This window comes from Cornus florida, unplaced genomic scaffold (assembly GCF_030987335.1).
Source record: "Cornus florida cultivar Cherokee Brave unplaced genomic scaffold, ASM3098733v1 CherokeeBrave_3.0.0_Hap2_Chr04, whole genome shotgun sequence".
Taxonomy (NCBI): domain Eukaryota; kingdom Viridiplantae; phylum Streptophyta; class Magnoliopsida; order Cornales; family Cornaceae; genus Cornus; species Cornus florida.
Genome location: NW_026775574.1, coordinates 72,052,195 through 72,196,373, shown reverse-complemented (window position 1 = coordinate 72,196,373; position 144,179 = coordinate 72,052,195). Strand labels below are relative to the sequence as shown.

General features: G+C 33.9%; 5 protein-coding genes across 5 annotated transcripts; 1 reads left to right on the top strand and 4 right to left on the bottom strand.

Annotated features, from left to right (window-relative positions):
• The first annotated feature begins 12,481 nt into the window (after positions 1-12,481).
• Positions 12,482-13,667, top strand: LOC132302258 (AT-hook motif nuclear-localized protein 23-like). Its single transcript, XM_059799109.1, has one exon. It carries the CDS (start codon positions 12,485-12,487, stop codon positions 13,310-13,312), a length of 828 nt encoding a protein of 275 aa, XP_059655092.1. The 5' UTR covers positions 12,482-12,484; the 3' UTR covers positions 13,313-13,667.
• Positions 13,668-66,966: 53,299 nt separating this feature from the next.
• LOC132303509 (auxin-responsive protein SAUR76) lies at positions 66,967-68,444 on the bottom strand. Its single transcript, XM_059800787.1, has 2 exons — positions 67,925-68,444; positions 66,967-67,277 (listed from the first exon to the last, which is right to left on the bottom strand). The coding sequence occupies exon 1, from the start codon at positions 68,303-68,305 to the stop codon at positions 67,946-67,948; it is 360 nt and encodes a 119-aa protein (XP_059656770.1). The 5' UTR covers positions 68,306-68,444; the 3' UTR covers positions 66,967-67,277; positions 67,925-67,945.
• Positions 68,445-76,424: 7,980 nt separating this feature from the next.
• On the bottom strand, positions 76,425-92,789 carry LOC132303508 (AT-hook motif nuclear-localized protein 8-like). The gene is made up of 5 exons (XM_059800785.1): positions 92,156-92,789; positions 91,983-92,035; positions 85,138-85,269; positions 77,290-77,451; positions 76,425-77,059 (listed from the first exon to the last, which is right to left on the bottom strand). The coding sequence occupies exons 1-5, from the start codon at positions 92,631-92,633 to the stop codon at positions 76,784-76,786; spliced, it is 1,101 nt and encodes a 366-aa protein (XP_059656768.1). The 5' UTR covers positions 92,634-92,789; the 3' UTR covers positions 76,425-76,783.
• Positions 92,790-96,169: 3,380 nt separating this feature from the next.
• LOC132303507 (AP-2 complex subunit mu-like) lies at positions 96,170-117,077 on the bottom strand. Its single transcript, XM_059800784.1, has 13 exons — positions 116,632-117,077; positions 114,144-114,321; positions 104,840-104,930; positions 102,393-102,487; positions 102,136-102,225; positions 102,001-102,049; positions 101,787-101,925; positions 99,834-99,950; positions 99,647-99,737; positions 99,425-99,567; positions 98,203-98,317; positions 96,702-96,746; positions 96,170-96,628 (listed from the first exon to the last, which is right to left on the bottom strand). Exons 1-13 carry the CDS (start codon positions 116,712-116,714, stop codon positions 96,548-96,550), a joined length of 1,317 nt encoding a protein of 438 aa, XP_059656767.1. The 5' UTR covers positions 116,715-117,077; the 3' UTR covers positions 96,170-96,547.
• Positions 117,078-127,161: 10,084 nt separating this feature from the next.
• LOC132305105 (late embryogenesis abundant protein 18-like) lies at positions 127,162-127,789 on the bottom strand. Its single transcript, XM_059802784.1, has 3 exons — positions 127,703-127,789; positions 127,552-127,582; positions 127,162-127,457 (listed from the first exon to the last, which is right to left on the bottom strand). Exons 1-3 carry the CDS (start codon positions 127,787-127,789, stop codon positions 127,162-127,164), a joined length of 414 nt encoding a protein of 137 aa, XP_059658767.1.
• Between the last annotated feature and the right edge of the window lie 16,390 nt (positions 127,790-144,179).

Here is a 144,179-nt window from a genome sequence, read left to right as displayed (position 1 = left end):
TCTACAAAAAACCTAAAAAATATATGTGTAAAAGCGGCTCATAATCCTTATATAGGTAGCTTAAATGTCACACCCAATGGTCCAGGGTCATCCACAAGGGCTCTTCTAATGATTGTACCATGAGACAACTTCTAATGAGCTGGAAATTGATTTAATTCGTACTTGAGAGGGTTCGATTGATCGAACCTATGTTGAGATCGATCGAACTTGGCTTAGATTTATCAAACTTTGGCTGGATCGATCCTCCCATGGTGGCCCCTTTTTGGATAAAGACAAATCTGAGATATTTTGGGAATGAGACAAAGGTGGTAGGTGGCGTGGTACAACAAGATAAGATGGAATCTTTTCGATCGATCTGATAAATGTTGGATCGATCAAATATTATGGGATCTTTGGATAAGGACAAAAGAGCTTGGATCCATCTTGGAGTGCAGAGATCGATCTATCTCAGATCGATCGAAGAAATTCTGTAATCGATCTAACTTTGCTGATCTTCCACCACTTGCTTTATTTTGCTTTCACTTTACTCCTTTCTTTCATTCATCTCAAGATTGCTTCAATTATGCTCTTATTTGGCTGAATTAGCTTATTTTGGGGATAAGTGCCTGAAAACGGAAATAACATAAAATCAATCTAAAGCGAGAAAATAAGATAGATAAATGTCCTAGAATACCTAAGCTTAACGGGTCTAAATGCGCACTTTTCAGTGCTCATCAAGGGTCCTACAATCATTAGTAGTATGGCCATAGTCTTTATGACAGGTGCAATGCTTATTTTTATTCCTCTGCTCCAGAGGTTGCCGGATTGGCTGAAGGGCTACAAATCTTGCCTTAATTCTTTTTCCTTGAATAATCTGGCCATGGTTGTTCGGAAAGGGATTAGTATTACCTTAATTCTTTGTTTCTTCTTTGGTGGCTAAACTGCTGGCATCGAGGTTTGTTGACCCCTTTGGTTCTTGGAGCCAGAGGCTTTCTCACGGGGCTTATTCTCTATCGTGATGAGGGTTACATGCTGAGCACTATTGGTCACATTCTCCTCGAGTCGAACGTAAGTCTATGCCCTGGCATTAAGAGTCTGCATGTTTGGAGGAGAGTATTTGACCAAGGAGGTATGGAACTTATTCCCTTGAATCATGGTAATCTTAAATGTTTCCACAACTGTTGCAAAGTGACGGTCCAATATCTCCAAAGCTTCCATATTATATCTGGATAGGAAATCCTGAAGAGATTCTCCCCCTTTCTGTCTGATAATGAAGAGACTAACGATAGTCTTCTTCTGTTTCTTATTGTTGCAGTACTGAGCCAAAAACATGGTGCGCAGAGTTTCGTAATTTGGTATCGACTTGTGCGGTCTATTTTTGAACCACTCAAGCGCTGCTCCCGTCAGACTGGTTGGGAATACCTTGTATACAAACGGATCGTTGTGGTTGTCCATGGCCATCTTCTGGAAGTAATGATTGAGATGTTGGGAAGGGTTTCCCGTACCGTTGAACTGTATGAAGACTGGCATGGTAAACTTCTTTGGCCTCTCCACATAGTTTATTTCATCGATGAATGGAGTCTTCATCAGGGAATCCTTATGTTCTTTAGCCATCTCTGCTGGCGTTTGAATCCTTAGGAACATTTTTTCATTAAAGGCTATAGGGACTTTGTTTGACCACACTGTGGGTCTGTTGCTGGATTCAACCTGCTCATCCCGTGCATGCTAATGGTGGTGGTTCTTGAAGCTCTCCGGCTTTGATTCTCGTCCTCTGATTTTAGCAGCTTTAGTTGGGTCTGGCTTCGGCCTTTGGTGGTACAACGTGATTAGGAGGGATTCCCTGGGCTTCGGCCTTTGGAGGTACACCGAGGTGGGGAAGGATTCCCTGGGCTTTAGCCTCTGGAGACACACCGCAGTTAAGATGAGCTCCTTGGGCTCTGTTCGGCAAAGTGGAGTCTGGCGGTGGTTGGGCTACTATCGGCTCCATGGCTCCTTGGAGAGCATCGTTCCGTTGCTGGAGCAACGCGATCTGAGCCGTGCTGGCTTTGTTTGCTTGTCGTAGCGTCTCGAATTATTGTAGGAACTCTTTTTGCATCTTCTGCATCAGTTCGGCCTGTTGATTGGCTACAGCACCTCTAGCCGACATCTTGGAACGTAGTCGTATAAAACGAACAAGTAATCACTCGCGGGGGTATATTTCTATACGTTTCACTCGTGGGGGTATATTACTCGTGTAGGTGCAAAAATTCGTCCAAATCTGGCGAGTTAAGGAATAAGAACAAAAGACTCAATGAAAACAATAAAAATAAAGCATAATAGAGATTAAGAATTTTCGATATCTTTATTGCAGGCTCATGCCTCTATTTATACAAAGTTAGATGATAAAAATATAGTAAGACTTGCCTTACTTATTCCCAACGATTTTATTCATCAGTATCCTTCTACATTTTATTCCATATAAGGTTTTCTTCTATACAAGGTTCTTTCTTCATATAATTCCTTCCATGTGAGGCTCCTTCGATGCCGTGATTGATCTGATCCGAATCTTGGATAATATTTATCTAAGCTGTTTGTTTGGCCGAGAATAGATTAAGCTGATCTTGTGATGGGCCGATGATGGTTCTTTTGGGTCATGTGCCTAAAGAACTGGGTTGCAATTTATTTGCTGACGTGGCTGGTTTTTATTGGTAGGAGTTTTTTTCCCTCCACAATATATATTACCAATTGCTATATTATAACGGTCATATTTTAACAGCTATATTTACCATCAGAGATGGCCAACCAAGCCTTGCATAGAGCCTCACTTTTGTCCCTCTGCCATTTACGCAGCCTAATAACCAGTTACCTTGAGGAAGGTTCAGCGCAACTTGATTCTGGTATATCAGGAACATCATATTGGGGAAGAGATTTGGGATTCTGATACACTACTCCTATAAATTGATATTATTTTCATCAAATGGCAAAAATTAATCGGCCGATTGGAAGTTGTAGTAGAATGGTGATTTCGGATCCATGGAATTGAAAGAATATATAAATAAAAATTAAAATAGACAAAATAAATAAAGCTTGGAGGAGTAGCGAATAGAGACGGGTTGGATGATGGTTGGAGTCGAGGTATTTATAGAATTGAATTTTTTTTTTATTACCTTTTTTTCAAAAAAATATAGTCATTAAGACACTTTTTGTGTTAGCCAAACACTGTCTTAACAGCTACATTGACAAATTTAAATTGGGGGAAAAAAAATAAAAAACAAAAAAAAAATTGGCAGCCCAATATAGTCATTAAGCACTATTTCGGTCAACCAAACAGTGCCTAAGGACTATATTTATTTATTTAGTGATATTTTTTAAAATAAATAAATAAAAAGATGCCAAAAAAGTGAAAAAAAAAAAAAAAATGCTTTTGGGGGCAATTGGTCAACTAAACAGGTCCTTACTGTTGGCCCTTTTTTTAATAAAAAAACTAGGCCGTTACAAAATGGCGCTGTTTTGCGTGCGCGCGCGTGCACACACATATATAATTTTAGTCCCAAAACGACGTCGTTTTGAGCTAGAATTTTAAAATTTTTTAAAAATTAAGAGATCGTGGGCCAACGAGCAGGCCCACGAGCGCTTGTGGGCCCTCTGTGGGGGCATTTGCCCATTTACTCGCTGGATTGGGCCTCGAGCGAGCCTGGATGGCCTTATACTTGCACTGTACTTCACTTTTCTACAACTACATCCTTTAGAAAAGTGAAGTGCAAATATCACTTTTTAATTCTTCCCAATGTTTTAATTTGTAAAAAGAAAAATACAACTAGATTTTAGTTACCACCGATATGTCAAACATTAATTATACTCCTTAGTCCCTCCCTCCCACCCAAAATGAACGTCCCTTTTTTTGAAAATTTAACTTCTTAATTAAGAGGGTGAGTTGTATTTTTTTATTGTATACTAGTGAATAAATTACCAAATTATCCATAGTGGGTCCATAGAGATGTGATGATTTATTTTTCATAAATTCAATGCAAGAAGGTAAATTAGTAATGTTACAAAAAAAAATAGTATTTTGATTTTTCAAACGAGACATTGATTTTGGGACAACCAAAAAATAAAAAGATAGACATTTTTTTTGGGACAAAGTAGTAATACTTTAAGAGGTGAGAGCGTGTGTTTTATTCATTATTCTTAGTGATAAAATAATAATAATAATAATAATGTTATCAATAGCACTTTTATGACAAAAATTATGAGCTTTCTATATTTAATTACTTAATTGAGATCGTCTTTTATATGTATATATTTTTAGATATTTAATAAGTCAATAATTATTTTATACTTTTTTATTTAATTTAGTGATTAAATATAATTATTCTTATGATGAGAGAACTCTCTTAATAAAATTACTCCATTATAAATAAGGAATGGAAGTCAATAATTATTCTTGATTATGATTACAATCCTAATGTTCACCTTGGTCGTCCATTTTAACGGTGATTAGTAATAGATTGTAATCCTTTTAGAATTGATGTAGCTAAAGTGATTAGGCATTCACAAGGGACGAAAGTTATCTTAAATTTTTAATATAAGGTAACTTGAATCCACAAATTTGAATAAAAATTGCAAAGCAATTAAAATATTAATTCCTAAAAAAGAATAAAAATATAAGGAAACAAAACTATAAAATATAAAGAAATTACTTAAAACTAAAAACTCTTTAAAATATAAAATAAAAATAAACAAATAAACTTAATTAAAAAAAAAAAAAAACTAAAATCTGTCCTACATCAATTCTCTCTGCTTCAAAATAAACTCTGTCCTCAAATTTCCTTGTGACTAATCATATATTAATATAAAGAAACTTTTACACCACTGACTTAAGTTCTTAACAGCGTTGCTTCACAAATTTCTTCAATCATGATAGCCAAAAATTCACACTTAGAAATAAGATGGTCTGCTTCCGTTTGCTTCACCAATGATGATATTAATTGCAAAATCATCCATATCCGTAGACATAGAACTGCACAAGGAACCTATCATACTATGAGCTTCAATTCCCAATTTCTTTAACAAAGGAATCGATGGCAATGACCCGGTAAAATTTTTGCAACCCACTTGATACCCAAAAGTCCAATTACTTATAATCAAGCCACCATTATATGAGAAATTGAATGCCTCTGTGGTGATGGATGATGGCGAAAGAAGTTATTGAATGGGAATGGAAGGAAAACAATCGATTTTGGGATAACCCAAACAACATGATTTGGAATTGCTGATGCAGTTTTGATAGAGAATATATGTTTTCAAAATAGTATAATTTTTTTTCATAATTTGTTTTAATAAAAAATACATTACTAATGGTGTGTAACATAGTAATACCTTTTCACCTTCCAAATTAAAAAGTAAAAGTTTAAGTTTCCATATAAACAAAAAGTAAGTGTTTAAATGTGCTTCTTACCTTGAAAATTAAATAAATAAATAAGACATTAGGCTCAGTTTGTTGGACGTGAAATATTTTTTAAAAAAAATATATTTTTTTTCTAGTATTTGATTGTCATAAAATATGTACGAAGAAAAAATATATATATTAAAATGTAACAAAAATGACTTATTCATCAATTTTTCATAAGTTATTTTACATGCACCGACTGATGGACTCGACCTCAGTTTTGACGTAAACTTTTGATAAATACCGATAAAGTAAAAATAAAAAATATTTTATTAAAAAAAAAACAAACTGAGCCTAAATATAAATCAATAAGAAACAGTAAAACTGAAATATATATATATATATATATATATAAGTGGACTGAAGAACTTAATTAGAAATATTTATAAATAGTAGGGCTTTGTTGTCATAATAAAATTTTATAAGATTTACTACGTATTTGTCATTGCGATTAAAAAGTAAGATAAAACTGAAAATTTCCCACTTCAAAATACGGGGTTTGTTTCAAATTTTCTATTCTCCATCCAAAATTCAAGATACATAGACTTTCTTTTTTATTTTTTCACGGAAATTGTATGGATCAATTTTCCTTGTCAAACTGAGATTGAAATTATGAAAAAATAAAATTAAAATAAATAAAAAAAGTGAGATTGAAAATGATTACAAACTACTGAGCACGTGGTTGGAATTGTAATACACGCGCTTACTTTCCGAAGCACTAATGGTGAGGTTAGGTTTGGTACGACCCTCGTCAGATAAGTATATGCTGCAGACGTGGGTCACATATGAAAAATACACCTAAAGCTCCCCTATCCTATGACAGAATTGCTGATTTCCCTCTTTGTTGCAGTCTTTTCTTTTTTCTTTCTTTATTTACTCCTCAGTCACAAAATAAGGGCTTGTTTGACAAATACTTTTACTTTGGGTCAAACCAAGAGTGGTTGTTAAAGCGTCCTAATTGTTTCTTTTTTGGAATGCAACTTTTTATCAAATTAAATTTTATCATTTTTTTTATTGTAATAATAATGACTTAATTATCAAATTTATCTCTGAGTCTTTTATAGGTTCAATATAAGAAGGTTAAATATATAATTTAAATATTTATTAAAAAATAAAAAATTCAAATAGTTTTCCCAAGGTCAATGATTATAATTGTCAAAATTAAATATGAGTGTGAAGGTTAATTTTGTCTATTAAAATGTTTTGAGAATGTTAAAATGGTAATTTCATAATTCATATAAGTCAATTCATAATTTTCAATTAAATTTTAATATAGTTATCATTTTCATTAAATATATAATTAAAAAATTAAATTAAAGATACTTATTAATTATATATAAACAATATACATTTAATTTTTTAAACTTTAGAATTTGCAATAAATTTTCTCACACACAATAAATGGGTGTTCAATCTTTATTAGAAAAAATAATAAACAAATGGGTGTTCAATCACCTATCGTCAACTATTCAAATCGTGATAAAACTATGTTCCTAATTAAATCTAATCCTCAAGATTAAAAAATTCAAAATAATAATAGTATATAAAGTGCAAAAAACACCCCTATAGTATGCTTACAGTGCGTACCACACCCCTCATATGCTAAGTAATAATTTTCGTCATTTCATTAAATTATGCATTTTTAAATAATATGTAAAATGTGTATATAAGGGCAATTAGTCAAATTATAACTTAAATATGTTTGAAGGGACCAATTTATACCAAATTAAAATTATAAGGGTGATTTTTATTTTATTTTATTTATTTATTTATTTATTTTACGTATGAGAGATGTGATAAGCACTACAAATATACTATAAGAGTACGTATTTTTTGCACTTGACCCACTTAAGATAATTAGAAAATTTTCAACATGTAAATCCACTGTAATCTATATTTTACAACTTAGAAATTAACTAGCCTTAATTTTCATCATACTTTTCTTCACTTAAACTTTATTTATTTTATTAATGAAATGACATATATATTATGTTCCAAAAAAACTCAATACTTCAAAATTAGTCTATAGAATACTCTTTACACTCAACTTTTTAAAGTGGTGGTGGTTATGTTATTTCATTTATGAAAAATTCAACCCAATTGGATATTATAAATATGGTCACAATATTTTTCATTTTTTAATTAAGAATATGAACTCACATAAGAGTACCAATGACATTGTCATCATACAAATTTCCTTAACATTTCAATCTAGAATGCACCTTTCAACAGTTAGATATCATTATCAACTCATCGATCATAGTCTATAACTTATTTAATTTATATACATATGTATAGGATATAAGGTGTTTTATATATATATATATATATATATATATATATATATAGGATATAAGTTTGGGACATATATGAAAGAAAAAATCTTGACTACTTTCTTTATCTGTAATTAATTCTGGAGGTAGAAGTTATGATCATTCTAACTGGAGAAACAACGTCAACTTCTGGATATATATATATATATATACACCATTTATTTATTGTATAAGGTAAATATTAGTATTAAATAAGAGCAAGGAAGGAAGAATACCTTAACGCAGACAGATGCAGGACAAGACAGTGGTATTCAAACCAACTCTGCCTTGAGGTTGCGTGGATACAGAATTGGATATGACATCTATGATTCGTGTTACAAAATCTTCTTTGGTTCTCTAAGTTTGACCAGTGACAAACTCACATTATGATGCATCAAACTTTCACCATCTTTGGCTTCTTTTCTTTTCATTTTCCATATATATATAGATATATATATATATATATATATATATATGTTCAATTACTTTGAAGACTTATTGGCCATGCAAGAATTTTCAATATTGTATAATTTGCACTAACTTTTTCTAAGATTTGAACAAATTATACACAACTGAGCGTTGGATTTTTAATTTATCACTTTGATCTTTTCTAATATTTGACACATGTGCTTAATGACGGTCTTTTATTATTTTGACCTTTTATGATATTTGACGCATGTGCTCAATGATATCCCTTCTTTTTAATGAAAATTCGAAAAATGACCAAGTTAATATTAAAAGACCTCAATAACCTTGTATTTTGACATGAAATATATGCAAAGTATCGATTTTCATATTAATTTTATATTATTAAATATTACAAAAACATCTTCTTCTTTTTTTCGTTTTTGTTTTTGTTAATGATGTACATTTGATTAGGTTGCTTTGTAGTGTTGGATTAGATTTCTTTTTAAAAAATAAAAATAAAAATAGGTAAGGTAATATAGTGTTTAAACAATGAGGAGGAAAAATAAAAAAGTAATAAAATCTTTTGGTTTGACTGATTTTTTTTTAATTAAATTATTTTTAAATTTGATAAGAGTAAGAAAACTATTTCATATTTTTAAAGAGGTTAAAGTAAAAAAGTCAAACACTCTATCAATGCATAATTTATCCAAATGTCCAACATGCACTTAAATAAATGGAGGATAAAGTGTAGAGTCATGGGGCTATAAAAATAGTTCCTAACTTAATTCTTCTGCATCCAAGGGAATAGCCGAATAACAAAAGCTCTCATTTCACGTCTCGGTTTCCCTAAGACGGGAGAACTGCATGTGTTTCTTCAACCTTTCAACAAGCACTAATTTTTTGTTTTCTCAATACACATGTATAATTCTTTTGGTAGTTAATTATTAGTTTCAGGTCTTAGAATAAGCCAAATGATTACACACATTCTTTAATTACAAAATTAAAGAAGTAATAAATAAGAAAAATAAATCTCAATTAACCTGATTTTTATTATTTTTCTTTTTTTAATTAATATTTAAAGGTGATGTGTCGGTTTAAAATTGGATCACATCAGCAACATGGAGTACTTAGCCATCGATGAGCATGTAAGTATTGTCCCTTTTTAAATAACTTAAACATTTTTTCCATAATTGTTAAAGGAACTCCCATCAACATATAAATGTTGCCCTTTTATCAGGCACAAAAAAAAAAAAAATAATAAATAAATAAATAAATGTTGCTATATAATTATTTAAATTTAAAGTGGTTAACAAGCTAGCTACATATATAAATTCACAGGGAATTGACAGAGTGTAACATCACGTTACTCAAGAAATTAATGACCATAGTCTTTCAAAAAACATAGAAAGCCTTGTACGAGGAAAGAGTTAAATTAATTAATAGTAGACAAACACTAATTATATATTCGAACCCTAAAAATTTAGATATATAGTTTAGGACATTAATAAAATATATGACCCTTGAGATTAAGATAGTTAAAAAAAAAAAAAAGGCATCTATATAACCAGTCAGCCTCAAATTAATAGTTGAGACTTGAGACATCAGCTACTTTGAGTGCGGCTGAAAATTAGAGATTTTTATAGTTTTGTATGCTAATATAAAACATTCTGTTATTAAAGAATAAATTATATCCTAAAAGGTGTTTTTTTTAAAAAATATTTCAAACATCAATGTTGAATCAGTAGGCCACACTGAATTCAATTAATCACCTGAACCAAACAAACGGGACAATGTTGGTGTATAATTAATATATAGTATTTGTCAAATGTTATACAGCCTGACCACATCATTTCCCTGAAAGTTCATCAGGGCTCACGATTTCTTTTTTTTTTTTTTTTTTTTTAGCAAAACGATATGACATTTGTCCTAGTCTTATCTTATAATAAAGAAATTAATTAGCATGTGATGTAATAGAAGAGAAATTATTCAATATTCCGGGTACTTACATGTTTAATGTCCTCTCAATGGGATCGTGGAAACTACACTCCGTGCATTTTTCTTGATAATAGAGAAATGTGGAACTTTTAAAAGAAATCAGGAGTTTAAGTACCCAGCTATTGTATATAATGTAAGGTTAAAGGCTTCTAAATTTGTGAAAACAAATTGGTTGATAAAGTTATCCTCCTCACTTTCTCGGAAAAGAGTACAAATAAGAAGTCAAGAGTTGTGGTCTCAGCAGTGATGAGCCGAATAGAAAGTTCACGGTGCAAGTTCCTATAAATCAATATAGTGTGTGAGTTTCTTGCATGCATAAAAGAAGGTAGGGGAGGGGGAAGATTGCACCTATCCCCCTTCCTAGCACATGAAAAAAGGGTTCACAACCAAGCAAGGACCTAGTGTAGAGTCTTTTTCTTTTTTTTTTATTTTTTTATTTTTTATTTTTTAGTATTATATGCTAGTAATTTTTTCTTATTTTAGTGTCCAAAACTCAAGCCTATAAAAGGATTTGCAAAACACATTAAGCTAACCAAGATACCACAGAAAACCATCATTTAAGAACAAAATCTGGTAGGTTCGAAGTCCTAACTAATGCCCTATTCTCCTAGAAATCGGTATGGGGGAGAGAACTCATATTGCACCTGATGATCCCCAAAACTTTAAAGACAATACACTACTGTTGCAATAGAAGGTTTTTAAACTTTTTGCTATACTTTGGTGATAACACGAGGCAAGGAGAGAGAGCATTGATATTCAATCTGCTGAGAAATGACACTCCAAATAATCAAAGAGAATTGACAATTGAAAAATAGATGTGTAATATTTTCTTTCCTTGATTAATCTTGATTTCAATTAAGCTTTAGTTTTAAGAATGAGCGCACAAGACGGCATATGAGCCAAGAGCTAGAATCTTCAACGATATGCGAATAGTATTGTATAACATTCAACAAATCTCAATTCTCTTATACATGTGAACACTGTTTGCGAGTACAACACGCATCACATACAACAATGATAAATTCTTAAGTAGGTTCGATGCGAGCTGCAACTTCAACTCAAAAAGTAATGTTTATTTTAATTAAATTGAATCCAAATACACATATGTTTGACTCGACTCAATTCAATTGCAACCTTAAAGAGTTGGGCCGTCCCCGGTTGGAAAAAAAAATAAAAAGACAAGGGGGGGGCCCATCCGCCGAAGCACATCTCCCACTTGCCCTGTTCGTCCTCGATTTTGTAATATTATATTTGCAACCCCTCCCTCACCAATCATCCTAACTAAAACTTGGTCAACTTCCCCACTTAATAATTAACCATAGTTTAGTTCAAAAAATCCAAGCCCCATTATCGAACTGTGCAATCAACATGCTCCTATGAGGATGTTATTAAATATTTACTTTGTTTTATCACATGCTTCTGCAATGTTTTTTTTCTTTTTTTTTTTGGAAAACAGGAACTCTCCTGGACAGGGCCCCTTAAAGACCTACCCCCTTAGGGACTCACCCCAAGTTACAAACATGTGCCACGCACACCGGCTCCTTAACACGCGCAGCAATCAATCAAGAAGAATAGATGGTTTGGAAAGAATCGAACACCAACCATTTCAAACCTACCGCCATGTTTCTGCAATGTTAAAATAAGAAATTCTTTAAACTGGCTTATCAGTTGGAAAAAAAATAAAAATAAAATAAAAAATTTCTTACGTAAGCTTATAAGATAAATGGCATATATATGGATCTTGTAGTATAGGATTCAAATAAATTGCGTATGTCAAAGTGGAGTTCTCTATCTCTCCTCTTTTATTATTTTTTATTATTTATATTAACCAAACTCACAAGTTCTCACATTTGGTTACGTAACACTCGCTTAAACAACACCTAACTATTTCACGCGCCAAGTTAGACTATCATCCAATCTTTTCATGTATCAAAACAAAATATAAAATAAAATAATAAAAGAACAAACCATAAATGTATTCAACTACATAATTTTTTATGCATATATTTAAACTTTAGGTTATGAGAAATGACTTGTTCTTGAGTTTTTGTCCCCCCTCTTTCTCTCTCTCTCTCTCATTTCCTCCTCCTCCTTTCCTTCTCTTGCCCTTTCCTTTCCCTCTACTCAAAAATACTCAGCAGTATAGTAGTTGCCATCTAATCTTTATTCAAATCTAGGGTTCGAGTTACAGAGCTCTCTTTTTCTATTCCCATTCACATCTTTTAATTTTATTTTTTCCCACTTAATTCATAAATTATTAAACAACCCAAAAACAGTTTTTAATCCTCTTGTTTCCATTTTTTAATTAATTTTCTTGTTTTCTGTTGTTTCTGTTTCTGTTCCTTTTGATGTTTTAGTACTCATGGCCGGTTTGGATTTAGGCACTGCTTCTCACTATGTTCATCATCAACTTCACCTCCAAACAAATCAAAACATTCAAGATGACAATAAGGGTCACTTTTCCGGTGATCACGACGACGACGGAGGCCACCACGGCCTCGAGCTGGTGGCCGGCAGCTCCAGCCCGGGTGACATGGTGGCGCGTAGGCCTCGAGGCCGACCGCCCGGGTCAAAAAACAAGCCTAAACCACCAGTAATTATCACAAGGGAGAGTGCAAATACCCTAAGAGCCCACATCTTGGAGGTGGGCAATGGCTGCGACATCTTCGACTGCGTTGCCACGTACGCGCGGCGGCGGCAGCGGGGGATCTGCGTGCTGAGCGGCAGTGGCACGGTCACGAATGTCAGCCTTCGGCAGCCGGCGGCTGCTGGCTCCATTGTGACACTGCATGGGCGGTTTGAGATACTGTCGCTGACCGGGTCGTTTCTGCCGCCCCCTGCTCCGCCAGGCGCGACCAGTCTGACTATTTTCCTGGCCGGCGGGCAGGGGCAGGTGGTGGGAGGGAGTGTGGTGGGGGAGCTGATAGCAGCCGGGCCGGTAATCGTGATTGCAGCCTCCTTTACCAATGTGGCTTATGAGAGGCTGCCGCTGGAAGAGGAGGAGGCGCTTCAGATGCAGACCCCGGTGTCACAAGGCGGTGGCGGTGGCGGTGGCGGAGGTGTTAGTAATAACCCATTTCCTGATCCATCTTCTGGACTCCCTTTCTTCAATTTGCCACTTGGTATGGCTAATGTTCAGTTGCCAGTTGAGGGTTGGGCAGGAAATTCAGGTGTTAGGCCTCCATTCTAACAAAAATTTGAATCATAAAGGTCAGAAATATTAGTATACTTACTGTGTCTTTCATTCATTCTGATCATGGTTCTCTCTCTAGAATCACTCACTCTCTATCTCATCTTGTTGTTTTGGGGGATTTTTTTTTTTTTTTGGGTTATTTTGTATCTTTGATTTGTGGAAATAGTCTTTGTGTTGATCTTAAAACTCTCGCTTTTATAACTAAATTTGGTTTGATGGATTCACTGTGTTTATGATTAGAAGCTGGCATATATAATTAGTGTAGTAGTACTACTACTAACTCATCAACAAGCTAGCTAAGCTGTTTTCTATATATATATATATATATATTGAGTGAAGTAGTAGTACTAAGTTACTAACTCATCTATCTCTTATTATTAATATTTTGGACTAACTAGCTAGTATGTTTTTCATTTGTGTACTTGTATTGCTGTTGTCTGTGGAATGTGGATATATCATACATTATAAAAGTGGTCTTCTTGATTAATATTTTGAGGTTTGGGATTATGGGCTTTGTGTTTTGTTGCATTGTTTTCAGGAAAAATAAGTACAATATGATATAAAAATAGGTTAGGGCAAGGGTTTTCCCAGGATTAGGTTCCTCTTGTTGGTGCCTTAAACAACATGAATTACATTAATGTTTGAGCTAATATATATATATATATATATATATATATAACTTCATTCATTCTGGGAATGGGCTCCAACTAGTTTTCTACTGAACAACATGTCTCTCTATCCTAATGAAATCCCAGAAGTTGTCTATAAATGATGATTCTCATACAACAAAACTCCTCTCTTTCAGGAGGGAAAAAAAATAATGTGTATGTCCAATAAATTGTTAATTTGTGATATTAATCTAGCATTTAGTTTCAGTATTGTATTGTAAACTTGACTAAAATAAGGGAGATCTAAGATTGGTGTTTAAGGAGGCATTATTGACCGATCGAGACATGTGTAGAGGATGAGAGTAGAAGAGGGCTAGATTTCTTGCCTTAATTAACAACTTTGAACATCTACCATGGTTATATTGAGACATTTACAGCATTTAAATAGAAGATATAGGCATGGTCACAGTACTTTATTCATCAATTGTTTGTGATGGTGATCATGAGGACAATTGTTTTATAATTTGTTTACTAATCAGTTTCCTTGATATTTTTTGTTTTTAGGTTGATAAGGATGCTAGGAGATATAATATACTGTATATATATATGTACGGTGAATGATGGTTTCTATATTCTTTCTTTAGTTTTACTAGTCTCAGGCATTTCCACACACTCAAACTCTTCATTCAACTACACTTTGAGTTCCACACACACACACACACACACATATATCCCAAGTGTACAAGTAATTGTACAATATTATAGCTGTCAATTAATTCATTACATCAAACATTTTTTAACATGAGAAATATATCTTTAGCTAGAAGCTCCCTATATATATATTGAATAGCTCTTTGCTCTATATCAAGTATATTTGTCCTTAATTTTTGTGATTGCCATTAATTTGAATGCATGACTCAGTCTTCTCTAATTACTTTGACTGAAGTATTTTCACTAGAAAGAAATTGTGCATTTCTTTGACAGATCTCAAATCAAGCATGGCTCAATGGGATTACAGTTAATTTGTATACTAATTGGGATGTTGTGTTTGAGTTTAGGTAAGACGACTTAACAAAAATCAACAGAATGAAAGGATGCAGATTGATTATTAAGTTAGCATTCCCAATATACATACATATATATATATATATATATATATATATATTATGCACATATAAATAGGTCATTGTGCAAATGATCTTTTGAGGATGTATATCTGCACTTAGGATCATAGTCATTGTGCAAATGTTCTTTTGGGCATGTTAAAGGCGAATCGTATCTCCAATATAAGCTTTCGACAACCAGTGTAATGAGGAAGAAGGTTTCCATCAACGTGTACGATGAATATATATATATAGTGAAGATGTAATGTTCACTTTATTCTCCACTTGAGACATCCTGCAGAGGTTCCATTGACGAAAGGAAATGTTAATGGAAATCCTTATATACTTCATGCATTTTGATGAAACAAATTCTCACATATATATATATATATATATATATATATATATATATATATATATATATAACTAGTTTTAGGACAATTGCATTAGATTCTGTAGTGCAAATTAATTAAATAAGGAATATGTTATATACCTAATTTATAATATCCTTTATAGGGATGTATCGAGCTCTTGATTAGGTTAAGGTTTCTGTGGTAGTGGTTGGGAGCTTAAAGAGATTTAAAGAATATTAATTATTATATTCCTTCAAAGTGGATAAAAAAAATAAAAATAAAAAAAAAAACTCTGCTAATCTCTGTATAAATAATATGTTAACAACCTAACAGCTTGTACTAGAGGGTTGTTCTTTAATCTGTAATTAAGTTGCTCAAGAAGCATGGCCATGTAGCATCATTTTCGATAGTCAAATGTATAAATATATAGATTTTTAGGCTTAATTAATTCTAATCATAGCATAGGGAACTAATTTTTACTATCTAACAATCAATTTTGGATTCTATACATATAAGCAATATTTAACTATTAACTAGTACTTCAAGTCTATTCAATAAAAGAATCCATACTTCTTCTTGCTTTTAGGGTTTATTTATATATATATTTGTATCAAGCAAATGTCCATTCAAGTACAGTATTACACACACACACACACACACATATATATATTCATTGTGCATGCCAAGTCTGTCAAGAAGGGGTTTAAACTTTTAAGAGACATGAGTTCTATATTTCAAGGAAGGAATTTATTGCATGATGATGTCTTGCTCATTCGTAAATTAATGAGACATCACTACATTTTTACTTATATATATTTAATTATTTATTTACCAACCTAGTATAAATTTTCAAATAAGTGTAATCTTCCAATTTTTCTATGCTACTAAAAAGAATGACTTAAAGAAATTGATTGAAGGATTCGAGTTTGCTCATTTTCCTTATTTAAAGAGAACCTTAAAACACAAAAATAAAATAACTTCCTTAATAGATAAGGCCTTTTTATTTTAATGAAATGGAAAGCTGAATTTCATTATATTTATTTTTCTTGTACAATTAACACATCATATTGTGTTAGTTTATTATTATTATTATTATTATTGAAAAGAGACATTTATTTAAAGATTTTAACCCCAAAAAAAAAAAATTTGTCTTATGGGACTATTATACATAACCTCTATTTATTCATTTATATTCGAATTGAGTTATTTTCTAAAAGGCTGTCACCAATAAGCTCCCATTATTATTATTATTATTATTATTATTTATTTTATTTATTTATTTTTTTTTTTTTTTTGAGGTTTGCTCTTGCTTGCCTTATGGCTTATTTTTAAAGTTCCTTTATCAATTAATATACACCACCAAAGGCTGTATAGCTTAATGGTACTTTCTCACATTTCAAAATAAAATATTAAGAGTTCAAGTACTCAAAAGTGAGTTTTTGAATGTGTTTCAATCTCGTCAAAGTGTGTGTGTGTATATACATATCTAATGATTAATAGATAAATAACTCATACTCTTGTAATGAGAGGGCTTTATTGATAACATTACTCAATATGTGTGGATGATCCGTTGAAGGAATTCTCAAAATAATTGGTCAAGTGACATCACAAGTATGTAAGATTCATTTGACATTTAAAATGAGAATATTTCTTTTAAGTAATTCACTTAGATCACTCATATTAATCAATCAAAACAATTATTATTTTCCTTAATTAATATTGTGTTTAGTGTGCAGGAATGGAGTGGAATGCATGCGAGAATGGAATGAGAATGTGAATGGAATAGAATGCCCATTCTTATTCTATTGTTTGGTTGCAAATATGAAATATGTAAGAATGGAATGATAATAATTATTCTATTCTTTAGTTTGATCAATTTAAAATTTAGAATAGAATGAATTTCAAATTGAATTCTCCAAAATACTCTATTATTGACAAATAAATTAAATTAACAAAATAACATTCTTCTATAATTTTTTTTAAAAAAATTACGGTGGTGTTGATGGCGGTGACGATGGTGGTGGAGGTAGAAAGTAGTAGTGGTGTGGGTGGTGGTGTTGGAAGGTGGCGGTGGTAGTGGTGTTAGAAGGCGACGATGGTAGTAGTGGTGAAAGGTGGCGGCGATGGTGGTGGCAATGGTGGAAGGCATCCATGGTGTAGGTGATGATGGTGGAAGGCAGTGGTGTGGTGGTGGTGGAAGGCGGCAGTGGTGGTGGTGGTGGAAGGCGGTAGAGGTGACAGTGGTGGTGGTGCTGGAAGGCACTGGAGGTGGCGGTGGTGGTGGAAGGCGGCTTGATGGAGGTGGTTGTGGTGGAAAACGATGGCGGTGGTACAAGTCATGGTGGTGGCGGTATTGGTAGAGGTGGCGGCAGCGGTGTGGTGGTGGTGTAAGGCAAAGATAATGGTGGCGGTGGCGGTGGCAGTGGTGGAAGGTAATAGTGGTGTATGTGGAAGGTGGTGGTGGCTGTGGCGGTGACGGCATCGGTAGTGGTAGCGGTAATGGTGACAGTGGTGGTGGCAATAACGGCGGTGAAAGGCAATGGATGTGGTTGTGATCGGTGGTGATGGTGGAAATTGGTGGTGGTGGCGACAATGTGGTGGTTGAAGCAGGGGTGGAGCAAGTGTATGCCCAGGGGAGCACTTGCCCCCTCTAGCCTGGCCTCGCCCACTATACATATAGAATTTTTTTTTTTTATATTTTATATGTATATATATGGAATTTTTTATATAATGCCCCCCTTAAATTATTAGTTTTTAAAATTATATCTTATTTTTCTCGTTTTTTCCTAATTTATTCTTCAAATTCCTTTTAAAAAAGTTAAATTTTCCTTGTTAAATTAAATTTTAATTATTTCCTTTTTAAGTTGTTATTTTTTTTTTTTCCCTTTCTACTCCTTTAAGTAATTTTTTTTCTTAACATTGTGCCCCCCTCCTAAACTAAAATCCTGGCTCTGCCCCTGAGTTGAAGGTGGTAACAATGGTGGCGATGGCAGTTGCGGTGGTGGAAAGCAATGGAGGTGGCAGTGGTGGTTGTGGTGGAAGGTAGCAGTGGTGCTGGTGGTGGAAAGCAGTGGGTGCTGGTGACGTTGGTGGTGGAAGGTAGTGGTAGTGGTAATGGTGATAGCGGCAGCGATAGTGGTGGTGGTTGAAAGCAGTGGTGGTGTTGGTGGTTTTTGAACTTGAAACATGAAGGTTTTTTAGAAACTTGATTTTTTAAGAAAATTTACTTGAGAATGGAATGGCCATTCCGTAAGTTTGGTTATGAAATGTCCGTTCTCACTTTAAATTGCACATCAAACGAAAAAATGATTAGAATTAACATTTCATTCCATTACATTCACACACACCAAAGTATGGCACTATAAAATTATATATAATGGCTTGGTTGTGACTCTGCTTGTGTGTCCCTTTGTGTGGTTAAGGTGCATATATCATTTGACCAAAAGTTTCTTAAATTAAGCTAAAGATCATGTCCCTCCTAATTAAGATAATGGTGAATTAACACAGTGCATGTTCTTATATAATATTTAGAAAAACCCAACTCACATCACGATGAACATTAAAGTAATAAACCAGTTGCATCATGGACATGGTAAGACAATGATTGGTGCAATGCATCTCTTGGAGAATAAAGTGCTTCTAACATGTTACGAGTAGTACTTGCAATATAGAAGTTATCATGATAAACATTAGTTGGAAAGTATGCATCGTTAATAATGTCAAAGGTTACAAGATTAGCCATTTTATAACACACGCACGCACGCACGCACGCACTACACACTACACACTACACACAAAATGTTAGCTAAATCGGTTTTCAGGTTTTCCCTTCCCATATTGCATAGGGCAGGACATGCACCAAGTAATGCAATTTCTGTCACATACTGGGAAAAAAAATAAAATAAAATAAAATAAAAATTCTTAACCTAGTTTTTTTTTAAAAAAAGGAAAAAAAATCAATGGTTAATTAGCCCATATACGTGAAACTCATTCTAATAAATTTATCTTAGCAAAAAAGAAAAAGAAAAAAAAAAAAAATTGAAAATAAATTTTATGATGTTTCTGTGCACCTGTTAGGTACTGTTGTTGGAGGTTTGAGGTTTGAGGTTTGAGCTTATGTTTAGGACTTATTATGTCCATATGGACATATATATATACACACACACACACACAAAATTGCCAATTCAGGTGATATATTAAATTGGTAATATATATATATATATATATATAATGCCAGGGTTTTCAATTTGGAAGATTAATAGGGTTAAAGGTCAGTCCATGACCAAAGTTTAGGGGGTTTATTGGTATCACATGAAATTCATAAAGACAAATTCAAGAGTTTTGGAAGAAAGTCTCTTTTTATTCTATGATTTAGTTAGAGAGTGTGAGAATCGTACATAGCGGAAGTATTAAGGAAAGTTTTAGATTTTGTAAAACAGATCAATGTCGTTACCAACTTTACTTATTTTAGCAATTAAACAGTTAATCACATGCAGATAAAATAAAACAAAGTATAAAGTTAGAGATGACACCAGGATTTTAGCGAGGAAACCTCAGTTGATAAAATACATCAACTGTTATGGAAAAAACCTCGTGCACTGTGCAGTCCAAAGTAAACCAATCCACTATACTTGAAACAAAGTATATCGAACTTTGACTCTAACTCACACCCTATCATTCTACCAAACACCAACTGCTGACAATCCTCTGGCTTTACGACTCCCCGTCCAACAGCAACTTGACCTCAGGCTTACACTTGATATTTGTAGAAGAGTAGCAGGCAAATCAGACAACACTCCATGAATGCTCCAACCCTTTCAAAGTGTGATTGCTTTTACTTTTGTTCTTCAATCGTCTGAATGATGTAAAAGAAGATTTGTTTTGTCTTATCGATGTTAATATGATTGTATGATCATGATCAAGATTCGAACACCACAACTCTAAACTCATTATTTGTTTATGTGTATGTGTTCTAGAAAGATGTAAGAAAAATCAACTCTGATTTTCTGCAAAAATAATCTTCCTAAGGCTTTGGATAATATTTGAATAATGATGTAAAAGCCGTAAATAAACCTTGTGTATGACATGGTTTATATAGAGAATTTCAAAGTCCTATTCCTTCTGAAAATAAAGGAAATTTCGTGCATAGGACTTGGAAGGAAAGTTGAATAAAAAGGTATTAAACAGAACAAAGAAACTGTAAACATTTTGTAATCAGGACTTATGGAACCGGTTCCCACTTTTGGTACCGGTTCCCAAATGACAGAGAGTTTTCTCGAAGTATAGCTTCTGGAACCGGTTCCCAAATCTTGGTACCGGTTCCTACTTGACAAATCCACCTAGAGCTTGGATTTTCTGTATTTTTGGAACTTTGAAAATATACCATGTATATCATTGTGTCCTAAGTGGGACCTTCCTTTCCGATGAATATCAATACCTTCCTTTCCTGTTCAACCTCTGAATTCTGCAGTAGATGTCAAGTCTGATATAGTAACTGAAATTATAACTCGATTAGGACTCGTTTTGTTACCGAAATATGCCAATTATATATATAGATATATCATAATATCCCCCTTTTGACAATTTCGTGACAAAACCCTAAAACCAACTTATAATCTACCCAAAGCAAAAAGTAAATTACAACTGTTCAATAAAACAAGGAATTTGTTATCTTTGTTCTCTCTTCTTATCTTGGACAACATTTTTCCTGCACATGGATCAAGCAAAACTACTAGTGAAAGCTTAATAAACAAATTAAAAACTCCTCCTGAATAAATTATCCAAAAATTTTAAAATATTCTCCCCCTTAATATAAGCTTGTCTCCCCCTTTTTGGAACAAATTGTCAAAGGAAATAAAACAGGTCATTAAGAATAGAAACAGAGAAAAACAGTAATCAGTTTATTATATGTCAGCAGTCAAAAGATAATTTTCAAAAATATCAAGTCATGACAATATAAAAACTGAACAAAAAATGATGCATGTATGATATGAACATAGAATCAAGTATCAAGATCATCTCCAGCTAATGGAACTGTAGTCGTCAGAATGTCCTTATCACTATCATCACCATCATCAGTATCACTGCCATCCTCATCGTCCTCTGCATTAGCATCTATCCCATCATCCTCATCTCCCTCATCCTCAGCTACAAGTGATGGATCTGAAGGGGTTGGTCTGTAGACATCTTCAGAAGTATTACCAGGCCTCTGTTCTTTAAGAATTCTAACATCTTCTTGAAGAACAAGAACAACATCCATCAATGCCTTCTGATTCTAAAGAATCAGTAAGTAAAGAAGATTAGCATCAAAGGTGGTGAAAGTCCGTTTAGTTGGGAAAAGTTGAGTAACCTCGGGAAAAGATGACGAAGATGCAGCAGAAGTCCTGCTAGCTTTCCTAGATAAAGCTCTAGCAGACTTTGACTTGTTATAAGCCCGGACATCCATCTCGGACATGATTTCAATGTGATGAGCATGGGGTGGTAGAGGAATCGCAAAATAGCGGTACAAACCCATAATAACCATAGGGAATGGAGAGGATTTCTTCTTTATATTACTCTTGTAATGAGCTACCATCAGCCGATAGATAGATGAATCAAGATGTATCTGTGCATTAATAGATAGTAAATATAATACCTCTGCATGATCTAAAGATATGACGTCCTTCTTCCCGAAGTAGCTAAGATTAGATATAGCAAACAAATTCAGAAATGCCGCATCATTTGTGAGATAACGAGATGGTATATAATCTGGAGATCACGACGAATCTGGAACATATAGCTCATTGCAGATATCTTCCCACTTTAGCCCTGAATTCTCAAGTGAAAGACAATAGTTAGTGTTTGAAAAACTCTTGGGAACGCCAAGAATCTTACCGATCACATCGGTATCAACCACATAGTCCTTGCCAAATAAGGAAACCTCAAAATATCCTGATTCATAAACTTTACGAATATTTGAGTAGAAGTAGTTGACTAAGTCTGGATTGTAGGAACTTGCTATAGTGGTAAAGAATAACCACTTGTGCTTCTTAATATAGTCAACCAGTTTTTTCCCCAGACTGTCTCTAAGCTTCTTCAAATTTACATTTCGTTCTGATTTAATCAGATCGTCTTTATACACTTTAGTGTATATTTGCCACGCATGGTCATTATAGAAATGTTCTCTGGCAAACTGAACCTTCCCAACCTCAGATACTGAAGGATACCTAGATGGTATTTCAGTAGACAACGAACTAGAGCGCACAAGAAAAGTGGGAGTGTCCCTTGAAGCGGTTGAACCCTCTTATGGTTCCCGAATTGAAATTGTGGTTCGCACTCTTTTGGGAGGCGGAGGAACTACAATACCCTTACCTTTGTCTTTTCGAGACAGTTTGGGAGGCATCTTGTGTTCGGAAAATTTTGGTTTGAAGCTCCGGAGTTCACTCGGAAATTTTGTCGAACACTTGGCGTACACTTCAATACTTGTTCTTGAACAAACAAGTTTGAATCTTCAAAAACCCCAATCAAGCAACACAACAAGCAAAGGATGTTCACAAGATCAACAATCCCAAGTCTTTAATGTCAATCCTCAAGAATCTTCAACAAAATCTCAACCAAATCCACTAAAATTTTCTTTCAAACTCCAACTCCTCAAACTCAATCTTCAACTTCCTTCAGCCTTCAAATCTCAAGATCAATTGAATGATTCTATGTTCAACTTGCAATTATATAATGAGAATGATGCAAGATGAAACAATTGATGAAGATTTATATGTATGGAGTTTTGTAAAGAAAGTGAGCACAATATATATAGAGAGAAAGTGTATGTAACAATGCCCAATAATATGCCAAAATGGGTTCTTTAAAAGCCTATGCCCGCTGCCAAGAACCGATTGCTAAAGTGGGAACCGGTTCCCACTGGGCAGTGAGTAATTCCAAAGCAAGGACCACTTTGGAACCAGTACCAAACTTGTGGTACCGGTAGCCGAGCTCCAGTAAGGTCTTGCCTTACTTCTTTGCATCTTGAACCAGTATGGAATCTGTAAACCGATAGGAACATGGTAGATTGCTTTTTAGACTTGAAATTTTTTCAAAAAAGTTTCAATTCACTTTGTGATTTACTCAATGATCAAACCAACTAAAAAACAATCTAAAAACTAAAAACAAAAAATCTTTTTGAATTTTATAGTTTTTTTGAATTTTTTTATTTTTTAATTTTAAAACAAAATTAAGAACAAATCATTGAGCAGTCATCCAAAGTCTTTCAAGTCTACACCTGATCCAAATTTCTAGAAAATTGTCAGAGATATCTATGAACACAAATTTTGACTCCACAAAATATTCAATCAATTTTAATTCTCAAGAAATAATCACAACACGAATTTTGATTTGCAAATTTTAATGAAACATTTAGAAATTAATCTAGCAAGTTTAGGTGTGTGCGTGCAGTCCATCTGATCAATTTTCAATCAATTATCAATAAATCATTGTCTAAACCATATTGATTGAAAAACATCAAGATAAAATTATTTTTGAACAATTTTTCTAAGTAATGTGGCTTTTACTCTAAAGAGTAGACAACAATTCCCCAATTCAACTTGTCTCCACCTTTCTTTTTACTCATTTTTCTCATCTTCAAAGTTTAATGGAAGCTTTCGAACACATCTCAATAGGTAACATTTTCCTAAACAAAGAATTCAGCATTTTTCACATTTTTCTTTTCTTTTTCAAGTTGAATTTATTCATATTTTTTTTAAGTTCCTATTTTTTTCAGATAATAACTTTTATGATCAATATACCCTAGTCAACAATTCAAAGATTTATAATCAAAATTTTCAGATTTGGACTAGTGCACAAAATGTTATGAACTTAAGAAATTCAAATCTAAAAATCTCTTAAACAATGCAAATCAACTTTCATTGTATAGATTACAAACCAAGAATCTATTTTTAATAAAAAAATCATGTGTCCAAATTTGCATTCAAAGTAAGATCATAAATTCAATGGAAGAATTTTCACAAATATTTCATGAAGACTAGGATCAGAAACTCAAACCTAAACCAAACCCTAACAAGTGATCCAATGGCAACAAAATCTTCTATTTAAACACAAGCCATGATCACTGAATTTTATATGACTCAGTTTGTAGGTGAAGTCCTTTTGGAAACTTGTTCCAAGGACTCAACAGGCACATAATTGATCAAATCAGACTTTTTCATCCACACAGTTCTCATTCTCATTTCTTGAAATCCTTTTTCTTTCTTTACCTCTTTCTTAGACAAATTTTCAGCTCTAGAAATCTTAGGTGTCAATTTCTTTTTCTTAGAACGCACCTTATTCTTAGCATAAGGATTTTGAGAATCAATTTTAGAAAAGTCTTTCTTTTTCCTGTGAAGACATGAGTTATACTTATGTCCATTCTTTCCACAAAAAGTGCAATGCAACAATTTAGGTACATAAGACATATCAGAATGTGATGCATCAGGCAAACATGGTTTAGGCATAATAGCAAGTTTAACAAAATTTATTTTACCTTGATTACTAGAAACATCTTTAACAAATCCTAACCCTGTTTTATCATTCACATCTTTATCCATGTTGATTATCTTATTCAAACTATTTTGACTCATATTGAATCATTTCAGTTTATCTTGTTCAGATTTAAATTCAATTTCAAGATAATCATTTTTTAAAGTAAGACATTTATTCAATGAGTTAGCAACACTTACCTTATCCTCAAGAATGATAATCTGCTTCTCAAGCTCAGTGATGACAGAATAGCTTTCAATAGCCTTCCTTTTGCCTTCATCAATCTGTTTTTTTCACTACAACAAATTGATCTTTCGGGACAAAAACTATAGTGACAAGATAAATTTGTCGTAATAAAATGACCTTTTGTGACAAAAAGTAACTTTGTCACCTTAAGCTAACTTTACTCGACAAAAACCAAATTTGTCACAAAAAGTTGTCGCAATATCTACCTCGGGAATTTCTTCATGTCCCGCCATATGGCGAGAAAGGGTATGGCGACAAAATTGATTTTAGTGACAACGTAACTAATTACAATATAGTGACAAATATAGCTTTGTCACAATTGATGGCATTTTAACGACAAAAATTGTTGTCGCTACAAATAAACTTCTAGTAACAAATGACGCATTGTCACAAAAGATTGAGTTATTGTGACAAATATAGCTTTCTCACAATTGGTGGCATTTTAACGACAAAAATTGTTGTCACTACAAACAATGTTCTAGTGATAAATGATGCATTGTCGAAAAATGTTGAGTTATTGTGACAAATATAGCTTTGTCACAATTGATGGCATTTTAATGACAAAAATTGTTGTCGCTACAAACAACCTTATAGTGACAAATGATGCATTGTCATAATTGATGGCATTTTAACGACAAAAATTATTGTCGCTACAAACAACCTTCTAGTGACAAATGATGCATTGTCGCAAAAAGTTGAGTTATTGTGACAAATATAGCTTTGTTACAATTGATGGTATTTTAACGACAAAAATTGTTGTCGCTATAAACAACCTTCTAGTGACAAATGATGCATTGTCACAAAAGATTGAGTTATTGTGACAAAACTCACTTTGTCACAATTAATAGACTTTTAGTGACAACATATTGTCACTAATTATTATCATCTAGCGACGATGAATTTTTATCCTAAAAAACTACACTTTAGTGACAAAAATTGTCTTTGTCGCCAGCGACAAAAGATATTTCGTTACGAAAGAGTAAATTCTTGTCACAAATTAGCCTTCTGTCACCATATACTTGTTTGGGAAATAATAAAAAAAATTAAAACTTATCATAAGGTATATTTTTAATATATAAAAACGTGTGTATATATATAAATACTCCCTCCATCCCATAAAAAGTGTCACTTTTGGAAAACTGTGACTTTCACAAATTAAACTAACACGATTCCCTAAGGACACTTTTTTTGTGATGGAGGTAGTACATGATAAAGTATAAAAAACTCTCTGAACTATGCTTGAATTTGCAAATAACCCCCTTGAATTATATTTTGTGCCTAATACCACCTATTGCCAAAAATGCCCCAATGTTCTAATAATAAGTTGATCATTTTATAAAATGGTAGTTATAAATATTTTTTTTAATGATAAATTAATTCTAATAATAAAGTTAAGGGGTAATTTGTATAATTCATATTTAAATTTAAATAAGAGAATATATATATATATATATATATATATATATATATATATATAATTTGTGTAGGGTTTGAGGTCCTTTAAGATCAAACTCGACCAAATTGAACAGTTAAGTTATATATATGTATATGTATCAAATTATACATATAATATGGAGTAATATAATTCTATAATGGCTCAATATTGTTAATTAATTTTCTGAACTAAGATGTTAATTTCTTATTGAATTAGTAGTTCTAAAAATGTATTAGGCTATTAGCAGTTCTAAAGGTGTTCACTAATTCACTTCAATTACAAATATATTAGCAGAATAATTAGTTATAAGTTCTGAATATATTAGAAGTACTTTTGAATGTTGATGCGACTTTGGTGTATAGCACAAAAATGTGTTATATTTGATTTGTCAAATGTGTATCAACTTTTACATTTATAAAAGTCATTTAACATGTATACGTGAGTATAGTTAGAAGGGATTGTCCACTAGAATATATGGGTTGGAATCTAACTTGACGTAGTGAACGTGAGATTGAAAAAAAGTTTGTTTGGTTGATTAAACTAATGTTGAATTAAATGAACATGCAATAGAAATTAACATTAAAATAAATAAGGTTTAAACATAGGAAGAGAGACTTAGGGCATATGTGTAATATTTCGATATTTTTAAAGGATTTATTAATTGAAATTAATTTCTATTATTATTTTTTTAAACGATTTGTTTTATTTAAATAAGCGTGTAGATTAATTATTTTATTTTAATTAAATTATATTTCGTGATTATATATGATGATTGTTGGCGTGCTGATTTTCTTGGTGTGGTGTGGCTTAGTTGTAAATTCATGTTTGTTAATGTGTTTCGTGTAATTAGTTTTCGATATTTTAAGTGTTTGATTAATTATTTTATTTATTTAAATTAATTGGAATGGGCTTAAGGAAAGTTGGACCAAAGGATGCGGTCTTGGGCTTGGATGAAGTCTTGTTGGGTAATTAATTAGTGGCCCATGGTTATGAGGTTATTTAAAGGATTTTATTGTGCATAAATATAATAATAATAATTATTTAAGGTCAATTAATTAATTATATAAATATAATTAATTAATTATTATTATAGAAGGATATATATATTATATTTATGGATATATGTGCATATGATTTAATTATTTAAGGAAGGAAGTATACATATATATTATATATAATATATGTGTATTTGTATATATATATATATGTGTGTGTATTTGTGTATATATATATATATGTGTGTATTTGTATATATATATATATATATATATATATATATATAACATAATATATGTGTATATATATTTATATTATTTTATTAAAGAATGATTATTATTTATTTAATAGTCATACTAGTAATAGGATTAGGGTTATGTGTATAAATATACACATAAAGTTTTATTGTGAAAAGTTTCCACGTTAGAAAAATAAAAGAGACAGAGAGAGAAGAAGAAGGGCTGACAAAGAGGAGGTCGGATCAAAGAAAAAGGAGGCCGGATTTGGAAGAGATAGGCAAGTTCTTCTCTATTTCTCCTCTTAGGACTCATAAGCCTATCACCTGATTATCGAAATTATAGTTTTATATTATTTATTTATTTATTAAATTAATTTATTAATAGGATTATATGAGCATGTTTAATCTTTACAAAATTATAGAATTAAACATGTGAATATATGTTTGCATTGTTCTGATAATTTGAATCTTTTATGTGAGGTTAGGTTAATTAAATTTTATTTTTAAAATTTTCATAGTTTGCTTTAACCTTGTGTAGCATGATTAATTAAATTAAATAGATCTTAATTTAATTATATATGTTCATTTATTCCCAAAATAATAAATAAAGCTTTTGGGATTTTTTTTGAGATTTTCTCGAAATTTTCTGAAATTAATTTATATTTTTAATGTTATTTTAGAAATTATTTTATATATACTGTTATATATATATATATATATATATATATATATATATATATAATATAAACATACCTGCCTGTATTCAAATTGGCGCGTCTTCAATGGGGTAGAATCCAGTGCGTTGCAGTCCATGATATTATGGTGTGCCGCGAATCAGTACTATGGATGGGGCTTGATCAAAGGGAGGTTGATCTGGTGTGTTGTAGCTCAACGCGTTATGGTGCATGCGTGGATCAGAGTTATTGATGGTGGCTTGATTATTGGAAGCGGATCTGGTGTGGGCAAGCTCACCTGGACGCAAGGGGAGGACCAATGGAGGCATGCCAACACACGCAAAAGGCTCACACAAGCGCGTGAGGACGCGTGCAGGCCCGTAAACGCGCCTGCCAGTGTGTCTATGCGTGTGGGGGTGCGTGCAGCAAGTGGAGGCTCGTGTGACAGGGCGTGGCGGGGTTGTTTGATGTCCCAGTAAAGTCCTGTGGGGTCCGGTAAATTTTCAGATTTAATTTTAAGTCTGTTAGAGTTGAAATCAGCCACTAAAGGAGATATTCTTAGGGTTTTGAGAGCCGTTAAGTGTTACTAAAATACTAGCATTTATTTACGTAAAATAATTAATTAATAATTTATTATAGAAGAAGATATATGTATATATATACAATTATTTATATATATACATGTTTATAGTTTAATTAATTTATGATAAGCATGGAAGGTTGTATATATATATTTATTGATATATATATGTATACATGTGATTTAAATAATTCAGGATTATTATGGAAGTATCATAATATGTATGTGTATGTATATCATTTATGATTATTAAATCTTATTTGGTATATCTTGATTTGTAGATGGTATTTGTCCCTTGGAGGTCAAAATAAGTCAGACCTGTACCTTTAAGTCAAGTAATCACACATACCCTATTCCCTTGAAAGTAGAGCCCGAAATGATCAATTAAAACTGTTCTTCTCAAGTCACGATCGATCGTGAATTCCTGCGATCGTGTTTGGGAAAAGTGTAAAACCCGCAAACCTGCCCCGATTAATAACAAATTTAACTTGACGTCCACTGGGATATAGGGCTTGGAATCTAACTTGACGTAGTGAACGTGAGATTGAAAGGAAGTTTGTTTGATTGATTAAACTAATATTGAATTAAATGAACATGCAATAGAAATTAACATTAAAGTAAATAAGTGAGACTTAGGGTATATGATTCACCACTAAGCTCATGCATTAAACCACTTGCCTTCAATTAATGAGGAAAACTTATTGTAATGAAAATGTGGCTATAAGCACACATCAATGTTAAGAGAATAATACAAATTGCAATAATAAGTATGAACTATCAAATTTAAGCATGAATTGTCTACCTAACTACAATTAATCTAATGGTTTACCTAATGTAACTCATCAAGACTAAGCATAATCCATCAAACTAATTAACATTTGAATCCAATAAGAACCATGCATGGCCATCACTAAACACAATTATAAAAAGTATTTAGTGTAGAGATTAATCTTCAATTAATTACACATGAGACAACATGCAAGCAACATAAAGAATCAATAGGAAGAACTATCAATAAAAACCTTGGTACAACCAAGTTTGAGTTCACAAGACCATAACACTAATTACAATACATAACTCCCCAAAAATTGAAAGACAAGAGTTTAATTACACAAGCTTATGGCTAATCCAAGCCCTAAGTGAAGGACTAGCCACTTATGGAGAAGGTAGATGTCATCAAGGTTGGCTCACAATCCATCTCCAAGCTTGGGTTCATCTTCTTCTTCTTCTTCTTCCTTAGTTGAAACACTAGAGAGAAAGAGTAGATCTAGAGGTTCTTTTAAGCTATTCAATTCCAAAATGTCTAACCCTTATAAAGATGGTTCAATCCTCTCTATTTATGGGTGTCCCTTGGAGGTCAAAATGAGTCAGACCTGTACCTTCAAGTCAAGTAATCACGCATACCCCTGTCCCTTGAAATTAAAGCCCGAAACGATCAATTAAAACGGTTCTGCTCAAGTCACGATCGATCGTAAATTCCTGCGATCGTGTTTGGGAAAAGTGTAAAACCAATAAATTTATAAATAAATATTATTTTATGTAGTTATAATTTTTATTTTTTCTTCATTTTTATGATGATTTTAAATTTTAAAAATCATTATATTTTTGTGATAAATATTTGATTATACTAAACAAATTTTTAAAAATTATCTTCAATATGTTTAAGTTTAAATTATTTTTCTTAAAATATATGCATATTTGGGTGCCCGAACCTGCCCCGACTCCGATGTGGGGAGCCTGAAATTGGGTTTGGGAAAAAAATATTGGTAGGATGAGTTTGGGAAAGGGCCTGTGCTCCGTAACCTGCCCCGTTGGCATCCTTAATTAGAATTATAGCTCTTTGAATACAAGCCCGTGTAATAAATTAGTTGTATATAAAAATTTATCACAATTACTAATCCAAGCCAATGAATTAACTAATCTAGGCGTATTATGATTTGTGCTAATATTTAGTTTAAGTAATATTAAATTATGAAATGGGAATAGCTATAAAAAATAAAAAAAGGATCGTATAGAAATATATATATATATATTTAAAGAATCTCTTATTTAGATGAGAATTTTTTTAATTTTAGATTTAAAATATAAAAAATTGATTGATTTTATTATGATTATATTTTAGATATATTATTTCATTTAATTAGATTAAATTAGTTTCTTGAAATTTTAATTATTTTAAATTAAATATCTGCAACATCACTACAAGAATTAAGGGTATTGGTGACAGTCCTTTAGGACAATAGAAAAATTGTCCCTAAAGACACCCCTTTTGGGGACACTCCTAACCTTTCCGTCCCTAAAAACCCCTTTTGGGGACAGTCCTAACCTTTCTGTCCCTAAAAGACTAAAAAAATGAAAAATCCTGGAGGCGGCAAAATTTAGCCCATATTTAGTGAAATGATATTTCTTTAATAAAAAAAAAAATTATCAAAAATAGCCCACAACACTATTTTTTTTTAGCACAGTGCATAAGTTACAGTCTCTAAAGTCCAAAAAAAAAATCTACTGGTAAGAAATATAACACCAATTGATTTTATGGTAAAAATTGAAAATGCTTTTGGGACGGTAAATTTACCGTCCATGATTTGCTAATAGTAATAAAGTAATGCTACCTTCATAAACGACTTAGTTTTTAACTATTAAGTAAATACATCTTACCGTCCATGATTTGCTAATAGTAATAAAGTAATGCTACCTTCATAAACGACTTAGTTTTTAACTATTAAGTGTATACATCTTTGCTTTCTCTCTCAAGTCGAAGATCTACAATGCCCTCTCTCTCTCTCTCTATAATGGCACCTCAAGGCTAAACGATTCTCTCTCACCAGCGATGGCGAATGGATCGTATCTAAGGTTTCGACCGCCGTCTCGCGGTGGCTGATTGTACACCACTGCAAACGAGCAATGTCGGACGTAGCCTGCGTGACCAAGCGTTTGGTGAAGAGCACTGGAAAGGCCGCTTGGATCGCCGGCACGACGTTCCTCATCCTCTTCTTGCCACTCATCATCGAGATGGACCGTGAAAAGCAGCTCTATGAGCTTGAGTTGCAGGTGAGTCTACTCGGTGCCCCACCCGTCAGGTCAACTCAGAAGTGAGATCTGATTCATTGATCGGTCTCTCCAATGGTCATCTCACATCTCAGGTAGAGTTTCTTAGGAGTCATGTTAGTTTCTTTGGTTGGAAGCTGGAATTTTTTGATATAATTTTACATATTGGATGAATGTTAGCACAAATTGTTTTGAAAATTCTCTGAGCTTCCATTTGAGTATTATGGATTTACAATGGAATTCTTAATTTGTCTCAGTGTTGAAATTTAAAGTTCATTATTATGTTGCAAAAAAAAATATCAGATTGAAGTTTGTTTTTTTTTTTTGTTTCTTTTTTTTCCGCTTTCGATTGAAGCCCCAATAGCTCACTCTCACTCGGTTCAATCTCTCACTCAGAGGCAATCCTTTACCAGGTATTTATATGTATATACATATATATATATATATATATATATATATCACACATAAGCACACACTCTGAGAGTATTTTAGTTTGTTGATTTTGGTCCTTAATTTTCTTGTTTTATTTTACTTTGGTATGGTGTTGGTGTATGAGATCTTATGTTGTAGATGTATGGTAAAGTTTGGATATTTTACGCTATTTTTAGATATTATTTTTCGTGTGTGCGCATATATGTGTGTATGAAAGTGTAGATATGTGGGTTATTCAAGGTGTTATTTTCTTGAGTCAAGGAGAATAAAGGAAATCAATTCATACCATCTTTATTCTCTGTTTGCTTGCTTAGGGAACAAAGAAAAAGAGTGAAAAAATAATAATAAAATTGTGTGCTAGTCTTTTTGGAAATAACCTATGTACTTTGGGTAGATATATATATATATATTTAAATAACATTCCAATTTGTTGAGGGCTAAAAAATAAAAAATTATAAAATCATACTCTCTTGATGCAGGTAAAGGGGTATTGATTGTGGTCCATGTTATTCGGAAGATTTTGTGCATGAATTGACAATCTTGATTTCTCTTTTGCAGTGGATAACAGCAGGAAGAGGAATAATTCATTCTAAAATGCCTGTAGGAGAAGGAACCCAAAAGGGTTTGCAACTATGGATCAATCTTTCCTCCAAAGATAAAATGTAAGAAATTATTTTTTAGCTCATGCATTATGTTTTCGAGTTTTCAATTCATGTTCTATATGGTGGTTAGCACAATTCTCAGCAATGAACTCGACAGAATAAAAAAAGAGAATGATAGGATGCTAACCCATGTTCAGATAAAATAATCCATGTTTTTTTTTTCTTTTTGAAGTTGATGTTAACCCATGTTCAGATAAAATAATCAACCATGACCATTATTGAAACACTTCTTTATTGGATATCAGGAGGTATTGAAATCCTATCATGTGTTCAGAATGGAATCATGGAGTACTCTATAATATTTTAAATGTGATCCTAGTCTTTAATAATAACTTCGATACCATGAGTTGTTAATCCTGATTTTTTTTTTTTAGTTTATGTTCAATTTTTTTTAACTCCACCTTATCTTTTTTATTATTAATATTTCTATGTATTTCATATTTCATATGTTTTTTTCTCTTTGAAATTCAAGAACTTGTTTGTTGTGATATTGGTTGAGTTTTTAAGTTATATCATTTTGTTTTTTCACTTCTTAAGATATTTAACAAATCACTAAGAGTAGTATCTTCTCAAGTTGTTGTAGCCCAAAAAGGTAATTGTATTATTTGCCAGATAAAAAATGAAAAGAAAAAGGAAAAAAAAAAAAAGAAAAAGAAAAAGAAAAATAGATCATTGAACTGTTTCCTGACTTCAAGACTTTGTTTGGGCTAATCTTAGAGTTTAGAGGATTGTTTGACAGGCCTAGGTGCAGCTAGTAACATTGTGTTCTCATTTGTCACTTAGTATTTTATAGGCACATAAATAAATAAATATATATATATATATTATTGTTTTTCCTTCTTATAACTCTTTCCTTTGCGATCAGCTAATATAATGGTTTGTGCATTTGTTTCCTGTTTTAGGGTTGGAAACTTCCTAATATGATGTTTGCTACAAGGCGCAACTTATCTAATGCATGCACTTCTATAGCTAAACAGCTTGAGAATGTTTACTCATTGGTTTCGATAAGTTTATTTCCTCATAACTAGTCCATCCTTAATTATCATGTTAAGGCTAATAGTTAATAAAGCAGTTCTAGTAAATGATGAAATTATTTATGCAATAGCATCACCTCGTTATTCACATGTCATAAGGAAAATGATGTTTGTTGATAGTTAATGTTTTATGTATGTGTTACTCTGATGTACTGGAGACAGGGAGCTCATCTCAGTTTATCCTTTGTGATATGATTCCGATCCAGAATATATCCGCTAAGCATGGGAAACATCTTTGGTTTGAAGGAGAAGTTGGATACAATTCAGAATCTCTTTGAGCAGCAACAACAACATTTTCATGATTGCATTCAATTTAAAATGATTTTTAACTTTTGAGAATGTTTGGAACTATTTGATGTTAAAGCAGCTAGTAGATACTTTTAGTTCTTGTTTACAAAACTAGAGAATTTGTTATTTCTTCATGAGATTAAGAGCTCGTTTGTTGGCAGGTCACAAAATTTTCTACATTGGATCAACAATTTTTGGCCTTGCAGACCTCTTCTATGGGTGCTACTTGTAATACCCCTAATTTTAAAAGGATAGTCTCGACATTTTAATTATAGTTTTATTACATTTTTATGTGATTAATTGATTAGTTGCTAAACTGTTTATTTATTTTATTATTTATTCTATTTAATTGTTTAATTGTGTATTTAATTACATTTTTGATTAATTGGATGTTTAATTGCATTAATTTTATTTTTATTTTCTTTAATTGACTAAGCATATTTTTATTTTTCTTTATTGGAAGTTAATTGTTTAATTGGATTAAATTAGTGCAATAGTTGTAATTTTAAATTAGGTTTACTCTTTTAGAATTCACGAATGGGCCGATTAGGGTTCAGTTTAGGGTTTTAATTGGACTTAGGTTTAGTAATTGCCTATAAATATATATCATACGTCTGCCTAGGGTTTTAGAACCTTATTCACGGCACAGTGAAGGCAAAGACATAATAGAGAGAGATTTTAAGAAATCAGAGCATGTTCGGTGAGGGTTTCGGTTGTGGCTTAAAGGTCGGACCTAAGAGGAGGGATGGTTAAGCAGTAGGAGGTTGAGTTGACAGTAAACGGAAGTCATCGGAAAATTTAGGAAGACAGCGACAAGGTTTTGATTCCAAAACTGCACAGGCAAGTTCTTTTCTGTCTCTCTCCCCTTGGCCTGTGTTCTGTGCATACCTAGATGATCTCTAGGAATTTAATGGGACGTTAATTGAATCTTGCATGTGTAATATATGTCAAATTGATCGTCTATATATGTTTAATTTTGTCTGAAATAATTCTTGCAAGTGTGGTGTTCGTCGTCTGTTTTTTTAAAGCATATCAAATTGGTACTGTTTTAATTGTTGTATTAGTTCTTACTGTTGTAAACAAAGGACTGGGATGATATTGGATAGATATTAGACTGTTTAGATCAGTATTAATGAAGAACAGAAAGGTTGGAAGAGGCCGGAGACGGAGCAAACGGTCAGAAACGGATTAGGGCTCTCAGAGAGGGAGAAAGCCGGCTCCATAGAAAAGGGAGCCGGCTCCCTCAAAGTGCAGAGCCGGCTCTATGGGGTTCAGAGCCGGCTCCCACCCCTTTTGGGCCGGCTCCAAGAGGCATGGAGCCGGCCGCAGGCTTTAGGAAGCCTGCTCCCAAGTTCTCAGAGCAGGCTCTCTTATGTTTGCGCGTTCTGGAATTTTTAACAGGTACTGTTTGAGCGCTTGGTTCTTTTCAGTCTATTTGGGACTTTACTGGGAGTTTTAATATTTAACTTCAGGGGTTATTTCAAACCTTTAATTGCATAAGTTACCTCGTTATATTAATTGATTGAACAGTATGAAATAAAACAACTTTGCATGCTGTTAACGGTTGGAGGGAAATTAATTTCTAGGTTTAATTTGATGATTTAACGGATACTAGTGTGATACCCCCAGATTTTTGGATGCGGGTTGGCCAGGCCTACGCCCGATTACCCAAGGATATCAAACCAATTAGCAATAAATGAACACAGAATACAATTAAGATAAACAGGAATAAATAAAGTGGCTGAAAAGAAACTCGAACGATAATCCAAAACTGAAACCTCAGAATAAAATTTTATAGATAAAGAATTATTCTGATACATCCAACTTTTCCATTTTTAATACAACTCGGGAATCCATCTGGTGGACCCCTAATAAACTCCAACACTGGAAAATAACAACTGAAGAACTCCAATGCTAAACCGTGAAGAAAACTCTTACATCGTCAGAAGAATGAGTAACCGTCTCTGCTCAACACGAACAAGCTCTACAACTTGAAACCCTCCGTTACCTGAAAAATAATAGTGGGTCAGGTCCACGAACAAGTTCTAATCTAACTGCAATCCTTACAGAGACCCAATATGCAGATACACCCTAGATACCTCACAATATCTATTAGTCCATAAGTATATATATATCCACACTAAGGACATTCACTGGACTACAATAGGGGTTTCAACCTGAATAGAAAGCATCATGCGAAAACGCACCCAAAGGTAGGCATAAGTACCTAGACCTAACAGGGTACACCTACTTATTATATCCAGCTACGCATCCACTGCATATACGCACCTTAACCAACGAGCCTGAGACTCAAGCTCATCTCGTGGTACCACAAAAATATATTTAAAATCCATTCATATCCATCCATAGAAAATCTAATAAATCGTTCAGCTTATTCAACCGCATAGACCTATATAAGAGATCCAATAAGTCGTTCAGCTTATTCAACAGTACAGACTTAAATATAAGGAGAATTATGTTTTTTTTTTATAATTCGTACCCTTATTCCAAAATAGGTAGGACTGAGTATTTTGAATTAGTTTGTCCCTAGTATTCCACCGTCCCATACCGGTGCATACAATCCACAAAATCCATATAATTGATAGAACAGGTAAAACTGTTCACCAATTAAAATCCGTAAGGTATGAATTAGCGTTTTGAGCTAAACCATACCTAGTATGTCACCGTCCCATACCGATACATACAATCCTCCATATCCAAGTAAATTACAATATATAAATAATAAGCAAATAATTTACAGTCCAAAACCAAATATCCATATCATTGCAGAAAAGTGATTAAAGCTTCAGCAATTTAAATCCAAGATCCAAACCATGTAATTGCAAGAAATGGTTTAATAGTTCAACAACCAGCATCCAGAGCATGCATAGATCAGTTTTAATAAATCAACAACTCTATCATGCATTTAAATAAGTTTTATAATCATGTTATAGTCCAAACAATTGCTAAATTAATTTAAGCAATTTAGTTCCTTCCATCTGGTAACAGCGTACTAAGTTCTATACTCGTATTCTGTTTTCCTTTAACACATAGCCATACACTATGCCCCAAGTCCAATTTTTTAATTAAAAGACTTCACCATGTATTTAAAACTTAATTTGGAATCATGATATAGCACCTTAAATTGTCAAATTAAAACTAGACAATAAATCTCCTTCCAGCCATTAACCGTACGCACAGTTGTTAAAATAGGCAATGTTAATTCCATTCACTTAGAGGTCAACCTTACTCAATTTAAGGATTTAATAACACCCAAAACCAGCCTTCTAATCCTTCTGTGAAACCCCAGAATCAACAGAATCGTTCCCATGCTCCAAAGTATCAAACAGTTCGTAAGAAAACTGGAGAAAGCTCTAAACACCTAGAGCCTTCTCTAAAAAAACTGGAGAAGGCTCTAAACCACCTAGAGCAAGCTCCCACATTCTAGTGCCTTCTCCTTTCCACTGAGCCTTCTCTTTCTAATTCTAGAGCTTTCTCTTTTCCCTACTACACGTCTTCTGCTTTATCTCCGGCACATCCGACCTTACTGTTCTTCCTCTAAATTGAACTTACAGGTCTTAAATTACATCTAGTATTAATCCAGACTTTGATTTATTGCAGTAAAATTCAATACCAAAAATAACACAGTGGGGACTTCTACGTTAAAACAGAGACGATAAAAGCCATACATAACAGAACTATTGCAGACAAGTTTTCACAAATAACAGATGATCAAAGTCAAATATAAAAATCATGCATTTTAAACAAGATTTATATTCATGCTATAATCCAACAAATTGTTTAAATTAAATTAAATAATTAAGTTCCTCCCATCCATTAACCGTATGCTAAATTGTTTACTTTTATGCTATTCCATTCTTTTACATAGGACATAAACCATGCAATAAGAGATTTTAATAACTCTTAAAACTTCACTTAGGAACCCCAGTACACTCACAAAGCAGTTCAGGAACATTAAACCATCCAAACAGTGCCCAGAAAACTTCAGAAAATAATTCCTGTGGGAGAGCCTGCTCTAAAACTTGTAGAGCAAGCTCCGGAAAACAAAAGAACAGGCTCCAAATTCTTGGAGCCTTCTCCAGATAGGTAGAGCCGGCTCTACCTCTCCTAGAGCCGTCTCTACAATGGGGGGGAGCCGGCTCCCTCCTCCTGGAGCCGGCTCTCCCCTCTCTGAGAGCTGTCTCTTGCGTCTGCACTTTCTGCGACCTTCTTCTTCAACGCCGGCCATTTCCAACCCTTTCTATCTGGTTTTAAACTGTTCCTAATAGTCTTAACTGTGTTCAGTACAATCCCCATGGTGTGTTTACAGCAGTTGAAATCCAATACACAGATTACAAGTTCTACAAACTAAACATGCTTTATGAACACACTTTAAATCAGATATGCACGAACTATAGTTGAACAGATTCAACACATACAGAGCATCAATATAGCATCTAATATAACTGTAAAACTCAATTCATGATTAATTAAACCCTAGAGGCTACCTAGGTGCACAGAACACAAGCCAAAGGGAATGAGGAAGAAAAGAACTTGCCTTTATAGTTTTGGATTCAAAACTCTGTTGCCATCTTTCTAAGTTTTTCCCGACGATCCAATTCACTGTTCAATCTCTTATTGCTCCATCTTCCTCTCCCCTACGTCCGTTCTTCAAGCCACGGCCAAACCCTCACCAAAGTTGCTCTGTTTGTTTCTCACAACCTCTCTCTGTTTCTCTCTGTTTTCTCTCAACAACTCTGAACGTAAAGAGGGTATATGTTTTGCTAAAACCCTAAGGTGCCATACTGTTTTATATATATATATATATATATATATATATATATATATATATATATATATAGACTTAATAAAACCCTACTCCCTATAGGATTAAAGATAGAGCCCTAATCTAAATCCTAGTCGGCCCATAGAACAAAACCTAAGTTATCATCCACGGCACCTAAATTATAATCTACGGCTCCACATACGTGACGTTCAAAAAACTGTAAGTAATTAACGTAATTAAAATACAATTAATTAATGTAACCACCGAAAATCAAAATACAATTAATTAATTCAAATAAACACAATAAAAAAAATAATTTATTTAAATAAAACAATTAATTTAAATAAACCACTATTCAAATAAACAATTTGACACATAGAATTAAATTTAAATTACAATCTTATCATTTTGAAAACTAGGGGTATTACATTCTTCCCCCCTAACAAAAGGAATTCCGTCCTCGGAATTCACGAAACTTTGAATTAGTTCTTTTAAAATTCATTGCTGTTCTTATGTGGACTCAACTCTATCAGTACGAATATATTGAGTCATAACTTGGCAACTAACCCATGCCTCCCTAAGTATAGTTATTTATATTTTGGCAAATAAACCATGCCCCTTTTTTTGTATATTGTATTAAACCTTTGCAAATCAGCCATACCAACAATTCAACCATGTTTGTGGCAAATCACCCGTGCTGCCTTAAGTATATTTAGTTATACTTGACAAATCAACCATGCCTTAATTTAACCATATACCGCTTTGAAACGGAACAAAGAACTAAACCACGGAACAAAGAACTAAATCACCCATAGTCCGAGCATGCATATCAAACGTATAACATTAATTTTAATAAACAACAAATCCAGATAGACAAATAAAACCTATCTTATATCATCCGGTTCACGTGACCAGACAGTCGATGTCCTGAGGCACTTTTATAATCGTCCAAATGCATTGAGAAGAAGTGCCGATTGTGCAATCGCATTCCCTCTGCCAACACTAACAAAAACTACCAATCACCCGTCAGTACCTTAAGCTCTAACTGAGTAAGGTAACACCTCCACGAAGATCAACCCTAATATGTGCAGTTGACTTCTTTATTTCCTGTGATAATAGCCCGTGTCATTGTTATACAGACTGAAACTTCAACTACGATATAGAACCGATCCAACATCCCAACCAAAATCCTGACCTAATGTAAAAGTCAGCAACCCCTCATCTAAATCCGTGAAAAGGTTTTATCATCTCCCTCTGAACATAAGAATGTCTACAAGGATATAGTAATCTTAAAAGTCCAGCTCGATTATATTAAAGATGGCGACAAAAACACTACGTCCCTCTACTTGTTGATTCCCAAAAACCTCGGCTCCATCCATCGAAAGTCAACTTATTACGACTTTTTCACACCCACTGTGCACCACTTCCTTATATAGGTGTTAGATCTCACCTTCTTTGTCTTCGTTCAATTGAATCTAAAACATTTTTCCATCCACCGTATAGTCATCAATATCAGAGCAACAGCTAATTGTTGTGAAAGATACCCCTAAAAAAAATTTCCCACACTTTATACAGTGTAGAAATTTTGGTTCCTCCTTCAAGAGCAACCCCAGCAACTCCTTCAAATGACACCCTCAAAAAATCATGTCGTGATTACGAATAGACTGATGAAGATTTAGTCAGCCCACTGTTCTCTCTCGGTGTCATTCTAACAAATACTTACCAGCACAAAATCCTCCATCCGAACCATAGTGGCATTACAGTGATCATTACCTACCACAACCTCACGAATCCCCAAAACATTAACACCCACCATTATTATAGCGTTGTAAAAACGAATCCCTACCTAGCGTAGAGCATATCCAACTAATCATTATAGATTATTTGACTCTTATGGGTAGTTGAACTATCCCTTCCCAAGTAGCATAACATAATAATGCATATCCAGGTCCAATAGATTGGCTAGAAGTTTGTATCTCTACCTAATCCTATGACCCTATATCCACAAATCCCAGCGCATATAGTGCTATTACTCCATGTTATTACAATAATAGTTGGCTGACATACTTGTGCCCCTACTAAATCCTATTCCAAATCATGAACCAATTAACAAGAATGAAACACGTAACAACAAAATGCAACATAAAATAACAAAATCAAACACATAGATACACACAATACAACAAAACAACCAAAATACAATTTCTACTTAAAACATCCTCCATTCCAGAGAAGAAAATGACGTTATGAAGCCGTTCCTACACGCCAAATTGATGTAGTGAATGTGCGGTTCAAGAAAAGTCTTTTGAGTCAAGTTTAAATTTATAAAAACCACTACTAACACTACTACTAAAGTAACAAGAGTGAGTAGGGATCGTCCCAAAGGATTGGAGTCGTACTTGATTGTGGAATCGCAATTAAGGTTAGTAGGTCGAGTGATCAAACAAATGGTTGGTTGGTTAATTAAACTAGAGAGCAACTAAATTAGACTAAGTAATTGAATGTAACAAAGAGTAAGTAGGAGAGAGAGAAATCTTGGGGTTTAGAGGTCACCACCAAGCAATGTTTTTCTACACTTCTAACTAGTGACTAATGAGGGTAATGTGTGTTGCAATATTGGTGTGTGTGTGTGTGTGTTTGGTTGATTCAATTAGCTAGGGTGACCAATTAAGCATACATTGTCTAATCAACATGTGAAAAGCATAATATATCTAGCAATTAAGTATATATTGTCTAAATAGCATGTGAAAAGCACAACATATCTAGCAAGTCATTAATCATTTCATTAAGCTCACAAGCCAAATACACCACAAGGTTAGAGACATATGCTACTTGCATTCAAAAGTATGGAACATCAAACAACTAGCATGGATTGTCCTCTCATCTAACAACTATGCTATCACTACACTACAATTAAGCTAATGACATGAAATTAAACTAATTAAGCTAAGGGAGAGGCATAATCCATCAAGAAATGAGCATAGACCATCTAGAAAATCACAAGAGCATTCTTTTAAGCACAATGTTTTGACAATCTCTAAATCTATAGCATTAATACACATAGACATGCATCAATAACTTAAGAAATAGAGGCAAACACATGAACATGTATTCTAGCATACATAGACATATGGATAGAATGAAATGATCAATTGGAAGCATTAAACCACATAAATCATTGAATAAACAAGATTTATATATATCAAAGTGTCAAAATATTAATTACAACACTAATCCCTCAATAATACACAAGATTAAGATATAAAAAGCATGTTTGGGGCTAACTCTAGCCCCAAGAGGATGTCTAGCCACTCATAGTGATGTTGCTCCAACCCTCAAGAGCTAACTCCATAGAAGAGATTTGCTCCTTGATTGATGAAGAGTCTCCAATAGTGTCTCTAGCCTCCTCATCCTCTAAGCTTGCTTTCCAAGAGATTAAACCCTAGAATAGTATATATCTCAAAAAGTGCATCATATTCCTTTTATAGGTAGGTCAAGTGGCACACAAAATGAGCTGGGGTCGTGCAAAGAATATTCTCTAATGATTGGATAGAGGACGAATTGCACAAGCTAGAAATTTAACTTTTTCGCACTGGAGGAAGTTCGATCGATCAAACCTTGGACTTGGATCGATCGAACTGGCTAAGATCCATCGAACTTAGACTGGATCGATCCAACTGGTTGAGTTTTTTGGGAAAAGACAAATCCGAGATATTTTGAGAGATATTTTTGGAAAAAAGACAAAAGTGGTTAGTAGGTGGTACAGCTGTAGATAGGATCAATCATTTGAATAAGGATAAAAGTGTTGGATCGATCGAAGGGTGGTGTTGGATCGATCGATCTTTTAGACTTTATGCTTTTGGGCCAAGGCTTGGATCTATCTTGAAGTGCTGAGATTGATCTTCGATCGATCGAACCTTGAAGTTGGATCGATCTAACTTTGCTGCTTCCCACCTTTGGCTTCATTTGCTTCTTTCTTTCTCCACTTTGCTCCTTTCCTTGTTTAATCCCAGAATTGCTTCAATTAAACTCTTATTTGGCTGAGTTAGCTTATTTTCGGGATAAGTGCCTGAAAATGGAAATAATATGAAATCAATCTAAAACGGTAAAGTAAGATAGATAAAGGTACTAGAATACCTAAGCTTAAGGGGTTTAAATACGCACTTTTCAGCGCTCATCAGAAAACCTCCTTTGAACTCAAGTTCCCAAATTATGTCACAAAAGTTCATTTCGTAGTTTCGTTAGTAATCATCCAACCTTGAAACATATCCATAACCATAGCTGAAAAGCAACATTCATTTGCCTAAGCAAATACCAAAGGCTTAACCCTCATCCTCCTTATACGCAAAATGCAAACTGTCTATCACGGGTTTTACCAAGCAACGTAGAATGTCACAACCTAATCCCCATATGCTCTGGAATGTGATATAAAATTACATCTTTGTTTTGATAAGAACTTCACCACATTCCGACCCTCTAGAAGAGTACCTCTCAAATAACTCCCGAAGAGATAATACGAAAATTCATCCATATGTAGATTAGTTCTCCCCAATGCTACCAGTATCATTCACTATACTGCTGGTGAATGAGAGCACACTCGTGTGATCCTTCATCCTCAAGCTTTAGTATCCTCTTTCTTGGAGACGCCGAAATCCCCTCCTTTAGGATCCTCTTCTGAATCCCACTCTTCGCTTATCTCCTTTTTTAGAACACTTGAAGTTGTGTTGGTCCCGATAAGCGGTGACCTAACACCTAGATCTTAATCCTTCCTTGGAGTATACTTTCTAACTAATGCCAACCTTGGAACTAAACCTTCAATCCTAAGTTCTGCTTCTGGCAAAGAACTCGACAACCTTTTCCGTTACTCCTTTGGGTCCGTATCGCTTTCGCCTTGAACCCAATCCTTCTTCTCGTGTCAACCACTCTGTATCTACAGAATTCAATTGACATCCACTCCTCCTAACGATCCGTAACGAGAGTACAACGAATCCTAACATGGCTCTAAGTTTTTTTTTTAAGAGACACAACGCGGAAGTCTTATAACGAAAACACTCCTAAGGACACTGGAACCTGGAGTGCTCTGATACCAACTGTGATACCCCTGGATTTTCGGATGCGGGTTGGCCAGGCCCACGCTCAATTACCCGAGGATATCAAACCAATTAGCAATAAATGAACACATAATACAATTAAGATAAACAGGAATAAATAAAATGGCTGAAAAGAAACTCGAACGATAATCCAAAACTGAAACCTCAGAATAAAATTTTATAGATAAAAAATTATTCTGATACATCCAACTTTTTCATTTTTAATACAACTAGGGAATCCATCTGGTGGACCCCTAATAAACTCCAACACGGGAAAATAACAACTGAAGAACTCCAATGCTAAACCGTGAAGAAAACTCCTACATCGTCGGAAGAATGAGTAACCGTCTCTGCTCAGCACGAACAAGCTCTACAACCTGGAACCCTCCGTTACCTGAAAAATAATAGTGGGTCAGGCCCACGAACAAGTTCTAATCTAATTGCAATCCATACAGAGACCCGATACACAGATACACCCTAGATACCTCACAATATCTATTTAGTCCATAAGTATATATATATCCACACTAAGGACATTCACTGGACTACAATAAGGGTCTCAACCTAAATAGAAGGTATCATGCGAAAACGCACCCAAAAGTGGGCATGAGTATCTAGACCTAACAGGGTACACCTACCTACTATATCCCGCTACGCATCCACTGCATATACGCACCCTAACCAATGAGCCTGAGACTTAAACTCATCTCATGGTACCACAAAAATATATTTAAAATCCATTCATATCCATCCATAGGAAATCCAATAAATCGTTTAACTTATTCAACCGCACAGACTTATATAAGAGATCCAATAAGTCGTTCAGCTTATTTAACCGCACAGACTTAAATATAAGGAGAATTATATTTTTTTTTATAATTCGTACCCTTATTCCAAAATAGGTAGGACTGAGTATTTTGAATCAGTTATCCCTAGTATGCCACCGTCCCATACCGGTGCATACAATCCACAAAATCCATATAACTGATAGAACAGGTAAAGCTATTCACAAATTAAAATCCATAAGGTAGGAATTAGTGTTTTGAGCTAAACCATACCTAGTATGTCACCGTCCCATACCGGTACATACAATCCTCCATATCCATGTAAATTACAACATATAAATAATAAGTAAGTAATTTACAGTCCAAAACCAAATATCTATATCATTGCAGAAAAGTGATTAAAGCTTCAGCAATTTAAATCCAAGATCCAAACCATGTAATTGCAAGAAATGGTTTAATAGTTCAACAACCAGCATCCAGAGCATGCATATATCATTTTTAATAAATCAACAACTCTATCATGCATTTAAATAAGTTTTATAATCATGCTATAGTCCAAACAATTGCTAAATTAATTTAAGCAATTTAGTTCCTTCCATCCGGTAACAGCGTACTAAGTTCTATACTCGTATTCTGTTTTTCTTTAACACGGAGCCATACACTATGCCCTAAGTCCAATTTGTTAATTAAAAGACTTCACCATGTATTTAAAACTTAATTTGGAATCATGATATAGCACCTTAAATTGTCAAATTAAAACTAGACAATAAATCTCCTTCCAACCGTTAACCGTACGCACAGTTGTTAAAATAGGCACTGTTAATTCATTCACTTAGAGGTCAACCTTACTCAATTTAAGGATTTAATAACACCCAAAACCAGCCTTCTAATCCTTCTGTGAAACCCCAAAATCAACAGAATAGTTCAGATGCTCCAAAGTATCAAACAGTTCGTAGGAAAAAAAAAAAAACTCAGAATGTGTACTATTGAAAAAAGCCTTCTCTAAAAAACTGGAGAAGGCTCTAAACACCTAGAGCCTTCTGTAAAAAAACTGGAGAAGACTCTAAACCACCTAGAGCAGGCTCCCACATTCTAGAGCCTTCTCCTTTCCATTGAGCCTTTTCTTTCTAATTTTAAAGCCTTCTCTTTTCCTTACTACACATCTTCTGCTTCATCTCCTGCACATCCAACCTTATTGTTCTTCCTCTAAATTGAACTTACAGTTCTTAAATTATATGTAGTATTAATCCAGACTTTGATTTATTGCAGTAAAATTCAATACCAAAAATAACACAATGGTGACTTCTATGTTAAAACAGAGACGATAAAAGCCATACATGACAGAACTATTGCAGACAAGTTTTCACAAATAACAGATGATCAAAGTCAAATATAAAAATCATGCATTTTAAACAAGATTTATATTCATGCTATAATCCAACAAATTGTTTAAATTAAATTAAACAATTAAGTTCCTCCCATCCATTAACCGTATGCTAAATTGTTTACTTTTATACTGTTCCATTCTTTTACATAGGACATAAACCATGCAATAAGAGATTTTAATAACTCTTAAAACTTCACTTAGGAACCCCAGTACACTCACAAAGCAGTTCAATAACATTAAACCATCCAAACACTGCCCAGAAAACTTTAGAAAACAATTCCCATGGGAGAGCCTGCTCTAAAACTTGTAGAGCAGGCTCCAGAAACCAAAAGAGCAAGCTCCAAATTCTTGGAGCCTTCTCTAGATAGGTAGAGCTGACTCTACCTCTCCTAAAGCCGGCTCTACAATGGGGGGGAGCCGGCTCCCTCCTCCTGGAGCCGGCTCTCTCCCTCTCTGAGAGCCGTCTCTTGCGTCTGCATTTTCTGCGACCTTCTTCTTCAACACCAGCCACTTCCAACCCTTTCTATCTGGTTTTAAACTGTTCCTAATAGTCTTAACTGTGTCCAATATAATCCCCATGGTGTGTTTACAGCAGTTGAAATCCAATACAGAGATTACAAGTTCTACAAACTAAACATGTTTTATAAACACTTTAAATCAGACATGCATGAACTATACTTGAACAGATTCAACACATACAGAGCATCAATATAGCATCTAATATAACTGTAAAACTCATTTCATGATTAATTAAAGCCTAGAGGCTACCTAGGTGCACAGAATACAAGCCAAAGGGAAGGAGGAAGAAAAGAACTTGCCTTTATAGTTTTGGATTCAAAACTCTGTTGCCATCTTTCTAAGTTTTTCCTGACGATCCAATTCACTGTTCAATCTCTTATTGCTCCATCTTCCTCTCTCCTACGTCTGTCCTTCAAGCCAAGGCTAAACCCTCACCAAAGTTGTTCTGTTTGTTTCTCACAACCTCTCTCTGTTTCTCTCTGTTTTCTCTCAACAACTTTGAACGTAAATAGGATCTGTGTTTGCTAAAACCCTAAGGTGCCATACTGTTATATATATATATAGACTTAATAAAACCCTACTCCCTATAGGATTAAAGATAGAGCCCTAATCTAAATCCTAGTCGGCCCATAGAACAAAACCTAAGTTATCATTCACGGCACCTAAATTATAATCTACGGCTCCACATACGTGACATTCAAAAGACTGTAAGTAATTAACGTAATTAAAATACAATTAATTAATGTAACCACCGAAAATCAAAATACAATTAATTAATTCAAATAAACACAATAAAAAAATAATTCATTTAAATAAAATAATTAATTAAAATAAACCACTATTCAAATAAACAATTTGACACATAGAATTAAATTTAAATTCCAATCATATACTTTTGAAAACTAGGGGTATTACAACTAGTACGAATTTAAATCTTGTTTTAGATGCACAGTAAGGTCATTTATTTATTAGATTTAACCTATGTATACTCTAAATTTTAATTACTGAAATATTTGTCTCTTTTCTGCAATTACATGAATTTGGATTTTAATTGCGGAAATATTATACACTATTCTGCAATTATCTGGATTATGGTTTTGGACTGTAGTTGCTGAACTGCTATTTATGTTCTATAGTTGATATGGTTTTGGACTTAAATTGCTGAACTAATACTTAGGTTCTGTAATTTACATAGACGTTAACCTGGATTTTAATTGAGGAATTAATAGCTTATATTTTGTCAATTACATGGATATATGTGTTGAAATTTAATTGCTGAATTAATACATTAAATTCTATCAATTATCTGTATATTGTGGATTGTATGTAATGGTATGGGACGGTGGCATACAATGGATGGTTTAGCTCAAAACGCTAAGACCTGCCCTATTGGAATAAGGGAATAGATTGTAAAAATTGAATCATACTTATATTTAGGTCAGATTAACTGAGTAAATTGAGTGACTACATTGATTAATTGTGGTTTGAAGTTATGTCAGATCAACTAAATAAGTTAAGTGACTAGATGGAATATAAATCTTATGTCAGATCAATATATAATTGAATGATATATTGTGGTTGTGGATGGACTCTAAATATATGATTATGGTACCACAATATGAGCTTGAGTCTCAGAGTCGTTGGTTAGGGTGCGTATATGCAGTGGATGCGTAGCTAGCTATGATAGGTTGAGGTGTACCCTGTTAGGTCTAGGTATTCATGCCCACCTTTGGGTGCGTTTTTGCATATTACCTTCTATTCAGGTTGAGACCGCTTTATAGTTCAGTGAATGTCCCTTAGTGTGGATATATATATTTATGGACTAGATAGATATTGTGAGATATCTAGGATGTATCTGCGTATCGGGTCAATGTATGGATTGCAGTTAGATTAGAACTTGTTCGTGGTCCTGACCCACTCTTATATTCTTTTCAGGTACCGGACGGTTCCAGCTTCAGAGCTTGATCGTGCTTATCGGAAACAGTCACTCATTCATCTATTTACATAGGACTTCTCTCTATGTTTTAGTTTGAGATTTTATTTTCAGTTATTTAGTTTCAGTTGGGATTTTGTTTAGGGGTCCATTAAATGGATTCTTGAGTTGTACTCTTGGAGGTTTTGGAGAGTTGGATTTATTACTCTTTATTATTTAAGAATTTTATATTTAGAATTCTTCTAGCTTTATTATTTATTTTCTTAAATCTTTTTGTATTCTGTGTTCGTTTATATATTAATTGTTTGATATTTCCCTCGGGTTTGGACTTGGGCCTGATCAACCCATGTCTCGGATTCGAGAGGTATCACACTACTTGTTCCACTTAGTAAGTTATATTTATAATTAAAGTTTGGAATTTGTTTTCCCTATCATCTAATTTAGAGTTACTGTTATGTTAAGTATTTATATAGAAGAAGACCTTGAGATGTACAGGAATAAAAAGAATGAGGCTAGTAATTCTATCAACATTTTTTAATAACCTAACCTACAATAGAATTAAATTAAATAAGTAATGGATAAATGATATGTTCAACTATTTTTTAATAACCTAACCTGGTAACTCAACAATGAGGCTAATAATTCTATTAACATATATATTAGCAATGTGTTAAAATTGGTGCCACTTTGCTTCTGGTAGAGAATTAGGGGAGACCAAAAATACTAGACATGTCTGAAGAATTTGAGTCTCCAATCTGGACTGTTAAGTATTGCAATTGATCTCCCTTATATTTTTTTCTTAGGGGGAGTTTTTTTTCTTTTCTTTTTTTTTTTTTTTCTTTCAGCAGCACCTTTGTTGCCAAAGCCTAAAAACCGAAATCCAACAAAGCAAGACATGAACTAAGCTCGTAAAACCTGTGCTTATCATTAATGGTTTTACGCTATTTTGAGTCTGTAAAAACCTGAGTTGGCACTGGAGGATTCCATAAGGGAAAATGATAGGAATCAACCAACGAGCGTATATCCTCGTGTGTGTTAAAATCGCTAAGTCTTGTCCATAGCTACTGAGAATGTATCCTGAATAGGCCAGAGGACTGATATAGGAATCCCCAGTAGCACAACCATAAGCATTACTCTCTGCATGTGAATGCCAAGCATATGATATTGCTTTGCTCCGTAGGCTTGTCCACATAACATTTTTAATCTGCTTCCCATTCCTATGTAATTCAAATGAAATTTTGAGATGTTAAGGCATTTACTTGTACAAATCAGAATTTTTTTTTAAACACATCAGTAACATATTACTTCCACTCGGAGAGACATGTTGAATGTAGAAAATTTCAATGTAGAAAATGAAACAAAGCTATATGAGAAATATTTATTCTGAACAATCTATGTACAAATCAACAAGCAAACAATCTATAAAGGAAACAAGTTGGAAGATGAAAACAAAACCTGTCATGCCCCAAGACCATAGGGCACGATTAATAAGGTTAAAACGAAAATTGGAACAACAATGCTCAGCTAAAGAAAAATTCTGTGCAGCAGTTATTCAAAAAATTATAGAAAATTCAATTTTTATCGGAACGAGGAAAAGTAAAATTATTTAGAAACTAGACTTAGAGTACAATGTGACTGAGCTATTTCCGAATGCTGGAAATATACTAGTGAAAACAGTTTTTAGAAGGAAGAAGGCTTTCATAGCTTGTGCTGAAATCCAACCACGTGCCGAACTTTGGCCTGCTTAGTTGTCTATGGAGCTGATAAAATTTTGCAGCCTTGTTTTTAGAATCTAGATACATGAACTAGAAAGGTTCATAATTTAATGATGTCGGGAAGTCCATCGAATCATTTTCTCAAAATCAATCCCCGTACTGTGATAAAAAATAAAAAAAATAAAAGCAACAGATAGTCATTATTTTTTATAGAAAATATACACCAGTCCAAAAATTATCAAATTTTACACAGAGACTTTAGACACGAAGGGGAACATATGGTAATGATACAAATTCATTTCCAAGGAAGAACTAGAGAAATTTTAAAACAGAACTTTAGAAAACTCCCACGGTTGCAAGAGTTAAAGTGATTATATATATATATATATATATATATATATATATATATCATTTTCTCCAAGTGTCCATAGATGATAACTTAACCCAAAACCGAGATAATGGAAGTTCCTTGACAACAAAAGGAGTATATAGCTCATTAGTTAGAACAGATTTAACACAAATTAATGAGAGGAACAATTATAAAAGATACTATATTTTTAACTCATTTATTGACAATATCTCTTCATAGATTTAATAACGGTAGGAGAACTACCCCAGTCGTCTACCAAAACACCAGATTAATGCTCTTGAATCAATTTGTGATCCATATAAAATCAGATAAATGCTCTATTTAAAGTTAAAATACAAAGTAATTTATTAATTTTCTTTTGTTTCCAAACATTAATAGTTTAGCTGGGTCTGTGTGTGAGACAGAGAGTCTTCTTAGCTAGTGTGATTAGTTATCTTTATTACATATGAACAAACCATTTGAATTAGATCTTTCTTATGTGTGCATTCATTTCAGTACCTCTGTTACAACCACAATAAATTAATTCCCTAAAGCAATGGCTTGGAGAACATTATCAATTAGTTGATAATTAGAAATTTTTTGAAAGATTTCCATATATTAAAGGGAAAATTACTATCACGTCAAGCAACTATTTTTTAAGTGATTTACCAATTTATAAGCATATATGAGCACTCAAACACCTTAGGTTCATCACTCATAAAAAATTTCATTCCATAGGATATATTAATTGGATCAATCATGCAGGCCTGGTTATTAATTCTAAATATAAATCAACAAAATTAATATAAAATTAACTTCATCGCTGACCAAATATAAAAATTAAAAAAAAAAAAAACAAAAAACAAACAAACAAACAAAAAAGGAAAGAAATTATATATCCTACCTGTACAGAAAGCCCGTACAGTAAATTAATTCCTGTGAATTTGTGAAAACTTGAAAATCTTCAAAGAAAAAAAAAATGTTATAGGGAATAATAAGGCTAAAAACTCATAAAGATATTGTCTTCATCCAACTAATTGATTCAACAGCCAAAAACAATGGAAGGAAATTCATAGAGCATATTCCTGATTCAAATAAATGATCACCCAATGGTTGAATGGAAAAATAGTGGAACACCTGATTGTTTTCCAATATGGACCTCACTAAGCTTTCTGTCAGTGCATGAATGATTTGGAATTTTTATGGCCTTAGACATGGTTTCTAGAATAAATCAGAGTTGTTGAATTTGTATATAGTAGCCAATTGTAATAGTGAGTGCTGACATTGAGTTAGTGGGCTTACGGCGCAGGAATTTTTTTTACAAGGTATAGGGAGGGAATGATGTTAATTTAAATTCAATTTTGGCTCAACATTGACAATGCAACAAATAGGTCATTATAATTTAAAATGTAGGTTTTTTTAAAAAAAAAATTTGAATAGGCAATTAAGTGCAAGCCGTGGATATAATTTGTAATGATTTCCTCAAAACATGAGGCTTAAATTAGTACTTAACAAGGCTTACTTTTATGCATGTCATTAATTACAAGTTGTAAAAACTCTGTTTTCTTGTAGTGTATTCTCACCATGATATCAAGTTTTCTAAAGTACTCTTTAAAATTTTATTCCAATCTTTAAATTCTAATCTCATTTATTCTTATTTGCAGGTTTCACATTGATTGCAATCTAGCTCCCCTTTTGGACTCAAATTTCTTTTGGGATTTTGATGTGTGTATGCGATTAGCATTGTATAATATTGGATTTATATATTAGCATTTCGATATGTGCTTGAATTATCATTTTAGATGATTTGCACATTTTAATATCTAAATTCTTAATGTAATATGTGTTTTATCTTCTATGTTTGATTATCAAATATATTGATTTTGAGTGATATGCTTGGATTTTGGTTTAGATTGTTTAGTTTATTAATATTTTAATTTAATTTACAGGTTCCAAATTTCAAATAGGTAAAAACAAAATTATATTATTGTATTAGTGGCACGATATATTATTTTGTCACAATATTTAACTTATAATGACAACATATTTGTCGTAACATGATAGCTATATTGTGACAAAAGATATATTTTGTCATAATAAAACAACATTTATAGTGACAAATATTGTTGCAACATGGTATATATATTGTGACATTTATTTTGTCAGAATATTTAACCTTATAGTGACAACATATTTGTCGCAACATAATATATATATTGCGACAAATAATTTTGTCACAATAAAATAATTTATAGAGACAACTAATTTGGTCACAATAAAATAACTTATAGTGACAACTAATTTTGTCACAATATAGCCTATATATTGTGATGAAATTTTTGTCCTAATAAAACTAGTTATATCGACAATAATTTTGTCGCAACATGGGACATATATTGTGATGATATTTTTGTTATAACAAAAATAGCTTATACCAACAATAATTTTGTCGCAACATGTTATATATATTGCGACCAAATTTCTTGTCAAAATAAAGTAGCTTATAACGACAATATTTTTGCCACAACATAGAACATATATTGTGACAAAAGATTTTGTCATAATAAAATAACTTATAGTGACAATTTTTGTCACAAAAGAGAATACATATAGTGACAAAAATTACTTTCGTCACAAAATAATGACAAATAGCGACAAATTTCATAGGTCATGGAAGTTGTAAGGTGACGATTTTTGAATATTTTAAGACAAATATTTTGTTGCAATTTTTATTCATTTTGTGACAAAAAAACATATTTTGTCGCAATATATCTCACCTTTAGCGACAAATCAACATTTGTCACAGAAAAGATATTGTGACTGGCTTTTAGCGACGATCTGGTGACGAAAATTTTTTTGTCACGATAATGTTATCGTGACAAAATATGTTCTTTCAGCGACAAATTCATTTGTCACCAAAGACCAAATTTGTTGTAATGTTTAGATCTTCATTCTCTCATTTTACTTGGATAAGCTCTTTTACTAACTTATTAACTGCCTGTTTGGTCTCCATGGTTTCTTTGACCATCTTCTTCAGTCTTTCATTGTCCTTTTCAACCTCTTCAACCTATTCATCATGAACTTCACTGTCTTCGTTATCTGAACTGTCAGAGTCAGATAAATTAACTACATGAGGACCCCTATCAAGAAAAGCGACATAAGAAAAATCATTAGTATCATCCTGAGGAGAATCACTATCACTCAAAGTAGAATTTTCAACCATAGAAACTTTCATTATTTTTCCTTTATTCCTATCCTTTTGTTCTTTCCTAGGACTAGGACAAACATTAGATGCGTGACCTTTACCACCACAATTCCAGCAAGTAAATTCAGTTTCTTTTGATTCTTCTACTTTCTTTTCATTAAACCTAAACTTTGACGTTTTGTCAAAATTTTGAGGATTAGCCATGTTACTATTCATTCTCCTCTGTTGCCTTTGCAATATCTGACTGAATTGCCTTGACAAGAATGCAATATCATCCTTACAGTCATCATTCACAGAATGCTCAACCTGTGTAGATTTTAAAGCAAGATTTTTTTCCTTCTGACTTAAGTCAAAATTCTGCATCTCCAAAGTTTTTAATGAACCTACCATCTCATCAACCTGATAGGTAGTCAAATCCCAATATTTAAAGATGGCTTCAACCCTAATCTGGAATCTTTTAGGTAAAGACCTTAAGATTTTCTCACAGATTTTTTTATCACTAACTTTTTTTCCTAAGCGACGCAGTTAGGAAATTATTTCAAGAAGACTAGAATAAAAATTAGAAAATGATTCATTTTCTTTCATTATAATGTTGCCAAATTTATGAGAAATCAACTGAATTTTAGGCACCTTCACTTTCGAAATTCCTTCATGACATATTCAGATGAAATAACAGAATTAATAATTGAATATAAAGCTTTGCCATTAGCATCATTACGCTCAGTTTCAATAGCAGTAAAATAAAAAGTATCTTTTAATTCTTTGACTATTCTACCTTCCACATTTGTATCTACCGTAGGAGGTGTATAGCCAGATTCAATTATCGCCCAAGTTTTACCACCAGAATTTTACAAATAAGCACTCATCTTTGATTTCCAAAAATTATAATTATCTCCTTCAAATAAAGGACCACATTAATTAAAACCACTCTCTTTTAACGCATAAGACATGATTAAAATAATTTTTGAAAAGAAAACTAAACTTTCCAACAAGAATCAACTCCATGTGTAGAGATTGGCTCTGATACTAATTTGTGAGTCGTACGCAGTGGAATGTATTAAGGAAAGTTTTAGATTTTGTAAAACAGATCAGTATCATTGCCAACTTTACTTATTTTAGCAATTAAACAGTTAATCACATGCAAATAAAATAAAGCAAAGTATCTCTAACCAGGATTTTAGCGAGAAAACCTCAGTTGATAAAATACGTCAATTGTTATGGGAAAAATCTCGTGAATTGTGCAGTCCAAAGTAAACCAATCCACTATGCTTGAAACAAAGTATACCGAACTTTGACTCTAGCTCACACCTTATCGTTCTACCAAACACCAACTGCTGACAATCCTCTGGCTTTGCGACTCCCCTTCCAACAGTAACTTGACCTCAGTCTTACACTTGATATTTATAGAAGAGTAGCAAGTAGATCAGACAACACTCCACGAATGCTCCAACCCTTTCGAAGTATGATTGTTTTTACTTCTGTTCTTCAATCGTCTGAATGATGTAGAAGAAGATCTACTTTGTCTGATCGATGTTAATACGACTGTATGATTACGATCAGGATTCGAATACCACAACTCTAAACTCATTATGTGTTTATGTGTATGTGTTCTAGAAAGATGTCAGAAAAATCAACTCTAATTTTCTGCAAAAATAATCTTCTTAAGGCTTTGGATAATATCTGAATAATGATGTAAAAGGCATAAATAAACCTTGTATATGACATGGTTTATATAGAGGATTACAAAATCCTATTCCTTCTGAAAATAAAGGAAATTTTATGCATAGGACTTAGAAGGAAAATTGAATAAAAAAAGGTATTAAACAGAACAAGGAAACTGTAAACCTTATGCAATCAAGACTTGTGGAACCAATTCCCACTTTTGGTACTGGTTCCCAAATGACAGAGAGTTTTCTCGAAGTATAGCTTCTGGAACCGGTTCCCAAATCTTGGTACCGGTTCTCGCTTGATAGATCCACCTGGAGCTTGGATTTTTTGTATTTTTGGAACTCTGAAAATATACCATGTATATCATTATGTCCTAAGTGGGAAACGATGTCCTAATGTAGTGTTCTTTCCTTTTCGATTAATATTAATACATTCCTTTCTGTTCAACCTCTGAATTCTACAGTCGAAGTCAAGTTTGATATGGTAACTGAAATTACAACTCAATTAGGACTCATTTTGTTACCGAAATATGCCAATTACATGTATAGATATCTCACAGAGAGTACATATAAAGAAATGGAGAACGTGATTCTTTGTTATAATCAAGTAACATGATTCTATCCTACAACTATTACAACCATTATTTGAATTCAACCTGCAGAACATGTATCGCTAATACACCACCTCAAAGGTTTTGTGATTCATTTATGTGAGTGCGGCTGAGAATTAACAACAAACATTTCCAAATCTCATTAATGTTGAAATCAAGAGTAGCAACAACTCTTTCTTGACGAGGAGTTCCAGCACTAGTCTCTTAACTAGTCGTGATATAAGAAATGGTCTCATTGATAACTATTTCATTATGTATATTATCACAAGAATCACGAGGGCCTCAAATGGTAAAGATGAGTGATTTGTACAAGTGTGAGATCACAACTTGGTCCTGTGAATTATTCATCGAAAGAAACTAGATCAATAAGGTTAATTAGGAAAACATCTAGAAATGAACACACAAAGATAATTATAATTGGGTCGTGTAGGTGTTCGGTTGATTAATGTAATACCCCTAATTTTAAAAAGGATAATCTCGGTATTTTCTTTTATGGTTTTATGCATTTTTAAGTTCATAATTTAATTATTTGGTTATTTTTTTAATTGTTTACGTGAATTATTTGATTATCTGATTATTTGGTTATTTGTTTAATTATTTAATTGTTTACGTAAATTATTTGTGTTCATTTAAATTGTATGCTTATTGGGCAATTGAACTAATTGTTTTATGTGTTAAGTGTTTAGTTGTAATTAAATATTTAAATTAAATGTTTATTTTATTTTAAAGAGTTGGGCTTGATTAGTAATAATGGACTAACAATTAGGTCATATGGACTACTTGAATAAGAGTTGAGTATGGGTACGGATAATTACCCATATATATGATTGGTTGTATATATACTTGAGTATATACGTTTAGGAGGATAGAGTATTATTATTATTTATTATTTATTTTAAAGTTAATAATAATAATATTATGTTAGTAGGTTTTATATATATATATATATATATATATATATATATATATATATATATAAAATTATAAATTATAGGTATATATTTGGGTATCACGTATGGGACATTATATGTAATTATATTTTAATTTTCTTTTCTTTTCTTCTCTTTTGTGTAAGCCGACTTAGTATCGAGTTAGGATTAGGGTTTGTATAAACCTATAAATATGTAAGATTATGTCTGCCAAGGGTTTTAGAACCTTATTCACGTAACAATGGAGGCAGAGAGAAAGAACAGAGAGGTTTGAGAGAGAACTGAGAGAACGAATTAGGGTTTTGGCCAAAAGCAAAGGCTGGACCAAGGAGAGGTTATTGAAACTTGCTCATGAGTTAAACCAAGGGCAACAGAGGAGTTGAGAACAGTCAAGGTTTGCCGGAAAATCTAGGAAGACGACATGGAGATTTTAGTCCGAAATCTCAAAGGCAAGTTATTTCTCTTACTCTTTCCCTTAGACTTGTGTTCTGTGCATGCTTAGATAATCTCCTGGAATTAATCGGATAATTAATCTTTTGTTCATGTTTTTGATCTAAAACAAGTTTGTGAAATTAATTACAGTTGATTGATCTTGAAGTATATGGCATGATTAATTATTTTATTATTATAATTATCTGGGATTATTTGGAACATAGAATAAAGGCTTAGGACTGTTAATAGAGGTTATCGAAGAGTTCGAAAGTTACCGGAGACGAGGAAGAAGGAGCAAAGCAAGTCGAGAGCCGGCTCCCTTTGAAAATAGGTTTTTGGCTCTCTGTGAGAGAGAGAGCCGGCTCCATGGTGAAGGGAGCCAGCTCCCTAAGGCACAGAACCGGCTCCATGGTGATGGGAGCCGGCTCCCTTTGTGGTAGAGCCTGCTTTCAATTTTTAAAAGCATGCTCTCTTGCTACGGTGCATACAGGATGTGTTTTTAGGCACTGTTTGGATGTTTTGGGGTTCCAAAACTGTTTTAGGTTAATGATGGGGATTCTAAATAATTTTTCATGACATATTAGAATCCCATAATGCATCATTTATATCTATATGCAAATGATTAGAGCAATATGAAATTTTAAACAAGTTTGCATGTTGTTAATGGATATAGAGGATTTAATTGCTTAATATTATTTTAGCAACTTAAATGACTGTGATATGATTTTTTTAAACCTTGTATTGGATGCATAATATGGTCATATACATATCAGATTTTTATTATGCTTATTCTCGATTAATTGATGTTTTAATTTATTATTTATTTCATCAATTATTGGACTGTATGGATGTGATGTACCAGTATGGGATGGTGGTATCTTAGGGATGGATTAACTAATAAAAGTTAAGTCCTACCTACTTAGATATATAAGGGAATGGATTAACTATAGAGTTAAGTCCTACTTATTTATGTCAAGCTACTATATTAGATGGATGACATTTGTGTATTAGGATTATACGGACTTTATATATATATGATTATGATACCGTGATATGGGCTTGAGTCTCAGGATCATGGTTAGGATACGTATATTGCTTAGGATGGATAATTGGACATAGTAGACATCTGGTCCCTGATAGGTCCCGACATAGATGCCCACTTTATGTGCTATTTACATGTTGCCTTCTATTTAGGTTGTGACAGACCTATGGTCTAGTGAGCATCCTATAGCGTGAATTTATACATATATGGACTATTTAGCTATTGTTGAGTTGTCTAGGATGTATCTGCGTATCAAGTCTCTGTTTAGATTGCAGTAGAGTAGAACTTATTCGTGGGTCTGACCCACTATTATTTTTTCAGGTATCAGACAGTTCCAGTCTTAGAGCTTGTTGGTACTGAGCAGAGACAGTCACTCACTCTTCCGACTATGTAGGATTATTATTTATGTTTTAGTTTTGGATTTCTTTTCAGTTCAGTTATCTATTTTCGGTTTGGATATTATTAGGGGTTCACTAGATGGATTTTCAAGTTGTACTTTTAGTGGAGGATTTGGAGATTTTATTGGATGATTATTTAATTAGTATTTTAAGGATTATTATTTAGATTCTTTCAGCTTATTTATTCTTTAAATTCTTCTTGTATTCTATACTTGTTTATATACTTAATTGTTTGGTATCCCTCGGATCTGTGCTCGAACTTGATCACCCGTGGCTCTAGAATCGAGGGGTATCTCAATTAACCATACTTTTATGGCAGGAATTTACCCAAAACTGCTTCAAAAATCCACTGTGAAATAACAATGTTAATCCAAGCTACTTATATTTTTGTGTTTTCGTTAAGCCAAACCATTTTTGTTACCCAGTTTTTGGACATGACATATATAATGAACAATACCATTTTCATAACATATATATGAACAATACCATTTTCAATCAAATAATTATGAAAAACTTAACAATGAATTCACCCCCTCCATCCAAGTGAAAAATATAAATTTGCTCATAAAACTGAGTTCAAACATACATGCAGAAGTTCATAAAGCATGAAGTGAAATCACTTTTATGCTTGAATGGAAAAAACAAAGTAAACGGTGAGTATTCACCTATAAAAATCACATAATATCAAAATTTTTGAATGAAGTAACGTGCTAGTCCCATAAATCACAATGAATTCGAGCAAATAATTTTGTGACATCTTTATTAACATTTAAAAATGGTAACTTACAAAGTTTAGCCAATTGAAAGCTTGTGCATACAATCCTATTTGAACAAGATTTAGAGCTAGCACTAACGGTCAATGGCCTAGCAGTACCAGGCTCCTACTTTCCAAAGAGAGGTAATGAGTTCGAATCTCAGTGGAGGCATGTCTGTGTAAGTACCAACTAGGAAAAAAAAAAAAAAAAAAAAGATTTAGAGCTTGCAATTAACTTCTTTCGAAGCAAGTTAACTATTACTTGAAATTGGGTATCTTAATCATTGATGCCATGTTTTCTCAGTAGCAATCTTGAACTTGTTTGCAAACAGTGTCATTTTATTATTTGGTTGTAGAACATACAAGTCACCACTCCTCTTTCTGGTTGCAATTGTCTATTGTGTTTCCTTATCCTTAATAACAAAACCATCATAAGAAAATTTAAAAATATAAGGAAAATCAGAAGTTGTTAACTAAATGAAATTAAATTCTTTTTGATTTATGGCATAACTAAAACATTATTCAAGCATAAAACCTTTGTTTGGTCACCAACAGGTTTTTGAATCGTAGCAAAATCATCACAAATGCCTTTGAAGATCAAACGATATTCAGAAAGAGATGTATTTCCCTTCTGATGCATCCTTAATTTTTGCTACAAATAAAACTCACGATCATGTGAGTCTTGAGCAAATGCACGGAGTAACGTTGTATAAACATCATATGCAGTGTCAAGTTTGACCACTGCTACTAATACTTCATTAGCTAAAGTGTCGGTGATCCATCCACGCACGCAGCAGCCTATCTAATTTTCTCCAAATAATGTATGCTAGATTCAATGTCTTCTCACTTGTCTCTACTCTTGATTGTTCCTGGTACATTGGTGGAGAAGGAAGACTTATGTTTATGAAACCAACCCTATCTTGAATTAGTCCCATTATCCACATTTTCTTTAACAAGTTAGATTATGTCAATTTTATCCTAAAATTGATACAACAATTGTTTGAATTCAAAACTCCAACAATCATTTGAATTCAAACAGTCTAGAACATGTATCGCTAATAATTAGTGGGAAAATTAGATTTTAATGACTAACTCCAAATAAAAATTGTTATAAAGTGGCCACAAAGTCAAAAATAAATAAATAAATAAAAAGGATGATTAGTCACCAGATTTAAAACGCGAATGCTAGTAAGTGACCATTCGAGGATAATTTTGTCAAACCATTGTTTACTTTAAAAACTTACCTCTTTCATTCACATCTTCCCACTCCTACTCTATCTCCTCAAACCTTAAAGGACTAGGTGTTATTTATCTTTTTTATATCAAAAGGATCAAACTTAGTGCAGAGAAAATAATTTAATATTTGGGGATACTGTACCTATATGTGATACTTGGAGTTTCTTGTTTTCCTTTTGGATTGATGCTGTAGTACGGAGATTGAATGTTTTGTTACTTTGAGCTGTTTCACTTTCTGATCATGGATGAAATCATAAGCTTGAATATTGTGAGACATAAAATTTGTATTTGGCGAATTTTGTTATCAAAACAAGTCCGATCGAGTTGTAATTTTAAGTTCAAATTTCAAGTTCGAGATATAAGCGGAATTGAAAAGTTGTTCGTGATTAATAGCTTGACGACTTTGAAAAAGGTAAGAACAACACCTTAGAAAGTCTAGTTAAAAAGTAAGAACATTATTAAAGCTTCATTTTTAAAAAAAAACACTGGCCAACTTGAACTGGTTCAGGGTAGCTGAACTGGTTCAAGTTCTGCAGCGTTTTTTGGTAACTTTGTTTCCTACTCTCTTTTTACTTCCTATTTTGTATAGACTTTCTCCTAAAACCTTATGCATGGAATAGACTTATTTTCCAAGTACAATTAGGGTTTCAAAATTCTATATAAACATATTTTCTCACTTAGGGTTGTGTGGATTTTTTCATTAAAATTGTGATTTTCATTAAGAGCCTTTTTGTGAGATTTTTAAGAACATACACACATGAGTGAATTATGGTGTTTTTCAAATCCTGCTCGTGTTCAAGTCTATTGAAGATTACATCTACAACGATTGGATAAAACAGATTTTATTTCTTCCACAAAAAATTCAAATTCAAAGAAGAAGAATTTCTGATCACACTATGAAGGGATTAAGACGCTTGCGGAGTGTTTTTGATCTACCAACAATCCTTCTACAAGGTTCGAGGCATAAGTACGTCTCAAGTCAAGAACTGTTGAATGGGAAGTCGCAAAGACGTTTAGCGGATTAAGTCTTGACAGAGTGAAGGAATTTTAGTCTGAGTCAAAGTTCAGTGTACTTTGCCTCATACATAGTGGATCGTTTTATGCTTGGAATAGCACACAAAACATCGAGGTTTTCCAATTGATTTCCTCACTAAAATCCAGTGTCATTCTAAACTTTACTTGCTTTAAATTTATGTGTGATTGTTTAAATAACCGATAATTTCAATATAGTAAATTGGATAAAGAAACATGTGATTAATCCCCCTCTCTAAAACAATTTTTAAAACTCAACTTTCCACATTCTCTTCTGCTGCACAACCCACAAATATTTCTTGGTTTTTGAAGCGGCAATTATGTACGCTATGTATGATGATGAGAAGGATGACGATGAGTTGCTCTATGCAAGGCCGGCTAGAGTCTTAGGCGCCAATAGGAAGGCCCCAAAATTTTTTATTTTCTTATATATTATAACCTCCCTAATGCTCCGTTTGGTAGGAAAGAAAAAAATTAGATGAAAGGGGGAGAAGAAAGGATGGATGAAACAGCCCTAAGGAAGATATTGTGTCTTTCCTTCTTTTTGTTCGGTTGGACAGGAGAAGAGAATAAGTTCACAATTTATTATGTTCGTTATGAGAGAAGGAAAAATAAAGTTTTAAATTATTTTTACCATTATGTCTAGTAATATCTATAATATTCTAATTCATTGATGATAGTACTGTAATTTAAAACTTTTGTAATGTAGTATAGTGTTTAATTTGAACTTTCTCTAATAGTCCACTTTTCTTCATCTCTCTTCCACCCATTTTTGGACATATGAAAATTTGTAAAGAACGAAGGATAATACATTCTTTTGATTATCCGTTCTTTCTTTGTATCATCTTTACCGAACAAAAAAAATTTATTCCACACATTTTCATTCCTTCCTTCCAAACGAGCAAAGCATACAAGTTTTATTTCCTTCTATTATTAAATCTCTTATCTTCCAAAAATATTTTTTTAAAAACCTCCGAAATAAAATATTTTAAAAATATATTTATTAAAAACACCCCAAGAGCTCAGGGACCTATAATGAAAAGTCCCGATAACTGCCCTCTGAATCCCAACAAAGATCAAGTAAATAAGGTAAAAAGAAAAAGTTTATAATGAAAAGGGCATATGTGGTATTATAAAATGAGGGATGATTCATTAATGAACTTAAAGGATCTTCTTGTCATTTAAGAAGATTTTTCTTCTATGTCCAAGTGTAAAGGCTGCTACAAGAATATGAAGGAAGTAAACTGTTGTAGGTACTTCCGAATGGAGTTGTCCTAATCTTTTGAATCACTTTAAGTAATCTTCTGAACATGTCATATAGCATACAAAAGAAGTCCAAAAGAACTTAAAATAGAGCTGCAAGAAGCCCTGATGGAGACAATAGAGCCTCCTTGTCTCATTTTCGTTATGGGTCTCGCTCATTGAATGTTCATCGCGGAAACTGCAATGTTTAGAAGTTTAGCTTGCTGCATAAGTTGAAATTCTTTACATTCAGGAGATACTATTTATACATCACTTCGTCCACGTTGCGGCGGAGGCGACATATTTGTCCGAGAACTTGGAAGCCCGCCACTAATCTAGTTTTTCATGCGAGTCTATTTTTATACCAACATATAAACCGTGATGAGCGATACTGCGAACCATGAATTATATATTAGCATGTGTGGTTTATAGAAAGGGTTCTTGTGAAAATTCTTGGGCCAGCCCAATCTCATTTTATACGGGTTGGGCTGGATATGCTGTGAACTTTTCATTTCTTACCTTCTGTTAGGACTGTCCAAATTCTTGGGCCAGCCCAAGAGTCGGCCTTTAGTTTTTCATGCGAGCATGTTTTTATACCAACATGTAGTATACAACAAATTCATATCCCTTACTTAACCATAAATTAATTACTTTTTAATTTATATCACTTAATACTTTTTCAATTCATCATTTTAGTTAATGATTGACTTAGACGCTGTTTAATAATCTAAATTCAACTCTTAATTATGAACATATTAAATGGTTATTCAATTAAATGCATTTGATAAAAAAAATTGAATATTGTGCCACTTAAAATGTGGTAAAAAAAAAAAAAAAAAATTAAGTGACAATAATTTTATTTATCATTTACGGTTAAACAAAAAAAAAAAAAAAAACTGATTAATTTTTTTTTAGGTTTTATCATCACTTAAAATTCCCACACTACCTTTCAAAAAAGAAAAAAATCAACACTTAAAATTTATTTTATAAAATTTTCACGACTTAATTTTCAATTTTATCAAACACTGTATTTTTTCAACAATGAGATAATGTACAAAAAACAACTTCTTCTTCTTCTTTTTTAAACTCAACAAGAAACATATTCACACACTCTATAAGGACTTAAACTCTTGTAATTTTTACTTTCAAATGCGAGAAAGTACCACTAAGAAAATATTGAATTGTTCATTAGATAAGTGTATTAAAAAAAATTCACAATTACTTTACAACCTAGATACATTGATTTTCTAGTTAGATATGAACCATATGGTTATCGATGTCTATTTGTATTGAAATATTGGAAATCAAAGTCAATTCCATCATCATTTTGAATTAATTGCAAGAATGCTCAAGGAAAAAGTTGGAGGCTGATGTGATCAAACCCCCAACCCAACAACTTATAGATATGAATAGGAATGCAATTTAGATGGACAATCTCAATTTAACAACCCCAATGTAACATCATGAATTTTTTTATTTTTTTTAACATACATCATGATTAAACAAGTTCACTTTTTATTGATTAAATTGAACTTGGGTTAAAAATATATATATAATAACGTTTTTTAGTTCATCTCTAATTTCGATCCGATGAAATTTTGGGTGAATGAAATATTATAATTTTTTTCCCAAGTTTGAAATTTATCATATAACATATAACCGTTGTTTAATTTGTGAAGGTCATGATTATTTCAAAATGCACTTTTATTTGATTATATTTTAAGTATGATTCGTAATTACGGCATCAGTTGCGGTGTAATGGACTCGGACAAATATCGGAATAAATCGATCGAATTGGCCAATTCATGAAAACGTGTAATGATATCATATCCTTAAAATAGGATTACGAACCAACCGATACAACCATGATCAAATAATTAAGAATTCATGACTTTTGTCAAGAATTCTTTTTAAATCAATAGATAAGAGTCTTGTATGTGTGTTAAAATATAAGAAAATAACGCTCTTATTCATGTTCACTTTTCAGCTGAATCTTCCATTCAATACCATCATTGTTTGATTTGAAATCATCTTCTTCCTTCATAGATTTGCATTGACTTTGAGCGCGTCCTCTTGAAGACTATTAAATCCTACCTATACTTTTACAACTTAACAACATCGCTTAAATAAAGTGTGGAAGACGAATGCGCCTTCATTGAAAGCATGTCTTTGTCTCAAGTTGATAAATTTATCATGGCTTTAACACAATGTGATATTATATATATGTGTGTGTGTGAGAGAGAGAGAAATAATTTTGGGTATTAAATTTTGAATAAATTACACTGATAATCTTTGAGGTTTGAACAAATTACACACAGTAGACCATTCAACGTTTGTTACTCAACTTTTTTTAAATTTTAATGTGTGCGCTTAACGACATCCTTAGCATTTTCTTTCCAGCATGCTTGTTGACCAAATTTTATAAAATGATAATTTTACCATTGTCTTGTACAAAATGACAATAAAATAAATTATATTGATGTTCTCTAAAATTTGGACAAATTACACACGAGTCATGTGAATTTTCATATTAACAAATATTTACAATTTAATATATTAATATAATATAAGGAAATTATTGACTTTTAACACATAAAAGTCTTCAATCATAGTAACATTTACAACTTAACAACATCTTTCATTTGAAAGCATGTTTTAGCCTCAAGTTAGTAGGTGTTTCATGTTTTTAACACAATATGATATTATTTATATACATGAGATACTTTTGGGCATTAAATTTTGAATAAATTATACTGACAACTTATGAGATTTGATATTCGCACTCCACTTTTCTCCAATTACACTCCATTTATCATTTTTTTAAAAGGAAATGAGATAATTTATTCAATGGAGATAATTTATTTTAATCATCTTGCTTTTGTACTTTTAATTATTAATAAATATATATTTTTGGGATTTTTTTTCACGTCAAAAGAGATAATTTTTTAAATGGTTACTTTTTATTTTTTTATCGGGGCAAAAGAGACAATTTATTCAACATAACAAAATATATATATATATATATATATATATATATATTTTTTTTTTTTTTTGGTCCCTTAAAAAAAAATTTATTCAATTTTTATTTTATTTTATTTGTGTTGTCAAAAGATACTTAAAGTATTAAAGATTAGAAATAAGCAGATAAAATATGAAAGTACAGTTGTATTATTTAAAAAGTAATAATTATTTACTTGTAAAATTAAAGTTAAAATTGCCATTTTATTTAAAATTGTAATACAAATTATATTATCTCCCTTATTATAATATAAAGGCATTATTAACTTTTAAAACTCACGCAGCCAATAAACGAATTTAAGAAGTAACAAACAATGAACAGTTGAAGATGGGCACAATACCCTTAAATATCTCTATCATTATCTCCAAGTTTCATACTCTACCAACAAGAGACCCATCATCATTATTTTCACCAACATCATCACCATCACCTTAGACTAACCTAACAACTTCGAATCTAATTCATGCACAATCTACCAACTTAAGTCTAACCCAAATTTAAATCAAGCTCAAAAAAAATTGAGTTCGGGCTCAGTTGTGGTTATTGTACATTGGGCTAAGAATTTTAAACCACCTGACCAAGTTTTACACTCGCACCTTCGAAAGTGATCCCAATATATATAGACCCCTGAAATAGTTCAATGTTAGTGACCAATTCATCTTCTATATACTCGTATATAATAGATATAAAGCAACGAAAAGCAAAAACCCAAAATTACTTCTTCAGAGCAGGAAATATATATATATATATATATATATATATATATATATGGATTAAGAAGCAAAAAAAAATGTGTTTCCTATTTTATATTGTCCAAGTTACAACTAATCAAGCAAACAATTAGAAATTCAATTAATTTATATATATGTTGGCATGTTCTATGTTGGTTTGTTCTATATACCCTATTGTGTAAGAAAAACTTCTATATACTAAACTGACACGTAATGATAGGACCTACTAAAATAAAGGTAGAGAGAAGTTTTTTTAAAGTAATAAAATATAGATATATTCTATAATTAGTCCTCTCTCTTAAAACAAAATTTGTTATAAATTTTATTATTATAAATTTTTTTTTTTTTTTTTTTTTTTTGGGGACTTAACATGTACTTTCTTGTCCGCATCCATACTTCTTGGCAACATAAAGAAACTCATGTTTATATATATTGACATATACATTCATAAACTTTATAGATAATACTCTATACAATAATGTATGTTCTTTTACAAAAAGGGGACAATATAAACTACAATGAATATGTAAATTGAACAAGTACCTTTCTCTTCTTTGTTAACACTCAATTCTCCTGAGAATAGAAATCAATGATCTCTGTGAGATTGAGCTGAAACAATGAAGAAGAGTCATTGTGCAACAACCACAACATGTGCTCAAACAAAATTGCATCCACATCCACAAAAATCTTTCTTTTCACTCCATGCACAAACATTCTTCCCTTCTCTTCATTCTTCGCCAAATCGATCAAAACCCGAAAAGGGCTTTCTTCTAAGACGAAAGGGTCCACCAAGAACTCTCTCTTCTCCTTCCCAACCACCACGGTCACCGGATCTTCCGACTCTTCCGTTAGCGGCCGGTAGCCTAGCCGTGACCCGGAGTACCGCCTTCTCAATATTGACACCGGCAACACCAAGCAGTTCATCAGAGAGTTTATAGCGAAGACAATGTAACAAGTCTAGGACATGTGAGTGTGTATATATATATATATATATATATGATTTGTGGTTTGTAGTGAAGTTTCTTATGGGTTTGTTGGTTAGTGATTGAATTGGAGGCCAGCAAACGGCTAATGAGTGAGGGTGTACTGTATATACAGCCCACCAAGAAAAATGGGGACCATTTACAGCTTTAAAAACGCTTTATACACACCTCACACGTTTATAGGTGAGATTGTTAACAAGTTTATCTTGTAATATATTTGACTTTTTTGTAATCTTTTATTTTAAGTAGATATCTTTTCTTTTTTGTGAAATAAGATTACCTATATATTAATATGTTTATTTATATATAAATAAAATATTAATTGATTCTCTCCTTAGTTGAGGAAGAAAGAAATCACCAAAATCAATTTGTCTTTATTACATTATTTGCATTCTTTATAGAGATCCGGCTGAAAGATATTGTTTACTGCTTTCAAAATTCAAAAAAAAAAAAAAAATACCCATTTTACTAATTTTAAAAAATGATCTAGTCATTGGTGTATGCGCAAAATGATGCAGGGCTGAATTCTGAACAGTTTGACAAATGCGTATTTTACCAGAAAGGTGTGAATTTGGGTCGAAACGATCCAATAAAAAAAAATCCACTACCTTTATCTTGTGGTTGGTCATGAAAGTTTTCGTGATCCGAAATCTCATTTTCTCTATCTTGATCTGTTTTTTATGTTGGATTTTTTGTTGGTTTTAGACCCTTTAAATTCTACGGATTTAGAAATTGGCTAATGCGACCGTGCCAGAACCAATGTGATTGGTTTGACTAGTGTAAAGCAAGTCAACACAGTCCCTTTTGGAAAAATAGTAGACCATGCTATTGTAGAAAGACAATTTTGAACTTTCTTTAATGGGTTCAATTGCCTTTTTAGGAATTGTAATGAAATTGAAATTTGAATTAAAGTGGAAACTGAGATTGAAATAAAACCCAAAGTAGCTATTGGTAATGAATTAACGTGAATTGAATTTGCAAGAATCTGAAAAATATGGGAATTGATATTATACTGCAAAAGGAATGCAAATAAAAGGGAATAACAAATAAAGGAAGTTGTATTAAATTAGAATAATTAACAAAAGGAAAGTTGAATTAAACTATGAGAACCAAATTAAACTAGAGGAATTAAGTTTAACTAGGAAACATGATTGAAAGAAATTGTATTGATGTTTGAGAGATGCTAAACCCTTACAATGACAGTAGTACAATTATACACTCAAAACAGCTGACCAAACTCTTCAAGCCTCCTCCAAAACTAACTATATCATAGCTACTAAAATCCATCTTATGCTAACAACTTGCTCCTAACCCCTACCCTAAGGGTTCTCCAGCAGTCCGTTAAAATATTTTTTTTGTGTAAAATATACTGTCATGTATAATCTTGATTTATGAATACCTGATTAACGCATAAGATCATACAAATGTTATATTCTATGTTTAATTATGCTATTTAAAAGTTGTGGTCTTGTTGGCCAGAGCTTTAGGAGCTTAATAGAATCTTTAAGGTATTAGGAGTTGGAATGCGCCAAGTGAAAAAGTTATAAAATTTTAAGACTCTAATTCCATGCAATCGAACACATTCTTAATCCGTTTCTTTACAGCGAGATTTTGAATAAGCTCACTAGTAGTGGTATGAGGTTGAGCATTGACTTTTAAGCTAAATTAATGACCAGAAAGTGCGTGGAAGGTTGATACATTGCTAACCTGCATGCTACTCATGTTCAAATAATTATGTATTGTATTAGATTCCATAAAACTCTGATTATGTCTGCGAATATAATTTTTAAAGGATTGTTTACACTTAGAAAAAATCAATCCTAAGACCTAATAATTTATATAAGTATTTTTAACTTTATTTTTGCCCTCTCTTTTCTTATTTGTATATGCAATTAATAAAGGGTAATCTAATGTTTATATGCATTTGAAATGTGGTATTGTTTAGCATATCTTTGACACTATATTTGAGAGTACCGGTTTTTAGAGATAGAAAATTCAATTCAAACTTTGAACTAAATTTTTTTTAATATCATATTTAAAGTGCATGTTGAAAAGTACTTTCAACCGCAACAAAAATTATATTCAAATATAGAATTTACAATGTGCAAGAAATATTTAAATTTATTTGGTCATTTGACAATGTAAGTGGGATGAAACATTTAAAATACTTACAAATCTTATTTAATCTAGTTGATGAGTTTGTAGTTATTTAAACAACTTCTTTTTTTTATTATTGTAAATGAATCAAGTTGTTTATAAACAGTTCAGGCTCGATCATCTAAAGCCCATCTCAGATTTATTTGTTAAGCAAATAAGTCAAACTCAAGCTCGATTTCGAGAATTGTTTAGTAGACGAGCTCATATTGACCTCAACTCGTGAACATGAACTTGTGTAGGCTCGTACACATTCGTAAGCATAGGTTTGCGTAGGACTTGTATAGATTCATGAACACGTTCATACATATATGCTTGTATAAGTTCATGACCAAGACTCATTTGGGCTCGTATACGTTCACGAACAAGACAAAGTAATCTTGAATTCGAGTCCAAACCGAGCCTGGATGAATTTTGTTATTAGAAGAGATGAGTCCAAACTTCTCAAGATAATGATGAGTGAATTCGTCACGATTTTGATCTGAGATCACAATCAAACGAGCCGAGCTCGAACAAAATGAAGCTTGACTCAGTTTGGTGCATTTACAATCCTACTAGCACCTGCAAAAGAGTTCATTATTTACTGCAAAAGAGAGTTCATTATTTACAAATAACCCGTTTGGCATAACTTCGGCTTCTGCTTTACATAAAAGAAAAAGAGAAGCAGAGGTTATCACTTCCATTTGGCTTCTGATCAGTGTTTGGAACATGTATTTATAATAACTTTTTATATCATAACAATTTTTTAGGTATGTTTGGAAAAACATTTATTGAAGTTCTTCTCCTATTGAAATACCTATTTTATCCTTAAATAGAGTGAACAACTATTTCTTAAGTACCATATGAATAAATCATTCTATTTCTTGATTGGGTACATAATCCTTATTTTTGTTTTATCCTTTTTTTTTCCTCGTTGCCATCTAATTTAAAATAACCAATGAATTATTATTAAGTGGTAAAATACCTAGTAAACGCAGTGAATCACAAAAAATAAATGTGAAATTCGCACATAAAAGAATAGACTTTATTCATACTGATTGTTTGATAAAAGATTAATATAAAATGAAATAAAATGAATAGACAGATTAACAACACAGAGAGTACACTGTACAGAGATTGATAAATAGCAATTGGAAAGAAACACGCACCAAAGAAATTCTCATCATAACTCAAAAGAAAACGTATACCCATTAACCTAAAAACACCAGTCAGGATATATATATATATATATATATATATAATTTTTCTTTTCTTTTTGACATTCATGCCATAACCAATAATTTTTTGCGTCCATAATTTAAATCCCCTGGGCAAGTGTTGCTTCTATAGTCCCCAAATTTTCTTTAAACCATTAGATCTGCTTGATTTTCGTCCTGTTAGAGAGAGTTTTGGCCATCTGTGAAGGAAATTATTCCCTCATTATCTACCAGCAAAACTAACTGGATGGAATCACAAGCTTATAGATAAAAAATAAAAAAATAAAATACAAACATAAAAGATCAAGTATCTGTGTGGCATCAGATATGACGGTGGTACCATTTCAATCTTAGTTGCATAATTAGATGGTGATTAGTATGAAATCGCCAATGACCGTTGTTGGATAAGCAGGAACCGTTGGTTTCCCAAAGTTATCTCTCTGAATTCATGCGAGAGCCTTGATATGTACTAGGATTTGGGTTGGGAAGAAAATAAGTGGGTCTTATATAGGGATACGCTTGAAATTCTATATTTTTTTTAAAGAATAAAAATGGTACTCTTGAAATTTAAAAAGTTTCATTAAAACAATAATTCAATAATTCAGTTTCTCGTGTCTTTTTAGAAAAGCGTGCATTGCTCAAAATAATTTTTAGGCCCAAAAAGTCAAAAGTTGCTTTTCTTAAACTAATCAAAACAGGCCCAAAGTAGATTGTCTTAAAAGTAGCCGGTGAAACTTAAACTCAATCTTCACAATAATAAAGTTTACGGGGTTCTAATTTTTTTAACATTTTCTTAATTTTTCATAGAATTCGATTTCAGACAAATTCTGTTTTCACCAAATCAAAGTTTTATTCTCAAAAAGAATCTTTAATTCTTTCTAAATAAATAAATAAATATATATATATATATATATATATAAATAAATAAATATATATATATATATATATATATATAGTAGTTATGACAGTTATGTTGAATAAATAACATTATACTACTTGTACTAAGAAGCGTTCGTCAATTGTATGGATACCACAGGCTTTACACATAAAGAGGCCTGACGATGCATGTCGGTGACGGTGACTGTCGATATAGCAAATAGATATACACGTGTGTAGATTGAATTTGGTAATACCGACAAATGTCGGTATAACATTATTAGTCATTGCGATTAGAAGAATTGAGAGTGCTTCTAATTTCATTCCTAATTGTGTTTGACACGTCTGCTTCACCGCGTAGAGCGTCGGCAGAAATTTGGAAAATAAATTTTTGAAATGTCGTTTTTGAATCGTAATTCGACAAAAATTTGGAAGGTAAGTATCTCACTTTGGAATCGCAATCCTAATTTAAATGGTGTGTGTTGTAGAGTCAATACGTATCCTATAAATAAATTTTAAAAAAAAATCAGTGTTTCACACCGAAAATACAATCCAGTGCCCCAATGATACCACATAAATAGTATCATTAATCAATTATTTATCATCACATAAATAAGTTAGTGTTTCATACCGTAAGTACAATCCAGTGCACCAATGATACCACATAAATAGTATCATTAATCAATTATTTATTATCACATAAATAAGAATATATAGATATAGAGAGAGATAATTTCATAAAAATGGGATTATGGTGGTCAAATGTTAAATTGATGGAGTCAAATATTCTCTTTCCAAAAAAATGGATTAATGGAGTTAATTGCCAAAATCATGGAAAATCACTATACATTGTATTTTTATTCCCAAATTGCCCCTTTTATTGTTGAGCCGGAGATAGTTAAGCCGGTCCAGAAGTTGAGCTGAATCGGGATTGAACCGGTGAGGTAGTTTTGAGACAGATCGAGAGTGCGAAGACAGTGGAGAGAGAGGACTGAGCGGGCTTCGCGAACATCTCCACCCTCGGCGACGGCATGTTCATCTCGCACAACAACGCGCGGATCTTCTATGACTTCCAACGCCGCCGATTTGCCCTAGCAGTCCTCGGCAAAAATGGCTGCTTCGTCGAGGGCGTCCTCCACCTCCCCGGCAACCCTCCGATTAAGCTCGACTCTCGGATTGAACCGGCGACAAAGCACACACGTGAGTTCCCATTCCACACATGTGAGTTCCCAAGCGGCGGCGAAGCACCGACGAGCTCCAAGTGTCGACGAACCATACTCAGTCCGGGTATCGTCACAGACCCAGTAGCTTCCATTGTTTTCGGCATAGCTTCATTCCAACCATTGTATCCGGTGAAATAAAAACCCCGCTCCGGTGAGCTTCGGTCCATTCCGACGAGCATTATAAGAAATCCACCGTCGACGAGCATTGTATCCGGTGACCCTGTGTTGGGTTCGGCATGCACACCGCGTGAGGTTTAGGCTTCTGATCTCCTCCTGCCATGGCGTTCTCACACACAAACTCTCTCTCTAACTTTCTCTCTCTACGCTGGCCACTGCTGGCATAATGAGTCTATAATTGGTGAAGAGGATAATTTGGCCGCGGTGTCTTTCGACGAGGAAGGTGTTGTGTTGGTGATGTATTAAGGGCTGCGATTGGGCGGCGGAGATAGTGACGGGAGATTCGATCGACGATGAAGACGCTGCCGGCGAACAGGGTGGCTTTTCCGATGATCCGGGTTCGGTTAATTAGTAAAGTTGTTGAAAGGGTAATATGATTATTTCCCAAGACAGTTGAGGAGTAGTTTTGTAATCAAAACAAATTCCAATGTTTTGGAAATAGAATATTTGAGTCCATCAATTTCGCATTTGACGACCATAACCCATTTTTATAGAATTATTCCATATATATATATATATATATATATATATATATATATATATATTTCAAAAGGTCATATTACTGCTTGTTAGTTTTTAATCTCTCAATAATAATATTATTGTTTTTTTAACTTAATAGTATATTTTCAATTGAATATGGAAGGTTCACGCAATGGATATGTGAACTTCTTCTTAAGAAAAAAATAAAAATAAAAAATTACCGGGACAAATGGGTACCGGATAAAGCGAACACACACATTTTTTTTACCCACGCGAGGGCTCGAACCCCTCCTTTCTTCTTTGAAGATAGGAAGGTTATACCATTGAGCCAAAGGCCCTTTGGTGTAAGTGTTAGATATTACTCCAAAGTTTATGGAAATATTAATCTATTAGACTATCGAGATGTTCTCTCTTTATCATTTTATAAATAAATAAATAAAATAACATTGGTGAAAGTACTTTGTTTTATTAACAGGAAATGAAACTTGAATCATGACGTAAGTTTCATATATTTGATTTATGTATGGAAGATTATGCATACATACATAAATAAGAGGGACCTATATGTATTTATTAATGAGAGTTCCGTTCCAAAGAACTGTTTTTAAGAACATGTGATGTTTAACTCTATTATTTAGGGTTGGGGGAGGGAAAGAGAGAGAATTAACTGAATATGCTCCGCTGATGAATTATATAAGGTGTTTTAAGAGACCCGACACCTATAATAAAAAAATAATAATAATAATAAATAGTTCAACTGTATATATTTATTAGTGGCTTCTAAATTCTAATATCAATTCAGTTACGAGTCTAAAGTGAACAAATTTTTAAAAATGAAAAAGAAATTAATGAAACATTTGTTATGAGGAATGATGAAGGTTCCATGAGGCATTCTTCAAGCACCAATCAAATGTAGTACTATCTTGTTAGGTCAACTCCTAAACACCATTACATTGCTCTGACATGTGATTTGTCATAGAGTACTTACTGAAAAATATTGTACTAATTGATGAGTTTCAAATTTCATTCGTATTATAATTGGTCTCTTATTATTGTTGTTGTCGCTAGTGTTTGTGTTGTGATTGTTGTGTTCTTGTTATTGTTGTCCATAAATGAGTTTTTCTTTTGAAATTTTGTCACAAGGTCGCTCTCAGTATAAATTGAAATCCAGATATAAATCCAACAACTTTTTAGGTGTGCTGAACCGGATCCCCTACACGCTTGGAAGAAATCCATTGTAGGAGATCTGGTGCACTCATTCTGTATCAATAATGCAACACATTACATCGTAATGCAAACTGTTACATCACGAAATGCAACATCATAAAACAACAATGTAACATGATTTGTAAAGATTGTGTTAGCGACGTAAAAGCACAGGACAAACACGAGATTAAAACAGCACAAGAGAGGATCCAAATTCAAGTGCTCACAATTTTTTCCATTGTTTAAATGAAGGGACGACAGAGTAGCCATTTCTCAGGTTAAGAATGACCTCTCACAACTTCCGGCGATGCCGTCTTTGTTTTCCTTGAGTAGCCATTTCTGTCCAAAGTTGTCCCACCACAAACTGTGAATTTCTTTTCTAAATATTAATGTGGATATAAACTCACAAACACAAGCCATAGGTCTGTAATAGTCTTTAACCTGTAAGCTAATATCATAACCTACAAAAATCATGCTCTTTAGAAAGCCAAGACCTCTCTTAGTTCCTCAAATGAAAGACTACTTAAAGATTCAATAGTGTGCACATCACTCTGCAAGTATGTTTCACATAATGTCTTAACCCGGGTAACTTACCGGTTCTTGAAGCATTAAAATGGCGTGCCAGTTTTCGTTTAAATCTGCACCGAACAGAACTTGCTTTGCAAGCAGGATATGCTACTCAAAGGTCAAGAAGGGCAAGGTGAAAGTAAAGTTCAGTATAGATTTGGTTTAAAACAAGAGAGACTAATTGTAACGAAAATCCACTCCTCCAATCTACTTAAGGCTTCAATACAGTTCATAATTCCTAAAGCAAGTTTACAAGTAATGTCAGGTCTCGTAACAGGAAAAAGAAAACGCCCAAGCATTATATAAACCAAAAGATCCTAAGAAATAGGCATTGGGGAAGAAAGCATGCCCTCTACTTTCAACAAATTAGCCATGTTTAGACATAAGGGAGTGAACAAGTGAACCTACTCGATGAAAATGCTAAGGGGACTGGGGTCTTCAAGAGAAACAAGGAGCTGTGAAATTGCATGTTAGCTTTGCAATCAACCTGAGACTCCACACGAAGCATCAACTAAGCCAATAATCTAAACAAATGTACCGTCAATTAGGAAGCATCTTCACTGTTGAGTTTGCCCAGCCCATGTTTGAATACATGGGCATATTGTGAATGGGTTGGCTAGCATTATTGAAGAGCCCCGACACCCCCTGGTTAAGGGGACTGCTACCGCTATCATCAGATGACTCACTTGAGGCCCCTTGGGAGGGAGGACTAGCTGCTGCCACTGGTGTACCGTAATTCAGCATATTGGGTGGTGATGCAGAAGAAAGCGCCGATTTTGGTTTTTTTCCATCCGCAATGAAGCTACCGACAATAACCTAGTAAAACATAAAACATGGTTCAGAATTAAAATACAAAGAAGATATACAATATATCCCTAACAAGACCAGAAATGATGGAAACTTGTTTAGACACATTTAGTGACTTGAAAAATCCACTTACATTTGTTTCTTAAATGTGCATACTTATATTTAGTTTCTAATTTGACAATGAATGTCCTAACACACAAACCAAGAGGAAGAGAGGCAAATATCAGCATAACAAAGACCTGTACTGGTGATGCTGCTGTTAGCATTCCTGCAACTCCACCACCCAAAACTCGACCATCTGACCCTGCCAAGGACACACTCAGACCACCTGTTCTGCTGCGATTACCATTACTTTCAGTCAGCAAGTAGGAACCTGATAAAGAGATGATCTCGTATCGACCCTACAAAGAAGATGTCACCATTATGCATAATCCAAAGGGAAAGAAGATTCATATATGATAAGAGAAATATTAGACAAATCCACTTCATGACATTGTTGCAATAAATTTCACATTAACACAAGGCAAGACGACCACTTCATTACTCAGCATGGGATTGCAGCTTGACACATGTCACACATAAACTCGTAAGATATAACTTACAAGAAGCTATTGGCAAAATAAGGTGCAGCCCAATTTTCCAGAGGGAAATTGGGTGTGATTAAAATACAAAAGATAGAGGGCTAACAGCTTGACACATGTCACACATAAACTCATAAGATATAACTTACAAGAAGCTATTGGCAAAATATGGTGCAGCCCAAATTTCCAGAGGGATATTAGGTGTGATTAAAATACAAAAGATAGAGGACTAACAGAGAATACTTCTCCTTTGAAGTGGGATAGAGCATGCCAAGTAGAGCGAGGGTAGAAAGGACACAAATCCAGTTAGTTTGACTTGATTATATTTCTTAGGTTTATGGTATAAATCAGAAAGCCAGCGAAGAAGCGAAAGCCTTCTAGTTTACAATTAATCCTCTATTGAGCTCATCTAATCGCCACATTCTTCGAGACCATCCCACATCAATTGGGTATAGGGAACCTTCCCTTTTGAACTTACATAAAGAAACTCATGGAGAGTTCTCTATTGTTTGCTAGTACACTGCACACTTGTTATATTTGAGTATAACTCCAAAGTTTCCACTCGAATATAGTTTCATGATTCAGTTGAAGATTATGTTTAGAATACCAGCAGAGGTTCCACCTGAACCAATCTGTTATGAGCAAGTTTCAACAATCATGACTCAAATAACTCATTAGTCACGAAGGTTGCAAAAATTGTTCTGGCCATAATATTGTGAACTAGTATTACCCTTTTCTTTTCTTTTTTCCTTTTTCCTTTTTTTTTTTTTTGGGTGGGGGGATAAGAAACGATTGTCTAAAAAGTGCTCAAAAGGAGATCATATCACATATACAAAGCTCAAAAGGCAAACAAAGCTATACCCTCAAGCTATGCATGTAACAACCCTCACCCTACCCAGACACAATATTGTCCGCTTTTGGCTCCCCCGAACCAGAGACTTCCCAAGAATTCACCCATCCTGATACTACTTCAAGTTAAGCACGCTTAACTCTGGAATTCTGGAGGGTTCACGGCCATAACGGCTTTAAAACGTGTTGTGTCATAGAAAGGTGTTGAATCTACATATAGCACTAATCCATCCACACCCAGGCAATATGGGATTGTGCACCTGTAACTCGTCTAGTGTAGTAGCCTACTGGTGCCACCTGCACACGCTCACACACACCCGCCCACAAGGTCGCCACAATCACCCCCCTTTTAGGGCCCAACATCCTCGTTGGCCACACTTCTAGTTGGGTTAGGCTCTGATACCACTTGTAACAACCATCACCCTATCCAGACACAATATTATCCGCTTTTGGCTCCCCCGGACCAGTAACTTTCCAGGGGTCACCCATCCTGGTACTACTCCAGGTTAAGCACGCTTAACTCTGGAGTTCTGGGGGGTTCACGACTTTAAAAAGCGTTATGTCATAGAAAAGTGTTAAATCTACATATAGAACTTGCCCCATCCATACCCAGGCAATGTGGGATTGTGCACCTGTAGCTCGCCCAGTGTGGTAACCTATTGGTGCCAACTACACATGCTCACACACACCCGCCTACAAGGTCGCCACAATCCACAAAAACCATCATATCCTCCCAGAATTACAATTTCAACAATTAACCCAAAATAAAATAAAATAAATAAGAATAGAGAATCTGAGTGCCCATATAGAAGTCTCCTCCCCTTCAAAAGATCTCATATTTCTCTGACACCAATGACCCCACCACAAGCAAGGAGGAACAACCCTCCAAGCATCTCAGGCTTGCCTCCCCATTGTAGATCCTCTCCAAAGCTCCAATCATACTTTCCCTAGAAAACAGCATAACCCAACCAACACCAAATAAAGCCAGAAACAAGCTCAATCAAAACAAGCAACTACTGTGAATCAGCATTACTATTGTAAATATAAATATTTCCTACTTTTAGATATAGAAAATTATAACTAGACAAACTTCATTGAAATAAAATGGCTTCATGATTGGAATGAGGCCCAAAGCTCAAATTTAGGATTCCAATCAGCATATGTATTCCCTATCTAAGCAATGGTCACGTCACCATACATGGAACCATTCCTCTGATTTTCCTATAAAAGGTGGTTGTTGCCCAAATGGACCTAATATTAAAAGGTGTAATGGCATCCTCGTAATTTAATGAATCCAACCAGTAAGAACACGATGTAAATATGAACAAAAGTTAGGAATGTACCTACTCCATCCCTCCAGACAGAAATTTCTGAATGCATGCTCGACAAAAATTCCATTTTTTTACAGATACCTAACTTGTAATAACCACATGAAAACCAACCTGGACCATGTTGCAAAGTTAGCTATATTCATGTCCTTCACAGCCATCCTCTCGCTCATAAATACCTTCACTAGCACCAACAACTCGAAATTTTCAAACATCTTGCACACGTCCCATTTTTTTCAATCAATAAACCTTTACTATGATATAATGAGGCTCCACTGAATTCTGAAACTATATTTACATTTCAATCAAGACCATTTTAAGACTCCAAAAAACCATCATTAGTAAGATGCCCAACACTACGCAGTGTAATACATTTTAATGTCGCTTACAAGTTCAAGAAAAAATGGTCCGTTTGTTTTGCTTGTTTCTTCTTCCCAATGCACATGTATACAAACATGTATACACGCATTTTAACAACTATATCAAAAGGGGGCGGTAAACAGCTTTCACGTAAAAACCAATTTGATTTTTTTTTTTCAACTAAAAAATGTGCTTACCCTATTTTTTCAACTTTATAGGAAATTTCTATACAGGAAAATCATATTTGCCCTATGCTACATGAGTTGCGTAACAAGACTATCCTACTAACAGAAGAGCTAAGTAGAAGTCATTAATATTGCGTTTGGCCACTGCCTTCCACCACCACTATAGCCACCACAAACCACCATCGCCGCCACCATCGTCTTCCACCACCGCCACCTGCACCGCCTTCAACTATCGCCACCGCCTTCCACCACCACCAGTGGCTTCCTCCACCGCCGCCTTCCAACACCACCACCTACACCACTGCCGCCTTCACCTCCACCATCATTGTCACCGCCATCCACCACTACCGCCATTTCTTTGTAAAAAATTATAGAACAAGATCAATCACAAATAATTTAGATCCAGACCAATCACAAACAAACAATTAAGGAAAGCAAGTAAAGGAAAGAACAGGATCTTTTACATGAAAAACTTCACCCAAAAAAAACCACGGAGCTACTCTCCACAGGCTGCCAATTCCAGTGCCTTTGGAATGACCTGCTATTGATTTACTTCAGATGCTCGGTGTTCTCCAACTCCAGTGCCTTAAAAACCACCAGCAACACTAATCCACTCTAAAGCAATTACCTCGCGATGATCAGTTTCTCTTAGTGATCAATTGCATTTTTTCTTCCATACAAAATGAAACATGTTTCTCTAATACATAGCAACATTCATAATACCGATGATGAGAAAAGCGAACAACACTAAAAACTCAACGTGAATGTGTGCTCAAATCAAAGAATCAAAACTAAGAAAAATATCAACTTGTTTCTTTCAAAAACTCATAAAATGCTCGATAATAGCTCTTTTTAATAAAATTTATCAAAGCTAAATAATTATAATTAGAGTCCTTCAAATTACTAAAGAAGTCGTGTAAAAACATTAAAGGATGTCTCTTAGTGTTTGAATAGGAATTGAAAACAAAATCAGCTTGAAAAACAATTTTCTTATCGAAGTTGACAACTTAGAACTGATTGGGAACAGATTCTGCTACTCATGTAATCTGCTTTTCCTCAACTACTTCAATATCCTCAGCTGGTCATCACAAGTTGTGTTAGTTGTGTAGAGACACTTTGGTGTTGAATTCTCCACGCAGCATGAAAATTATGATGATCAACAGTCTAAATAATAACTAATTATCTAATGCAACATGCTGACACTGAAAAGAAAAAGATGCTCTCTAAAAAATATATGGTCTCTTTATATGCTCTCTTTATGAGGTGCCTCAATATCTCTCTATCTATATGTATATATGTTATGAAAGCATAGAGGTGTTCTTCTTATACAGGGCTTTGAATCCAAAGGAATTAGGGTTTCTTATGCTTCGTTTGATAGGAAGGAAGGAAGAGGGGTGGATAGAAGATAGGAAGGAAGAGACAAACTTCAATCGTTTGGTAGAGAGGAGGAAAGGAGAGAAGAGAAAAGAGAATGGATGAGTCATCCTTCCTCCTTCACAAATTTTTATCCCTTCAAATATAGGCGGAAGATACGAAGGAAGAAAGGCAAGGCTATTATAAATGTTTTTAAATTACAAAACTCTACTTATAATTAAGGACACTTTCCCTTTTCTTCTCTCCTAACAAACAAAATAAGGTATTGTCCTATTCTCTCCTCTTTCATCCAACCAGACAAAAAGAGGGAAGGACACAATCTCTTCTCTAGGGATGTTTCATTTATCTTTTCTTCTCTCCCTTCCATCCAAATTTCTTCCATCCTACCAAACAGAGCATTAATTTAAAATGAAAACTAAACCTTTAAAATTCTTATTTTGAGAAGTTTCAAGAACTAAACCCTTACTACTTCGATCTGTCAATTGACACATCATGCAAGGCTTACTGTTTTTGTACAAATTTCCTGCTCAAATGTATTTATTTCAAAAAAATTGTGCATTCAAAACATATATGCATTGTGCTTGAAAATGAGTCATGATAAGAAAGCATGATTATGAATCCTAGTTGGTGAGATAATTATTCAAAAAGTGATTCTACCTTTTTTTCCCTTTGATATATCTTCAAATTCTGAATCTCGCTTGGAGATGTGTACCACCACCACTACCAAACTAACTAAACTAACTTTTACGAAATTTGTCAACGCGAAGTTCTAATCCTAACAAATTCTCTAAATTTTCTCTCTTATATTTATAATTCTTATTCCCTTATGGTTTTAAGACCCTTAAAACTCTATCTATAATTTTAGAATTATGTGAGATCAATTAAGAAGCTTTTCGATAACTTTTGGAAGATTAAAAATCAATTCCAATTGAGAAACTTGTACTTTTCTACAAATCTGCAACATGGCAAAGTGCCAGCTCAATCACTAAATAGTTTAGATAATTCCCTAGGACTTTATGTAGAATTGGCCCAATCAGATTTCATGTTGATCTCACTATAGTTTTAATTATTATTTACTATTTTCCAATTCATTGATGTGGTTCTATAAAAACATTCAATTTACAAAAAATTATCTTTCCAATTCTTAATTTAAATTAAAAGATACATGTCTTCTATTTCAAGTACATCTCTTTCTTCAAGCCTTTCCTTATTATTATGGGTAAATTACAGTGACCTCCCTGATGTTTGTACAATTGCTCAGATCTCCCTTCTTGTTTGAAAGACAAAATTTTGTATCATATTCCACCATCCGTCAACAGTTAACACCGATCAACAACAATTTTTCCTTCATCAACAATTTAAATTTCTCAAAAATACCAATTTTACCCATGGAAAATTGTCTTATTCAATTAAAAAATACATCCATATCTCATGGGCAAAGATACTGGAGTTGGTTGGAAGTGAATAGCGAAAAAGGTTAGTGTAATCTCTTAAAAAACTCCATCGATTATGGCAAACCTCAGGGAGGTCCGTGCAATTTACTATATTATAGTAAACTTCTGACTTATCATTACCTTTTGTCCTTTGGAACTTCTTCCACTTGTTCTTTATATGTTGGTCAAAACTCTAATCGTTTATTCCTCAAATCATATTCTAAGTGAAGTTTTGCATTCGTGGAATTGTTGGAAGGTAAAAATTTTAAACTAAGAATGTAAATCAACTGGCCAACGGCAATACTATAACTTCATCGCTGGCAACATCTTTCTTTACAAAATTTTGAAACTTAGCCCAAAAATATGAGAAACCCAACATGACTGCTTGCAATAACTTCTCAAATTTTGGGGTACTTTTCGAACTTCAGTTGAAACCCAAAAGTTTCACCTGACGCCTCAAAATTGTGTTGAGTCAGTCCTGCTTAAATGCATTGATTCTTAACACTCTATGGGCACTTTGGATTGATCCTTGACCGTAAATGGATTGACCATTAAATCCATACGAGCGCTTGGATTGATCCTTAACTTTATTAAACAAAATGGATCACTACTTGAGGGAAATGAATTGAAACATCTCTTGACAAAATCAACTTCCCTGCCAAAATCATTCTGACCTTGACAATATCACCTCCAAAATACTGATACCTCTTATGTTCAATTTAAATTCAAAACCCAAAATTCAAGCTTCTTAATCAAATTAAAAGCTTCAAATTCGATTCCAAAGTAATAAAATTTAATTCCAAATGTCCTCATTAAACACAAGCTAATTCCAAATTAATTCTAATAGCTTTCAGATTACTTTAAAATTCTTAAACTAATTAGGGAACTTCTAAGCCATTTAAATTATCCAATCTAAAACCTAAGGTCTTTTAGATCACTTGCCCTCCCTAAATTGCGTAGTTGTGGGAAGATGAAGAATTATGTTATTGCAACTTCAGCTCGATCTTCAATCATAACTTCCATGTTGGAGAAGAACCTTCCTATGAAGTGATACAATCCTCTAGACCTAACAAAACAAAGGGGCAGAAAATGCTTTAAACGAACTTTGGACTTTGCATTACTTAATTGGAAAAGAAGAAGTAACAAGCTCCACTATCTCTATAATTGAATAGGCAAAACTCAAGTAGATCCTGTGCTACGTAACATATCTAGCTGCACGCTAACACAGAAGGCCTCTTTACATTATAGTTATTACTTAATAAAAATCCTGAACCCTCATTCCACTAGTTTTATTTCAAGATGGAACCTCTGATGTTTGGGTCAACACCAATATTTTTATGCCAAATTGATTGGCACTCGCACCATATTGCACTTCCATCTACAAAAGTAGTACTAGCCAACATAAATATGTAGGAGGACTAGCATAGATACCAATGAAATCTATTGATTATACAGGAAAAAGTTTGTCAAAAGCTTATCAGTTTGAACAGATTACAACTCCTACTGACTACTGCATTTTTTAACCTGTTATCAAGATATGAGAATCATTTTAACTCCAACACCATAGGATGCGGACATTCTATGAAGATTGCTAAAGGGAAATGAATTTTTTACACTCCATTTTTGAAAGCAAATATATCTAAAATCTTATAATTAGTTCAAGAAGACAAGAAGCATCACAAAAGCTGTTGTAACACAATGATGGCGTGTTTTGGCATGACATCCAAAAGAAGTGTGATTAGGGGTTCAATTCTTATCGCTTCAATCAGGGGGAAAAAAAAAATTGAAAAAAGAAATTCTGAAAACAATAATGCTTTTGCAAAAGATCATTTTCTCCCAAATTTAAAAGGTAAATTAGAAGAGCCGCATGACACCTTGTTCTCAAATTTCTATCAGATACATATCTACTAGAGACATAAATCAAATATAAAATGGAACTAATGATGATAATAGAAGGTAGACATATTCCATACAGACCTCATATGTCACATTGCCACCAGACGTTGCTGGTTGGCGAAGGGTGACGTTGGAGATGGCACCATTTGCAGAAAGAATACAGACAGTACGAGGTCCTAGTTGTGAAAAAGCCATGATCTTCGACGCTATGTCCTGCAAACCATAATAGCACCCCAAAAAAAAAGGCACATTAGATTTTGGACAAAGCTACACTGAACACCCAACCCCTCCTATCCCACCCCCAACCCCTCAAAAAAATAAAAAAATAAAAAATAAAAAAAAAATTTAAGTTTTAAACTCAGAATTTGGAAACAAAGCAAAATCTTTAAGTAGGGGAAAAATGACCATAATGTTCTCACAAAATAATTGTGAGAAAAGATTAAATGAAAAGCATTACATAGTAACATGGATAAGGAAAACCATGCACAGTTCTTATTTTCATATAAATTCCAATCAAGCAATTCTGCCATCACTGCTAAGTATTTAATCAAAAACGTGTAAAGCAAGCACGAACATCACCCAACAATATCTCTCTTTGAATAATATTCTCTATATCTCAACCGTTGATAATGGTAGTGATATGGGTCATCTTATAACTTCAACAAAATGCATTCCTCAACCACCACTTCCCCCAGGCCAAAACCCGTATCTCATTGACAAAAAACGCTTCACTAGATTGTCCAAGGTCAATCCCCACCCCCTACAACACACATATCATTCCCTCTTCAAAAAGGGTAAAAGGATAGGTAAATTCACATACAAATAAAATGTAAATAGGAAACAAATATATATAAATATATATATGTGTACAAACTTCTGCCATATATACTCTTACATGACACCTGAAGGAGTAAAAGAAGCTCAAACTTCTTCCCTTCATGCTCCACTTCTGAAAGTTGCTCTCTTTATTCAGACATTTGATGATAAACAGTATTTTGAAGTCATCTTATTTTTTTAACATATTGAATTTATCACCCTACTCTCCTCCAAAAATAAGGACTTCATGTCTTCTAAACATATCAGATACAGGTTTGGCTCCCCTCTTATACGAGCTACCTCAGTATAATCCAAAAAAAAAAAAAAAAGCCAATGGGCAAGGTAAAAAAAAATCCAATCTAAAACTAGGAAAAGGAAGGAAGGAAAGAAAGAAAGAAAAAATAGTATCAACCAATCGACAGTCCCATTGACAATATCAATTGGAAAAGTTACTTGATTAAATACATTTTACTATACAATATGCATAATTTATTTGAAATATGCAATTTTTCTTCTTTTCTTTTTTTCCTTTTATTTTTTGGTGACAGATATTGATTAACTGGAATCATCAAATCAGATAAACATTTTGAATGAGTGATATGATAAAACGCCCCATATAAATCAAAGGTCACATTCTTCTTGTGCAGAATTCACTAAATATGGACAACATTAGACTGGAACATACATTGTGTCTACCTTCACTGCCTAAAAGGGTAAAAGAAGTCATTTGGGAAAACGGTTAGATTTTTAATGTCTTGAGATCAACTGTTGTCCAATTTCTCCTCGTATTCCATCACTAATTTCAGCAAGACTGAATCAGAAGATACATAGAGCTTTAGTTTAAAGATCACCGTTTGAGCATGCACTTCAATCATTCGAGAAAATATCATGAGAAATCAATTATTGTGCCATTTACAAGGCTTGAATCAACTTTATTTCATAAGAAATCTAATTTATTTTATGGGTTATTCAGAAGTCGCTGGTAAAATGTGGAATAGCAAAATGGCTCAGCTTTCTGTAATTGCAACAGAATACACCTGTATTTTACTTGGTGAAAAAAACTGTATGAATTTGGCAACATTGAAAGCCTCAACACTGAGGAAAGGGAGAAGGAAATATAGCATCCTTGAGACATCATGAGATCAATAAAGGTTGATTAGAGGACTGCATTTCTAGCATTAATCATCGACCTCAAGATCCCCATCTTGTGGATATTTTCTCATAAATTCTTAGTCAACTGTTTGCCCCATGGTTACGTGTTCCTGCCAAATCTTCTAGAATCATCCCAAATTTTCACACCCCTAGAATGCGAGAACTTAGAAGAAGCAGACTACCAAATGACAAGAGTTTCTTTAAGGATCATACAAAAAAATTAAAAAATAAAAATTGGAAAAACAAAAATATAAGTAGTAATGGATTGTGTTGTATGGTCAGAGTTTATTTTGGTTTTGTAATGAAATTACCAAAGGGGGAGAATGTGAGAAATAGAACTTTATGTTTTTTTTAACGAAATTACCAAAGGGGGAGAATTTGACAAATAGAACTTTGTGTTTTTTGTAAAGAAATTACCAAAGGGGGGCAATGTGACAAATAGAACTTTATGTAGGCAAATTTCGTAACAAAAGTTGGACTCCGTATTTTTATTTTTAGCTTCTGATTAGATTGTCAAAAGTCATTGTAGTCAGTTAGTTAGTGGTGGTACCTATGTGAAAGGCATAATCAGAATTTGAAGATACAAAGGCAAAAAGGTAAAATCGCCACTTGAAAAACTAACTTACCAAATAGGGTTTACAAGCATGCATTCTTATCATGACTCATTTCGGGCAGGATACATACACGTTTTGATTCATAAAAAATATTTTCTGAATGCATGTTAGATCAAAAAATTTCAAAAGTTTTGTCAAAGTCCAAATTGTTTTGATCAAGGGCTTGATTGTTCAAGCAGCGCCAGTAGGGTTGAATCTACAGCTAAATCGATTGATTTGTGCATGAAGAATTTTGGACACTCTCTTATATCAGAATTCTTTTCTTTCTTTTTTTTTTTTGATAAGTAAAAAATATATTAGAAAAGCGTTCAAAAGGCTCTTCTATCAGAATTCTAAAAGGTTTAGCTTCTAATTACAACTAAGAAACCCTAATTCCATTTAACTAAAATCATCATATAAACACATCTAGGCTCTCATCACATACGCATATAGATATAGAGAAATCTCTACACATTATTGAGAAAATACATAGAGATCTCCTTTTTATAGAAACAATCTAGGCACATAACGTGCATAATTTTATTTCATCATCTAGCATGTAGCATTAGATGGTTGTTACTATTCTGAGTGTTGACCATCAACTTGTGGAGCAGATAGCATCAGGAGTGAATCGCGAAACAGATCAACAATTGAGATATTGGGAGGATCTTGCATAATTCTGAGTTAAGAGGGACAAGGTGATACAAAGAGTGAATATGGGAACCCAGTTCAAAACTTCTTTCTCACTTAGTGGATGACTGGATTCTGATTTTCCTGACTAGGTCCCGTGGTTTTTCGCAGTTGGGATTTTCCACCTAAATCTAGTATATTTTATGTGATTGTTCGGTCAATTAATTTTGCTCTCTATATTTAAATAACTGATATTGTTGCATTATAAATATAACTGTTAGCCTTTAAAACTCAGTTGTTGTAAGTTAAAACTGGACAATATTTATTCATCCCCTCTAGACCTATTTTGGGCTTAGCGCACTTTGATGTATCAGAGTATTACGTCACAAGTCTTAGATTTCTCAACACTATTTTATAAAAATAAATAAATAAATAACCCATGTTGGAAATCAAGAATGATCACGAATGCAGATACTATGACAGAAACATTACGAATTGTGCCGCAGCAGTTATGACATAAATAATAGTTTTATAAATCTAAGTTATATTTCTTTGAAATACAACACTGCACAGCTAACATACATATATAGACACAAGGTACATACATAAGTATGTATGCACTTACATGCATACATACACATACACAAACGTGGAGGGTCAACTGGCATTAGGAAAATCAACACACACATACAATCACAGGTATTTATATATGCACGTGAATATACGCATAATTGCATATAAAATTAACTTAATAATCATGTGCACAATACATGCATGTCAATAATAGATTAGTACAAAGCACCTTGCTATTAGTCTATTGCAATAATTATGATATTTTACAAATTCAAAATAAAAAAAGATAACAAAAAGAAGTGTCTTGGAATGATAACTAAGAAGACCTCCACTGATTGGACAACAATCTCAGCTAAAACATTTCAAACAATAGTTCAAATAATTTTCAAGATTTATGTCATTTGAACACTTTGTGTTCAAGTATGAGAGAAACAACTTGCTTTTTTTTTTTTGATAAGTTCTTGCTATGGCTTATGAATAATAATAAATGTTAGATTTGAATCCAGTACATCCCTCTCAACACCTTGCAAAGGCTAAACCAAAACTTGGGCAATGGCTGTATTGTATGAACACTTCCAAACATACGTAGAATTTATTTTAGACACATTTTGAATGAAGTCAATCGATCTTGAATGACATCTATAAATTACTCCTTTTGGGCATCAAATAGATAGTGCAACATGTTACTAATACTAAAATCCATAAAAATTGCAAGATATCAGTTGTATTTTCCAGTTTTTATATTTATAAATTCCTCATGACAACAAGAAAACCCCCATAATGCAACAAAAAATATTGTTGCATAATCATGTTCCGTTTTTGCTTTCAAAGGGTTGCCCCTTTTAGCTTTCGAAAAAGTATCCCATTCTTAAACAGGGAAAAATTGTCTTCTGTTTGCAATAACTTAAGCTTCACTTGTCAAAAAAGAAAATAAAGAAATAAATATCAAATTTGAACCTTCCACTTCCTCTTAACAGCCCCACCAAAAGAAGAAGAGAAAGGAAAATTTTAAATACGAGAGCTTTCTTTCCATGTTTAGAAATTAGAACTTCCTCATTCAATCAAGTGATCAAGACAACAAGAATATACATGCCATCCTTCACCAATATTCTGATCTCTGTAAACAAGAAGATACGTGCAATCCTTCACCAGAATTCTGATCTCTGTAGTTACAATGCAATTTAACCACTCCCCAATGGCAACTTCACCATTTCTTTCTCTTCTTATAACCACCAATAATAATAGCAGCCACTGCTTCACTGCAAATCTCTCATTTCCTCACTTAACTAGATTCAGTAATTACAATGGCAAGGACAAGATGTTCGATGATTTGATATCCACTAAAAAAATTGTTATCTACGTATATTACAATATTATAAGATTGCAATTCTGGTAAACAGGGGTTAAAGAAAGATAAAACAAAAGAAAGCTTTAGTGCTTCTTTTCCTGTGATGCTTAGGAAAATCACAACCAATATGTATAAAAAAAAAAACCATCCTCCCTCTAGAGAAAATAAATTGACTATAATAACCCATGTTAGGGCAGGCACCAATATAGGGAATAAACACATATCTGCTTTGTTTGTATTCAGGTAAGAGTGTCTAAAAATAACAATTTAAAGGGACCTGCATTTAAGTAGAAAAACCTAATATAACATGCACCTTATGAGAAGCATATGAATCTAGACCATCCTCTAATTCATGGAAACTCCTAGCCGGCTAGCCCTATTTGTCAACAATGCCTCTTCAAGTTTTGATAAACCAATAGGTTAAGCTAATAATTACAGGAAGCCTACTTAGGCGGAATTTTTCCAAGGTTTTGGAATCCAAAAAAGTGCATTCTTTAAATAATCTCTCCCATTTTCATCCATGTTGCATTAAGGTATAAGAATTGAGAGTTCCACGGATGCAAAGAGCTATGTTACATGGACTCGGGTACGGGTGTCGAACACGGGTATGTATCCATGCGTCAGACGTGTCAAATCTCCAAACAGAAAGACACACGGACACGGCTCAATATTCATTTTATTAATTATTTTATTTTATTTTCTAGAGTAAAGTAATATTTTTATCTAATATAATGTTCAATAAAGGCATTTAACTCATTTTAAAGTAATAATATAATGTAATTGAATGATTGGATATATTTTTTAAGTACATGTCCAACCAAAAGTGTCAGACACATATCCCATACACGTGTCCAAGGGATACGTGTCCGACACGGGTGGGTACTTCACTACTTTTAAAGAGTCCATGAAAAAGAGGTAGAGAATCTAATGACATGCAGATAGTCATATATTTAGTACAAAATCCCTTTGGTATTACAAAGTATGTAAGTAATGAAGTCCAAGGCTTAGTATGAAATTCCATATGTTCTAAATTTCTGTTGTTCTTTTTCCCCCGCATGATCTTGAATAGTATATTTAATCATACTATTTACCAAATACTAGTAAATATATTTATTATGTTAAAAAATTCACACATGCCAATGAGAGACCCTCAAATAGCAATAAATAGACTAAACAAAGAAATTCATGAACACATAATACAAAAGCATGCTGATTCGGTAATATATTTGTCTTCAAGCACTTAACGTCAAAATTTATGTGATGACTTATCAGTACAAGAACACGTACCAATTTGTCTTCAAGTGCGCGCACATCGCCCTTATAATCCCAATAACACATAATATATCCAAAAATTAGTTTTTTTTATTTGAAGTTTCAAGCAATCACTGGAGTTCTAATCTAGGATACTCTTCTATGGATATTTTGGAAAATCATCTACTTGCTGGGATTTCATTTTATCAATTTTTAAGTTGCTTTAGGATATTAAAAGGACCCGCTTAATGTTTAGAATCTTTCAATCACTCAAGTTCTAGCATTTTAGGAATATATTTCTCTTCTTTTAAATTCCTAGCATAAAATATCAGTTTAGAGAACTGTAGCAGAGGTTCATCAAGACAAGGCACGCAGCCGCATGCTTGAGCCAGCTGACGAGCACTTTTTGAACTGAACCCAATAAAGGCCTAAAGTATAGGTACTTCTCAAAATACATCCTACAATGATATATGTGTAAACTCTAGATCTTAATTTATTTTCCTTGATTGTTTATATATATAATTTTGACAAACTCTGAGATAGTTATATGAAAGTGGCATTACCTCGCCAGCTTTAACCAATATCACGTGCGGTGTAAAACCAACTCCAGATGATCCTGCCCACAATAGAACTCAAAAATGACTATGCTTCCTAATATATACCACAAATTAAACATCAGTAAATACAAACAACCACATTTATAATCACCAACTCTTTCAGAATATAGAAGAATCACCTAAAGCATTCAATTGTTTCTTGCCCGTCCCAGGTGGTCTCCCTCTACTCCTTTTCGCCGGAGTATCCGATGACGGGGTGGCAACGCCAGAATCTCCGTGAGCCACAGTAGAAACAGGATTAACAGGAGCCTGGGTAGTAGGAGTAGGAGCAGGAGCCAACCCTAGAGCAATGTTACCATCAGGCGAGTACTTCCTCGGCCGGCCTCTCTTCTTCCTCGCCGGCTCAATGCTGAACCCGGCAGGCTTCAACGGGGGCAACTGCTGCTGCGATCCGTCGCCGTACGGCGAGTTGGACGCAGATGTGACGACGGAATTGAAAGGGAATCGAGGGTTTTGGATCATTGTACTTGAATTGGGACTTATCATCGGCGAAGTGTTGTTGGGTAAGTTGGGAGTGTAGGAATTGGGGGGCGGTGGTTGTGGGACCATCATTCCCGGTGGTTGTGGCGGCGGTGCTGGTGATTCTCGTGAATCCATCTGGGAGAAGCCGAGAGAAGGCGATTTTGGGGTGGTGTTGTTGAAATGCAGGTTGGTTTGGGGAGTGTTATCTACTCTAAACCTACTACTGTGAGAGAGAGTACAAAGTGAAATAAAAAACTGCGAACCAAAAGCGGAGCCGAAAATTGTTATAAAGAGAGATTTAGAATTTAGGGTTTTTAAGGATTTTTTTTCCCATATATATATGCCAGCAAAAAGGTTCAAAACAAATTGCCAGCAATTTTGATAAATATGTCGTGGACCATGTAATAATTTTTTTAATGACATATTTTTACTAAATTTCTATATTTGAGAGTCCTAATGTGCGATGATATCATCATTACAAATTGGGGATAGATACCTGTTGTATAATAATTAATGACTGTAATTAAAAAAAATAAACATGCAGTTGAATCACAACCTTTGTTGTACTCAAGACACATTGGACATGGTACTAGTACTAGAGATATTTAATTCAAAGAAGAATAGATGAGACATGTTTTTTTTTTTCATTAAGAAAGAAGTTGAAAGAATCTACTCATACATGTTTGGTATGTAGGAATGAAACAGAATGCAAGTGAGAATGGAATAGTCATTTCATTCTACTATTTGGTTGCAAATATAAAATGGTGTAGGATTGGATAGATGATCAGCATTCTAGTGTTTTTGTTTGCCCAATTTAAAACTTAGAATGAAATGAAATTCAAACTCTATTAGTCAAAATACTTTTTTTTTTAGTAACAAATAAATTAAACTAACAAAATAACATTATTCTATAAAATAAAATAAAATTCAATGACGGTGGTGGTAGTGGAAGGCGACGACAGTGTTTTTTGGTAAAAGGTAGCAGCGGTGTAGACGGAGATGGTGGTGGAAGGCTACGGTGGAAGTACTGGTTGTGGTGGTGGAAGATAGCAATGATGTATGTGGCGGTGGTGGAAGACAATGACAGTGATGGTAGAAGACAGTAGTGGTGATGGCAGCAGCGAGGTGGTGGCAGTGGAAGGCAGTGACAGTGGCGATAGAGGTGGCAATGATGGAAGGTAGTAGTGAAAGGCGATGATGAAGAGTCGAAGACGATAATGGTAGTGGAAGGCGGCGACATAATGGCAATGGTGGAGGTGCGATGGCCGTGATGGAAGGTGGAAGTGATGGTTTTTGGTCTTGAAACCTGATGGTTGTTTTGGAATTGTGATTTTTTTTTATAAAAAGAAAAAATTATTTAGTAATGCCAAAAAAAAATGGTCATTCCAACTTTAGTTTTCTTACGAAACTGAATGATCTCCATTCCATTCCATTCTTGCAACATTATTTTTACTTGTTGAAGTCCAACCCCAACTAAATGCATTCAAGGAATTTAGACCAGTTATTTGGTTTCTTTTTTGATGTATATATATAGCATGGTTCTATGCTAAATTTCATGGAAGGAAATGATACAGACAATTACTCGAATTTAATCTTTAAATATTTTCATTAATACATTTTAATCTATATCTTTATTATTATTAAAAGTGTAAAGAGTTTTAGTGTTTCAGTATTAAAATAAAAAAATATTTATTAGTTAACATAAAATGAATTAAAGTAAAAGAGTTTCTAATAGGTCATTAATAAAATAATTTACCAAATAAAAAAATAAATTACCAATTAAAATTCAATAGCTAATTGTTTAATTGAAATTTAATCAAGATTTTTCAAATCATTTATAGATAAAATAATAAAATTATTTATCAAATAATAAAATAAGTTAGCAATTAAAATAAATCCTATAAGTTATCAATTAAAATAAACAAGTTACGTATTAAAATAAAATAGGTAATTATTTAATAAAATAATTTACCGAATAATAAAATATCTTACCAATTAAAATTAAATAAAAAATTGTTTAATTGAAATTCAATCAATATGTTCCAAATAATTAAATAAATTACCAATTAAAATTAAATAGGTAATTATTTAATTAATATTCAATCAAGATATTTCAAATCATTAATAGATAAAATAATAAAATTGGTACCATTTAAAATTAAATAGGTAATTGTTTAATTAAAATTCAGTCAAGATATTTCAAATCATTAAATAAATTACCAATTAAAATTAAATAGGTAATTGTTTAATTGAAATTCAATCAAGATTTTTCAAATCATTTACAAATAAAATAATTTACCAAATAATAAAATAAATTACCAATTAAAATTAAATAGGAAATTTATTAATTGAAATTCAATCAAGATGTTTCAAATCATTAAATAAATTACCAATTAAAATTAAATAGGTAATTGTTTAATTGATATTCAATTAGGATGTTTCAAATCATTTATAGATAAAATAATAAAATTGGTAAATTAAATAGGTAATTGTTTTTTTGAAATTCAATTTAATAAAATAATTTACCAAATAATAAAATAAATTACCAATTAAAATAAAATAGGTAATTGTTTAGTTGAAATTCAATCATGAAGTTTCAAATCATTATTAAAACAACCAAAACAAGTTACGTATTAAAATAAAATAGGTAATTATTTAATGAAATTGAAATTCAAACAATAAAATTGCCAATTAAAATAAAATAAGTAATTTTTTAATTGAAATTCAATCAAATTGTTTCAAATCATTTACAGATAAAATAATAAAATAATTTACCAAATAATAAAATAAGTTACCAATTAAAATAAATCCTATAAGTTACCATTTAAAGTAAATCATATTATGCTGGAAATTATTATTAAAATTAAATAGGTAATTGTTTATTTAAAATTCAATCAAGAAATAAATTACCAATTAAAATTAAATAGATAATTGTTTAATTTAAATTCAATCAAGATATATATATATTTGGTAAATTCAGTTCAATCTTGGAAAAAAGAAATTTTCAGTTCAATCTCAATATGAACTGAATTTTTGGGTGAGAGTAGAGAGAGAAAAAGGTTTTTTGGGTTAGGAAGAAGGGGAAGATGGTCACGCCGAGGCAGCGTCTTATTCCTTAAAGCTGATGTCCGTCGCTACCTCACGAGGCTTCCATCCGCCGACCTCCTCATCTCTCCCACTTTTTCTCTCTCCTCTCTCTTCCAAACTTGACAAATAGACCGCCACATAACAATGTACATTGATTCTGCCTAAGTTGTCTGGCTGAGTATCACGACCCTTTCAGTTTTTATTGAACAAAAAATATCATTCTTTCACTGCACCTTCACTCACTTTTAAATGAAAACAAAATGGTGACCTAGAGTTTTTTTTTCTTTTTCGAAACATTTATTCATTAGGTATATTATTACAATCCACCTCCACGGCCTCTAATTTCCGCGAACCACTATGCCTCCACCTACATCATACTAGCATCCACTCCACTTTAATCTTCACCATATTTTTGTCGGTCTCAATCCACCTGCACTTAATTGTTAGGACTCGTGCAGTGGAAGAAGCGCCAACAAAATCGCTATAACACAGAATCTGGGAAACTATGACCAGCCAGAAATAGGGCGACCGTTCGGACTTCTCCAGAATGGCGAAGCCATGAACGCAACGAGAACACGTGAAGATCCAATCAAAGCAATAAAGCAACCACAAAATATGCACAACATAAAATTTACATAGTTCACCCTATATCAGGACTACGGTTTACAACACAAATTAAAAAGTAATAAGACCACAAAGTATCATAAAGGAAGACGTATACTGTTCCAGTCCTAATGGAGGACTAGCATTTACAACACATGATCTCCAATAGTGTTGCATTATTGACAGAGCCCTAGACGATTCAACAAATGCGTCAAATAATACAACAGCCAATTAGTGGGGCTGCGTGTCTGTGGACGAGTAGCGGAGGTCACTATACCTTGTCCACAAGCTTGAACATGTTCCCGCTCTCCACCCAACAGCTCCGACGAAGAAAATTTCACAACAGAATTCCTGTGTTTCTAGCACCTAATCTCGTATGAACCAGCTTTGGTAATATAGCGGACCCACTCAACTGTGTTGTACCCACTCTTCTCCCAAACCTGCAAAAGCTGATAAGGTGGAGCTGTATTCACATAGAAAATTTGCATTTGCCACAAAGTTCAGTAAATTTACCTTGAGAAAACGAACACGTAATCCAGATGCTGTAAACATAGGAACCTGCAAAATCAAGAATCAGTTTAGAGTAGGGACAGAAGTACTTAGATGTTACATGCAAAAGACAATATGAGCTTAAATCATAGTTGTTAAAGGCTAAGGCGCCAAATGCCTTCTGGAGCCTAAGCGCAAGGCACGGTATAAGGCGCGAGCCTGATCGAAGTAAGGCTCGTGTATATAATAATGCATATTTAAACATATATTATTATATATATCATAATCAAGTAGTAATTGCAGTTAATGTAAGTAGTGAACCATAAATTTATGAACTTTGTCAAATATTTCAGAAGGTTAAACAATAAGATATAAGATATAGAAACTTTTAATTTACTAGTCATCAAGTAAAAAAGAAAATGATATGAATAAATGATTAAAAAATACAAGGCACGCCGTGTTTTTAGCCTGGAGCCTACTAAAAAGTGTGAGCCTGAGGTCTTTATGTGAGCCTGATTAAAGGGGCCTAGCCCGTAGTAGGTTGAGGCGCTCTAGCTGAGCCTTGACGAGCCTAGGGCTTTTTTGGAGCCTAGGCGCGCCTTTAACAACTATGGCTTAAATATAATGTATCATAATTATATAATTATATATTTATTATTTACTATATTATTTATTTCTTTGTAACTTTTTTTACCACAAAAAGGGATCTGATAAATTGTAGCGGACAGATTCAGAAATGGTAAAGAATGGGTACAGCTCCTTCAAAATCTTAAAAAATCTTAAACCAGCACCAGCTTGCTTAAATGCAAACATATCACAAATAATTTGTGTGGTTATGTCAACACGCTATTAAGTATAAAAGCATAGATGTTCTGTTCCCAAATATTGCAGGAGACTATAGCTTTCTTGAATTTCATATTTAGTCATTGTATATTTTATATTAAATTCCATCAAGTACCAGTAACTAGAGCACATTGAAGGTTCGAGCTAGCCTAACTAGAAAGTTCTACCAAAGATCTGGGACTGAATCCCATTTGCAGCCGTACCTCTTTTTTTTCCCCATCTTTTCTTAGAGAGAGAGGTGGTTTTATGAACAAGGAAGGGAAGGACCACCTCTGTTGTTGAAAAAGAAAAAAGAGGAAAAATGAAAAGGAACTCCAAGTGTGGACTTTTTCAACAAATTAAAAACCCCAGATCCAGGAACTCACTCATATTACAATTACAGAATGGAAATAACACCATTATCTCATTTATAATTGAGCATATAAGATTTCAAAACTTCTAATTCAAAACCTAACACAAAATCAGCACTCATAAAGAGGGACCTTTATGGGAGGGACCGGATCATCATTACTAGAATGCAGTTGCAATGTTGGCATCCAAAGTATAGTTCCTTTGATGTAAGGTACTTTAAAAAATTAAGGACCCTGCCAGTGCACTTAATTCATTTCCATGAAACATGGGGGCTACCATAAATTCACTAAAACCATTTTCATGAACTAGTGATAAAAAATCACTTAGGTACCTGGAATTCCATCTGAATTGGCGGCCTAGTCCAAGACTTCTTTTCTGCAATCGTGGAAATCAACTCTACTTCTGCACTTAAGGTTGGCTCAGTTTGTCCAGGAAATTTACGTATCCTACAAAGTTCCAAATGTTGTTACAGAGATCAGCCGCAAACTAAACCGAGTGTGGAATACTGTAAGAATCAAGATGGGGGCAAAATTAAAAACTATAACTTTAAACTATTAAACAATATACTGAGACATTCTCTTTAAAAATAAAATAAAATAATCATATTTATATCACTAATCAAATAGATTATCCACCATATGTGTACAAAAATAAATTGCATACAACATTTTTTTAAAATCACAATGTATTTCCTAATGCATAATGCTAACCTAACATGCATGGAATCTATGACACGGAGAATATATGGCTCTCTGGATTAAGATTTCACCTGCATAGTAATTTGCAAGAGCATGAGCCATATAATATCATTACAATGTGAATTAAGATGGAAAATTGTTACATTGTGAATAAAAAAACTTCCAAAATCAATCCCAATTTAAGATACTAAAAACATGATGATCAGAAGAGTAAAAATGTGCATGAACATATTCAAAAAGACAATAGTTGATTTTTTATACTAAATTGGTATATGTTCATGACCGAGCATGTTACATATATATAAATAGAAGTTTCATTTTTAGTTTCCACACACACACACATATATAAAAATTATGTATAACATTCCATTGGACTGATGTGTTGGATGACAAATTCTCAGTTAATATCATCAAATTTATTGCCTAAGAAGTTGAGATACACCTAGGTTCAAGTAGGGATTGTTGCACCTAGGTGCAAGCTCAAAGCCTCAATCATAACAAAACACTTTTTTCTGCGTAGCAGTTCCCTCAAGTTGATCAATGAATGAGGTATGCTTGGTCGTTGTATAAGGTCAATCTTCTCTTTGGATCCATGATTCAACAAGACAGAAATCAAGCACCTATCTTGGGTATACGACATTTCAGCAAAAACAGATGTTACAATGATAATATACTAACCAACGGGCCAGTGGCCTAGCGGTATCAACCTCTTACTTCCCAAAGGAAGGTCAGGGGTTCAAGTCTCAGAAGAGACAAGTGTGTGTAAGTACCAACTAGGAAAAAAAATGATAATATACTAAGAAAAATGATGCCCATGGGGTCAAATATTACAAATTAACATATTCAAATACTCACTTCCACACCAAGCAATCAATAGATGCATTGTACTTTGCTCGGCCTGATGTCACTTGAAAACTTGTTTTTGCCGTTTGTTTTGGTACTGGAATCTTAATCACAACTCCAAGCGCAAACATTTTTGCTCCAAATACGCTCTTCACCTAAAATTTTAGGGAGAACCATATAAATGCATTGTAACCAACACTTCAAATCTCCATGCTTCAAAATGTCAATAAGTACCTTAACATTTACTTCCATTCGTGTCCGACCCAGTTCCTTAATAGTTGGCAACACCCGGAATGGAAGATTTACTCCCTCGGTGATACGATATCTGTGTTGCTGAGCTTTTTTAGATTACATTATATATTAAAAAGGTAAAAAATAAAAAATAAAAAATAAAAAATAAGAAGAAGGGTTGAGGGCTTACTTCATCAACTCAAATTCACCATCTGGTGGCACAAAACTAACTGTCTTTTCTGAGTTAAACCTTGTCAAATTTACACATTGATGGAAAGTAACATCATCGAGCTCAATGGTTTTCCCACTGCATTAGATAGCCGTAACATAGTAACAAAATAGGAAAATAATGCAAAGAAAACGCATCTGTCAAGCAGAGGTTTTAACTAAGGAAACATGCTTGGCAAAAATACTTAAGTTAATGTGAGCAGATGAAAATATGCAACTGCAAAATATAACGCAGAAACATTTGAAATACAGGAAGCAAGCATCTTAAGTAATGTCAATGGAAAATTAAGAATTATGAAATATGTATTGTTATATTAAGTTTCTGTACTACAGACACAAAACTATACAAAAACTTGGGGAACATTATATCATCAGTAATTGCAAAAACAAAGTTCCTCAGAAAAACTAACGAGAGATATTAAGTAGTATAATTGCGCAATACATATTGGCTTTAACTTTGCTCTTTCACAGCAAAGAAACATATAGAAGTCAAACTATGAAATGTACAAATGCAGGGGCGGAGCCAGGATCTTGAGGTTGGGGGGGCCAAAATTATAAACAACATTATCTAGTTAGAATTTTTGAAAAAAAATAAAATATTACGTAGGCAAAAATATTTTACTATTTATTATATTCATACAAAAATATATCTATCTAAACTTTTTCCAATTTATTTAAATAAAAAAACTAGTTATTTAAATAAATTTTTTATCAAACTTTTTGAATAAACACAAATAAGATTTATGCCAAAATTATAAAAAAATTCAATTAAATAACTCTCTTTATTAACCGAAAAGAAAAAAAAAACAAAAATAACTTTAAAAAAAATGTAACAATTGAAAATTTAACAAAACAATGAAAATGATTTAAAAAAAAAAAAGCAGAAACAAATTAATAAAATAAGAATTTAGATTCTTAAATCATCGATTTTTGTTGATATTCAAAACTTCAATTGAAATTTTTGTTCTTTATTTTGTAAAGATTAATTTCTTATAGAATTCTTATAAAAGCATTTCAATAAAAAAAAAATAAATAAAAAAATAAAAAGTGATGGAAAGAATCATGTATGAGATGAAATTTTAGAATATTAAGGTTATGAAAACAATCGTATTTGTAGTCACATTATGGAATGAAAGGTGTTTGAGTTGAAATTTTAAGATAGTATTAAATTTTTATATGAATCAATTTTTATCGGGATTCTATAATCGTTAATTAAATCACTATATAAACTACCTTTTGTTAAATTCTAATTAAAGAATTATATTTTTTTTTTCTTAGGGGGGCCAAGTATAGATTTTATACCATATATGCTATACTATTTTATTTTTACCTATACTAAAAAAAAAATTCCAAAAAATTAGGGGCCCCATGGCCCCTGCCAGCCCCCCCTTCCCTCCGCCCCCCTACAAATGGGTTGTACAACGAGAGATTCAGAGACTGGGAATTAGATTTTTTTATGAAATGTACAAACAATGTTCCAAGTGCAAATGAAGAAGTAACCATGGACTAATAGGCTGTTAACCCAATGGTATAACCTGTACTCCCTCAAAAGGGAGGTGAGGGGTTCGAGCCCCATGGTGGGCAATTCGTGAAATGTGCGTGTGATTACTTACCTAACCAAAAAAATTTTTAAAATGTTACTATGGAGCCCTTCTACAATCCCATAATTAGATGTGTCCAATATGTGGGCAAAAATATTAAATATGTTAAAGCAAGCACAGATCTTGTGTAAGTTTCATATTTCTCATGCAAACAAGATGTGCAATAGTTTGATTTCCGGACATATCTAAAAGAGGCTCATTGAGCCAAATCATTTACACTAAAAAAAAAAAAAAAAATTAAAAAAGGATTAAACTGAAAACTTGTAAGAATATGTATAAAAAATGAAATACTGTGACGGGTCCTCAGAAGCTACCTCTTTGTAGGACGTGATTTAAGTTGGGACTCTTTCTCGAGGCCAATTTTATCATTCAATCCCAACTTCAAATCAGGCATTCCAGAAAGGAAGCACTTCATAAGAATTTTACCAGTTACATCACATCGCAGAACACTACCTGTAATCACCAAATTGTTTCTAAGCAACCAAGACAGATACACCAAGTAATATACCTGCCAAAACTATTGCCCACCTTTTGAAGACATGAGAAGATTAACACTTTCAACAATATCAAGAAACACCTGTTTAATAAATAAATGTTATAGTTCAGCAGAATAGCCATATTAGAGGAGGTTAGGAAATAAGAAAATAAATAAAATAAGGTAACCTCGTTCTTTTTATAAGCAAGACCCTCTCGACGCCATCCTACAGCACCCGTAACTTGTAAAGTTGCATTTGGGACTGGCTTATCAGTAGGCTGTTTAATTTTTAAATGGCAGAAACAAGTTAGACTGTTAGAATAATCTTCCATACGGTATTCAAAGGGAAAAAAGTAACAAGTACCGGAAAACCAGTCATAGGAGACTGTTGCTGTGCGCCATCTTTCAAAATTAATATGAAATCTAACTATAACACACATCTAACCTTGGATGAGAAAGGTGAGCGTACTCCTTCCTGAGTAATGTAAAGCTTCAAAATTTCCGGAGAGAGATTTTGAGGATAACCAAAGTCCATGATCTCTGCATTTTTCAATTCAGTATCAAGGATATATAAATATATATACTGAATTTAATTCTGTGTGGAAAAATAAAAAAGAAGAATTTATTTATTTTTATTTTTTTTTATTTTTTTTTGTTTCACCTTCCATTTTCATAGCTATGTACCTGTGTATGCTTGTGCAGGTGGTTTGAGGGAGGAAAAAAGAAGAAGAAAGAAACACGCACACATTCTATGGACAGAATTTGTGTTTCAATAATAAGAAAGTCTTAACATTCTAGCTCGGAAAACAAAGACCACAGACTCCAGAAAAGAATTAACACACCAAGAACGCCAGCAAGCACAAAAATGAGCAATGATGTGAAGCAATGAACAAAACTGATACATATGTGTGTGCATGAGAGGGGAATAGAGAATATTGAAGTCAACTGAACTAAAACATTATCATAAAGAAGAAACAAGAAAAAAGAATAATAAAAAAACAGGGGGCATAGACTTTAATCAATTGGCAAATTACACAACTAAATATGTGTGATAATGCTTAAATCTGTCTTTGAGGATGTGGCAATTCTTCTACTAAAGGAACCACATTCAACTTTAAATTCGTTCGCCCAAACCTAATCCTTGAAAATTGCCCAATGACTTCATCTATATGTGTATCTATGGGAATTTATTTGTAGAGATGATACCCTCTTGCATGTGCCTTCCCAACATTGGTCAAATCCCCAAGTGCACTCCACTTTTCTTCTTTTATTGTTATAATTAACTTTTTTCTTCTGTTGACTAGAAGGGTGCTCCTCCCACCTTTGAATGGACCTAGTACCCTTCGTGCACATCGCATAAGGGAGGAGAATTAAACCCATCACATTCATCTTCTCAGGCTTGGTCCTTGGCCAACAACTTTAGAGCACAAAAGAAATGAAATACAGGAACCATTACCTATCAAATAATAGTTGAGCAAAACCAAGCCTGATTGCGAGCTATTCGGTAGGCTTACACTATGTTAAGTCTAGAACTATACGGTTTCAAAGAAAAGAAAAATGGTGGGCCTTGTAGATTAGAAGGGTTTGGAATTGGCTTGCATTTTGCAAGTGAAGTTGGAATTGCTGGACAACAACCTTTTTCTTCGTACTGGATGCTAATAAAGGCTTATAGGGCAGAAGAAGGGTAAAGGTTCTCACACTAGACTTAAAGGATATTACCCCGTGTGTGTCTTAGTTATGAAGGGTGCAAGGAAGGAAGACCGGGGACAGACCTAAAATTTGATAATTTTTTCCACAAAATGACTGTTCTCAAACTTAGGCCTGCATCCTTACGCTTGTCAGTCTGAAATTTTACAATGGCGCAAAGTAAAGACACGCTAGGTTACTGTTTTGGACTCTCTTTTTTTCCTTTAATCCTAGACTGTTTGGACATTAAAAAAAGTTTAGCGAAATTAGGGTGATTGCAAAAAAAAATTGAATTTTTTCCTAGAAGAAGAATAAATGAATGAACAGACCGATGGATAAACAAATATTCTAGAAATAATTCCTATAATCCTTAAGGAATCACACCTAGGGTCATGATTGCTAGAACTAATTTCTGTTGGACTGAAGAGTACAGAAAGATATATAGGCCGTATATGCTGCTGGAGAACAAATGATTGAGGTTCTGCAAAAGGACCATGTAAAAGATTATATCACTCCCGAAAAGCTGGCCGACTTGGTCGGACAAATCATACACAGAAGTTTTAAATTTTTTAATTTTGATAAGTAAAAAACATTTATAACAACTAAAGGCCATACATAAAGACCAGAAGCCCATTCACTAACAGAATAGAAGGTTCCAGAAACTTTTCAATGGCCAAAATACCCTTGAATCCTAAAATATAAGATAAAAATTCCTATAACTAAATCAGTAACATATTAGTTAACTTCAATAAAATGTGAAATAAGACCTGGCATGACTAGAAACTTAATGATCGAAGGTCCCCAGAGGGCCCAACCTTGAAACTAAACCAACTTCTAAGCAATTGATCCTTTTATGAACTGCAACACGTTTCTTCAATTTCTCGTACTTTATTTCATTAGACCCGGGTTGCACAATGAATATCTGAAGTTCTTCCAAGGCTTTCTAGTTCAAACCAATTTCTTCTTTCTGATGTATGCCTTATCCATTTTTATATTTCTAATATAATCAAATTTAACTTTTAACAATTGGCACACACATCTCAGTAAATAAGAATGATTGCATACCGTACAACATATTAACAGAATACAACTGTATTCAAATATATTTATCAAAAATAAAATAAAATAAAATAAAGTGATGATAAGATAAATGGAAAGAGTTATTCATTGCAAGCTCCATCAAGTGGAGTACTTTTAAGGACTTACCATCCAAGAGCTCATAAATCAAAACAAAATTATTACGAATGGCATCTTCATCAAAAGCCCCACCAAAATAAGATTTAAACAGTGAAACAGCCTGCAAATAAAACAAATATCACACATATAAATTAATACTGAAAAGAAATTTGTCCTGTAAGTGATGAAAATGTCATGAAGGCAAGTTGCTTGCCGATTGAATAGCAAGAATAAGAAGCGAACAGGGAACCAATTATTCATTTTAAAGCATGCAAGGACAAGAACGGTGACAAAGTAATACAAAAGTCTATGAAAATTACTGTAACAGTTGATCGGAAAGGGAAAAAAATAAAAATCAAAGCAAACTTGCGCAAAAAATACATGCAAGATGTATGACAATTTTTTATGATTAAAAACACATAAATATAGCAGAATTATTCAATTTTTATACTACATATAGAGCAAATGCAATTTGGAATTTCCTTTCTCTGTTTTATGTTTTGGGATGAACAAGTAATAGCTATGCAAAAGACATAAATAGAAATCACAAATGCACACCCAAGGCGGAAAGAGAGAAACATTAAATTACAAACTAATGATCCAAAAAAAACAGCAGAAGAAAGACCACTTCCAATCCCCTTGGAGGATCCTAGACTAGGAACCATGGACAAGCCTAAAAGTTCATGTTGTCTGTCTCACATAAGTGTTGGGCACGGACACGGCCCAAAACGTGTCCGAATATTTTTCCTTTTTGGACACACAGCAAACTGTCGACACACCGCGGACATGTGTTTGATTAAAAGGGATTTTTTTTAAAGTTCAAAAAAAGATAGGTTAAAATAAAAAGTGGAATAGAATTATCTTATCACAAACCCCTTTCTTCCTCTACAAATTCTCTCCTGTTATCAACAAAGCACTCTTTGTTTCTCAACAAAACCTTAATTTTCCTTATTTCTTTAATCTTTTCTTTCACCGATTCTCTCTCTCTTAATAGAATTATCTTTCCTATTTTAAAAAAGCCCTAATTTTAGAAAGGGTTTAGAGTTTAGACATACAATTTCACACAACTCTCTCTCTCTCTCTCTCTCTCTCTCTCTCTCTGCCCTTTTCGTCTTTTATTCTTTATACAACTGTAATCTTTTGTTTAGTTGGGGATTGAGATTACAACAAATTTTATAAACGGAGTTTAAAAATTATACGCAGCCCATTCTCATTTCTTTTCTCTCTTCCTAAATAAGAGAATTTGTCATTGCATTCTGTAATTTTTTATTACTAGTCTGATGAACACTAGAAGTATTGATCTTATGATACATTATTACATATATAAAAATATTAATTTATTATTTTCCATGTTCCTACTATGTCTTAATTTTTTAGGATTTTTCAGGTTGTCATGTCTGTGTCGTATCCTGGTCATGTATCTGCATCCGTGCTTCTTAGATCTTAGAGAAAAAGACTCATTAGAAGTATATAATTTTAAATTTGAATTTTTCACAATTTCAAAAGTTTTCATATTCCTATCCTTCCAAATGTGCACACCCGCGCCCCGCCCCCCCCCCCCCCAAAAAAAAAAAATATCATACTTCTATGTATCCCTAATCCCAATTTTTCATTATAAGATCAAATCGTAGGTGATGAGCACTGAAAAGTGCGCATTTAAACCCGTTAAGCTTAAGCATTCTAGTACCTTTATCTATCTTACTTTGCCGTTTTAGACTTATTACGTGTTATTTATATTTTTAGGCACTAATCTCAAAATTTAGCTAACTCAGCCAAATAAGAGCTTAATTGAAGCAATCCTGAGATAAACCAAAGGAGGGAGCAAAGTGGAGAAAGAAAGGAGCAAAAAGGAATCAAGTTGTGCAGCTGAAAAGTTCGATCGATCCAACTTAGAGTTCGATCGATCCAACTTAGAGTTCGATCGATCCAACATCTATGATCGATCACAGTACTTCTCGATAGATCCAACATTGGCCTTTGCTGAAATTCCAAGTTCGATCGATCGAACATCACCTTCGATCGATCGAACATCACCTTCGATCGATCGAACCCTATTTTGTCCTATTCAAATGATTGATCTTATCCACAGCTGTACGCCTACCAACCACTTTTGTCTTTTTCCCCATAAATATCTTGAAAATATCCCAGCCTTGTCATTATCCGGAGGAGTCAGACCACTTCGATCGATCCAAGATGCAGTTCGATCGATCGAACCCATTTTCGATCGATCCAAGTTAAGGTTCGATCGATCGAACTTCCTCCAGCGAGAAAAAGTTAAAGTCCAGCTCATTTATTCCGTCCTTCATCCAATCATTGGAGAATATGCCTTGCACGACCACAGCTCATCATGGGGTGTATTTGACCTACCTATATAAGGAATATGATACACTTTTTGAGGGAGTCTCTTGTCACACATTGAAAATTGATCTTAGAGGCTATTCTTGGAGAGGAAGAAGGGAGGAAGCTAGAGCAACCTTTGGAAGAGACCTTCATCATCAAGGAGCAGATTTTCACCATGGACTTAGCCCTTGAGGGTTGGAGCTTCATCATCATGAGTGGCTAGACATCCTTTTGGGGCTAGAGTTAGCCCCAAACATGCTTTCTTTACCTAATCTTGTGTAATTTTGAGGGATTTGTGTTGTAATTCATATTTTGACTCTTGAACTTATGAAGATCTTGATTATTCATTGAGTTCTATGGATTAATGCTTCTAATTGATCATTTTCTCTATCTATATGTCTATGTATGCTAGAGTAGATGCTCACCTCTAGATTTAATGTTATTGATGCATGTCTATGTGTATTAATGCCTTTAATCTTGAGATTGTCAAAATATGAAGTTCTTAATGTAATGCTCTTGTTATGTCTCTAAATGGTTCATACTTATTCCTTGATGGATTGTGCTTCTCTTTTAAGTAGTGTAGTGTTAGTTGGGGAAACAATTCATGCTTGTTCTTTGATATTCCATGCTTTTGAATGCAAGAAGCATATGCTCTAATATTGTGGTGTAATGGAATTTTGAGCTTAATGAAGGATTAATGACTAATTATGATATGTTGTATCTTTCACATGTGTTTAGACAATTTATTCCTCTCCCAATAGATATTTTGTACCTCTCACATGATGTTTAGATAATGCATGTTTAACTAAATCATCCTTATGGATTGCTTGGACTATGAGCTTAATGAAAGGTTCAATGACTTGAATTGTTATTTTGTTATCTTCACATGATGTTTAGACAATATATTCCTCTACCAATAGATATATTGTGGCCTCACACATGTTGATTGAGACAATTTGCACTTGTTGAGTCACCCTTACCAATTGAATGTCTTTTACACACACAACATTGTTGCAACACATTCATTTCTCTCATTAGTCACTTGATTATGGTTTGGAATAGTACTGTTTGGTGGTGATCTCTACACCCCAAGACCTTTCCTTCTTACTTACTCTTTATCTTATTGCATTGCTTTATTATAGTTTAGCTCATTTAGTATAATCAACCAACCAATCAATTGTGTGATCACTCGACCTACTAACCCTAATTACCATAGTTTCACAATTCGATACACCATCAAATCCCTTGGGACGATCCCTACTCGCCCTATCTATATTTTATATAGAGAAAGGTAGTAGTGGCTTTCTATAAATGTAAAACTTGGCCACTCCTAAATTCACAACTCTTCAAGCTTGACTTGGTATCGCGACCCTTGTAAAGGACCGGTCAATAGGTGGACTTATACATCAACCAACATACAACAAAGGAGGAAACAAGAACCCCAGAATCCACACACCACATTACAATGCAAAATCAAGTAAGGTGTGAAATCTATCACCTCCTTCCAAACAATGCTTCTCTCAGGAATAAACCAACATTGTCAATTAAATGATAACCATAGAGCCAATTTCTTTCACTGTGTCCGAGTGTGAAAAAACGCCTTTGTTAACCATGGAATAAAATGAATACAGACATGTAAGTCTTGAAAACACCAATATGTCAGCTGATATATAGCAATTGTTATCAATATCCATAATTTTCAAATATATATATATATATATATATATATATATATATATGTATATGTATAAATATATAATATTATAGCAAAGTATAGAAGGGTTGCAGGTGCACAGGGTAGAGGGCATTGAAAAAAATAAAGTACCACAAGATATTATATGCAATATTCAACAGAATTTTCAAAAAAATCTTAAATGAATCTGTGAAATAAACAGAAGTTCATACAATAAATACAATGGTATATGATTGATGATATAGCATCAAATATATCACTATATATATTATATCTCCACTATATTTTAAGAGATTGAATCCCATTTACTCTTCAAACTGCAATCCACCAACACAATTTTTTTAATTTCTTTGGATAAGTAAGATTTCTATTAGAAAGCGTTCAAACTGGGAACGCATCCCATAAAAGCAACACAAGTCCAAAAAGCCTCTAAACTCTCAAAGAGTCCAAAAAACCAACTATTTCCCCCATTGATTTACAATTTCTCCCCAAAACCCAACAAAAAGGTGAAGAAATAATAGAGAACTTTAGTGCCCCAATAGGATTCTCCTTGCCATTAAAGGATCTCCTATTCCTTTCTGTCCATAAACACCACCTACACACACAGAGGAGTTACCCTCCAAAAGTCACGGGCTTGAGCATCCACTGCAAAACCTCTCCAAGCCTCAATCAAACCCCTAGAGGACCTAGCATAACCCATGCCACCCCAAACAAACCCAGCACTAAGTCCCAACAATCCAAGCCATAGGACAGTGCACAAGAAGATGATTAACCGCCTCCTCATCTCTCTTGCACATGTAACACCCATTGACAACAATTTGTCTCTTCTTTCTCAGGTTACCCATAGTTGGACTCTTTCCCAGGGCAACCGTCCATGCAAAAAAAGCCACCGTGAGGGAGGTCTTGGAACGCCAAACGACCCTCCATGGGCTGGGATGCCCCTAGGGCATCCGTGAGGCACATGTAAAGAGAGCCTACAAAGAAGTGCCTGCGCGTTGAAGGATCCATACACGGGAGTCAAAGCCATATCCAACAACGACACAATAACTCCAAGAACCCAATCGCATCCTCCACCACCCAATCGTGAAATGCCTCGAAAATCCAACGTGCCAAGTTGCCCTTCCACTATCAAGCCGATAACAGTCAGCCACCAAGGCGTTTCTATCCATGGCAATCCTACAATGTCTGGGACTCTGGGGTAATTGCAAGCCAAGGATCGCTCCCCACACCAAATATCTTCCCAGAACTGAATTCCCCTGCCATCCCGACTCTGAATCTGATGTGCTTTGATCTATCATGATTTGTCAAATATATCACGCCACTGTTTAAATAGAGGAACATAGACACTCCTCCCAGGAAAACATTATGCCACACATTAGCCAACTTCTCATAGAACAATTCAGTAGGAAATTGATCATTTCCATTTTTATCCCAGAAAATGCATCTCTGCCATGTCTAACAATCTCTACCAAATAAATCCTCTGAATAGAGATAAAGCACATTTTTAACTCCAAATCATAATAACTATAGACAAGAGTCCTTAAAAAACCTTCTAAATCCACTACAACCACAAAAAATCTTAGGGTATTCCTCCTATGGAGAGATATCCTCACACAAAAAACCTTCGGAAACTTCGCCTACTAGCCGTTTCCAACCTTAAACTTTAACTTATGACATAGGAAATAAAATCATTCCCATTCAAAATGGCTCCAACTAACATCCCAAATCTGCCACTCTACCCTATGTAACCATATTCCACCACTAATATTTTCTCTTTAAACACTTCTTTTACAATTTCAGAACACCAATTGCAGAAAAAACTTGATTCATGAAAGAATAATTCAAAACCAACACCTGATGCAGTAACTCCATTAGAAACCAAATAGAATTATGACACAGAGTATTATAAGTAGATCCTCCTCCATACCGAACGAAAGAAAGAACCTCTTTAAATAAAACTTCCTTTGTCTCACAGAACTGAAGACCAAAATACCACAACAAGAGAGAAAATGAGTTCGTGAACAAGATATTGCTTCAAATAAAGGTCACCATCTTATTCAGAAACATGTTACTCCCCAATAAATCAAAATTCATCTTCAAGCCCAATACCACTTCAAATTAAACAGGAAGACCTCTTAGAAACCAAGTTTGCTTCCCCTTTAGTACTTATAAAAGTCATACAGCCAGCAGCATAGAGAAAATAAGCAATCCTAACTCTCTCCCCAACTCCTTCAACCCCTAAACTTCAAATAAATCTCCAGCATAAAATTTTGGAACAAATTTATTTCATGTTACTATCAGAATGATAGAAAGGGAAGGACATAAGGCATCTCCTGGCCTAAAACCCCCCAAACTCCCGGAAAGTCGTAAGGGCAACAAAGCCAAGGAAAAGAACAAAAGACATGCAGTGTCCACCCCCTCCACTTAATCCAAGTTAATTTCCAGAAGAAATAGGAATGATTCCCAATTAAACAATCATAAGCCTTCCACATTTGTACTCACAAATCCCCCGAACCACCACCAACACAATAAAACACAGGAGAAAGATAAAACATGCTGGTTGCAAGACACTTTACCATCACCTTCATCATGTACCTTAAGGTACATAGCGAAGGTCCGTAACCTATGCAATGATCATATAAACCCATCAAATAGTCAAATAGGGTAAAACCTGTAATATCCAAAAGAGAAACTAAAATTAAAATTAAACTATCTTGAAACAGCACCATAAAAATGCACTTCCAGAACTCTCATCAAATCTTCCTACAAACATATAAGCATCTTGGTAGAAAGCCAACAACATTTCATCCCGGCTGAGCGCATTATGACTAATTTACTTCTTTAGCAACACTGAAACCCCTTCCTTTTACAGTCTTTCTAACCAATCTCACTCCCTTGCATCAACAACTTCCTGGTTTAAACCAGGAAAAATGGTATTCGGTACTGGCTCTTCTTCAATTCTTTCTCAAGACCTATCTGACTCCCTTCTAAGGAAGTGGTTATACCAATTTTGCTATTTGTTCTGGGAAACAATAGCCTTATAAGTCAACTTACCAGAAGGGAGATTATGTCTTCCACTTGCTACTTCTATATCATGTTCCCAAGATCTGCCAACTAACATATGCTCCCTCATCTTAATAGAGAATATACAAATAAAAGAAACTCGTATGTTGGGGAAAGTCTGTCCTATATTTTTTTTGGGTAAATTCCACCTACACCCCCTGACGTTTGGCAATATTTCACTTACACCCCCTCTACGTTTCATAATTTCACCTACCTCCCCTGAGGTTTTGGTTTAGGTAGCAGATTCCCCCTTACCTTTAAGGGGCTGACGGATTTTGCTAATGTCAACAGGAAAAAATTAAAAGTTATGTATCAGGAAAAAATAAAAGAAGGTCAATTTTGCCCTTGTAATATCTGAAATGACATATTTAACCTCATTGACCAATATACAATTACCTATCTATCCTTGACTTATTAATACAAATGTACCAAAATGACCTGCCTCTCAAAAACCCAGAACCTACAATAGGAATATCAAGGAATGTGGAACTACTTCAATCTTGCATGGTGTTTTTCGTTCATCAAGTTTTTTAACAGGAATAAGATAAATCTGTGCAAAAAGAAAATATATTTACGAAAGGTAATACACAAAAAATGATGAAATGTCATAATTATATATTCATGTGTCATAAGCATTTAGCTCACCTAAATTATATTGACAGATGAAACTAGGACTGATTTAAAGACGGGTATAACAAAAATGTAAGTGGTAGCATATAAGCTATATAGCAAATCCATAGTTGAATAATTGGTATATGGGTAAGTTGTTCATAATGGGCCAAAAATCAGATTGCAAAGCTAACCTTTCAAGTGTGCAATTTTGCATTAATTTCTAATACATAACAATATAAGAATACCATAAATGAACCATACTTCTGAATCAAAATTTCTGAAGCAAAAATGTCAGAACTCAAAAGTGGGGTTATTCATTCACTTCAAAAGCTCTTCTTGGCCAAAAGGCCAAAAAGGGACCACCTTATAGAACTAGGAAGCCATTTGATCAGAACATTAGTTACGATACCCAGATACAGGGAAGAAAGAGGAAAAAGAAGAGAGTAGACAGCAGGTACCCAACGCACATGACGGTAACGGTCTGACCGAAGAAGATGGAGGCGATGACGGACTGAAAAGAGTCTTCTCCGGTCACCGGCATGCTTCGCCATCCAAGTCGACCTACAATCCAACCCCTCTGGCCCATTCTCTCTTCCCTCTTATCTCTCTCTCTCTCTCTAAGCCGCTGCCAGGTGCATCAAGAACTTCATCGGCTGGATCTGGCCATTCAAGAACAATCGTCGGCAGAGCTCAGCGATCTTGCCAATGTCAAACCAATAGAATCTGGCGCCGGCGTTTCTCTCTGTCTCATTGTCTCTTCCCCCCTCTCACACTTCACCGCCATCCGCCGTTCTATTTATCCGTGCTCACTGCTGGTTCTGTTCATTCCTGCTCAACGCTGTTCAATCCGCCTTGCTCGCTTCTTCATAGCTGTCCTCGCCGGTAAGTTCAGCGTCGCCGTCCTCTTTGCCGCCGGTAAGAAGAGTCTTGCGTGCTCACCCGTTCAGACCCGCTTCTCCTCGGTAAGAGCAGATCCTTCGCCACGTCAGAGTTGTTATCCTCATCACTGCTCTTGACTCAAGATATCGTATTTGGGGGTGTGCTTGGATGACTTAAGGGTAGTTCCGTCTTTTTAGACTCAGTACATCTTTTTATAAATATCAATATAAAATTCATGGGCAATACCGTAAAATCACACATTTCCGTTAGTAAAGTGGACGGAGGTAACTGCTAGGGGAGGTAGGTGGAATTATGAAACGTAGAGGGGGTGTAAGTGGAATATTGTCAAACGTCAGAGGGTGTAGGTGGAATTTACCCTCTCTCTTTTTTCTTTTTTTTTTGTTAATAATGATATAAGACAAGCAAAGAAAGGAGGAAGAATATAGATAATAGGCAGTTAAGATGTATTTGAAGGTATATGATGAGCAAACAAGCATGAATAGCAGAGAAGATCGAAGAGCACACCATGTACTCAAAATGGTGGCTGACCTGAATAGCAGACTACCAAGAATTCAAATTGCAATAATCTTATATCTGCAAAATGCTGATAATCTAGTAAGTGTTCAACATCTATTATAGTAACAAGTAAAAGTAACAGTAATATCATGCTCAATATACAGGTTCCTGATTCAAAATGGGTAAAACCAAACCCGTTAAGAAGCTTCAGCAGCAAGTATACTTGACTACCTCAACAACAAACTTGAATGCACAAGCTACGTTGGCATTGCTGCTAACAACAATCACAATGTAGACATTGCTTATTCTCATGTAGAAGAAAGAGCAACCTCCAATCTGACGCACAGGACATGTACCAAGTTCTTTCGTTTGCATTATATGCATTCGGAAGGCATCCACCATATTTCCCCTGAACAAATGATTCAATAAAAACAAATTCAAAATTTGACGATAACGGTAAAATGAATTTCCTATCATAAAAAATGCAGCCATCAAAATACCAAAACGAATAAGCAAGGCGGATAAGACAAAGCATGCAGGATGGAATTAACAAGAAGACAGCAAGTAGTGACACTCAACACATATTTAATTATGACTTAAAGTAAGCATAGGCATTTATTTAGAGCCACTTGATAGGTAGGCAATGTGTCCTTAGGCATGTCTGAATAGGAATAATTTTAAGACAAAACAATCACAACCAATTAAAAAAATTTATACTAGAGAGCCAAATTATATGTAGGTAACTCCAGTAACATAAAAAAATGATAAGTATCTGAAGAGTAATCAACCCACCCACCCCCCTCCCCCTCACTCCTTCATCTGTCCTTTTTCTTCAAAAAAGAAAAGAAGAGATAAAAAATGATAAATCACCTGTGCTGTGAAGGAGTCCCAACTATTTTTTATAGGACATTGCAATAATGTATTAGCATATTCTATGAAGGCTTATCATTGATATCAAAGATGTGATTGGAGATTGAAGGCTAAGTTAAAATCTCAAGATGATTTCTTCAAACTGCGTTGACCATACAGCTTTAAACAAGTGACCTAGAGGTCACAATATTTAGGTTGGTTAACCATTAGATTACTCGGCCCATGCATAACCTAGGTATTTGAATGAACCAGTTTGGAAACAAATTAAGAAGTTCAATATGTAATGGATTGGTCACTCAAACAAGCAGCCTTATAAGAAGGTCGAAGGCCAGTGAGCCTGATGAAAATCTATTTCAACAAATGCATAGGTCTGTTGCAGGATTCGTGATCTAAACCTAGAGGGGGATGAATAGGTCTGTTAGGGTGACTTACTGGTTTTAACAAACTAAAACTGACTTAACAGAAATTTAAATTCAAAACATAGCAAATAATAAAAATCATCAATGCATAGCCGTGACAGACAGAGCCATAAAATTATACGCAGGAGGGGGGAGCAACCTTAAACAAAAAGAAGGCACAAAATTTTCAAACTATCATAATAAACAAAAGTTAACATCAATTGATGTTTTCATTGAGTAATTTACAATTATCCTCGACAAGTTTTCGTGAACGCCGAATGATAGCTTCATTACATGCGCAACCAAATATCTCTTTTTCAACATATACAATCAAACTATCACACATCCGTTGTTCTCTCATTCAATTGCACAATTGATTCTTCACATATCATTGCAGAGAAATCTGAAAATGTCCTCTCTACAATAACAGTTGCAACTGGTAGGATTAATGTCAATGTCACAAGCAAATACGCTAATAAATAAGCCTTGTCTTTTTTGGTTTCAAATATTATTTTTTTTAAAGATCATCAATCCCTTTTAATCCTTCAAACTCGTTGAGGACAATGGATGTGGGGCAGTTGAGAATGAAGAAACGAAAGACTAAGCCAATTACTTTATTTCTTTTGGACCCAAAAATATCAAGTGGGGAAAGAATATACAATGGGGTATAAGTGTAACTGGAAATCCTTGTTAATCTACTTCCTTCCTTCCCCTTCTTTATATTTGGGAACATGACAAAATATATGTTTAATCAACTTTTCTGTTTGTTGACTTATATAGAGTCTCATTGAGTCATCATTTTCCGGAACAAATACTGGATAGTAACCCGAGAAAGGTTCCGAAGTTGCAGATGCCCAATGGCTCAAACAATAACCATAGCAGTAAAGCTCAAGTATTTTTTCACCTCATTGCACTGAAAATCTAACAAAGCAGAAACTTCCTTTTAATAATAATTTTTTAATAATAACCCAAAAACTACTGTCATTCCAGCCTAAAGGACAGTTCACCACCTTAGGTAAGAACAAGAATGTTTAGGAGCTGTCCCAGTGTCTGTACCTACTACAAGAAAGCAAAATTCAGCTGTTCTGATTTAACATACCACTAAATTTTTATCTCGTTGAGGTCTCCATTCCCAATCTCTAATAGGAAGGAATCAAAACAAAAATGAGAATCAAACGCTTGGCTTCAATTCGAAACTCTCAGTGCAAAATTTCACATTGTTCACCACATTCTTTCAACGTCAATTCCGAATCAACACTCAATATTCATACATTTAAACCATAAAAACTCAACTATCTTATGATATGTAACATTCACGTACAATATTTCAATATTCTATTGATTAATTTTCACCAGACCAAAACCCAGACACATCAATGTGTGTGTGTGTGTGTGTATATTCAAAAAGTGTTACTTTTATTATATGCAACTTAAGTAGAGAGAGAACTGACCCAACGTCATCGCGATAGAGGCGATTGATGAGGACATCGCCACGGAGATTCAAGAAGTAAATAGCGGAAGCAGCCACCGGCATCTCTCCGATCCAGTGGACCCAAATTCTGAGCAACAAACGATCCAACCGAAAATATCAGCGACAGATCAATCAAATCAGAAATGATCAGATCTAGGGTTTTGTTGAGGATATTCCAATTCGATTCTGAATCAAAGAAATGAGATTATAAGTATATTGATTGTATATGGAGTTGTGAATGCGAGCGAGGAAAGAGTCTTCAGTCAGCGCAATTGATCTTCGTTTAGTTGCTGTATTCTACTCTGTTGGCACGTGCGTTCTCGGACACTTCTCGTTTTTCACTTTGCTCCTCAATGTCATTAGTCAAACAGCACAGGGGTGGGACTGATGCTATGTTTGGTTAAAGGGAATGATTGAGGTGGGATGGATTGGGGGGAAAGGGGAGGATAAATTAACTTTTTCGTATTTGGTTAGGGGAAGGGAAAAGGGAGAGAGAGAAAGAAATAATATCCGACACAAATATCGATTTTTTATTTCTAATTTTCCTAAAAATTTGGAATAGATATAGAATTTTTAAATACAGAGGGCATATTAGTAAAAAGAATATAAAAACTCTGCTTCCTTTCTTTCCAACCAAACAAAAAAAATGTGTCACTCCATCCATAATTTCTACTATTCATTCTATTTAACCAAACAAAAAGTGAAAGAGACGCCTTCATTTCCCTAGAGATGCATCATTCATCCTTTTCCCTTTCCCTTCCATCTATTTTTCCATCCCTCCAACCAAACGAAGCATGATTGTCCAAGCGATACCGTAAAAGCAAAGCACGTGGCTGAAAGCAAAGGCGCGCACGAAATGGGAACTTAAAAGGAAAAAAACGGCATAAGTTTAACATAATTGTATGACTTGGGTCATTGTAGTTTGGATTAATTACATTCACAGCAAAATGAAAGTTGATTCATTTTTAAACAATGACACCCCTCAAATTTGCTTCATTTGACAAGGACACCCTAAGTACTCTAACAAATGATAAAATGATTATAATGCCCTTTGACTTGTCAATTAAACCTTTGAAATTACCGATTTAGCCTTCTAATTAATTTTAATTAACCAAACTAACGTTTCATCCCTGCCAAAAAAAAAAAATATATATATATATATATATACACACACACACACACACATATAGAAAGCGAGAGAATAGGAGAAGAGAAGGGAAAGAAGAAGTGGGTGGTTGCCACCTCCACTGGCAACACACCACCAGAACATACCGCCACCCACCATTACAACCTCCACAAATGCCTTTCTCCCTACCCTCTCACCTTCATAGTCCTACCACACCCCCGCCGTACCACCACTTCACAGTCCCACCACCACTTCACACCCCCATCACATAACCCCACCACCACCACCACCACCACTTCACACCCTTATCACACAGCCCCACCACCACTCCATAACCTTGCTCGGACGAGGACGGACAATGATTTGTCTGATTGCTATGGTTGTGTACCTAGAACCCCCAATTTACCCTAACATCTTATGTGACCTCATCGCCAATGCGTGTATTCTAATTAGGGTAAAAGGCTACGAGATGTGATGGGTGGGCTAAGAGTGAGTAGGGGAGGATGTGAGGATGATCGTAGAAGAGTGGGAATTGGATGTGATTGTGTACCAGTACAGGAGGATTGTTGAAGAGCTTGATGAAGATGGCTTTGTTGTGGTTTGTGTATAATATATATACATGTTTGATTGAACCCAGTTTAATTTATTTATGGAAAGTAAAAAAGCAAATATGTGGTTTATATTGCGGTGGCAATGCTGGGTGGCGGACCGGTGGTGGTAATATGGAGGTTGTAGTGGTAATGGTGGGTTTCTCATGAAGGTGAGAAGGTAGATATAGAGGGGTAGAAAATTTCAAGTTTTCGGAGGAGTGGGTAGAGAGAAACCTATTATTAATAAGGGTAGTTCTGTCATTTAAAATTTTTTGATATTTTAGATTAAAAATGAATATTGTATTGAAGGGCAATCTCGTCTTTTCTCAACTTTTAAAGGCTTGTTTGGATCAAATTTCTGACATGGGGTGGGAGTGCAATCAAATTTCTTATCCTTTTAGAATACAGATAAGTTTTGTCATATCTTTGTCTACTTTAAATCTTGAAGAGTTAACATTGTTAAAAATTATTTATTTTTAATGCTATAAGAGTTTAGTAAGTTTTATTTTTTATTATTTTATTTTATTTTCTCTTATCACGTCTCTAAATTCGAGGTGTGACACACATTGCTATCACAAAAAAGACGATCACTGTCTTAAGTGACAAAGAGCATTTTCAACCACATCATGCCACAGTAAAGAAGGAAGATTAATATGGTTCCTCAATTGATTTTTTCTCATATGTGACAATTTGTAGTTGTTTGCCCGATACACCTTCATTGTATCAATCATCCACCCCTGCAACGTTAAGAAAATATTATCAAGATTTTTAGACGATAATTCATTGAAAGATTTTTTCCCCGCATCCACCAACTCATCAACTGTAGTGAGAGCTCACTAGTATTGAAGCGATTGGATTACTATATAGTATCCAAGATTAAGAACATTCAAATATGGACTGTTAGGAGGTTGGAATGTTAACCCTATATCAAACCCATCTTTAGTCACAGCTTCTAGGAATTTTTCATCCAATGGATCTATGTGTGGTTTTGCATTATCTCATTGAATATAAATGGTTTTCATTATACCACCACAAGGTCATTTAGCTCAAATCGCCGATAAAACTTTCTCAATTAAATATGATCGAACAATATCTTTAATTATCGACAACATCGGTTTTCTCTCTAATGTACCAGCCATGCGATTTTTGCTACTTCGTTTGGGAGGAACTTTGCACATAAATGGATAAATTCCACTATTTCCAGATAAAACTTCATGGTGAAAAATATCGAATCGTAGCCTAGCAAATGCGGCGAGAAACATAATATTTGTAATGAAGCTTTTGCTTTTGCAATTACGTACGTTCATTTTCTTCAGGAATGAGATAATATTTCCCTGACTCTTATATAGAACCAGTTTTATCAATGTGAACATAATTATGCATATTGTAGAACTTTGAACTGCTGTGAAGACTACACTACTCAAGCATTGACAAACAAAACAACCATCTTGCTTTCGTATTCTCTTTAGTTAAATATGGCTTCAAGGCATTTGAATGTGGTATAATAAAACCATCATTAATTATTCTATCTAACGTAGATTTAACAACTTGTATAATAAATTATAAAGATTAATTGTTTGTACGTTGTCAGAGAGGAATTTTGGATACCTTATTGAGATCAACTTGTACTTGTTTGTAACCAATTATGTTCGGCTTTTTGTTGGAAACATCAATTGCTAATCCATTTGAAAAAATTTCCATTGCCTTCTGCCAAATTCAACTAACAGTTTTGGCATAAACAGAGAACATGCGAGATATTTTCTTATTTGTGTTCCACATGATTTGGACATATGATATATTCATTACTTAGTGGCTAAGTAAATAGATATTAGATTGATATTATACGATTTGGTCAACTTTATTATTATGATAATGATCATATTGGTATTTAATTATTGGGGAAGTATTATTTTTTTTGTTTCTACTTTGATCGAAAGTAAAAATTAGGATTACAATGGAAACGGGTCCTCTCTCCGCCTTTATAAAGTGCATATATCACATCAACTATGTACACTTATGTTACACGTATAAAGTTTTATATATGTGTACAAAAGGCTAAGGGAGAGTGTTGGTTTTTTCTCTGATACCACTTTGTTGAAAATGAGTGGCTGAGCTAGAGACACACACAACACTATAGAGTTGAGGAAACGAACACATAGAAATATATTATATTCCACTCATACTATTTCATCTTATTCTCTCTTTCATCATATATAACATTGGGTAGAGTACATGATTATATAGGCCTTAAAAACATATATCTATCAATTACATATGTAAATGCCCATAACTCTCATTTCTCCCATTAACATAATCTTTAATAGGCATAACTCCCACTAACATAGTATTTAGTAGGCTTAACTCTCACGACTCTTGATTTTACATAATATATCTTCAACATCACACTAACTCCCTCCTAGACAATTTACTTTCTACTAACATGTTAAATGCCCACATATGCTATGTAAGACAAATACTTGAAATAACTAATTAAATATTAAAATCAAGTTTATTTTTTAGCAACCCCCTTTGAACTTGGTTTTGTAACTTGAAAACTAAACTTCTTATTGACCTTGAGGGCTTGATCAAAAGTTCGTTAGTTGGTCTTGACTCTTGAGTTCTACCTCATTCAATAGCTAAAATATTCTTGGCCACTTCCATTGATGTGTAAGGCTTGTGAAACTTCTTCAAATGCTTGAATAATGCATTCTCATGATCGATCTTTATCTTCTTCACACAAGCACACCAATTTTCTTTCTTCTCGAAATTTCGATACTTCTTGAACTTCACACGTGCTTGTATTTTGGAATTAAAAAATAACTCCATATTCACCCAACCTGTGTCAATTGCAAAATTCTCCAAACTATTTTGCAAAAAACAATTCGAGAAATGCTTATCACCTTGAGTTTCAATGTTACAATTGATTGAAACAACTTTCTTTAAGACAAGATCATAATTCTTCACAACATGAGCACTTTTATCATAATCATTAATTTCTTTTTTCAATTGAGATGAATATGAAGAAATCATAATGTCATCAAATAAAGTCAAATATAGTTTCTTTGAAGGTGGATTTTGTAACCATACCTGAAATTGTTAACTCACCAACTTTAACTTGTGCCACTTATTTACCACTTTCTTCTTTTTTATCTTCTCATTTAACTTCATTATTCTCCACTTTTTCAATATCTTCTTCAAGACCTTTATTTACCTCTTCCTCATTCACTATTTCAAGTTGTGCTTCAAATTCTTCAACTTCATTTGCATTATACGCCTTTCATTCTCCACAAATATCTCCTTAAGAATTTCATAGTCATTCTTCGTAAACTCATCATACTCGAAGCATTGTACCCAATACTCTATGGGTAGTGACTTACCTCTATGATTGGAAGTGATGGCATCGAGTATCTTCCAAACACAACTTGGAGTTTTGGACTCTCCAAAATACTCCCAATTTTTTTGATGTATTGCCTTTCGCAACACTATAAATGCCTTATATTCTTTCTTCACATAAAACTTGTTGGACATTCTATTCTTTAGCTCTTCGATCTCCAACAATATCCCACAAATCACATGCTTTGAGATATGAAGTCATGATGATTCTCATTCTCTTGTAATTAGCGAATATCATCTTCTCACTGAGAAAATACATTTTTTCCTCTTCATCATCATCAAAGAGAAACGTGTTCTTCTTGATCAAAATGTTGAACCTTTTAGGATAAACTTCATTAGACCTTCAGGATCATCTAAGCTCTAATCATGAATATCTGGCTCTGATACCACTTTGTTGGCCTTTTTTCTAACACCACTTTGCTGGAAATACTGGAGTAGAGGTACACAAAACACAATAATATGGAAGTGGAGTTGAGAAAAAGGAACACTTAGAAATATATTATATTCAACGCATACCATTTTATCTTATTCTCTTTAATCACATATAACATTGGGTAGAGTACATGATTATATAGGCCTTAAAAACATATATCTGTGAATTACATGTAAATGTTCATAACTCTCATTTCTCCCACTAACATAATCTTTAATAGACATAACTCCCACCAACGTAGTATTTAATAGGCTTAACTCTCACGACTCTTGATTTTACATAATCTTCAACATCACACTAACTCCACTTTAGACAATTTACTACCCACTAACATGTTAAATGCTCACATGCACTATGCAAGACAAATACTTGAATCAACTAATTAAATATTAAAATCAAGTTTATTTTTCAATAGAGAGAAACTAATTTTTACGTTTTAGCTATTATCTGGAATTGCAGTTTAACCCATTGATTGTTTCGCAAAAAGCATCTCAACATTTGGCTTGATCTCTTCGAAATTTATTATCATGGATCATGGTATTTATATTTATTTATGCATTATGAATACGTAAAAATAATGAAATTTTAAGATTTTAAAATTCATGTTTTATTTTTACACGAACAATTATAATTTAAATTTACACGTTTTTTTTTAACAGTTAAGCAATTGTATACATGTATAAATAATTACAGGGTGGCCCATTGGGCTATGTAGCCCAACTACAGGCCACAAGAGAGAGCAAATTAACCCCAACCAATCCAAACAATACAGCCCAAAAAAGAATGAAGCAATAGAGCTCCCAGCCCAAACAGCAAGGCATCAACCGAAAACCCATCTATACAGCAAAGACCGTTATAGGAGGTTGTTCGCCATGACTCCGGTACAGGACATTAATGGTGAAGGAGGAGTGAAGGCATGATGGTTCCATTGATGACACTCCACTCCTGTCCTGTATTTCAATTAGGAGGCATCAGTGGTAAATGAGGAGCAGATGACCCATTCACCAACTAGATCTAAGTAACCCTAATTCCTTAAAGCTTTCAAAACATCCACAATGGATGATACAATTGATTTCAATACTTTTGTCTCCGAAGCCTAAAAGCCTTGTTATTCCTTTCCTGCCAAATAATATAGACGCCAACTGTTAGGGCAAGTCTGCAGACTCCAATCCGTGGCGAATCACGATCCCAGTGGTTATGCCCAAAAAATAAATTGATTCCAATTGCTGCTCCTTATGTATAATTTGCACTTGTCTTGAATAAACCTCCAAATAGGAGAAACAAATTCACATTCAAAGAATAAGTGGGAGTGAGTCTCAGGGAGATTCGAGCACAGATAGCATTGGAGCCCATAATTAAGATTAGCCATGCATTTGCTAACAAGGGTAGCTATCTTGTATTGAATTACAACCCAGAGAATCAGTTTATGCCTTGGGAGAGCAATTGACTTCAATACAAGCTTGAACCATAGTACAGGTACAGAAGGGGAGGAAAGTGTTGTGATGGTTTGCCTATAGGTGTAATGCCCAAAAGGTCCAACATTCCATACAATAGAGTCATTAAGGTTGGGAGAGGGGGGGCTGAGTGATAAGAGCTTGAGAACTAATGATGTTAGCTTAGGTGGAAATGCCCATGAGTTTGATGAGATAAAATGGCTAACCTTAGTAGTGTAGGAGAACCACATAGAGGTAATGGTGTCTTCAGAGTGGTGGAGTGTGAGAGGCCCATTACTGTGCCAATTATCTGTCCAAAAGAATGTATTGTGCCCATTTCTGACCTTATGTCTGAGAAGATACCCGGCAAATGGCCTTAGTTGGAGAATTTTCCTCCAACTCCAAGAACAAGATTAAGGAACCTTCATTGTCCAGAAACAAATTCTTTGGAGAGGTAGGATTTGCACCACTCCACCCAAATTCTCTGAGCATTGTAAGTATGGATTTCCCAAATGTGCCTGAGTATGGCAACCTTGTTGGCAGTGTCAAGGTTGGGGATACCAAGCCCACCATCAGATTTTGGTTTGCAAACCTTTGCCCATGCAACCCAAGAGCCAGTCTTCTTTAAGTCAGTGCCAGACCATAGAAACCTTTTTAGGAGGGCATTGAGTTCAAAGAGAAAATTTCTTTTGGCAAAACAAAGATACTGGACCAATACATTTATGTAGAAACCAACATTGAGTTGATAAGGACAAGTCTTCTTGCATATGAGAGACTCCTAGTGGACTAGTGATTTATCCTTGTTGTGATCTTGTGAAGCAAAGTTTAACAGTGGGAAGCTTTAAGTCCTATGGATATTAAGGGGACACCAGGATGTTTAATAGGGAGTGACCTTATTTCCACCTCAAGGAAATTAGAGAATAAGTATTGATGGGGTCGATCTAGGTTAGAGAAAAACACAAAACTTTTTGAGGGGTTAATTACAAGACCAGAAAGTATGGAGGATGGTCTAGTGCAGACTTAAGGATAGAGATAGAAGTGATATCACCATGGCAAAAAAGGATAAGATCATCAGCAAAGGATAAGTGAGTGATTCCTACCTCTTTACATCTCCAATTGTATCTGAATGAGGACAATAATCCAACAAAACTTCTAATAATCCCTGATAGTATTTCCATAGAAATTACATACAGTGATGGGGAGAGTGAATCGAATTGTCTTAACCCCTTAACACCTTGAAAAAAACCCATGAAATTCACCATTTACAGCTATGGTGAATGAGAGTGAGGTGACACAAGCCTTTATCCATTGTATGATGAGTTTTGGTGGATAACCAAATAGATGAAGAGAGTCCAAAATAAAATCCTATCCTACAGTGTCAAAGGCCTTCTTAATATCCACCTTCCATGCACATCTTGAGGCCAAGATTGAATTATGATAACCCCTCATGAGCTCCTGTGTTAAGAGAATATAATTTATAATCTTTCTACCCTGCACAAATGCAATTTGAGATGGTTCAATAATGAGTGGGAGGGTAGGCTGCAGTTTGGATGCAAGTAAGTTAGCTATGCACTTGTAGATCACATTACAACAATTGATGGGCCTATAATCATTGAGAGAAGATGGATTCTAGCGCTTGGGAACTAGAGAAATGTATGAAGTGTTACACTGCTTCAGAAGCTTCCCATTATGAAAAAAATTCCTTCACTGCTTTGATAATGGAAGTTCCAATAATTCGCTAAGCATGATGGTAGAAATGACCATTAAACCCATCAGGGCTAGGAGATTTATCCTTACTAATTGAGAAAATGCACTGTTGGATTTCAAGATCAGAGGGGGATGGCTACAAGTGAGTCATGCATGTGACTGAGGACTGTTTTGTTAACAAAGGGAGATAGAGCATGAGTTCCACAGTGGATAGGAGGGTTTGCACCCAGCAAAATTTTAAAATAGGTGAGAATTTCATCCTTGATCTCACTCTCAGAGTCAATTGTGGAGGCGCTAGAGTGGTAAGGCTAAGGATCCTCTTCTTGTTTGATCTGGATAGGAAGGACTTGTGGAAGTAGGATGTGTTAGAATCCCCCAATTGAAGCCATGTAACCTTGGACTTTTGCCTCATTACATTCTCCTCAGCAACTAGAAGACTAGAGTATTGGAGGTAGAGGGCTTTTTCCATTAACCTTAGCTCCTAATCCTGTGCAGAAATATTCGAATCTGATTGGCAACAATTGAGCTCATCCTGGACCTTTAGAATATGTGAAGCTAAATTAGAGAAGCCATCCCTACTTGTTGCTCTTAGAGGCTGCTTAATGACTTTAAGCTTTTGTACCACTTAGAACATGGCAGTTCCTCTCATATAAGACTTCCAAACCCTATCAAAAATAGGCAAAAATTGAGGGTGAGAGCACCAAGCATTGAAAATTTTAAATGGGGTAGCCCTTGCATGAACAAATGTGTTGACTTTGACTAAAATGGGGCTATTGTCATAAATGCCTGAAAGGAGAAAGGAGCAAAATGTGGCTATGGTCAGAAATGTCTGGAGGGAGAAAGGAGCATTTTGAGTTTAAATTTACACGTTGGTTGTGGCATTTATGGTATCTCTTTCCAACTATTAGTTTTCACTTTGCATTGTAGAATTTCAACAATTGTTTGATGTCCTTGATTCGTTAATTCTTTTTTTAATGACAAAGAGTTTCCATTTTTAATGACTGAAAGAGTTTCCGAGAACAAAAGAGAGTTAAAAGGTAGAAAGAAAGGAAAAAAAAACACCTAAGCCCTTAGGTGTTAAAAGGAAGAGTTAAAAGGAGGAGATGAACTGATGGTATAATAGCATAAGGATTGTGTAGGCTTTAAGTGACAAGGTGCATTGGTAGAAAAGAAAGAGTTTGTTAGGAGTGAGTTGAAGTTTACTGCATTTAGGTGAAAGAAAATTTCAATATTTTCAAAATATACTTTTTGTACAAATTGCCCTTTTTGTTACGTGCTAAATTTTTAAAATGCGCTTAATGATTTTTTTTTTATTTTATGTCTTTTCAATCAAAGGACAAATTTGAAAATGCATCTATTGCCAATTTAATAAAATATAATAAAACTTCATGTCTTAAAAGGTGTAAAATTGGACAACTATAATGTCCCAGTAGTATATTTTTTCATTTTGTGCTCAAGCACCAACAATTTTTACTCGGTCAATCTGTCCAAAGTTGGGTGACTACCCATATAAGTTCAAAATAATATAATCTGGTGTGACTTATTAGCTAATATTGAGGTGCTGCTTAAAATTTAACTCAAAATTGATTCCTTCTAAGAACTTAAATATTTTATTACCATCCACAATAAGATTAAACCAACTTTTATTATAAGATAAAACAAGGAAGCAAAGTTACAACAGACACTGCTTTTAACTGGGAAAAAAAAAAAAAAAAAAAAAAAAAAAAAGAAAAAAGAAAAAAAGGAAAGTCTTACAATGGACACATGCAAGCCAAGTCCCACACCTGTACAATCACACATGCACACATGAAACTAACCCTAATAAAATCTACATGCACTTGTGTTGTCCATGAGGGTATCGAGCTTGTCCTCTCAGAGGGTATACTGGAGCAGTGGTCCCAGTCGTAGGAGCCACAGTTCCAACAGGCTGGTAGTGGGCATGAGTAGAAGTATGACTATGACCTCCAACTCCGAGACAGTGGTGGGTGTGTTTTGCCTGCAACTTCTCCGCCGCGTGCTCGAATTTCGCATCATGCATTCTCATCTCGGCTTCAGCTTCCTTAGCTTTCCTTTCCTGATGAGCTATTTCTTCTTCTTCTTTTGTCCTTGCAGTAGATTTATTTACTCGCAATTCGATTCAAAGTGCCCTCTTTTATATATTCCTATATATATAAAAAATGAACAATACTTTTTAGACCTATTTTCTGAAGTAGTGTACGTGCATCATCAAAGGAATAAAAACCCTTCAACTATTTACAGCTTAAATATCGATTTAAACATTTTTTTTTAATGAAAATTATGCATATATATATATATATGTGTATGTGTATATATATATATTGTAGAGAGAGATTAATTAGAAAAGGAACCTTTTCTTCCACTTTGGCTTTGTATTTGTCAACCTTCTCCTTGGCAACACTAGCCGCGTTGCTGACCTTCTCCTTTGCACTATACATCTCTATCTTCTCTCTCCTCTCTCTCTCTCTCTCTCTACAATCTGATTACAGCAAGTTGAAAAGCTATTTAAAATGGATAATATTGAGAAATGGACTGATAGAAGTATACATATGCATGTATATAATATATATAGAGAGAGGGGGGGAAGATAGGTGGATCTTCAAAGTCTTGGGGGAATGCCACGCTTACTACCACGCGTCATGCATGCAGAAAAATAACGCTTTGTCACATTCTTGAGATCACCGAACCGATTTCCTTTTTATTATATATAACAAAAAAAAGGATACTCTATAAATTAATATACATTAATTTTAAATTTTTTAAGGGTAAATTACATTAAATTTTCATGCAGTTTTTTTTTTTTTTGGATAAATTTATTGACTTAAATTTTATAAAATAATAATTTTATTCTTTCTTTATATAAAATGTAATATAATATATTATTATAATATAAAAAGTATTGTTAATTTTTCACACTTAAAATTTCTTTAAACAAGTTCAGGGAGCGAGACTTCTAATAGCGGCTTCAAAATACTCTAGTTTTTTTTGTTCAGAATGAATATAGATTTTTTCCTTTTGAAATAGAAGTTTTCCGATTTCAATCTTTTTCAGATACTCTCAATAAAATTAATTTTTACGTTTTTGTATTTAAATTTTGTAATTAAAGATATTTAATTAGATAAGTGTTAAATTCATTTAGAATTAAGTGATAAATTGAGTTATGAAACAACACTTTAGACTCTCAACTTTATCTTCTCTGCCAAGTACAGTAAATCTTGAGGGTTCAACCTTTCTCTACGGACAAAAGTAAGCATTGCTATAGTTATTTCTTGAAGCAATTAAGAGCGCAAACACTTTTAACATTCAAGAATTAATTCAAAATAAAAAATGTTCATTTTGCCTATTATTCTTTTAAAATTAATAAAGTATTGAGCTCATAAACTTCATAAGCTCAAGACATCCGACGCAATCTTTCTCTCTCATAAAATTTAGACACAGGTTTTCGATTATAAAATGATAAATTCCATCCCTAAAAAGGTATTTTAATTTTTTAAGGCCCATACAAAACACAGGCCATCAAGCCCAATATGTAAACCATGCAGAAGAAAACAATTACACTTCAAAGGTAATCAAAAAAGCCCAAACAAGAGAAGCCCAGATGGCCCAACTTTAAAAGATTAACTACCAACTTTATGCCGAAACGACACATAATCAAAATAACCCATGTTCTATAATTTAAAGGCACTTTAGGAGAATTATGCACAAGAAGTAAGAGGAAACTGAAAGAAAAAAAAAAAAGAAATAAGAAATAAGAGTAATTAGAATTGCTCTCTCTTTATAATTTGTGAGTTTTAAACAATCAATTACTTTCTCTTCAAGCCTTCGTCCCCAATTCAACCACTTTCTTTTCAGGCCTTCCTCCCCACTTCAATTTACTTCCTTTTCAGGCCTTCCTCAATGTGTATATATATATACATATATATATATATATATATAGTAAATACTATATGTATATCAGATTCTGGTCATTGATTCGTCTCTGGAGAATAAATTAAGACCTGTTGAAATAAATACTATATGTATATCAGATTCTGGTCATTGATTCGTCTCTGGAGAATAAATTGAGACCTGTTGAAATAATCCTTGGTTCAAGCACATATATTATGCTGGAGTAGTGGTCATCTATCTAACCGGTCATTTATCTCTGATATATAATGGTTGTCTTTATAGTGGAATTCAGTCATATTAGAAAGGTGACCCTTGTATCACCATTTCTACAGGGTGGGGATTCAGGGGTTTCAACTTCAACTACTCAACATTGTGTTGTTGAATCTTCAAGAGTTTTGTCTATAGGTGGGCCTCCCTTAGGTTGCTTATTTTTAGAATTTAATGATTTCTAATCTTAATTTACTTGTCTTGTTCTAGTTATAGTCACTAATATTTCAAGGCATTTGTAGTACTCCTAGTTTCCAAAAGGATAGAATGGGAATTTAATTTTGATAATTTTGAGTTTTATTGCATTTTTAATATGTGAGCTATGTGTTTTGGTTTGTTTAATTGATTAAGTGTGTATTTATTTTTAAATAAATGATCTACTTAAATTTGTTTTAATTATTTACTTAAATTTGTTTTAATTATTTACTTGAATAATTTGATTGAGTTAATTGTTTTATTTAATAATTTTAATTGGATTAATTTTGTGATAGTTGATTTAGTTTGTTCTCAACGTGACTGTTATATAGCTTTTCATTGGGTTTATAATTTTCATAGGCAGCCGTCATTGATTTGTAACCTAGGTTTACATATGGGCCGGGTTATATATGGATTAGGGTTTAATGTCTAAACCTATATATATGTATAGTACAGTGGATTAGGGTTTAAAACAATACAAAACAAAACGTAGGTTTTCTGTAGAACAAAGATACAGTGAGATATTGAGAGACAGAGAGGAAGATAAAGAGAGGAGGTCTAGGTTTTGGTCTGGATTAAGTTTGGACCAAGAAGGAGGAAGGAGAGGTGTTTTTGGATTGAACCAAGGCACTGGAGGAGCAAACTTGCAGTTTAGGAACCAAACATATTACAGAGACGGTGAATTAGAATTTCAAATCTGAAATTCAAAGGCAAGTTTCTGATCTTCTCTTTCCCAAGAATTTGTGTTCTGTGCATGCTTAGTTACACTCCAGGAATTAAAGTAAGACTTAATGACATCGTTTATACATGTTGTAACAGTATTAAACATCATTGAATATAATCTGTTTTCATAGTTTTACACGTTCAGCTTAAAATCTTATTGTCGATGCTTTACAAATTGATGTTTAGTTCCGTTCTTGTTTGTATAACTCTGTCTTGTGGTTACTCTGGGATGTGAGTGGGATCTTAAAAACTGAAATTAAACATGTTAAATAAGTTTCTAGCATGATGGAATTGAATCTGTTTCTCAGTCGACTACAAGTTCAGTTTTTTGTATGGTTGCCGTTGTTTCAAACTTTGATCTGTTATTCAACTAAAAGGGGTATAACTCTGTCTGGTGATTTATCTGAGATGAGGATAGGACTTTAAAATCTGTAATAAAACTATTTTTTTAAAGACTGTAACCGCCGGAGTCGAAGATGACAGACGTAGAACAAGCCAGGGCTCTTAGGGGTAAGAGCAGGCTCCAAAAATAGAGGGAGCTTGCTCCCAAAACACTAGAGCCGGCTCTCTAGGGGTGAGAGCCGGCTCCCACCCATCTAGAGCTGGCTCCCAAGGAAGGGGAGCCGGCTCTCCTAAAGTGGAGAAGGCTCTGTGAAACTTAGAGCCTTCTCTTTCTCTTAATGGTGCGTAAAACTGAAATTTTATGTTCTGTTTGGCTGAGTCTGGGTTTCTGGAATGGTTTAAAGGCTGTTGAGTGAGGTAATACACTGCTTATGATGTATGAAATAATTAAGAACCAAGCTTACATTCAGAATCTAGGACAGAATTAACATCAGTTTGATCAAAAGTCTATATGTGGTTAAAGGAGCAACTAGCTTGCGTTGCAAACTGATGTGCAATTTGTTTTCTTTGCATGGTCTTAAGTTTTGAATTATGATCTGTAGTTGAGTTATGAACATTATGTTATTTAAATACATGTATGCTTGGTTGGAATTGACTGATAGTTTAAATCTATTATATATCTCATTTGCTACAACACTGTCTGGAAGAGATTTGATTTCTTTACATGTTCTTAGGTTTTGAAGCATGGTTGGCAGCTCTGTTATAAGCAGGTTGTTATTAAATTATGTGTATGTGTGTTTGGAATAGTTTAATGCTTAATTCAGTACATATATGCACAATTATAGTACTGTTTGGAGAAGGAAGTTGCATAAACCTGTTATATCAATTTAATGGACTGAAACTTGGGTTCTAAGTCTTTCAGTGGAGGCATGACTTAGTTACGCCCATGTTTAACTATAATTATGTTGGACCAAATTTGTATACACCTTGCTACGGAACTGCATCGATTTATGTACAAGTTGAGGAATGTGAATGCTTAGATTATTTTGGCAGTTTACATTATTGGAATGTTATAGTTAGGCCTTATAATGAATGCCTAATATTGATATATATGTATTTAGATTATAATGATGCATATTTTGGAGAATGGTTGTTGAATACATTGTGTTATTTGTAAACTATGCTATTTGGAGGGTTGTATGCACCGGTATGGGACGGTGGCATATTAGGGACGAATTAGTTCAAATACTAACTCCTACCTATTTTGGAATAAGTTGAATTAACTATAAAAGTTAAGTTCTACTTGTATGGATGTATATGCACCGGTATGGGACGGTGGCATATTAGGGATGGCTTAGTCTAAAAAAAATACTAAGACTTACCTATTCTGAAATAAGATGGATTAACTACAAAAGTTAAGTCCTACTTATAACTTTGTGTCAGGTCAATAAACTTTTTGAATGACACACTTTGAACGGACTTTATATACTTATATTATGGTGCCATGGTATGAGTTTGAGTCTCAGGACCATGGTTAAGGTGCATATATCGCCTAGGATGGATAATTGGACAGTGGTTTTGTTCCCTGGTAGGTCTAGATACACATGACCACATTACGTGCGATTTGCATGGTATCTCTACTCAGGCTGAGACATACCTATTGGACTAGTGAACGTCCTATAGTGTGTAATATATTCATAGATGGACTACTCTAGATATTGTTGAGTCTATCTAAGATGTATCTGCGTATCGAATTCCTGTTTGGATCGTAGTAGATCAGGACTTGCATGTGGGCCTGACCCACTCCTTTATTTTTCAGGTGTTCGATGGTACCAGGCTGAGAGCTTGATCGTGTTGATGCAGATACAGACACTCACTCTTCCGGTTACATAGGACTTCCTTTCTATTTTAATTTTGGATTTAAATTTTGTAAAGTTATTCAAGGATTTGGAATTAGGGGTCCACTAGGTGGATTCCCGAGTTGTACGGTTTTAAATTATACTTAATTTATTATTACAAGTTTGAGGTTTCTTATTTTAGATTTCATTCAGCGTATTATTAGTTTATTCTTAATTCAGTTTTTATTTTCTACTTGTTTATATATTAATTGTCTGATATCCCTCGGATCTGTGCTCAGACTTGATCACCCGTGGCTCTAGAATCGAGGGGTATCACAGCATTAGATTTTATAGTCTTCTTATTATTGTGTATAATTGGAGGACACCATAGAGGTCGAAGAGATCGTGATCCTTTGATGGGGCAAACAGTAGAAATTTGTCAGGTCCCCTCCAAAGGCCACCGTGGACGTGTTGTAGATGTTGCAGGTCCATCAGTTAAGGTCGAATTGGTGGCCACTTGTGAACTTGTTTCAGGCAAGTGACATAAAATCTACCTTGGTTATGTGTATATTCTAACCGGTTATCTATCTCTGATAAATAATAGTTGTTTTTGTAGTGGAACTCGGTCATATTAGAAAGGTGACCCTTGTGTCACCACTTTTACAAGGTGGGGATTCAGGGGCTTCAACTTCAACTACTCAACATCGTGTTGCTGAATCTCCAAGGTTTTTGTCTAGAGGCGGGCCTCCCTTAGGTTGCTTATTTTTGGAATTTAATGATTTCTAATTTTAGTTCACTTGTCTTGTTTTAGTTATAGTCGCTAATATTTCAAGGCATTAGATTTCATAGTATTCTTATTATTGTATATAGCTGGAGGACGCCATAGTAGTGGAAGAGATCGTGATCCTTTGGTGGGCCAAACAGTAGAAATTTGCTAGGGCTGCTCCAAAGGCCACCGTGGACATGTTGTAGATGTTGTAAGTCCATTGGTTAGGGTTGAATTGGTGGCCACTTGTGAACTTGTTTTAGGCAAGTGACATAAAATCTACCTTGGTTATGTGTATTTTCTAACCTGTTATCTATATTTGATAAATAATGGTTGTCTTTACAGTGGAACTCAGTTATATTAAAAAGGCAACCCTTGTGTCACCACTTCGATAGGGTGGGGATTCAGGGGCTTCAATTTCAACTACTCAACATCGTGTTGCTGAATATCTAAGGGGTTTGTCAAGAGGCGGGCCTCCCTCAGGTTGCTTATTTAGAATTTCATGATTTATAATCTTAGTTTACTTGTCTTATTCTAGTTATAGTCACTAATATTTCAAGGCATTAGATTTCATAGTCTTCTTATTATTGTGTATAACTGGAGGACGCCATAGAGGTGGAAGAGATCGTGATCCTTTGGTGGGGCAAATAGTAGAAATTTACCAGGGCCCCTCCAAAGGCCACCGTGTACGCGTTGTAGATGTTGCAGGTCCATCGGTTATGGTCAAATTGGTGGCCACTTGTGAACTTGTTTCAGGTAAGTGACATAAAATCTACGTTGGTTTTGTGTATATTCTAACCGGTTATCTATCTCTGATAAATAGTGGTTGTTTTTGTAGTGAAACTTAATTATAATAGAAAGGTGACCCTTGTGTCACCACTTCTACAGGGTGGGGATTAAGGGATTTAACTTCAACTACTCAACATCGCGTTGTTGAATCTTCAAGGGTCTTGCCTAGAGGCGGGCCTCCCTCAGGTTGCCTATTTTTAGAATTTAATGATTTATAATTTTAGTTTACTTGTCTTGTTCTAGTTACAGTCACTAATATTTCAAGGCATTAGATTTCATAGTCTTCTTATTATTATGTATAGCTGGAGGACGCCATAGAGGTGGAAGAGATTGTGATCCTTTGGTAGGGCAAACAGTAGAAATTTGGCAAGGCCCTCCAAAGGCAACCGTGGACGTGTTGTTGATGTTGCAGATTCATCGGTTAGGGTCGAATTGGTGGCCACTTGTGAACTTGTTTCAAGCAAGTGACATAAAATCTGCCTTAGTTATGTGTATATTATAACCGGTTACCTATCTCTGATAAATAATGGTTATCTTTGTAGTGGAACTCAGTCATATTAGAAACGTGACCCTTATGTCACCACTTCTGCAGGGTGGGGATTTAGGGGCTTCAACTTCAACTACTCAACATCGTGTTGCTGAATCTCCAAAGGTTTTGTCTAGAGGTGGGCCTACCTCAGGTTGCTTATTTTTAGAATTTAATGATTTATAATCTTATTTTACTTGTTTTGTTCTAGTTATAATCACTAATATTTCAAGGCATTAGATTTCATAGTCTTCTTATTATTGTGTATAACTGGAGGACACCACAGAGGTGGAAGAGATCTTGATCCTTTGGTGGTGCAAACAGTATAAATTTTGCTAGGGCCCCTCCAAAGGCCACCGTGGACGTGTTGTAGATGTTGTAGGTTCATCGGTTATGGTCGAATTGGTAGCTACTTGTGAATTTGTTTCAGACAAGTGACATAAAATCTGCCTTGGTTATATGTATATTATAACCGGTTATCTATCTTTGATAAATAATGATTGTCTTTACTGTGGAACTCAGTCATATTAGAAAGGTGACCGTTATGTCATCACTTCTACAGGGTGGGGATTCAGGGGCTTCAACTTCAACTACTTAACATCGTGTTGCTGAATCTCCAAGGGTTTTGTCTAGAGGCGGGCTTCCCTTAGGTTGCTTACTTTTAGAATTTAATGATTTCTAATCTTAGTTTACTTGTCTTGTTGTAGTTATAGTCACTAATATTTCAAGGCATTAGATTTCATAGTCTTCTTCTTATTGTGTATAGCTGGAGGACGTCATAGAGTTGGAATAGATCGTGATCCTTTGGTGGGGTAAATAGTAGAAATTTGCTAGGGCCCCTCTAAAGGCCACCGTGGACGTGTTGTAGATGTTGCAGGTCCATCGTGATCCTTTGCTAATGGTTTTGGAAGTAGGCTAGGGATGGTACAACTGATACTATACTACGCCATTTACAGGGATGAGAATGGAGTGAATGTAAAAAAAACAACTCCTGGTGTCTGTGAGGGGCAATAAATTGTAGAAAATCTATCTTTGTTTTGTTTCTTGAGTAGCAATTTTAGTTTTTTCACTCTATAAACATAGGTAGGATTCATATGGGTCAATGTTTTTTGAATGGTTGTGATTTTAAGAATCATCCAAAAAAACAAAAAAGCTAATTGATTTTCAATTTCTTGATGCTCTATGTAGGTCTCTCTGTACAGTTTTACATATACATGTATGTCTTTATGTGACTGTATGTGTTTGTCTCTTAATCTTTTTTTAAGAGTACATAGCAAAATGGGGTTTTTTCAGTAGAAAAGGACTATGAATATGGATGGTGTATATATCATATCAAACCCCACTTTTTAGAAATTGCCTTTCAAATTTGTAGCATGAGACCAGATATTTATTTTATATCAGTTAGTTACATGTAATACCTTTAATTTTAAAAGGACAGTCCTGGCATTTAATTTAATTATTTAAGTGCGGTTTTACTAAATTATTTGTTTAATTGTTTATTTTTCATTGAATTGTGTGTTTTATTTATTTGTTTTTTTTTATTTAACTGGCATTTTGTTTAATTAATTTGTGACTGGTTTAATTATGTGCTTATGTGGCTATTTAAATAAATTGTTTTTTTAAATTAACTGTTGTCCGTGTTTTGGTTGCTATGTATATTAGATGTAAGGTTTTATTCTAGTTTTTAATTAATCATATGAGGGATTTAGCCGACTTAGGGTTGGTTTTGTATTAGAATTAGGGTTGTGTTAAAGCCTATAAATACAGTATTATACATTGGTTTAGGGTTACAAACAAAACACTATTCACTACGGTGAGACGAAGAGAACTTTGAGAGATTTCCAGAGAGGTTTAATGATAACTGGACGGAGTGCTTCTGGGTTGAACCAAGAGCACCGGAGGTGTAGAACAGGAGTCTCGGACGTGGACGGAAGCTTTAGAGACAGTGGTTTAGAGTTTCAAAACTGAAACTTTAGGTAAGTCACTATTATATTCTTTCCCTTTAATTCGTGTTCTGTGCATGCCTAGTTAGACTCCAGGGATTAATTAAGCATTAAAACAGATTAAATTGAAGCTAATATTAATCTTGTGAGCATGTTTGAATCAACTGTTAAATCGTTGCAAAAATCTGTTTGTGTTGAAAGTTGTTCTCGTTTAAGAATCTGTTTGCATTGGTTTTTAATCTCGCTTAACCTTGGTGTATTTGGGATTGGATGCATGCTTATAATTAATTCTAGGACATCAATTGAACCCTGAAATAAGTTATAAAAATTGTACAGTGGCTCTGAATTTCGCCGGAGGCGAAGAAGACAAACAGGTTAGGGGATACGGCTTTCAAAGGAGGAGAGCCGGCTCACCAAAAGAGGGAACCGGCTCTAGGGCTTGTAGAGCCGGCTCTACAAGGGGTAAAGCCGGCTCCACATGAGGTGGAGGCGGCTCCACCAAGGGGAGAGCCGGCTCCTTTGTTTTTGGAGGCGGCTCTACCCTATTTTTATTGATTTTTCGTGTTTTAGGCTTGGTTTAGACAGTAAGGGTTGGTTTAAAAGTTTCCCAGTGGCTGTGAATAGGATATATACTTGTTACAGACTTATAAAAACTCTTGGGAAGCATGTTGAATTTATTATGTCGAAGCATGCGATAATATAAGGTTCAACAATAAACCTGTTTGTGGAACATCGGATGAAGGAATTAAAATTGGATTACTATTCTTACTGTTTTTCCCAAAAAATTTGGATACTTTGCATAATTTAAAAGCATGAAACATGTCTCAGCTGTGTTACAAGCATATAGTTATTTATCTGGAAAAATAAGTATGCTTAGTTGGAATTAATTGATGGATACTTCTACTGATTGTTGCATCAATTGTGGTACTGTTTGGAGGAGTTAAATGTGCAGCCTTATTTCATTTATATAAAGAACTGGAATGTGATTTCTAAATCTTATACTGAATGCATTAATTAACCATATACATGTTGGACTATATTTATGCTAATTCTGGAGTATGGTTGATAAGTATATATTACTGTTTTGTCAACTTTGTTGATTGGAGGATTGTATGTACCGATATGGGACGGTGACATACTAGGTATGGATTATTTCAAACACTAAGTCCTACCTAATTTGGATTAACGTACGGATTAACCATATAGGTTAAGTCCATCACCTACTTGTGTCATGTCAACAAAATAGTTGGATGACTTAATGTGGTTTCAGGATGGATGATTATACATATATCAGACCACTACACAGATGGATGGTATTTTGTATTAGGAGGAGTACGGACTTTATATATTTATTATATGGTGCCATGGTATGAGCTTGAGTCTCAGGACCATGGTTAGGGCGCGTATATCGCCTAGGATGGATAACTAGACATAGGTGTTGTTCCTTAGTAGGTCTAGGTACATATGACCACATTATGTGCGATTTGCATGGTATCTCTATTCAGGCTGAGACAGACCTACTAGACTAGCGAGCGTCCTATAGTGTATACTATATATACATATGGATTACTCTAGATATTGTTGGGCTATCTAGGATGTATCTGCGTATCGGATTACTGTATGGATTATAGTAGAATAGGACTTGCATGTGGGCCTGACCCACTCTCTTATTTTTCTGGTGTTTGTCCGTTCCAGGGTTAGAACTTGGACGTGTAGTGCAGATATAGACATTCATTCCTCCGACTACGTAGGAATCCTTTCTATGTTTAGCTTTAGATTCTATTTATGATGTTTTAGTTTCTATTGGGATTTTTAATAAGGGGTCCACTGGATGGATTCCCGATTTGTTAAACTTATGCAGTTTTGGAGTATCGGATTTTAATAATTATATTTTGAGGATTTTAAATTAGCATTCCATCAGTTTATTATTTTTATTTCTTATTTCACTTTGTATTCTGTGTTCGGTTACATATTGATTGTTTGATATTTCCTCGGGTTTGGGCCTGGGCCTGATCAACTCGTGTCTCGGATTCGAAGGGTATTACATTACATGAATTTCATTTGATGTTTAAGGGACCGATTATAAAATCAAATATTAGTTTTTAACCTGCATTTACATACTTATTGGCATGACTTTTATTTAATGTTGAAGGGACCAACTATACAATCAAATGAATAGTCTATTAAGTCACTTAAAAGTATATAAACTGATATAAAAGAATATACACATATTTGCATAATGTCCTTTTACACCATGAAGTATTTTACTCAACATAAAATTGTATCCCTGTTTCATAAAGTTAGGCCTAAGATTAATCTCATGAACTTTTTTTTCGAAATGTAAAATAATAATTTCATAAACTTTATTATTATTTTTTATTCAAAAATTTAAGCAACTTTCATAGATAAGAAGAGAATATACAATGGATGGAAGACCTTAGGCCCGAAAAAGAAAGAGTACAAGCCCGTAGGCAATAAGGGCAAGGCCCAACCCATGGACAATCCCACACAGAAGCAAGATGGTAACCACTATTAACGGCATGATTAGCCGTTAAAAGAGGAACATCAATTCAATCCGGTAACGAAAATCAAGCAACTATTCCGCCATAACTCAGTCTGGTGGATATGGAGGAGGTCTGCAACAAGACGGGGATACATTCCATTCCTTGAGAATCGATTTTGACGAAGAGCAATCCCTAAGAAACCCCAGCTTCAAAATTGCAGCAATTGTGGAGCAGATCTTAGCATAGACGACCCTCTGTGAATCCTTCTATCTTCTATAAATCCGGGCATTCCTCTCTTCCTAGGTATGATACACCAGTGAAGATAAGCACAATTTTCTGTGTAAATTATAAATAGTATTTGTTTTCCAATGGTTGTTGATCCACAGTACCAGAGCATCCCAATTTTTAATTGTAGTATAAATGTTGAATTTGTACCTGATAAATATCCAAAAGGGGGATATGAAGGTGCAATTGAAGAATAGGTGCTCATGTTTATATGATTTGCCATTGATTTGATATCAAGGGTTGGCAATTTGGATTGGACAACCAGCCAAAGGTTGAACTTCATTATTGGGATTATTGGAGATTGCCAAACCAAGTTGTGCCATGGGACAGTTGGGAACTTATCTGCTGATAAGTGCTTAAATATTGCACATTTTAGCACCTAAGTTAGGGTATTTCAGTCGTTGTAGCTATCTTAATTTCATGTTTTAGTCCTAATTTATGTTTATGTGTATTTCAGGGCAATAAAGTTAAACTGAGCTAAGAACGGTCCATTAAAGTCTTTTTAGAGTCAAGCAAAGATATTCAGAAAAAGCTCAGAAAATGGCAAAAAGGAGGTCGCAGCCCATTGCTCGTATAGTGTGTTTATTCTTCAAAAGCGGTCAATCTCAGGCTTTTGATGATGTTCCCAAAGATGAAGATGCAAACTAATGAGTTCGGGGCTAAAATGGAGCTAAATAGGGCTTAAAGGAAATTTTCAACTCTGGGGGGATCGATCCCCAGGGTGGGGGATCGATCCCCCAGGACTTAGCAACATTACAGTTTTTATTTAATTTTTGGGCTAATTTTGGGAACTGTTGGGCTTTAATGAGATTGTTACTTAAGGCCCAGTGAACCATTAGATTAGGGTTAGTTTTAGTTTTTATTTAGGTAAAGATTATTAGAGAAAAAAAAAAAAAGTTTTAATTTTTTTATTTTTCTGTATCGTAGTATCGTATTTTCTCTCTGGAAAAACACGCGAAAAAAGGGAAAAAGGAAGAACAGGCTAGGGTTTGGAAGAAAAGTTCAGAGAAGATGAAGCAGATGATGGGGATTGTCCTGTCTTCGACTCCATCAACCATGAGTGGCTGATTCTTCTACTTAGGGTTGGATAAACCCTAAGCATGTAACATATTCTCTCTCTCTTTTCATACTTTTTGGGGATTAATTTATGTAATTAGTGTATAGTCTTGAATATTATGAATTAAATTCTTCCAATTGATTATCTGTATTAATCTCATATTGTCTTATGTGTGGTTGATTGATAAACAAATTTTACACATGAATTCTTTGTTAATTGATTCTTGTGATGGCTATGCATGGTATTGCTTAGTTGTAATTGTGTTTCAAATTGATGAAAAATGCTTCCATTTGATGGATGGTACTACATGTTTAGGTTAAATTGTTGTCTAATTAGTTTTAAATTCATGTTTAATTAGTTTAATTTAAGTTTAATTAATTTAATTGCAATTCAATTATTAGGTAAGTAGACCATCCATACTTATGTTTGAATTCCATACTTTTTGTCACAATTGCATTATCTTCTAGATTAATGTGTGTTAAATTTGTAACTTGGATTGATAAATCATGCTTTGAATGGGTGAATTGCACTACACTTAGTTTAATTGTCATTAGGTAGTTGATTCATGCTTGAAATTGATGGTTTACACTTTTCATTGCACTTGTTAGCCACATATAGATTACATAGTATTATTTCCCCAATTAGTTGAAAGTGAGTGAGTTAGGGAATGTGCTTAGTGGTGAATCCTACACCCTAAGTCTTTTTCCAATCTCTTAAACTCTATTTCTTTATTGCAATCATTTAGTTTAAAATTAGTTTTAATCACAAACAAAACCCTTTTGGCAATCACATAAGCACTAAAGTAGAATTCAAATCTGGAAAACCTATAATTGTTTAGATCTCTTGGGACGATCCCTACTCACTTCATACTCCATAGTATTAGTGTTTAGTGGTTTTATAAATTTTAAAATATGGTGCCCACTTGACATTATTTCTAAACCTAAAGTGTTGTGCATTATTTTGTGCACACGATCGGTCGCACCACCTGCTAGGTGTGCAGTAGTATACTTGAATATGTATAGGCTGGATGGTGATGCTGTCCACTTCTTAGTATCTCTTCTCGATGAGCATGGTGAAGGTAGAGAGAGCAGTTCAGGTATGACATTGGTGATAGTAGGAGGAAAAACCCAATTGTTGTTTACAATGAAATTATCCATTATTTTGTCATCATTAAATCCAGCCTCAGTAAAGTAAGTGGAAATCTTGAGCTAAGAGGCCCTCTTGGAGCCCAGTTATCCTACCAGAAGGATGTGCTAGCACCATTGCCAATAGAGTGTTTGATAAGAAGTGTTACAGGATGTCTAAGTTGAAGGATTCTCCTCCAATTCCAAGAACAAGGCTGTGGGTATTTGAGTGTCCAAAGATTTTTAGACTTAAGGAGGTGGGATTGGCACCTATTGACCAAACATCTATTTGAATCTTCTATTAAGAAGTCCCAAATATACCTTATAATCCTAGCCCTATTTGCAATCTCCAAGTTAGGGATCCCCAATCCACCTGCAAGTTTAGGACTACAAACGCCACTCCAAGCAACTTGTCATTTCTGGGCCTAAACAGAGAAACCTCCTGAAAATCTCGTTGAGTTCATTAATAACTCCTTATGGTAGAATAAAGATGTTGCACCAGTAGTTTTGAGTAGAGACCAACACTTTTTTGATCAATTGCAGTCTACCTGCATATGAGAGTGATCTAGATGTTTAGTTAGAGATTCTATGTGTGATCTTATTTACCAATAAACTGTAATATTGTGATTTTAAGTTGCTAGTAATCAATGGAACATCAAGATATCTCATTGGGAGAGTGCTAACATTAATGCCAAGTAGTGAAGTAATCTCATCTTGTGTGTGGTCATCAATTCCAAAGAAATAAATTGCACTTTTTAAGAGGTTGATATCAAGGTCAGACATTGAGCAAAATAGATCAAGTGCAGATTTCAATACTGAAACTAAGGTAATGTCTCCATGGCACACCAAAAGCAAGTCAACTGCATAAGACAAATGAGTGATTTTCTGCTCTCTGCACCTCCAGTGATATTTAAAGGAGGACACCCTTTCCACATAGTTGCTTACAATTGATGAGAAAAGATGGGATCCCCTTGCCTTAACCCTCTTTTACCTTTGAAAAATCCCTGAAATTCACCATTTAGAACAATAGTGAATGAAGGAGATGAAATACAAACCTGAATCAGTGAAATGAACTTCAGTGGGTAGTTATGCAGTGTGAGACAACAAATGATGAAATCACACTTAACATAGTCAAAGGCCTTCTTTAGGTCCACATTGATTGCACATCTAACTGGTCTACTGTGCTTGTGGTTACCTCTAAGCAGTTCACGAGTTAGATGTAATCCTCCTACCATGGACAAATGCGACTTGGGATTGACCAATTAAGTGAGGTAGTGTTGATTGTAACTTGCTTGCAAGCAATTTGGAAATGCACTTGTATGACACAAGAGATAGGCCTCAAATCATGAAGTGAGGTTGGATTCTCACATTTAGGAATCAAGGAAATATAGGTGTTGGTTGTTTGAGTTGCCTCTCCTAGAAGCTTGCCATTCCTAAAGAACTCTGAACTTGGTTATGCATGATGTCGCAGTGATTTTTATTTTTATATATATTTTATATATATATATATATATATATATATTTTGTCTAATAAAAAAAATACAAATTGACAATTAAAATTAGGAAGAACCCTTAATGGATGTACTGTACCATTCATATAATTCGTAAAATGCATATCAAAATATTTTTTGACAACGCATTTAAACTAAAGTATTAATTTCTACGTATTAGTGAAATACTAATTGAATGCTCAATTAATAAGATGATCAAGACAGATTCAAATTAAAAACGATAAAATTTTAAGGTTATAATGATAAAAACTTATAAACTATATTTGAAAACACCCGTGGTAAAAAAAAAAAAAGTATTTTAAAGTTTAAACTAATTTTTTAAATTTTGATTTCAAAGTGCAATTCAATACTCTGAATGAAACCTAAAAACAAGGGGGACGACATAATAAGTACTTTAAAAAAAAATATTAGGATGCTTGATAAATATATTTAGAAGGGAAATCAGTATTTTATATACATTATACAAATTTGATATACAATAATAAAACCTAAAACTTAGGAGATGAATTTCGAGTGGAAAAAATGTTTTTTTTTTACCTAATTAGGTTACTAATTTATTTACTTTCCCAATAAAAAAGTTACTAATTTAAATACATTTAATTCTAGTGCAGTAAAATATATTTATTTTTATATATATATATTCCAGAAATTATCTGATTAGCAATTTATTTTCCTTCTACTATTAAGACTTTCAAATTGCTGTCACACATATATATAGAGAGAGAGAGAGAGTGCCCCATAATTTTTTTTTAGGTTTTTCTTCTCTCTATAAGCTTATTATTATGATTTTATATATATATTCCCGGAAATTATGTGACTAGGAAATTCTTTTTCTACCAATATTAGGATTTTTAAACAGCTTATATATATTTTAAATGGCCGCATAAAGAGATTCTAATATATATTTTTCTCTCTATATATTTTTTTGGGGAAAAATTTAAAAATACTCTAAATTTATTATCAAGCATCTCATTTCTTTAGAGTATTTTCAAATATGCTATTTTTTAAAAATTTATTAGGTTTGACTTGCCAACTTTATCAAGCCAATTACTAAAGTATACAAAAACACT

Excerpts from the sequence above, each read along its gene's own strand:
- LOC132302258 (XM_059799109.1), top strand. The coding sequence starts at position 12,485 with ATGGCCGGTTTGGATTTAGGCACTGCTTCTCACTATGTTCATCATCAA.
- LOC132303509 (XM_059800787.1), bottom strand. The coding sequence starts at position 68,305 with ATGAACTGCTTGGTGTTGCCGGTGTCAATATTGAGAAGGCGGTACTCC.
- LOC132303508 (XM_059800785.1), bottom strand. The coding sequence starts at position 92,633 with ATGGATTCACGAGAATCACCAGCACCGCCGCCACAACCACCGGGAATG. Across the intron at positions 92,036-92,155 it reads GAAACAATTGAATGCTTTAG|GATCATCTGGAGTTGGTTTT; the intron begins GTGATTCTTCTA and ends TATTGTGGGCAG. Across the intron at positions 85,270-91,982 it reads TATTGGTTAAAGCTGGCGAG|GACATAGCGTCGAAGATCAT; the intron begins GTAATGCCACTT and ends TATGGTTTGCAG.
- LOC132303507 (XM_059800784.1), bottom strand. The coding sequence starts at position 116,714 with ATGCCGGTGGCTGCTTCCGCTATTTACTTCTTGAATCTCCGTGGCGAT. Across the intron at positions 102,226-102,392 it reads GCTCACCTTTCTCATCCAAG|CCTACTGATAAGCCAGTCCC; the intron begins GTTAGATGTGTG and ends AAAATTAAACAG. Across the intron at positions 99,568-99,646 it reads GAATGGAAGTAAATGTTAAG|GTGAAGAGCGTATTTGGAGC; the intron begins GTACTTATTGAC and ends CTAAAATTTTAG.
- LOC132305105 (XM_059802784.1), bottom strand. The coding sequence starts at position 127,789 with ATGTATAGTGCAAAGGAGAAGGTCAGCAACGCGGCTAGTGTTGCCAAG. Across the intron at positions 127,583-127,702 it reads AAGCCAAAGTGGAAGAAAAG|TTGAAGGGTTTTTATTCCTT; the intron begins GTTCCTTTTCTA and ends AGCTGTAAATAG. Across the intron at positions 127,458-127,551 it reads TTATTCCTTTGATGATGCAC|TAAATAAATCTACTGCAAGG; the intron begins GTACACTACTTC and ends TCGAATTGCGAG.